The 134,027-nt window shown below is 37.9% G+C and overlaps 1 protein-coding gene, 1 long non-coding RNA gene, 1 other non-coding gene and 1 pseudogene across 9 annotated transcripts; 2 read left to right on the top strand and 2 right to left on the bottom strand.

The window, feature by feature from the left end:
• Positions 1-16,109: 16,109 nt before the first annotated feature.
• Positions 16,110-93,317, top strand: SMARCA1 (SWI/SNF related, matrix associated, actin dependent regulator of chromatin, subfamily a, member 1). Of its 7 annotated transcripts, none has more exons than XM_030806952.1 (25): positions 16,110-16,442; positions 21,207-21,293; positions 23,167-23,333; positions 23,669-23,769; positions 23,876-23,976; positions 27,806-27,985; positions 31,697-31,852; positions 33,581-33,712; positions 35,630-35,698; positions 40,596-40,705; positions 42,366-42,592; positions 43,547-43,668; positions 47,344-47,379; positions 48,323-48,475; positions 50,229-50,361; positions 51,327-51,475; positions 53,563-53,682; positions 58,682-58,792; positions 59,051-59,164; positions 68,497-68,619; positions 70,926-71,058; positions 73,849-73,967; positions 74,079-74,291; positions 91,369-91,479; positions 92,513-93,317. In XM_030806952.1, the coding sequence occupies exons 1-25, from the start codon at positions 16,269-16,271 to the stop codon at positions 92,516-92,518; spliced, it is 3,147 nt and encodes a 1,048-aa protein (XP_030662812.1). In that variant the 5' UTR covers positions 16,110-16,268; the 3' UTR covers positions 92,519-93,317. The 7 variants fall into 7 exon arrangements, with proteins under 7 accessions (XP_030662812.1, XP_030662811.1, XP_030662807.1 ...); XM_030806951.1 differs by having other exon boundaries at positions 91,369-91,510; positions 92,581-93,317; XM_030806947.1 differs by having other exon boundaries at positions 92,581-93,058.
• On the bottom strand, positions 21,007-21,078 carry LOC115833464. Its single transcript, XR_004028895.1, has one exon. It is a non-coding gene; the product is annotated as a small nucleolar RNA SNORD112 (small nucleolar RNA).
• LOC115833268 lies at positions 34,626-45,591 on the bottom strand. Its single transcript, XR_004028707.1, has 3 exons — positions 45,581-45,591; positions 35,745-35,747; positions 34,626-34,713 (listed from the first exon to the last, which is right to left on the bottom strand). It is a non-coding gene; the product is annotated as an uncharacterized LOC115833268 (long non-coding RNA).
• A 9,529-nt stretch (positions 93,318-102,846) lies between the features above and the next one.
• Positions 102,847-102,964, top strand: LOC115833495 (annotated as a pseudogene).
• Positions 102,965-134,027: the final 31,063 nt, after the last annotated feature.

Below are 134,027 nucleotides of genomic sequence, written 5' to 3'. Positions count from 1 at the left end.
CTTAAGGTTATGTCCCGTGTTGGTTATCCTACCATTTCCTTTCCTCTTCTTTCTTCCATGCCCTAAATCGGAGAATTCCCCAAAGCCCAGACCTTTGCTCCTCCTCTGCGTCCCCTCCAGTTCACCTCTAACTAGGTAATGTCCAAATATATATCCCCGGCCCAGACCTCTTACCTAATACAGTCCATTGTTAACACATCACTGCGTCACAAAACTAACTCATTATCATTTCACTGGAAAGCCATATATTGTCTTCCCCCTCCTAATCTCTATATCCAATCAGTCAACACACCCTGTATTTTATGTGGAATTACTTTTAGATTCCTTATTTTCTCTCTATTCACACTGCCATAACTTTATTGTAAGCCCTTGTGATAGCATATCTGGGTTATTGCATTTTTCTTTAAATAAATCTTGTTGGGTTTACTCTTTCCTTTGACATGTTTACTCTGTTGACAGCCATAAAAATATTTTTCCCAAAGTAATTTTTTGATTGTGTTATTCATTTGCTCCAGAATCTATAATACACTAGATATCAAGACTGACTGTAAATCTGTAGTAATTAAAAGTATGCTATGGAGATAGACAATCAATGAAACACAATATAAAGCCCTCAAACACCACACATATATGGAAGGTTGATATGCAGCGTGTGGGACATTTCAAATCAGTGGGGAAAGAATGGATTATCCACTAAGTGGTACTAGAACTACTGCTTATCCATATGGAAAATTATAAAATTAGACCCCTTCCTCAAACCATGGAAGAAAAATCAATTCCAGGTGGATTAAAGATATAAATGTGAAAAGCAAAATTTTACAAATTTCAGGAAAAAAAATTGAGTATCTTTATGAGCTTGGAATATGGAATGAGAATAAGACATTTAGCTACATAAAATTTCAAAATGTATGTACTTCAAGACAATATAAACAAGTTAAAAGACAAACTGGCCTGCACAGTGACTCATGCCTGTAATCCCAGCACTTTGGGAGGCTGAGGCGGTAGGATCACTTGAGCCCAGGAGTTCAAGACCAACCTGGGCAACGTGGCAAAACCCTGTCTCTACAAAAAATATAAAAATTAGCTGGATGTGGTGGCAAGTGCTTGCAGTCCCAGCTACTCAGGAGGCTGAGGTGGGAGCATCCCCTTGAGCCAGCAAGGTCACAGCTGCAGTGAGCCGTGATGGCGCCACTGCACTCCAGCCTGGGTGACAGAGCAAGACCTTGTCTCAAAAAAAAAAAAAAAAAAGACAAGCTGTCATCACCTTTTGGACGTCTCCAACCATTCCCCACCACTCTCTCTAACTAGCTTTGCTTAGTCACACTGACTCCTTGTTGTTCCTAGGACTTGCCAGGCACACTCTTACCTCAGGGCCTTTACACTTGTTGTTCACTCTGCATGCACCCTCACCTCCTTCAGGTCTTTGCTCAAATGTCACTTTCTCACTGAAGACTTCCTAGACCACTTTATTGAAAATTGTAATTCAACAATCCCCTTCTCCATCACCACACATACATGTTCCCTATCCCTCTTCTCTGCTTATGTATCACTATCCACCACTTCTGTTTTATTTATCAATATTATTGGTCATTTACCTTCACCCACTAGAATGTTGAGTTCCATGAGTGCAAGGATTTTGTCTGTTTTGATCATAGCTGCATTCTCAGTGCCTAGAACCATTCTTGGAGCAAAGTAGGTGCTAGAAAAATATTGATTAAATGAATGAATGACTTGGTATCCAGGATATATAAGAACTCCTATAAATAAGAAATAAAGAAACCTAATAGAAAAATTGACAAAATATCTGAGTAAGTAATTCATAGTCAAAGAAACCCAGATGGCCAATAAAGACATGAAAAGATGCCTAACATTATTACTACTCAGGGAAATTGAAAAGTAAAACCATGAGATACCATTTCACAACCATCGGTTTTGTGAAAATTTAAAAAGTCAGGCAACCCCAACTGTTGTTGTTGAAGTTCTAGCAGTAGAACTCTGATTTACGGCTAGAAGGAGTTTAAGTTGGTAGAACTGCTATGAAGAACAATTTGACAATGTCTAATAAAGGCAATACCCCTCAATCTAGAAATTCTATTTCTAGATATAGACACTGGCAAAACTCTACCTTTTATATGCACAAAGAGACATATAAACGAATGTTCATTGCAGTATTATTTGTAATCTCAAAAATGGAAGCCAAGTAAATGTCAGCAGGTGAATGAATAAATAATGGTGTTCTCGATGAATGAATTTGAGCTACGGGTAGTAACAGCTAAATTTCAAAAATATAATGTTGAACGAAAAGCAAATTGCAAAACACGTACCATATACTGTGTATATAAAGTCTGAAAATATCATCTATTGCTTATGGCTACATAGATGAGTAGTACTGTAATAGTATATAAAACATGAAAGGGCATGATCACCAAATTTAAGGGAGGGAGAGGATTGACACTGGGGAGAGGCATACAGAGAATATCAAATATGTCTGTAATATTTATTTCTCAAAACAGAATCTGAAAAGTGATGTTGCAAGATGTGATAGAACTGGGTGGTGGGTACATATATTGGTTCTGTTATTCCATGTACTTTCCTGCACTGAAAATCATTTGCAGTCAATGAAAACGAAAGATAAAGAAGGAATATGCAGGGGAGGGTTAGCAGTATCAAATGCTGAAAATAGGACAAGAAAATGAGGGCCAAAGAGACTTTCTTTGGACGTGTCAAGGAGTTCACTGGAGACCAATAATTGTTTGGTTTCAATAAGTGGTGAGGATAGAAACAAGATTATGGGGAATTGAGGAGAAACTGTATTGTGAGAAAATGGAGACGAGACCACAGATTGAAGAGGTTTGGAAATAAAAAGGAACAAAGCACAATTTTAATTAAATTAGTTAGAAGGGTCAAACAGAGGTTGTTGACAAAGCCTGAAGCCACTTTAAAACAAAGAGGAAGGAGCCAACAAAGAGGGGGACTTTTAAGATGCTAGAAGAGAGAGGAAGTAAGGTTGCAAGCAAAATCCCTCAGTAATTGAGAGGGACAAAGATCCAAGATGGAGATGGCGGAATTGGCCTTAGGGAAAAGGCGAGATACTTCTTCCTCCAACTTTACAGTATCCTCAGCACCTAAACAGTGCCTTGCACATAGTGAGCACTCAATAAATATTAAGTGAAGAATAAGAGGTTGTGTGGAAATTAAAATATATTGAGGTAAGGACACTAAAAACTGAGGTCTCTCACAGAGGAAATGATGGTTGCATATAAGTGGCTTCCAATGCAAAGAGTTAAAAGACAATTGAATAAAATTCAAGTAAATGAAACTCTGGCTTCAAGAAAACATGAATCTCACCACCTTTACCACCACCATCACCACCACCACCTGCACATGCGTGTGCGTACACACACACACAAACACACACAAATTCAATGGGTGCTCAGTGCCTGTCTTTTATCCATTAGGCAACTATCACTAAGTGTCTAGAACTTACAGGCTTTTCAGAAACAAAATTAAAAAAAAAAACAAAAACAGGATCTTTAAAAAAGACTAGAGCCGAGCACAGTGGTTCACACCTATAATCCCAGCACTTTGGGAGGCCAAAGCAGAAGCACCATTTGAAGTTTGAGATCAGCCTGGGCAATCTAATGAGACCCCCATCTCTACAAAAATAAAATAAAATAAAATTAGCTGGGCATGGTGGTATGTGCCTATAGTCCCAGTTACTTGGGAGGCTGAGGCAGAAGGATCACTTGAGCCCAGGAGTTCAAGGCTACAGTGAGCTATGATTGTGCCTCAGCACTCCAGCCTGGGCGACAGAAGGAGACTCTATCTCTAAAAAAATTTGTTTTTAAGTAAAGGCTACAAAATACTAAAATGACAAATTCAAAAATAATAATTTAATGGCATACAAAATAGAACAGTATATCAAGTTCATTAACAGTTAAATTTAGTATGCATTTAAAAACCCATTATATTTGAAGATGATTTTTAGGTTGGATCTTCTCACTTCCCAAGAATTCCCAAGTACATGTAATTCTTATGGAGAAATCATAGCCATGTAAATTAAATTAGTTATGCACAGACAAATAATTTCAAAAGCAAAATTACCAGAGTTTTCAAAAATTTATAGCAAAAATATAAATGTTTAATGCAGGATGTGGATGCATTTTAATATGTTTATTCTGATGTCGGCTGAAGTCTCCACAAGTGACAGTGTTTAGGGCCTGCGAAGGCAAAAACAGGCCTGCCTAACATAGATGAGGCTGGGAAGGAAGATTTTGCATAGGCAAGTCAGCAGCCAGAGGCTGAAAGGCAGGCCCAGTGGAGGCATAAATGATTCATTGATTTTTAAATCACCACTAGTTGAAAAGCCTCCCTTTTCATATACACAAATCCAGCATGGGTATGGCTTTCCACACAGAGCAACACAAAGAGTTCATTTTTATTTACATATTTCTGTTTTGCATTTCTATATTTCTACTTACACATTTCTATGTTATTTATGTCTATTTTCATTCCTTATAGAGTTTGGGGTGAGAAAAGCTCATTACTTGGGGCCACAGCCTATCACCTACACTCTTGGTGAAATGGCGACAGGCACAGCAAGCAGGAAAAACTGGCCTCCTTCGGCACACAATGCCCTCCAGGCCCTTCTTTCCCTTTGCTACTTTATTCCTATACAGGCTAGTTTCTTAATTTCCTTCATTCTCTACCCCTATCACATTCACCAAGGCTAGGCTCTCCTTTCTGCTTAGTGAATCCCATAGGCAGGTCAGCATTGCCCAGGCCTACTTGCCTCTTCCTCTCAGAAATTGGAGATGCTGAACTGAAAGAATATGGCGTCAGCCTGGCATTAAAGCTCCAAGGATCTATCCTGAATGCATCATTCCAGAGTTATCTCCCAAGGAAACTCTTTATAAACTTTATGCTCTGCCCATCATTTCCCTTCAGATTTGAACATGTGCAGCAGTTAGTGGCAATCAAATGGATGTGTCCGTGACTCAAATACTTAGTCGATCATTTAGCTGAACACTGCTAGCTTGCCATCTTGGTCTTGACCTTTATAGAGTGTTAAATTATAAAAAATGATACATAAGCTGTTTAATATATAACCATAAAGAATCAAAGAGATGCTGATGATTGAAATACAGAGCATAAATGATTACAATTCTAAAAATTCCCAAGATAACACTCATCAGACCCAGAAGCTGCATTTATCTGATCAAAATTCTTATATAGCTCATAAAAATTTCTCAAGCACTTCAGAAATCCTTAAAAAGAAAATTGAGTTATGGCTAAATACAATTTGTTTTCTCACTTATTGGGAATAAAAAATTATCCACATCTACAAAGTCAAATGATGAGATCTCTAATATGATCATTTAGAAACAAAATGCAAAAATTATTAAAGTAAGCAGGTTGATATTTTTTAAAGCATGAAATTCAATAATTCCAATTTCAGGTCTTGAAAAGGGTTTTTGTCTATTTGTGAATGCTGCAAGGCCTAGTAACATTTAACCATACTGTGATGGATATAGTGGGATGACCTATGAAGGCTGCCTGAGCTCCCTGCTACTCTCAATCATGTGACCCTTCTGGATGCAGATAGGGAGACATGAGGGTCTTATCTCTAATGCAGGTGTCACAAAGGAAGGGGAAAATATATTCTTGGTTTTTAGATTATCATTTTAAGTCTCAGTCCAGGGTATAAGACAGGAAGATTTGGAAAGAGTCTCTGTTGAGAAAGATGTGTTATGTTCCTCAACCCATGCCTCCACCCTCAGTAGACAAGAGCCTCAGAACTGAGAAGAAGGAGTAGAGCAGGAAAGTAAGAGAATGCTTTGGTTTATTTAGAGACAGAGTCTCACTTTGTTGCCCAGGCTGGAATGCAGTGGCATAATCATAGCTCACTGCAGCCTTGAACTCCTGAGCTCAAGTGATCCTCCTGTCTCAGCCTCCCGAGTAGCTGGGACTACAGATGTGCGCCACCATGCCTAGGTAATTAAAAAAAAAATTAAGAGACAGTGTCTTGCCATGTTGCCCAGGTTGGTCTTGAACTTCTGGGCTCAAGTGATTCACCCTCCCTTGGCCTCCTAAAGTGCTGGGATTACAGGTATGAGCCATCACACCCAGCCCAGAAGAGAATTTGAAAGCTGGGATCTTGCGGTCATGATGAGAAGAAGCCACATTTGGGAGAAGTAAAGACCATGTCATTAGAGGCCTGATGGGCAGTTGGCCACCCTAATGGATGGCAGCAGGGATGGAAGACAGGATAACTGCACATCCCAAGGAAGCCCAGTGCAGAATATACCAAGAACCTGAGAAGTGGGTTCCTCCTCCCCACCACTGTTATTTCAGTCTTGCATAAACTCTGGAGTTCAAAATCAACATGTGGGGTGTGAAGGAGGGAGGGGGTGAATCCTAAATCTGATTGGGTTTAAACCTGAATTGACTGAGTTTAAGTGGAGGATTGTTTTCTGCCATCAGAAAGAATGATGCTTCTAGAAAGGCATTAAATCCAGACATAAGCAGCATAAGCTCCAGAACCTTGTCTGTCTTGCTTATGGCTGTATACCTAGCACCTAGTACCTGGCACAGTAGCATTTCGATAGGTATCTGTGGAGTGTATAACTGTCCCTTACAGAAAATAACGAGTGATTTAGAATTATCCTAAGTGTGTTAAGCATCAATATAAATTGGGAAGTTTTGCTCTAACCAAAGTAACTATTTAATTTCTTGATCACATGCCACTTATTCTTCACTCCATCTCAGTGCTAATGCTACATCTTTTCCCCAACCTCCTCTGCAACTGTACCTGCTGGAATCCTCTATTCTTCAATGCTCACCTCAAATGAAGCTTTTCCTTCTTTGAAGCTTTTCTCCTGTCTCCTCTCAGCTGGAAAGGAATGCTCCCTCCTGAATAACAGTGTCTCTGTGTACCTCTTAGGGAAGTTCTTGGAACTTTTCAAGGTCTGTTTTGTACAATATTGTTACAGAATGAACAAGCACATGATGAGCTCTGATCATTCTTATCGCTACTCAGCACCATCTCCTCAGTGCTTTATAGTCACATGTTTTGAAAAAAACATTTATGAAGTACTTCTTTATATTTTTCTATGGTGTGTCTAATTTTTCTTCTTTTAGTGTACATAAAATGTATATGTACAGTTTAACAAATAATTATGAAGTGAATGTCCATGTAACCTCTACCCAGGTTAAAAAATTGAACATTGCTAGCACTTTGAAAGTGCAAACAATGCAAGACTCCAGCTTCCAATTTCGCTTCTGGGCCGGGCACCCAAAACAGGTGCCTTTCTCTGATCATTCCTTCTTCTCCCACCCGGAATTAAACCAAGGGTCGTATTGAGCCAGCATTCTCTGGTGAGGTATAAAAGGTTCTGTCTGTTTGGAGTGGTCAAAGTCCATGCCATAGTGGTCATTAAAATTTTTGAAGGTCATCCCTGGACATAACCACTATCTTGAGTTCTGTGACAATCATTTCCTTGCTTTTCCTTATAGTTTTATCGCTTATGAATGCAGTCATTAAAACTTTTGCCTGCTTTTGAACTTTATATGAATGGCATTGTATGGTATGTATTCTTTATATCTTGCTTATTTCAGCCAATAGTATGTCATGCATGTGGTCGTATATAGATGCCCTTCAGTTTCATTGATGTACAATATTCTGTTGTGTGACTATATTCGGATTTCATTCATTCTCTTCTTGATGGACATAAGGTGGTTTCCAGCATTTGGCTATTACAAACAAAAGCTGATAAGAGCATTCTTTTTTTTCCCCCTCGAGACAGAGTCTCACTCTGTCACTCAGGCTGGAGTGTAGTGGCACGATCTTGGCTCACTGCAACCTCCGCCTCTCGGGTTCAAGCGATTCTCCTGCCTAAGCCTCCCGAGTAGATGGGACTACAGGCATGCGCCATCACATCCAGCTAATTTTTTTTTTTTTTTTAGTAGAGACAGGGTTTCATCATGTTGGTCAGGCTGGTCTCGAACTCATGACCTTAGGTGATCCACCCATCTCAGCTTCCCAGAGTGCTAGGATTACAGGCGTGAGCCACTGCACCCAGCCTAGAACATTATTGTACATGGTTTTTGGTGCATATATGAATGATTTACCTCTGGGGTGTATTATCCTAGTGGGGTGAAAGATGTCACAGGTTGGGCTCTCTAGAAGCAAAAGCTGAGATGAAATGTTGGGTGCAAGATGTTTATTAGGGATCAATAGCAGTGGAAGGAAGGCAGAGGGAGTAGTATTGGGCAGGAGAGATGAACTATGATACAAGGCTGACAAAGCTTGAGCTAACTTGGCACTGAGTTTTGGAACAAGTAGAGCCCATTGGTGTGTTCTGTGTCAGGTTGAAATGGTCACCTTAGGAAGAGTGTGACCACGGGTGAAGCAGCTCTTTGCAGCTAAGGCAGAGTCTCGAGGAGCTGACAGCTGGAGGCTATCTGCTGACTGTACCTCCCCCGCATACCTGAGTAGAATGTTCTTCCTCAAAGCAGAATCTAGGTGGCACATCTCTGTGTCGCTACTACAAAAGGGTGCATATGTGTTCAACTCTAATAAATACTGCCAAACTGGTTTCCAAAGTGGTTGTACAATTTACATTTTCACTTGCACTCTATGAGAGTCCCCATCCTCACAAACTCTGGTTATTGTTAGTCTGTAAACATTTTAGTCATTCTAATGGATGTGTAGCAGTATCTCCTTGTTTTTGTTTTGTTTTGTTTTGAGACAGAGTCTCGTTGTGTCACCCCAGGCTGGAGTGTAGTGGCATGACCATGACTCACTGTAGCCTCGACCTCCCAAGGATATGTGATCCTCCTGCTTTAGCCTCCTGAGTAGCTGGGACTACAGGTGTATGCCACCATGCCAGACTAATTTATTTTTTATTTTTGTAGAGACAGGATTTTGCCATGTTGCCTACGCTGGTCTCGAACTCCTGGGCTCAAGCAATACACCCGCCTTGGCCTCCCAAAGTGCTGGGGATACAAGCATGGGCCACTGTGCCGGGCCTCACTGTGGTTTTAACTTGCATTTCCCTGATGACTATTGAGGTTAAAGACATTCTCATATATTAATTGCTTTGTTAAGTCTTCTTTCGTCCACTTGTGTTTGTCTTCCACAGAGAATGAGTCTCTTTCAGGCAAAGGTCAGCAAACACAGCCTGAAGCCCATTTTTGTATGGCCCTTGAGCTAAGAATGTTTTTACATTTAAAATTGTTTTAAAAAATCAAAAGAATAATAATATTTAGTTATATGAAATTCAAATTCCAGTGTCCATAAAAACAGTTTTATTGGAATCCAGCCATGTTCATGTGGTTACCTATAGTCTATGGCTGCTTTCATGTTACAACAGCAGAGTTTAGTGGTTGTGACAAAGGCTTTATAATCTGTAAACCTCAAATACTTACTACCTGGCCCTTTACAGAAAAGGTTTGCTGGTCCTTGTTCTAGGTCACTAGTTCTCTAAGTGTGGTCCCTGGACGAACAGCATCAGCATCAGCATCAGTGGGGAACTTGTTAGAGAGACAAATTCTTGGCCCCACTCCAAACTTACCAATTCAGAAACTCTGGGAGTGGGGCCAACTATCTGTGTTTTAACAAGCCCTCCAGATGATGCTGATGTGCTAAAGTTTGAAAACCACTGATCTAGGCCCAGGACAAGGACCCAATCCTTTTTTTTTTCTTTGAGAGAGAGAGTGTGTGTGTGTATGTGTGTAGACATCATTGTCTTTTGTCTTTTGGTATCTTGTTCCACATGCAGTGGGTAAGCTGGGGGAGAGACATGAAAAATGTTAAATAAGTGTATTATTATGCATGTGAAATCTGGCAAGAATGGACACTCAGGACAAGATTGAAGGAAGAGAAATGGGAGAAACAAGAAGGCAACATAGAAGCTGAAGGGTATGTGTGGAGTGGGGAGGGCATGATGTAGCTAGGGAGCCAGTCCCTGAACTGCCTTCCCTCCTACCTCTTATTATATATTTTTTTTGAGATAGAGTTTCGCTCTTGTTGCCCAGGCTGGAGTGTAATGGCATGATTTCAGCTCACTGCAACCTCTGCCTCCCAGGTTCAAGCGATTCTCCTGCTTCAGCCTCCCAAGTAGCTGGGATTACGGGCATGCGCCACCACACCCAGCTAATTTTGTATTTTCATTAGAGACGGGAGTTCTCCACTTTGGTCAGGCTGGCCTTAAACTCCCGACCTCAGGTGATTCTCCCATCTCGGCCTCCCAAAGTGCTGGGATTATAGGCATGAGCCACCGTGCCTGGCCCCTCCAGCCTCTTTTTAAACAAAGACGAATCGAGTGTGACTCCTGTCCTCAAAAAAGTCACAGTCTAAGTAGGGAAGTAGCCTAACCCTCTTCTCCCTCATTACGGCCTTTCTTCAGAACTTACCTTTAGGGAAGTGTAACTGCACCAAATTGCTGACCCTGATAAATGATAATGAACAGAGAAAATGAACTTGGAAAACAGCACTTCCGCCTTATTCCTATTTTAGTTTAGCACTGACTTTCAGACTTACTTTATCATATTCTGGCTTTTTCCTTGGCTTAGCCAAAACTCAAAGCAGCACCCTGCTTTTTTTTTTTTTTTTGTTAACTACCATCCACTGAGTATCTGTTACATGCCAGGATCATGTTAAATGTTTTATACATCTATTTTATATTAAATCCTCATGAAATCACATTGAATTAGGTATTATTATACCCATTTTACAGATGCAACTCGGAGGAGAGAGAGGTTAAACAATTTGGTAGAATCTGAACTCCAAGTCTTTCTGACTCTACAGCCAAAGCTGGTAATAATTGTACTATTTTGCCTCTAATAATATCGCCATGGATAATATTGTGCCTTTACATACATAGTAAATACATGGAAATCAATGGTAACGTGTGCATCCATGAGAATTTTTACTTGCATGTCATAGAAACTAACTGACTTATTTAAATGGAAATAAAATGTATTAAATAGTGAAAAAAATATTGTGCCTTTAGTAAACCCATTTCAGATTATTTAGCATGTGTTTCGTGTTTTAGGGCATGTATGAGTGGGTAGAATTTCAGGGTTGGGAGCATTTAAGAAAATCTTGCTGGGCGCGGTGGCTCACACCTGTAATCCCAGGACTTTGGGAGGCCAAGGCGGGCAGATCAAGAGGTCAGGAGTTCGAGACCAGCCTGACCAACATGGTGAAACCCCATCTCTACTAAAAATACAAAAATTAGCCAGGCATGGTGGCACGCACCTGTTGTCCCAGCTACTCGGGAGGCTGAGACAGGAGAATCGCTTGAATCTGGGAGGTGGTGGTTGCAGTGAGCCGGGATTGTACCACTGCACCCCAGCCTGGGCGACAGAACAAGACTCTGTCTCAAAAAAAAAAAAAAAGAAAGAAAATCTCATATTTTTTTCCTGAGCTAGTTTTGCAAAATTGCTTAAAAGTAGAAAAATCATTTCATATACCACCTAAAACAATGTCAAAAATCATTCCTCAATCAAGTAACATTATTGTGAACAGTATAATATTCACATTGCTTCTGTTACACTATACATTACTACTGCATTGTCTCTTCTGTGTGAAATTGTTCTATTCATTTTTTTTTTTGAGGCGGAGTCTTGCTCTGTCACCCAGGCTAGAGTACAGTGGCGTGATCTTGGCTCACTGCAACCTCTGCCTCCCAAGTTCAAGCGATTCTCCTGCTTCAGCCTCCCAAGTAGCTGGGATTACAGGTGCCCGCCACCGCACCCAGCTAATTTTTTTTATTTTTAGAAGAGATGGGGTTTCACCCTCTTGGCCAGGCTGGTCTCGAACTCCTGACTTCATGATCTACCCAGCTCGGCCTCTCAATGTGCTGGGATTACAGGCGTGAGCCACTGCACCTGGCCTGTTCTTTTTTTTTTTTTTTTGACTCACCCTATCTACAAGGTCATACTCCTTCTGTTAAGGATTAATTTCAACTTGTCCAGTTTTGAGTAAAATGTTTTGATTCATCTATAAAATGGTATTTATCTATTATATAAAGAAACACCTTCATTGAGGGAAAACTAGAATAGAAAAGCAAAATAAGAAAAAAAAATCACACACAATCCCACCACCGTGCTGTAACTACTGGTTTAACATTTGGAGTAGAGCCTTCCAGGGTTTTTCCTTTGTGGAAATACATTTATGTAAATAGTGTTTTTCAGTGTGTGTGTGTGTGTGTGTGTGTGTGTGTGTGGTGAAAATGGAATCATTCTAACTTTTTGCCTGTATGTTTTCACTTAACAATATACAGGAATATATTTTCATGTCAACAGATACCTGATTACATAATCATTCTTTTTTGTTTTTTTTTTTTTGAAACAGAGTCTCACTCTGTCACCCAGGCTGGGGTGCAGTGGTGTGACCTCGCCTCACTGCAACCTCCCCCTCCAGAGTTCAAGCCATTCTCCTGCCTCAGACTCCCTAGTAGCTGGGATTACAGGTGCCCGCCACTACGCACAGCTAATTTTTTGTATTTTTAGTACAGATGGGGTTTCATCATGTTGGCCAGGCTGGTCTCGAACTTCTGACCTTGTGATTCACCCGCCTCGGCCTCCCAAAGTTCTGGGATTACAGGCATGAGCCACCGCGCGTGGTCAACCCATAATCATTCTTAATGCTTGCATAGCATTCCATTTATTAATGTACTATACAACGTTTTGCCAATCCTTTCTTCTTGGACATCTCAGTTGTTTCTATTATGCTCTCCCCTTCTTTGCGCAAACTGTCCTAAGTCCCATTACTGTTTTGAGAGTTTACTTTAGAGCATGGGTGTCCAACCTTTTGGCTTCCCTGGGTCAAACTGGAAGAATAATTGTCTTGGGCCACACATAAAATACTAATGCCAACGATAGCTGATACTCAAAAAAAAAAACAAAAAACAAAAACAAACAAAAACGTCCATGCCTAATTTTCATGATATCCGCCACCACAGATAGGCAAAAAAGTTCTTGAATTCAAAGGGTCGGACACGGCTGCTTTAGAGGGAACACCATGGAGACAGATGGCAGAAATATTTTTCAGTTATTTTCTCAGTATAATTTCTACTGTCAAGGAGGAGGCCCTGTGAAGACCAGTGAACTTAATAAAGGTGAAAAACGAGGTTTGGACTAGACAGTCTGGGGTTTGAATGTCACTTACTAGCTGTGGAACCTTAGATGAGTTATTTAGCCTAAATCTACATTTTCTCATCTGTAAAATAGGGATAATAATATTTATTTCATAGAATTATTTGGAGGATTAGCAATATCATATGTAAAGAATCTAGCACAGTGCCTAATACAATAGTGGGTGCTCAAGAAATGGTAGACATATACTAGTTGTTACCATGACCTTTTCCTTAAAATACAGATCACCAAGGAAATATCACATTTTCAAAAATGCCACTATCATAAATGTCTTTAAAAAAATAGTGAGAAAGCTTACTGATATGAACAGAATGGTTACTGCAGCTGTAAGCAAGACAGTGTGTCCAGAATCTTTTGTGCCAGTTTCTGAAGAACATTAATCAGTCGGATCACAATGTGGTTTTAAGTCATACTGTGGTTTCAATGACAAATTTCAGATACAAAATAAGAGAAGGAACATGAAGCCTTTGGCTTTTCCTTTATGAACTTTATAAAACATTTAATATCACCAGTGAACACATGTTCTAGTAGCTACTAAACAAGTTTAGCTATTCGAGAATGATTGTTGAACAACCCCTATAATCTACCAAAATGGACGTATTGACCGGTAGACCGGGATTAGTTCTGAGGTTCCCAGTTTATTTTTATTTTTATTTTATTTTTTGATACGGAGTCTCGCTCTGTTGCCAGGCTGGAGTGCAGTGGCTTGATCTTGGCTCGCCGCAATCTCTGCCTCCTGGGTTCAAGCGATTCTCCTGCCTCAGCCTCCCGAGTAGCTGGGATTACAGGCATGCACCACCATACCCAGCTAATTTTTGTATTTTTAGTAGAGACGGGGTTTCACCATGTTGGCCAGGATGGTCTGGATCTCCTTGTGATCAGCCTGCCTCGGCCTCCCAAAGTGCTGGGATTGCAGGCGTGAGAGCCAGTTCTTTATAAAAGTTTGCTCTGTTCTCCAACTCCAATGGAATAGAGCAATCCAAGACCATTTCAAATGAAAAGACATAATTTGGGAAAGTAGTAGCAGATAGAGCAAGGTGTTGAGTAGGCTCAGAAATGAGATGACTCTTGTTGAACAAAGTCTACAGATCATGAATTTTAGGCAGATTTACAAATAAGGATAGCACATGCTCTGTAAATAGCAGCTGTTGCCACAAGCCAAAGGGCAATATTTACATGAATCCTGTGGCAAGGTCTGTTGACCAAGCATTGACCTTTCCAGCCAAATTCATATACTTGGTAGCCGCGTCATCTTGAAAAGGATTGCATTATACATGCATGGAAAATTGCCAACGTACAAATATGTTCTGCCCCCAAATAAATTTTTAAATTCTTTTTTTTGGAACATGGAACACATGTCCCCACACACAAAAAAAGGTGTTATAAAGGGATGTGAGTTTCCCAGATTTCCTCACAAAAGTGCATTTAACCCACGATGTAACCGAAATACTGTACACTGACAATGAGAAATACAGCGGAACAAAACTGACTTGAAAGCAGGGACACACCAATACACAACAAATATTTCTTGAGCTTTTCTCCTTTGCAGCCCCATGCAATGAAAGAAGAATTCTATCTTTCAATAGCTGCAATATGGTAAAAAATAAATCCTCCACTGTTGCTGTCCTTAAGGGTCCTTCTCAAGTCAGGGTATTTAGAGTCTCCATTGCCTCAAGTATTTATCATTTCTATGTGTTGGGAACATTTCATGTCCTCTCTTCTAGCTATTTCGAAATATACATTGCATTGTTTGTTCACTAGAGTCATCCTACTCTACTTTGAACATTAGAACTTATTCTTTCCATCTAACTGTATATTTGTACTCATTAACCAACCTCTCTTCATTGATCCGCCTCAACCCCACACACCCTTCCCAGTCTTCTGGTACCTATCATTTTACTCTCTACCTCCATGAGATCAACTTTTTAGCTCCCACATATGAGTGAGAACATGTGATATTTGTCTCTCTGTGTCTGGTTTATTTTGTGCAACATAATAAACATCAGTTTCATTTATGTTGCTGCAAATGACATTTCATTCTTTTTTATGGCTGAATAGTATTCCATTGTGTATACAGATCACATTTTCCTTAACCATTCACCTGCTGATGGACACTGATTGATTCTGTATCACGAAATGATTTTATATCCATGATCATTCATATTACCAGTGTTGTATTATTACCAAATAATAATGGAGGTGCAAATAGAACCTGTGCCAAAAAATCACAGTAATTCATTTCAATTACTAATATTGAGTGCCTATCACATGTTGCCCCAGGTTCGGTGGGGAACCTTGTCCCCTAGGAATTTAAAAATGTAGTGGTGAAGGCAAGAGAAGGGTTCCTGCACATTGGCTACCTGAGAGGTACCAGAGGTGAAAATAGAGCAAATATACGTAAAACTTGAGAGTCAGACTGCCTTGTAAGTGAATGTGTTTGCAGCTGCAATCAAAAGATTCAAGGAGTGCTTCTCTTTGTGCAGAATTTAGGAAGGTGGAAACAGCACCGCTAATCCTACCTCTTTAGGGATCTGGGAAAGGGCAGTCCCAGAGGGGTTCCGCGCTTTGCAAATGGTGAAAAAGACCTTCTACAGTACAGTTAGGAGCAGAGGAAAAGTTCTTTGTGCAAGAAGGGGAGAGCGCCCCGAGGTACAAAGAGCAGATTTAAGGGAAAGAGGATTCGTTCTGCACGCATCTGCGAGGGGAGCTCAGGCTCACTGTTGGGGGCGTGTGGGAAAGGAGATTTTCAGGCGGCCGCGAGTTGTGGGTTCCCGCCTCCACCCCTGTCCGCGCCCCACACTCAGGCAACAGTTGGTCGTGCGGGGCCGGCCCGGGCTCTGGGTGGGGAAGGGGAGTCTCGCGATCGTTGAGGGGGGGTGGAGGAAGGGGGGAGAGTGACGGGGGGAGGCCATGACGTAGGGTGGGTGGACGGAAGTGGGGCAGGGTTGAGGGTTATTTAAAGAAGGGGGGGCCTGAGCGAAGGGGTTGGAAGCGGAGTGATTCCCCACCCCTGCTCCATCTAGCTCTTTCCAGTGCAGCCACTGCCGCCGCCCAGGAGCCCTCGTCCCCTGCCTCGTCCCCCTCCTCGTTCCCGCTCCCACGGCATGGAGCAGGACACCGCCGCAGTGGCAGCCACCGTGGCAGCCGCGGATGCGACCGCCACTATCGTGGTCATAGAGGACGAGCAGCCGGGGCCGTCCACCTCTCAGGAGGAGGGAGCGGCCGCCGCGGCCACCGAAGCCACCGTGGCCACGGAGAAGGGCGAGAAGAAGAAGGAGGTAAATAGGAAGGGGGTGTGTGTGTGGTGGACAAATCCTGTGCCTGGCCTCTCTGAGGGGCCCAAACCCTGACCTTTCGGCGCCGACAGGTACCCGCGGAGCTTTGCGGGGCTAGGGGCGGCGGGTGCGGGGGTCGGCGGCGGAACCGCCTGGCGTTCGCTCCCCTCCCCCTTTCCTTCTCGCCGCCTGGAGGACGGGGGCGGGGCTGGGCGCGGGCGGGAGCGGCGCGGGGTGGAGGGGTGCCCGCTCTCCCGCGGCCTGGGGGCTCGGGAGCCCCTCGACAGCCCCCGACCCCCTCCACCTTCCCGGAACTCGGGTAACAGGGTGGGGGATGGGGCTGTGCAGGAAAAAGCCTCCGCCTCTCCCTCTCCTCTCGCTCGCTCCCTCTCCCCCCCCTTCCCGTCGGCCTCTGCCTGGGAAATCTGGGCCCTTCAATCCCACACTCGCGCTGAAGGGGTTTTGCTGGGGCTTTTTTTGTAATTTGAATTTCAAGGTGCTGGTGCTTGCTGAGTGGAGGGTGACAGGGAAGACATTTCTTTCTTTCATTGGCAATGTCGGTCTTTTGGATGGCAGGAAAAAAACCATCCCTTGTTCGTTTGAACCCCGCCTGCCGAGGTGGGGGTGTCACCCCGAGGAAAGGAGCTCTCTGCGTCGTACCCCCCACCCCCCCAAACTGAGGAACCTTGGACGCTGGCTTAGGAAAATTTCCAACATCTGCACCCTCACCCTCTTCTGCCCCGCCCCCGACGGTATAGGGTTTCACTCCAGGGCCACCCCAATGGTCCCTCAATCCGGCCCCAAGCTTTCCAGGCTTCCGCCTCCCTCTCCTAGTGGGCGCTGCTGGCTCCTGAACACACACAGGTTTTTTTTTTTTTTTCCTCCTTTAATTTTTAAAAAACTCAGCGTCGCCAAGATGAGCTGCTTCTAACGTAAGGGAACCGCTCTGACACATATTAAAGCCAATCCAGAAAATATGTATTATCTCCATAAGGCACATTTTGTGTGGCCGAGACATGCAAATAAAACTATAAAACATTGAAAAATTGACATAAAAATAGGATGGGGCATAAGCATTTTTGATGTATGATAAAATTGCATAACTAATCGTTTATGGGTGGATTTTTTCCCATTTACGATTAGTCATATCGCAATTTTAAAAAGGTGGGTAATTATGCTTTAGAGATCTCAAGTGGCTTTGTCTGAATCATTATATGATACTATACGACCAAATGAAAAGCTTTTGAGGAAAATGAACACCTTTCGCCTTAAATGAGAAGAGTAATATTAAATTTAGCAGTTGCTTATGTGACATATTTTACTATTACAAGGTTGACTAAACAGAAGGACAATTGTAGTGCTAAATGAAAACCGTAGAAAACATACACATTGTAAGATCTACGCGGTACTTGGATTAGTAAGACAATATTGTTGATTAAAAGTGGGCGTAATACCAAGCATCAATATAAATCAAATGTTGTGAAATTCGGAAATGTCTGTGTGCCTTTTATTCCCTAGACTGGGCAAATGTGAGTGCCAAACTGCCTTTTGTATGGCAGGAAAGGTTGTCGAATTTCCAGATTGTATAAATTTTTGAATTTTGTATAAAATTTTGAATTGTGAAAAAACGGGAGACCAATAAAAAAACTATATAATATAAACACTGAGTTGATGCCTACATATTTGTCAACTCTTCCCTCATTAGAAGTTGCCCTACCAGTACTTCATTTGTCCACCCAGGATAGGGAAATGAGGTGCTGTATGTCAGGAACTTCCTGGATATCCATTTTTATTTTTAATTTTTCATTAAAAATTGAAATACATTACATACTACCTTGACACTTTAAATTGTGTACTAAAAGTGCAGATTAACCTCTTCTTCATGGCCATCAGTTAGTGTATTCTTGACAGTGACACAAAGGCACCTGAAATCCCGCAGGTTGTTCCCTCTCAATTAAGTAACCACCTACCAGACTCTTCTAGTATTGTGTTGATTTTTAAAAATAATTTTTCTGGCCAGGCGCCGTGGCTCGCGCCTGTAATCCTAGCACTTTGGGAGGCCGAGGTGGGTGGATCACTTGAGGTCAGGAGTTCGAAACCAGCCTGGCCAATATGGTGAAGCCCTGTCTCTACTAAAAATATATAAAAAAAAAAAATTAGCCGAGTGTGGTGGCAGGCACCTGTAATCCCAGCTACTTGGGAGGCTGAGGCAGGAGAATCGCTTGAACCCGGAAGGCTGAGGTTGCAGTGAGCCGAGATCACACCACTGCCCTCCAACCTGAGCAACACAGTGAGACTCCGTCTCAAAATAAATAAATAAATAAAAATTTTCTGTCTTCTTCCTTAATTGCCAGGCTGTTAGTGATCACTTTTTAAATACCTCATCTAGTTTCACCAGAAATAATATGTTAGTTTATGATAAAGATTATAGGTGTAACAAAACCATAAACTCATTTGAAAACAACTGTAAAATACAAAAGTGTCAGTGATAAAGCAGGGAGAGGGAAATAATGACACGTGCACACCAAGAATCAGTGATGCTACTGCAGTGGAAGACATTTTCGTCCTGGGTTTCTGCCGTGCCTTCTTGTAGAGTGCCTTCATCTAGTGATATTTCCATGTCATTTACTGTTGCTTGTATTCTCGGTGAATGGGAAGCCAGATTTTCAAACTTGGTGGAATTGTCTACCAAATAAAGAGAAAATAGGTTTCTGAATGAGAGCGCTTTCATGATGAATACAGTAGATGAGAATTAGTGAATTGACCTGTGACATTTACCTACTCAAAGGTATTTTTGCTTACTTTCTGGTTGTTGAATTTAGTTGGTTTAAGTGACGGTTGGATTACCCAACACTGTAGAAATTGGAGATGGTATCTTTGGTAATGAAAACGTCAAGAAAAAGGTCATGGTCTTTAAAACAAGCCATTTTGTTGACCTTGTGCTGCATTCTCATGGCACCTAGACTCAGATAACAAAATCCAAAGGAATTCATTAGAGTCTCTTAGTCACCTTTCATCTTTTCTTGTATGAAAAAATGTAGTTTTGAGAATACACACACACACACACACACACACACACACACGAGAAGGTTTAGAAGGTAGGTATTTTAAAATTTGTTGTGGAAGATAGTGCCAATTAAGTAATTACCCACAGCTTTTAATAGCCTGCTCAAGATTAGGAATTTAATTAGCATATAATTAGATTTTGATGGTAGTCTACCGCAAGGTAAGCAAAAAAGTAATGGGTAAAATGTTTTTCTAGGATTAAAGCTTTAATTTTCTGTAAGTGTACTTCCCACATTATCATATATATTTGTGTGTATGAGGCAAAGTAATTTTCATTGTTTTGATACTGGAAAACTACACTTCATATAACCTTCCGAGGAATGAATGATAAAGGTATGGATTTGATACTCAATTTTTCTTGTTGCTTTGAAAATAAATACGATTTATATTATATATGGCAGCCTGAAAGTGTGAGTTTGAGGGGCTCTTTAGCAGTTTTCTATTCTCATCCATCCAGGATTACATTCAAAACATTCCACATAGATGTGTACATATCAGATGCTGTAAATCAAGATGGTTATTATTTGGGTTAGTGTAACTGAATGATATCTGATCAGTGCTACAAAGTAAGAGTCTGGACAAGGTCAAATTCCATAATCTCAGTTTGGATTTCCTCAAAATAGAAATTTTAGTAAATATTGGAAGACATAATGGGGGCCATATTTTTCTTATGTTTAAGGTCACATTCTGTTGATTTTTGACCTAAGTTTTCATAAATAGGTTGACAAAAGCCGTGATAGTTTTCACGAACAAATTTGTGCTTTCACTTATGCAAAGTCTGTGTTAAAACTGAAATACTCTCATCTTTGGTTCTGATGGGTAGATTTGTGTTTTTATTATTTTATTTCTTGATTTCTTATAGGGAAGGAGGCTTATTCTATATATGTATTTATATTTGCCAGTACAGGCTTGTCTTTACAAAGGATAGGGTGCATGAGATAACCCCCTTCCCCAGATAATCTCTGTATTAAGTTATTGATTGATGTTAGTTTTCGCTAAATTACAATTTAAAAATATCAAACATTAATAGTTAAATAGCCTTGACAAGTTGCTTCTACCAAATGTTTATGCAATATAAATAGTTTAAAGTAGTTTTCTTCCCAGTTAGAGAAGATTAACATAAGCCAAAAGTTTAAAACTGTACTATTATATTAAGTATATATGATCACATTGCATTACATAAAAATTAAATACTTATAATACTATGAAAACAATTTAAAAAATATCGTTTTAGGAACAGAAACCACAGTTTTTCTTCTGAAAGTGTGGCATATTTCCATGACATAAAGGAGTGTTTCTGAGAATTAATATTTACTTTCTTTGAGTTCTTTGGTTTGTGGTTGATATTAGCCTTTTCTAGATTTTAAAATCTCTTATTTAATGTTTACACATTTTCTTACACTATAAATTAAAGAATGGATGAGAAAGCTCAATGTCTTGCCTTTTGGGTTTTATTCCAATTAATATTTCTCTGGCATTCACAATTTTTCAGATTTTTTTTATTGGACCTCAGGTGTACAGAACTGGATTAATCATAAGCCTTGCTTTGTGACATGCTCTCATCATTGGTCCATACATGTCCCACATTGATTTATATATTTAGTTATGTAATTACTTTCTGCCTTCTTCTAATGAGAGCATTGACCAGTTTAAGAACCTTGCTTTGCAATTTGGTGACATTTATTTTCTTTGAAATTCTAGAAAAACGTTTCTTCATTTCAACTCAAACTTGCTGCTAAAGCGCCTAAATCTGAAAAGGAAATGGACCCAGAATATGAAGAGAAAATGGTAACTGTAGTCTTGGATAGGATAGTGAATGCTGTAGTTAATTTTTATAGTTGAGATGTTAAAGATGAAAAAATACATGTGTATATATAATGCATAGAGAATCATCGATTTTAGAATTGGAAAATAATTTAATATACAATCTATCACAATATTTTCTGTTGAATAAATTCACCTCCTCATTTTCAGATGAGGAAATAAAGGATCAGGGAAGCTATATGTCATAGTTGGGACTAGAAGTCACATCTCATTTTTGTTCAGTGCTCTCTGTCCCATAATAAAGTGCTTTAAGCTAGAAATATTTATTTATGAGGTGAAAATGTTGGTGATAATACCACTGTGGCTTTGTGACCTGAGAGAAATCCAGTCACAAAGCCAGATTGACGTATTTTTCTTTCTTTCTCATTCTTTGGACATATGAATAAATGCTACACATTAATGAAACATGTAGTATGTCAGTACACTTTAAAGGGAAGAATATTTGTCCAATGCATGAAGATATCACATATTTAAGCAGCATAATCTTAGTTATACTTACATATTGCTTGCTATAATACATTTAATTATTTAATTTTTAGTTACTAAAATACATATTTTAGCTTTAATTTTAACTAAACTCTTATAACCTTGGATCTTTCAAGAATTTAACAGGTGGTTGAAACGGATTTTTTTTTCCGCTGAGGGGTTGTTTTTGCAGTAATATTATAAAAATAAGTAGAGATGAAATATATTTTTTGGTTGTCGATAGCTATTTTATAAGACTTAATGTTTAAGGCCACATCTAATGTAGGTAGGCAATGTTTTAACAGCTCTAAAAATAACATTCCAGTGAGGATAATATAAAATGGAAAGTTTCTGGCCTCCTTCCAGCTTGTGGTCTGAATTTATCTAACTCTTATATTTATGTTAATGAACGCTTCTGTAAGTTTTCTGGGTTATTAATTATGCATCCTTCATTAGCAATCAAGTATTCTCTGTGGTTGGAAAGTGACTTTGAATAAATAAATAGTCTATTTTTTCCTTTATCTAGAATGATGTACATATCTTTTGGTCTTTTAAGATTTTTTTAGTGAAACAAAGTTTTATTGCCTGTATATGGTACACGTTCCCTGACCTTTTACAATTTATTGAGAAATTAGAATACATATCAACTTTTAATAGTTAATAAATATTAACTATTTCACATATATGTGCGTGTGTTTATATATTTTTCACAAATTCTGCTTACTTTGGGGAGAAAGTTTATATGCTACTAGCACAAAATACAGTTTTCTAGATCCCTGCGAGTGAAGAGAGGAATGTTTATTACATTATTATACCATGACATTGAAAATATTTTGAGACAAGATGATACTGTATTTTAAGATTTAAGTTATTTCTGGATACAACTTGGAAATTCTTAAGAGTTCAGTTTATGGTATATATATCATAGTTAATTTATATTTCAATATTTGGGATATGTTATATATTTGATGCTTAATTTTGTTACTATTTTATTTAATAAAATAATGTTTTGGAAAGAGGATTTGCTTTATGATTATGACTCTTTAAGAAGGGTATTTCTTATTGGGGAATGTACTGTCTGTCAGATCATTTTTCTTCCCTTCAAACTATTTGAAAATGCATTTTCAAATTCTGCTACTTATTTGCTGTGCAAGGTTGGGCAAATTACTTACCCTCTCTGTGCTTTAGTATCATGTAGTTACAATGGAGATGATACTTGTAATTACGTCGTAGGTTTCTTAAGAGAATTGAATGGATTAATGTTTCAAGTGCTAAGAATGCTGTTCAAAGTAAATGCAATAAAAGTATTTGTTAAATAACTTTGAAGGAATGAAAAGGAAAGTCCTTACTTTTCTTTTGTTTTGCAAATTAGAAAGCCGACCGAGCAAAGAGATTTGAATTTTTACTGAAGCAGACAGAACTTTTTGCACATTTCATTCAGCCTTCAGCACAGAAATCTCCAACATCTCCACTGAACATGAAATTGGGACGTCCCCGAATAAAGAAAGATGAAAAGCAGAGCTTAATTTCTGCTGGAGAGTATGTTGGCACCTCTCTCTCTACTTTCTTTCCTTTCTCCTACCTTTTCTTCCTCCTGTCCTCCCTTGATCCCTTCATGTACCCCTTCCCTCTTCATTGTTCAGTATACCTTCATGTGACAAAAAATTTGCCATTATAATTATGTTTTGAAGACAACTATATTTTTTTCTCACTGGAGGCTGATCAGTAAAAATGTAGGCTGATTCTACTGATTTCTAAGCAAGACCTTGGACAACTCATTCTTTTTCTATAAAAGATAATAGCCATGTACACTGATTTAATTGGTACCTTATCATTTAGGTCGAATATGAGGGGATTTCCTTTTTTAATTTCAGCTACCGCCATAGGCGCACAGAGCAAGAAGAAGATGAAGAGCTACTGTCGGAGAGTCGGAAAACATCTAATGTGTGTATTAGATTTGAGGTGTCACCTTCATGTAAGTACTTCATCACATTGGTGAGTTCTTTTTCAATTTAGTTTTAGAAAAATTTTACTTGAGTATGTTCATGAAAGTATGAAACGTCCTCGCATTTTTTCCCCAGATGTGAAAGGGGGGCCACTGAGAGATTATCAGATTCGAGGACTGAATTGGTTGATCTCTTTATATGAAAATGGAGTCAATGGCATTCTGGCTGATGAAATGGTAAGGAATTGGTAGCTAAAAACACATTCTCAGTTATCAATGATTTTTATGTAAATTTGAAAAACCTGAGCTTACCTGCCTCTCTGATGCCTGGAGACTTTTTAAAAGTTGTTATCATGTAAAAGGTATTTTGTAGTCTTAGAATTATTATTATTTTTTTGAGAGAGGGTCTCTCTGTGTTGTCCAGGCTTGAGTGCAGTGGTGCAATCTCGGCTCACTGCACCCTTGACTTCTGGGTTCAAGCGATACTCCTGCCTCAGCCTCCTGAGTAGCTGTGACTCCAGGCACATGCCCACCACACTGGGCTAATTTTTATTTTTATTTTTAGTAGAGACAGGTCTCGCCATGTCACCCAGACTGAACTCCTGGACTCAAGCAGTCCTCCCACCTCGACCTCCCAAAGTGTTGGGATTACAGGTGTGAGCCACAGCGCCCGGCTAGAATCGTTTCGTTAAGTCACTGCTGGAACAGACTTTCACAGGCCATAAAACTCTTACTGAGCTTTCCTCAAATGGTCCAAAAACCTTCTCTGTACTTTTGTTTTTGTTTGCATTTTGGCTTCCAGGAAGCACAGAGACAAGATGGATGCCCAAATGATGCCTTTATGTAACTTTTTAATTTTTTTAAATTTTTTGAGATGGAGTCTTGCTCTGTCACCCAGACTGGAGTGCAGTGGCACAATCTTGGCTCACTGCCACCTCCACCTCCCAGGTTCAAGCAATTCTCTGTCTCAGTCTCCTGAATAGCTGGGGTTACAGGCGCCTGCCACCATGTCTGGCTAATTTTTTTGTATTTTTAGTAGAGATGGGGTTTTACCGTTTTGGCCAGGCTGGTCTTGAACTCCTGACCTCGTGATCCACCTGCCTCGGCCTCCCAAAGTGCTGGGATTACAGGTGTGAGCCACCCCTACCCTGGCCTTATGTAACCTTTAATGGTCTGCCCTGTGTGTCCTTCTGTCTTTTCCTATTCTTTATCTACTTGTCTTTCTTACTTTCCTTGTCATCTCTTTATTTCTATTTTGCCATTAATTTATGTTCCATGTTTTCATTGTAGGCTACCTGAAATCCTTTTGGGAATAAGGTGGGGTATACAAACCAAACAATACATAAATGACTGTCTGAATATATGCATATGTGAATGATTATCAATATTTCGACTTGTGAACAATCAAAAAGTGCATAGGTGGAATAAGGAATGAATAAAGAGTAATGTTGAATCTTGATACAGTACAGTGCATGGTGGTGCTTTGGAAATCAGTGAAGGAGTTACAAACGTGTAAATAAAATAACTGAACAGGGAAAAGTAAGGCACATAAGATGCTAATTCATCAGCTAAAGGGGGAATATATGAAGGCTTTTTTTTTTTTTTGAGACGGAGTCTCACTCTGTCACTCAGGCTGGAGTGCAGTGGTGTGATCTTGGCTCACTGCAAGCTCCGCCTTCTAGGTTCACGCCATTCTCCTGCCTCAGCCTCCCGAGTAGCTGGGACTACAGGCGCCCGCCACTGCGCCCAGCTAATTTTTTGTATTTTTTTAGTAGAGACGGGGTTTCACCATGGTCTCGATCTCCTGACCTCATGATCCTCCCTCCTCAGCCTCCCAAAGTGCTGGGATTACAGGCGTGAGCCACCGCGCCCAGCCCCATATTTGTATTTTAAGACCAAATTAATAAAATGGGATTTAAGAGAGGGCAGGGAAAGTTCTAAATCCATATAAGTCAATGATACTCATATTTATGTGAGTCTGAAACCGTACTTGTAATCACTATTATCCAGAAGAGCCACATGATGATACATGCCCTATGGTGTCTAGTATAGTTGGTAGTCAGTCGCATAAGTACTCATCCCTGGTTGAGCAACTGTTAGGTGTGTGGCAGAGGATCCCTTAAAGCAAGGGTCTGTAGCTCCTTATATTTAGGTATTCTAGTTTGAAGACTGTTGTCAGCTCAGAAGGGGAGGAGTTTGGTTAATTGGACAATGGAAGGACCAGGATTATTTGCCCCAAGCAGCTCTTGGCTGCAGCCTGTCTAAACATGAAGGATCTGATCTTTAGTGATGAATTTGTGCTGATATCAGATATATGTATTTTATATATAATATTAAATATATATAATATATATTTATACATAATATATTATATATTTATACATAATATATATAATATATATAATATATTGTATATTTATACATAATATATTATGTATAAATATATAATATATTATGTATAAATATATATAATATATAATGTATACTTACATATATATATATATATATATATATAATTTTTTTTGAGGTGGAGTTTTGCTCTTGTCGTCCAGGCTGGAGTGCAATGGCGTGATCTTGGCTTACTGCAACCTCTACCTCCCGGGTTCAAGTGGTTCTCCTCCCCCAGCCTCCCAGGTAGCTGGGATTACAGGCGCCCACCACCACGCCTGGCTAATTTTGTATTTTTAGTAGAGATGGGGTTTCACCATGTTGGTCAGGCTGGTCTCAAACTCCTGACTTCAGGTGATCCATCTGCCTCGGTCTCCCAAAGTGTTGGGATTACAGGTGTGAGCCACTGCACCCAGCCGATACCAGATATGTTTTAATTACTAAAACATAGACACTTTAAGGAGTATAGAAAATTTGGAAAAAAATGAATAATTAAAATTAAGTTATAATTCTTCTACTTAGAAGTAATCACAGCTAACATTTTGGCATATTTCATTTTAGTCTTTTTCTTCTGGGTGTACTTATTTTGTATAGTTGAAATCATATTGTATATATAACTTGGCATTCTGATTTATTTACATTAATACATATTTTCCATGTAATTAAGACATTTTCTGAACATAATTAATTATTGCATAATAATCCTTGGGAGGTACCATAGTTTTATTCAGCTTCTCTCTTATTGCTGTTCATTTGGATTGCCTGATGTGTAGTGTAAATAATGCCACTATAAGAATCTTGTAATTTAGTTTTTCTGTACCTCTCAGATTATTTCCGTAGGATTCCTAGAAGTAGAATTACTTGGTTAAGGAGTATAAACATTTTAAGGTTTTGATGTATAGTATTCATAAAAGTTGTCTCATTAAATGACATATCAGATAGGATACAATCAGAAAAATAGCTTTAAGCAGACATTTATAAAAAGAAGTATATATCTTGCTCAGAGATAAAACCAAAAGCAGTTTTAAGAGGCCCAAAAAGGACTTAGTTCCCTTTCTTATGGGTTAGGTATGGGTTCATAGATAATGAATGTATTATTTTTTAAAAAGTCCTCTGGAGTTGGTGATCTCTCTCAGGTTCTTTCTGGCTGCAAAGTTCTGTTCTTTTGTGGTTCCTAAAGTTTTTAAGAGTGTGAGATGCAAGTACAGATCCACAAGCCCCTTGAGACACATAGTCTGAATATTTAATGTCTGGGCTGTAATAATGTTAAGAACAATAGGAAAGAAAGACCAGTATCTAAGCAGGCTGGCAAAGGAAGCGTGTCTTTATAAAACAAACACACAGAAAATTCCTAACTTCAGAACAAGTAGAAAAATTATATAGTAGATTGCTTTCTCCTTTAGGAGGAAAAATGTTCTAAATAGAAAGTTGCTTTGTTGAGCAACATTCTGACTGCAAGTTATTGGTTTCTGTTTGTGCTCACGGAAAGTACAATACTGAATTGGAATGATTTGATTATCTTTAAAAAAAGGTATTTGGCATTTTTACTTTTCATTGGTAGAAACATAATTGCCCTTGCGAGATAGTGGACAAAGATCTTTTGTTATGTTGTTCCTAACAAAATGTTTCCTTACAGAGAAAATGTTCATGGATGTTTTTCCTTGTGATGATAATGCAGGGCCTTGGGAAAACTTTACAAACAATTGCTTTGCTTGGTTACCTGAAACACTACCGAAATATTCCTGGACCTCACATGGTTTTAGTTCCAAAGTCTACTTTACACAACTGGATGAATGAATTTAAACGATGGGTCCCATCTCTCCGTGTCATTTGTTTTGTCGGAGACAAGGATGCCAGAGTAAGTGAGAAACAAATTTAAAAAGGCAGTCAAGAATAACGTCATTTCTGGAGTTTAGTTACATATTATTGCTGTTAAAAACATCTGAGTTGACTACTATTAAATAAGACTTAAGGTGTACGTACTTTAAGCTAGGCTCTGTTTTAAGTGCTTTGCATCTATTAATTCTCACAACACTCCCATGAGGTAGATATATCACCTATTAATAATAGACAATCCATTATTATGCTTCGTCTACATTTGCTTTAACTAGTTCATTAACCTAAGCATTTTTGAATTGTACTTTGAGTGACTTTTCATTAAAAACATCTTATTTTATTGACAGTCTATCTTACCAGTGACTCTCATTTGTGCTATTTTGAAGCCAACAATATGTAAATTTGCATTACTTAAAATTTTATATTTAAGTTTTTGACTTTTAACTTGGTGTACACACACGCATATCCATGTACACAACTGGAACCTCTTCTGTATGTACAGAGAGCCTCGTGTTTTGCGTTTATGCATAGACGCAGCTTTCAGTTTTGGTGTTTGAATAGAAAAATACATGTCTGTATATATTCTCAGGTAATATTAGAAACTGGGCATTTTGGGGGGTGTGTTTAAATCAGCCATTTGTCAGTGTAGTAGGCTACAATCATTTTAGGACTGTAGAATTAATCTAAAAATAATATATTATGTAAAAATACTAAAACAGATAATCAGCTTAGAAAGCTTATTATTAAACTTTGTCTTTATTTTGCCTCCAGAGAACACAGTTTAGAGATGTATTCAGTTTTCCATATTTAGATAGGTTATCTAAAGATATCCTCAAAAGAATGGTAGCGCAATGAATTACATAATTTTATCCTTATCATTTTGCTTGAAGAAAAATTACTCAAATTTATTTAAATTTAACTTATACATAATTTAAATATTGAAATACTGAGCTCATAAGTTTACAATTACAGGCCAGATTCTTCCCTATGCCTAATATTTCCCTAAAGCAAATTAGTCACTTAGAACTCTTTCTGGTCACCATTGTTATCTAATATAATACCACTCCATATAAACTTTGCATTTCTAAAGTATTGAGCTTTTGCTAAAATTATTTCTTAAAGATTAAAAGCAAAAGATAAATATCTAGGTTTGTGTTTTCATAACGACTCAGTATATTTAATTTATGACTGCCCTATCTCTACTTCCTGGGGAGGCTAGGATTCTGGTGGCTTGAAAAATTTCTTTGTTTCTTTTTCCAGAGGCGGGGTCTTGCTCTGTAGCCCAGGCTGGAATGCAGTGATGTGATCATAGCTCACTGCAGCCTTGAACTCCTGGGCTCAAGCGATCCTCTCACCTCGGGTTCCTGAGTTGCTGGGACTGCAAGTGTGCACCACTGTGCCTGGCTTTGAAAAATTTCTTACTCTTGAAAACCAGTCTTCAAAGTTAGTGTTTTTCAAATTGTGAGTTGCTACCCATTAGTGGGTTGTGACTTCAGCTTAGTACTTGGTGACAATTTTCTGCAACATTGAGAGAGAATGGAATAGCAAATTACAGAGTGTTTCATACTATAATAAGGATAAATATTGCTTTGAGAAACTTTTAAGTTGCCTCTTTCTGTGTACACACACTCAAACATATATGTATATACTGGATTGCAATTCAAAAGGTAATTTTACTGTGGGCTATGGTCAAAAGAGTTTGAAAACCAATAATTGCCAATTACATAAATAATAAATGTACCATGTTCAGCACTTAGAGATTGATGTGGATATATATAGAGGAGGTCCAGATCATTACATATAGACAGATTTGAATCTTGGTACAACACAGGATAGATATGTTGGGTCTTTGTATTTTCCTGGTCTTCTGTAAACACTTTATGAAGGTAATATTTTAGTAATAAAAATTTGATGTAGGTTATAATAGGCATTTAATTGAGTTGGGAGATTATTAGAGATACTGTTGATCCTGTCTGATTGATACCAATGTGCTTTGTGGCCCCTTCCTTTTCCATGCCAGAGGTATCAAAGATAGTAGACATAGAAGTGGGTTTGATTTCAGTTGTGGCTTTGCTACTGATTGTGTGGGGTTGAGTGAGTCTTCAAGGATCTTAATTTTTTCACCTCTAAAATGAGAGCTTTTGGATTATGTGACACCTTTAATGTTTTATCGAGATGTTTAACTCTAAATTCATCCAATAGTTACAAAAAGTTCAAAGCAGAGCTAATTTAAATTAAAAATATGCATTTGTTCCATGAAACTTGTAGGTGAAACCATCAAACTGAGAGCTTCACAAAATCAAATAAGGATAAGGTGTTAGCATGACTGAATGGGGTCTGGCACTCTACTTCTCTTTATTTTGTCTCCTATTCCCTAATGTCTTAATTAAATTTATAAATGTGATCACTTCCCAGGGTGCAACTGAGATCTCTGAAAAGGCCTTTTTTTTTTCTGTCCTCCTCTTCAGTCCAGGTGATTCTCTTATACATAGTAGACACTCAGTAAATATCTGTTGAATGAGTCTGCAGTGTGTTTAGTATATAGTTGTGAATTATGAAATAAAGACTTTGCAGGGAACAGTTACTTTTGTTTATGCACTGTAACTTCAGATTTATACAACTTTTTTTTTTTGAGATGGAGTCTCACTCTGTCGCAAGGGCTTGAGTGCAGTGGTGACATCTTAGCTCACTGCAACCTCCCCACCTCCTGGGCTCAAGCGATTCTCCTGCCTCAGCCTCCCAAGTAGCTGGAATTACAGGTGTGAGCCACCATGCCCAGCTAATTTTTGTATTTTTTAGTAGAGATGGGGTTTCACCATATTGGCCAGGCTGTTCTTGAACTCCTGACCTCGTGTCCATCTGCCTTGGCCTCCCAAAGTGCTGACATTACAGGCGTGAGCCACCGTACCCAGCCAGATTTATAATACTAATCAGCCTCTTCTTAATATAGATTTTGCTGCTTCCCATTAACTTTTGTGGTTTTATTTTGACCAATAACATCTGGAATTCAGCTCATACAAGTTAAAAATGCTCTCAGTCAACTTACCTACCATGTTGGCCACTGCCTGTGAAGACTTAAAAATAGTTTTAAATAGTCTCACTGTTTTCCATAGCCTCCTGTACTAGACAGAGCAAGTCCCCTTTATGAAATCACATTTGTAGCCTCATGGCAACATCTGGAACTTCACAAAAACATTAGTGGGCTTCCATGACCTTTTAACAGTTAAAAAGTGTATGAGTCAGCCCAGCTAGAAAATGAAGAAGGGACATACAAGAGTTCTCGAACGGTTGGAATCATTCATGCACATTGAGTTCTTTCTATTTGTTGAAACTGTATTATGTTGGTAACTCTTGGATCTTGGCAAGAATGTGTTGTTCAGAAAGTGTTACTTTGTCTGTGTTCTTTTGGATGCCCCATGATATGAAGACAAGCCCAGTAACTTTGTGATTTCTGGTCATAGGAACTTTTCTAGGTCATTGACTATGCTGTATTTCTGTAAGGGAAGGCTTTGTTTCTCTTCTGTTAATGAATATATTAGCAGGTCATCCAGATAATTGACCACACAACTATCTTTGGGCCTCAGTTTTCCCATCTCTAAAATGGATGAAACTAAATGATCCTCAGGGTCTCTTAGAACTCTTAATATTTTCTTGATATTTTAATTCTGTGATCATCTGGTAACATATTCTAATATAAATATATTCTAATATGAAGTATTTTATTTTGCATTAGGCTGCTTTTATTCGTGATGAAATGATGCCAGGAGAGTGGGATGTTTGCGTTACTTCTTATGAGATGGTAATTAAAGAAAAATCTGTATTCAAAAAGTTTCACTGGCGATACCTAGTCATCGATGAAGCTCACAGAATAAAGAATGAAAAATCTAAGGTAAGTTATCAATATCTTTATTAAAGTTTACATTTAATTACCAGGTTGGTTTGTTCACTTTTCTGTATTCAGAATAAAAAATGATGGAACAGCCGGGTGTGGTGGCTCACACCTGTAATCCCAGCACTTTGGGAGGCCAAGGAGGGCGGATCACAAGGTCAAGAGATTGAGACCATTCTGGCCAACATGGTGAAAACCCGTCTCTACTAAAACTACAAAAATTAGCAGGGTGTGGTGGTGCATGCCTGTGGTTCTAGCTACTTGAGAGGCTGAGGCAGGAGAATAGCTTGAACCCGGGAGGTGGAGGTTGCAGTGAGCCGAGATCTCACTCCTGCACTTCAGCCTGGCAACAGAGCGAGACTCCGTCTCAAAAAAAAAGATGGAACATTGTGATTTTATTCATGGAATGTGAATGCAAATCTAAATTACTGAATACAAGACACATTAAAATTGAGCACAGTTTTTAATGTAAAGAAAAATAAGTGTTCCTTTGGTATACCTCCTGTGCCTAACTCTGTTATGCTGTAGTATTTTAATATTGTTGAGAATATTTAGTGTACAAATATCATTTGTATTGATTTATTTTTATTGAGGGGCTACCTTATATGTATCTATATGAATGAGAGAAAATAATTTCCTGGAATTATCTGACTTGTGTGAATTAGAGTGTGGTGTTAACACTGAAAAATATCAATATTTCTTGCCATTCAACTCCATCAACAGTAGGAAAAGCTTCAATTGTGATGAACCTCTCTTTGGATCACTGGGCTAATTTGGGAGAAACAGGGACAGAACTGGAGCAGAACCACCAGGTGGATTATACTAATTTCAAATTGGAACTAGTATCTGATAAGAGGACGCATGTTAGAGAATAATTTTTTATTTAAGAGCATTATAAAAATGTGCATTTTTGTTCATATGATTACCATTCTTTTGTGCTTTTTGTGTCTTAATTTTTGTGGTCTTATGTTTAGAAAGTTAATATAAGTTACTGGGAAAATCAGCTCAATTCTGGGGCTTAAAAATTGTGACCAGGCCAAGTTAGAACGTGTCTAGGCATGTAGATGAATGTGGTTGGTGGGAAGATGGAGATTTTATTGTGTAAAATGGCTAACCTGGATTCCATGGAGAAGTTCTGACTTTTTTCTGTGAGCCCAAAATGGAGAAACGAAAATTTTGAAGTTGGGGGGAGGGTCTAAGGTATAAATATGATCTGCATTCTTTCTTTTTTTTTTTTTTTTTTTTTTTTTGAGATGAAGTTTCACTCCGTTGCCCAGGGTGGAGTGCAGTGGCATGATCTCAGCTCACTGCAACTTCTGCCTCCTGGATTGAAACGATTCTCCTGCCTCAGCCTCCTGAGTAGCTGGAATTAAAGGCATGCACCACCACGCCCAGCTAATTTTTTTTGTATTTTTAGTAGAGATGGGGTTTTACCATGTTGGCGAGTCTGGTCTCAAACCCCTGACCTGAGATGATCCACCTGCCTCGGCCTCCCAAAGTGCTGGGATTACAGGCATGAACCACTGCGCCTGGCTTGCATTCTTTTAAGTATAGAAATGTTCAGTTTTGCCTCACTGCAGCATTGTCACCTGAACTAGGGTATTTTTCCATAGAAAATTTTCAAGTTATATTGTAGTCAAAAATATATCGGTTGGATAAATTACAGTATAACTGAATGTTGAGCATTCTAATAAGTAAAATAATCCTCATATGAGTATTATTTTCTAGCTTTCAGAGATTGTTCGTGAGTTCAAGTCGACTAACCGCTTGCTCCTAACTGGAACACCTTTGCAGAATAACCTGCATGAACTGTGGGCCTTACTCAACTTTTTATTGCCTGATGTCTTTAATTCTGCAGATGTAAGTTTAAGCCATACGTTTTAAGTATAACTTTCTTATTTTCACTGACATGTGTTTTAAAAAACTATAGATTGAAATTTATGGTACTTTTTAATTTGTAATTTTTTATCTGCATGTTTTGGTTTTCTTAGGAAAGAGTTCTTTAGTACAAAGTTTTAAAATGAGGATCTTTTGAGAAATAGTATGCTTCTTGTCTTTGAGATCAACCTGCCTGTTCAACTTTGTCTCTATCATATTACTCCTAAAACTTATGATATGAGGCTGAGTCCATAGTAGTGCATTCACCATTTTATTTTCATTAAGTTGAAGGAGTTTGAAACATATTTTTGTATACTAGTTTGGCAGGTGGAAGCTATAAAATGATCTTTGATTTTTTTTTTAATTTTTATTTTTTTATTATACTTTAGGTTTTAGGGTACATGTGCACAATGTGCAGGTTTGTTACCTATGTATCCATGTGCCATGTTGCTTTCCTGCACCCATTAACTCGTCATTTAGCATTAGGTATATCTCCTAATGCTGTCCCTCCCCCCTCCCCAAACCCCACAACAGTCCCCGGAGTGTGATGTTACCCTTCCTGTGTCCATGAGTTCTCATTGTTCAATTCCCACCTATGAGTGAGAACATGCGGTGTCTGGTTTTTTGTCCTTGCGATAGTTTACTGAGAATAATGGTTTCCAGTTTCATCCATGTCCCTACGAAGGACATGAACTCATCATTTTTTATGGCTGCATAGTATTCCATGGTGTATATGTGCCACATTTTCTTAATCCAGTCTATCGTTGTTGGACATTTGGGTTGGTTCCAACTCTTTTGCTATTGCTCTCACCGCTCCTATTCAACATAGTGCTGGAAGTTCTGGCCAGAGCAATCAGGCAGGAGAAGGAAATAAAGGGTATTCAATAAGGAAAAGAGGAAGTCAAATTGTCCCTGTTTGCAGATGACATGATTGTATATCTAGAAAACCCCATCGTCTCAGCCCACAATCTCCTTAAGATGATCTTTGATTATTGTAGGCATTGACATTTGGTGAGTGCTGAAGAGCTCAGAGTATGTGATTTGAAAGACAGCATATTGTGTAAATGTGTGATTTATATATATATATTTTTTATCATTAACACAAAGTTATGCTAGGATACCAAACTAAATGGAAAGATTTAAGAACCTTGGTGCTTGATTTTTCCCATTATTATTATTATTATTATTTTGAGAGGGAGTCTCACTCTGTCCCCCAGGCTGGAGTACAGTGGCACAATCTCAGCTCACTGCAACCTCCGCCTCTTGGGTGAAAGTGATTCTCCTGCCTCAGCCTCCCCAGTAGCTGGGATTACAGGTGCCTGTCACCACACCTGGCTAATTTTTTGTATTTTTAGTAGAGACAGGGTTTTGCCATGTTGGTCAGGCTGGTCTCAAACTCCTGACCTCAAGTGGTCTGCCCACCTCAGCCTCCCAAAGTTCTGGGATTACAGGTGTGAGCCACCGTACCCGGCCCCATTATGACTATTAATTGATAATAAAAAGTAGCAAGTTCAGCCATAAGTTGGTTTGCACACTTTATCTTGCTTTTGTTTGTTTTATTGTTTGGTAAAATTAACATTCTTATTAGCATTATGTCTTTGATTTTATATTCTACTTTTTAAACTAGATATAATATTTCCACAGTATGGGGAAGCGTAATAAATATCTTTTAAGGAAAAAGTTGACAGAATTCTTACACAATGGGGCTCAAATTTTGTTAACTGCTCCAGTATTTTACCTATTTTCAGAAATAAATAATAGTAGCTATCACAGCTGATAATATTTTTGAAAGTACTTTTTAAATGTATTATTTCCATATTGGTTGTATAAGAATCTGTAGAATATCGGGTATATTTAAAAAAACTGTGCACTCATTGGAGAATTTCCACCCCTCTACAGGACTTTGATTCCTGGTTTGACACTAAAAATTGTCTTGGTGATCAAAAACTCGTGGAAAGACTTCATGCAGTAAGTAATAGCAGACAAGAACATTCAGTAATTAAATAGTATACACAAACTAACCCAGAAAACAAAATGCTGTGGAATCTGTTTGAACTTGTGTTTGCCTCTTGGCCCAATGTCACTGTTTCTCCCTCCTATCCTTTCTGACAGCCTCTTTGGTTTTTTTTTTTTTTTTTTTAATTCCTCTATGTCCTCAGCCTCTCTCTAGAACAGCTTTTTTGCCTTGGCTCTCCCCTGTGAGTAATGTGGTCCTCTCCAATAGAGAGGCTGTTCCTGCTCCCACACCCCACTGTTCCTCAGGATGGTACCGGTATTCTCCTAGTTCCCCCACTGCCACTTCTAAGCTACTGCTTCTCCACTGTCATGTATAAAGCTCTTCCTCTGAAGCCTAAGCTGTCTTGCAGTTTTACCCTCCACCCATTTTGTTTCCTGTTAATCTGTTCATCATCGGGTGGCTCCTTAACATTCATTGTATGCCAATTTTGTATTCTTTTTTTTTCTTTAAGACAGAGTCTTGCTCTGTTGGCCAGGCTGGAGTGCAGTGGCATGATCGTGGCACACTGCAAACTCCGCCTCCCGGGCTCAAGCAATTCTCCTGCCTCAGCCTCCCGAGTAGCTGGGATTACAGGCGTGTGTCCCCACGCCCGGCTAATTTTTGTATTTTTAGTAGAGGTGGGGTTTCACCATGTTGGCCAGGCTGATCTCGAACTCCTGACCTCAGGTAATTGCCTGCCTGGGCCTCCCAAAGTGCTGGGGTTACAGGCCTGAGCCACCGCATCCGACTTTTCTTTTCTTTTTCCCTTTTTTTTTTTTTTGAGAGAGAGTCTTGCTCTATAGCCCAGGCTGCTGGAGTTCAGTGGCATGATCTTGGCCCACTGCAACTTCTGCCTCCCGGGTTCAAGCGATTCTCTTGCCTCAGCCTCCCAAGTAGCTGGGACTAAAGGCACGTGCCACCACGCCAGGCTAATTTTTGTATTTTTAGTAGAGACGGATTTTCACCATGTTGGCCAGGCTGGTCTCGAACTCCTGACCTCATGATCCACCCATCTTGGCCTCCCAAAGTGCTGAGATTACAGGCGAGAACCACTGTGCCTGGCCCCAACTTTCTATTCTTTGATCACAATTTCTCATCTCTTTCTAGTGCTTTCGTTCAGGTTAATCCTTCTGTACTTGTCGTGTTACCTCACAGAGACCTGTAATCCCCAGACCTCTGCATTTTCTCCCCATGTATCAGCTTATTTCTGTTGTGACTTTTTTCTGTATCCAACAATGAACTCATTTTCTATCACTCGAACCATCTTTGACCAGTACTCCTAAACTCCCTTGCTCCCTTCTCCGTCTGCCATACCTACCTAAAAACCGTAAGCTGGAGTAATGTAATGTAACTGTCTCTCTGTCTTCTGGGTTTCAATTTTGCTTCTGCCACTTACTAGCAGAGTGGACATCTCTGTATTGGGGCTGCCCAACACTGGTAAAGAAGATTTCACAACTGTCCAGGTTGGAACCACTATGATTCCATGTTCTCTAACATAAGCTGAGATGTCATGATACTGGTGATCCTTCAGCATGGCCTTCTACAGTCTTCTTTCCTGTTTCCTATAACAACTATTTCAGACCTTCCCCAGTCTCCCCAAGATTTCTATCCTAGGTATCTCCTGCCCTCCTTCTCCCTCATCAGGTAACATCATTCCTTTCTCAAAGAGAAAAAAGAAGACATTAGGTAGGAAGTCCTTCAAGGATGTCTACCTTCTAAGGAGGTCTGCATCTGTGTTACCTTCTATTTGAGTGGAAGAGGTGTCTTTTCTCTGGTCAGTAGCTAATTCTTCCATGTGAATCCTTGATCTCATCTCTTCCTATTCTTTATGGTCTTTCCCCCATGATTTATCTTTTTAGTTGACTGTATTTTCTACCTCTTTTTAATTGACTATATTTTCTATCTTTTTAACTGACTGTATTTTCTACCTCTCCATCCATATTGGGTCTTTTCCCTAAGTGTAAACATGCTCAGGTAACTCTTGTTAATTCCAAACCCAAACACGTACCCATCCACCCTCACACATATGCAAAACAGTGCTCCCTCAACACTGTGTCCCTCTGGCTGTGATTCCGTTTTCTTCCCTTGATAGCTAAGCTCCTTGAAAGAGTAGTTTATCCTCTCCATATCTACTCCCTAGTCTTCTGTTTACTCTTGAATCCATTGACCACTGGCTTCTATCCATTCCATACAACTGAAACTTATCTCACAGTGTCTTCAGTGACTTTCCAGTTGCTGAATTCAGGGTACGCTTTTTGGTCAGTATCTTGGCTATTGCTTTGAAGCTGCTAACTATCTCCTCCTGCTGGAAACTCTTTGCTGCTTGGTTTCTAGGATACTGTTCTCTTTTGGATTTTCTTTTACCCTTTGTCCACCCCTATCAGTCCCTTTTGTGGGCTTTTCTTTCTTTGACTGTCTCTTATAAAGTTTAGCATTTTATAGGGCTTTGTCTTTGACTTTCATACATGCTCTCCCTGGGGATCCACTCCCATGGTTTTACCTACCACCTTTATACTGATGCCTCCTGAATTGACCTCTCTGTATCCCTCTCCTAAGCACTGTACTTTCATATCCCATTGCCTTTGGAGTCTTTTTGCTTAAGTATCTCACAGGCAGTTTAAACTCTTAAGGATATCTTTTAGAAAACTCTGAGGCTCACACCAGAATCCAGAAGTCTTCTTTTACTCTTCCCCTGTATAATAATAGCTACAGTTTATTGTTTACTATACACTTAAGTTCTACACATGTACTACCACAAATTTCCACAGCAGACTTGGAAATAGGTATCATTATCTGCATTTAAAAATGTTTGGCCAGGCAGGGTGGCTCACACCTGTAATCCCAGCACTTTGGGAGGCCGAGGCGGGTAGATCACAAGGTCAAGAGATTGAGACCATCCTGGCCAACATGGTGAAACCACATCTCTACTAAAAATACAAAAATTAGCTGGGCGTGGTGGCTCACGCCTATAGTCCCAGGTACTCGGGAGGCTGAGGTAGGAGAATGGCTTGAACCTGGGAGACGGAGGTTGCAGTGAGCCGAGATCTCACCACTACATTTCAGCCTGGCGACAGAGCGAAACTCTGTCCCCTTCCACCCCCACCCCCCGCCAAAAAAAATGTTTGGCGGGCCGGGCGCAGTGGCTCACGCCTGTAATCCTAGCACTTTGGGAGGTCGAGGCAGGCAGATTGCCTGAGCTCAGGAGTTCGAGACCAGCCTGGGCAACATGGTGAAACCTCATCTCTACTAAAATAGAAAAAATTAGCTGAGCGTGGTGGCGTGCGCCTGTAGTCCCAGCTACTTGGGAGGCTGAGGCAGGAGAATTGCTTGAACCTGGGAGGCGGAGGTTTCAGTGAGCCGAGATTGCCCCACTGCCCTTCAGCCTGGGTGACAGAGCGAGACTCTGTCTCAAAAAAAAAAAAAAGTTTGGTATATACACATATCATATATTTGTTTTTGGATGAACCGATGAGGAAATAGGCTTGGAAAAATTAGAGAACTTTCCTAGGCTCACAACAGCTAGTCAGGACTGAGCTGATTTTAGAAGTAGCCTGATCTGGGTTTGAATTCCACATCTGCCACTTGCTAGCAAAGTTCCTTTGATGGCCTTACTAAAATAGAAATGATAACATTTGTTTCAGATTTATTGTAAGGATTAAATAATACATGTAAAGTTCACAGTATAGTATCTGGCACATTGTAGGTAGGTACTCTATAGATTGTAGCACTATTGTGATAGAACCTGTCTTCCAGGTATACACTGACTATTTTATCTTTTTTTCTCTATTCATCTATGTTTGCCTTCATATTGAATATTTTCTCCTCATTTATATATTTAACTACAGTCATGCACTGGCATAACAACGTTATGGTCAACGATGGACCGCATAGATGATGGTGGTCCCATCAGATTATAATGGAGCATATATAGAGACCTGATATATGGCACTTGATACTGGCATTGCAGATCAAGTAGGGGAAATGATTGATAGTGAGTAATGGTGCTGGGACACGTGGTTTTCTATATGAAAAAACAAATAAATACATATACCGTGTAGGTTTGTGTAAGAACATTCTATGATCTTAGCACAATGATGAAATCACTTAACAACACATTTCTTAGAACATATCCCCATCATTAAGTGGCACATGATGGTACTTTGAAATGACCTGCATTTTTATTTCATTTTTGAAGACTCCCTGACCGATATTCTGACTTCAGATTTCCTCTCAGGTTTAAAAATCTTGTTGTGGGCTGGGCACAGTGGCTCACACCTGTAATCCCAGCACTTTGGGAGGCCAGGGCGGGTGGATCACGGGGTTAGGAGTTCAAGACCAGCCCGGCCAACATGGTGAAACCCCGTCTCTACTAAAGATACAAAAATGAGCCAGGCGTGGTGGCGCATGCCTATAATTCCAGCTACTCAAGAGGCTGAGGCAGGAGAATTGCTTGAAGCCAGGAGGCAGAGGTTGCAGTGAGCCGAGATTGTGCCATTGCACTCCAGCCTGGGTGACAGGGTGAGACTCTGTCTCCAAAAAAAAAAAAAAAATCTTGTGTTACAGCAGCTTCTTTTTTTTTTTTTTTTTTTTAACGGTTCTTTAGTGCTTATTCAGCAACCAATAGTCTTGTTGTCTTAATTTTTCATGTATTTTGTGCCATGAAGTCGTGAATGCCTACTTTAGGTCCCCTATTCTGATTTTCTAATGGACTCTTACTTGGTGGTTCTTTACCAAGAAAGTTCGCAACTGGTATTGGTAGTGTTTGTCAGACTATGCAGTGGGAAGTAAATTTCACATCAATGTTGTTAATGAAATACATTATTAATATTTAATGTTTCATAAACTTTTATAAAAATGATCACCTTTTAGGTTTTAAAACCATTTTTGTTACGCCGTATAAAAACTGATGTAGAGAAGAGTCTGCCACCTAAAAAGGAAATAAAGATTTACTTGGGGCTGAGTAAGATGCAACGAGAATGGTGAGCTATTTCATTTCCTTTAAAACTTATTTGTGTGTAAGAATTTACTAAAAATTAGCTTTGTAGTTGTTCAGTTATGCTGTTAGTTCAAAAATTACATTTTATATTTAAATGGCAAGTTAAGTAGTTCAGATATTTTCAGAGAAAATTTGTAAGTATTTTATTTAACCCTTTGAAAAGAGTATAGGTTTTGGAGTCTATAGGTCTGTGTTTGAATTCCATGCATTACCACTTAATAGCTAGTTATCTTGGGCAAGTTACATAGCCTAAATTTCCATTCTGTAAAATGGGGATAATAATACTGAACTTATGAGGATGATGTTAGGATTAAAGGGGGTAATGTCAGTGGCATACTTGTTAGTTAAAAAGCATTCTTTAAAAGCATTCTTTGGCCAGGTGCAGTGGCTCACATCTGTAATCCCAGCACTTTGGGAGGCCAAGGCAGGAGGATCATTTGAGCCCAGGAGTTCAAGACTAGCCTGGGCAACAAAGTGAGACCCCATCTCTACAAAAAATAAAAAATAAAATTAGCTGAGCATTGTGGCACACACCTGTGTTTGCAGCTATATGAGAGGCTGAGGCAGGAAGATTATTGGAGCCCAGGAAGTCAAGGCTGCAGTGAGCCATGTTTGTGCCGCTGCACTCCAGGGTAGGCGACAGAGTGAGACCGTGTCTCAAAAAAAAGCATTCTTGCTTTTTCCTTCAGTGAAAATAATTATGACCATATTACTAGTGTTGATGAAAATGTCGGTGATCGTGGATATTACAAAAATAGAATCTGGAATGGTTAGATAAATGCAATTAAAGCAGGACATTGACAAGGGAAGTCACAAGGAATCATAAGTAGGAAGTGTTAATAATGTAATAGTGCTGCTAATAGGAGCGAAATGTTATGTATATAAATACAGTTAGATCATGTGTAAAATATATGATTTCTTTACTACACAAGCCAGTATAAGGTAGAGATTAAGAGTGTATTCTTTGGACTCAGACATAAGATCACAGCTTGGTTTTGTCCCTTCTGTGACCCTGAGTAAGTTGTTTAACTTCTCTTAGCTGCCTTAATTTCCATCTGTAAAATGGGGATGAGACTAGTAAATACTCAGAATTGTTGTGAAGATTTAGTGGCATAATTCATATAAAGCCCTTGACATGCTACTTGGCACTTGCACTCAGCAAAAGTTGATAATTATTATAATTACATATTATCATTGATTGGGTGTATATGTATACACATAAGTCTCTGTGAAGGTGGAATTTTAGAAAAGAGAATGAAAAATATTTATAGGATCAGAAAAAAATGACCTGTGAATACAGGTATAAGAAATTGAAATTGTTTTTAGTTCAAACAAGTAAATGTTGGATGTCAACTTCAGGCAAATGTTGTAGTTATTGATAATTAGCAGATAGAATGCTCTAAATAATTGTCAACTGATGGGAATTTCTCATCATGGTTAAAGCAGGAGGAAACAGGTTTATAAGCAACACACAGTTCACATGTTCAAATATTCATTACTTTGTTGGTTTTGCCCATTAGATTTAATCTCAAATCAAATCTTGTTTATCTTTAAACAGGAATCTAATCTGATGGCCAAAGGAACATTTGTTTATGACATTAACTTTCTAGTAATTGATGATTAATTATAGTTTAAATTTTTAGGTATACAAAAATCCTGATGAAAGATATTGATGTTTTAAACTCTTCTGGCAAGATGGACAAGATGCGACTCTTAAACATTCTGATGCAGCTTCGAAAGTGTTGTAATCATCCATATCTGTTTGATGGTGCTGAACCTGGTCCACCTTATACCACTGATGAGCATATTGTCAGCAACAGTGGTAAAATGGTAGTTCTGGATAAACTATTGGCCAAACTCAAAGAACAGGGTGAGTAATAAATTAGCATGGAATAAATTTATATTAATAACTTGTATATAAATAAAATTTTCCATATTCATTCATTCACTTATTCAGCAGACATTGTTAAGTACTTACCATTTGCCAGGAATTGTCCTACAGGCTGGGTGTACAAAGATGAATAAGACAACAATCTTTGCCTTGGATAAGCTCACAGTGTAGTGAGGAGGAATAGTTGCAATTCATGTGATAAGTGCTATGATATGTTGCGAAACTGGGAGTTGGGAAAGTCTTCACAGAGATGACCTTTGAGATGAGCACTGGAGAATGTGTAGGAGTGAACCATGGGGAATAGGAGGGGAAGGGTTTTCTAGGGCAATGAAACAGAGGTGTGAAACAAGGGAACACAGACAGCATATGGTACTTGGGGTAGAGTGGCAGTTAATGAATCTGGAAAGATGGATGGAGCCAAATTATGAAAGGTATTTTAAACCATGCCTTAAGGAGTTAGGACTTTTATTTTGAAGGCAGAGGGAGCGTCAGAGAAGACTTGGCTGTGAAGAGTGACAATCAGAGTATGTCACTCTTACCTGTTAGGAAGAGAACCTTGAAAGCAGTATGGGGGTCTACTGAGGATGAGAGACTAGGAACAGGAGACTAGTTGGGAGACCATTGCTGTAGTCCAGTGAGAGAGCCTGTGGACCCATCATTCATCCTTAAGAAAATGTAAAGACAATCTTTTAAGTCATTGCAATATGTGTGGAGGATTCTGAAGACCTTAAAACATGCCTAACTCAACAAATGCATAATTCTATATATAGCATCACTTGAAGGTGTGTGCTTGTGTGTGTGTGTGTGTGTGTGTGTGTGTGTGAGTGGAGTGTTCATGTGCTCTACATTTATGTTGCATATGTTTATTTTGTAGCTTTTAAGTTAGTTTCACACAAGTTGTACAACTCACTTTCTCTTGGTGAAATGTTTTAGGTTCAAGGGTTCTCATTTTCAGCCAGATGACTCGTTTGCTGGATATTTTGGAAGATTATTGCATGTGGCGTGGTTATGAGTATTGTCGCCTGGATGGACAAACCCCGCATGAAGAAAGAGAGGTGAGGAAGAGCAAATAAAATAAGATTTCAGAAATCAGAGTTCAATTAAGCAATGTATATCAACATTAGGTAGTTTTGAACTTTTGCCTTTTCTTTAGGTGGGTGCATTGAATTTCTCATTACCATCTCTTTCTCTCTTCAATCTTCAGTGTGGCTTCCATTCCACTGATTCTTTACAAATCATCTTTTTCAAGATCTTCAAAGACATCATCACTTATCTAAAGGGCACTACACCATCCCATCCTTATTTTCTCTAACCATGCCTATCTCTGACCTTTTAAATTACTAACAGTTTCTCACCTTACTCTCTGACCTCCAATTTCATGCCATTTTCTTTTCCTAATTTGCCAGCTATAGCAGACCTTTGCCATTTGTGGAGTTTAATGGCTGAGATTTTGCCAGTTTATAAGCAACCCTAAAGACTCATGAAGCATAGTAATCTGTAAAGGGAATGATCTTGGTTCTTATAGAGCTCTTGTAAAAACTACATGTGACAACATAGGTATAGGTATTTATCATGAATTTAAACCTTGGGACACTAAAAGGTTGGCCTGCAGGAATGAGTCACTTAGTGAGTAAGCTTATCTAGTATGCAGTATTTTTCTCAAACATGGAAATTCTTACAGGTCTTTAGATTATTCCTCACAAATGTCATGGGTCTAATGCGTTTAATACCCTTTAAAGCACTTTTTCTTGGAAGGCTTTGCTAATTTATCTTCTGTTTTCTGTGATCCTTCAGAGCTCTGTCTTTGGCTTCTGTTTTAAGTCTGTACAGTAAGTCCTCACTTAATGTCGTTGCAAAAAAAAATTAGCTGGGTGTGGTGGCGTGCGTCTGTAATCCCAGATACCCAGGAGGCTGAGGCAGTAGAATCGCTTGAACCCAGGAGGCGGAGGTTGCAGTGAGCCAAGATCATGACATCTCACCACTCCAGCCTGGGCGACATAATGAGACTCTGTCTAAAAAAAAAAAAAAAAGATAGGTTCTTATAGAAACTGCGATGTCAATCAAAACAATGTATGATGAAATCAATTCTATCTTAGGCTAATTGATATAAACAAGATTTAAGTTCTGGCCAGGTGTGTTGGCTCATGCCTGTAATACCAACGTTTGGGATTGGGAGGCTGAGGCAGGAGGATTGCTTGAGCCCAGTAAAGACTAGCCTGAGCAACATAGTGAGACCTGGTCTCTACAAAAATAAAATAAAATAAAATTTAAAAAAGCATTAGCCGGGCATGGTGGCATGCACCTGTAGTCCTTGCTCCTCTGGAGGCCGAGGCAGGATGGTTTGAGCCCAGGAGTTTGAGGCTGCAGTGAGATGTGATTGTGCCACTGCACTTCAAACTGTGTGACAGGACAAGACTCCGATTCCTGTGGCATATTTCTGGTCACAAAGACATCACCAAGCTTCTAAGTGAAGACCAAAACACTTATGATATTAAACATGGAAATAAATGTGAGCCATACATACGTTTAAGAAAGATTAATAAAAGCAAGTAAGATAACTATTTACCTGCTTATTCCAGTTCAGGATTACAGTGGTTGGAGCCTCTTCTGGCAGCTCAGGACCCCAGGCAGGAACTAGCCCTGGACAGAATGCCATTCCATCACAGGGCATGCTCGCACACACACCACTCACACTGGGACCATGTAGACATGCCAATTTGCTTTTTGTGCACAGCTTTGGGCTGTGGGAGGGCACAGAGAAAACTCATACAGACATGGGGAGCACATGCAAAACCCATATGGACAGTGGCCCTGGCCAGGAATTGATTGTTTTTTTTGTCATCAGTTTTATAATGAAATGATGTTACTTGAGGACCTGCTGTACTCATGCTTTAGGTAAAGATCATGGTTTTGTGGTATAGTGGAAAATGCACTGAACTTGGTTTCGGAAGACCTGAATTTTAGCACCAACTTCACCACTTTGCAGCGTGTGCAAGCCATTTAATTCTCTGAGCCTCAGTAGCTTTAATTCTAAGGATAATAACACCTAGGCTTCTTTCTCTGACAATGTTGTTGTGAGGATAAGTGGATATTATAGGTATGAGCACAGTTTTAAATGGCATATTGCAGTACGTACTGCATGTCGAGAAATTGCACACAGGGCTTTCTCCCTTACACCTTTAGGGCCCCATCTCAGGCTACAAGGACTCTCTCTTAGCCTGCATCCCGCTCCTTCCGTAGCTGCAATGGGCACTGCGTTCCTTGTGTGCCTCCTTATTGAAGCCTGGTTCTAGCATAGCATAGTGTTCACAGCAAGCACACAGACCCTTTTCATATTAAAGGTCTTACTGCTACCTCTATGGGGAAACAGTTTCAATAACATTTATACATATGAGGATATTTCAAGGCTTACACTATTCCGTGTCCTATAGTTTTTTCACTCTCTCTGAGATGGCAACTTGAAGCGTTACTGAGCTTTTGCTGACTTATTCCTGAGAATTGGTTTCCCCGAATCCATACTAAATATAGGCCCTATGGTACCATTCAGGATGATCCTTCTTCCTAGGACTAAGAATATCGTGGCAGAGCAGTACGTGCTTTCTGACCTCAAATAGCCAATTTGCATTTCTGACTGAGCTCTCTACTGTTTACCTATTTATGTCCAAATTGTTCTGGTTTTTAAAAATTCCAAACAATGTTATCCCCTCAGAGACTCTGAATTTCATGTATTGACTTTAAGTATAGCAAAGTCAGAGCTGTCCCTTTTTTCTTAGAAATGCCCTGCTTTCCCATTATGTTGTCCACACCGTCATTTCATCTATTTTCCCGATAAGAAGAAGACCACGTTTGATTCCTTACTTTGATTGTGTGCCAGCTGGGAATAAGTAATTATTTCTCAACAGCTCTCAGATTTTCCCTTTCTCCATTACTACAGCTAAATTCAGCTAACAAAGCCACTGGTCATCGTCTGACTCAGTTCCTGTAACCTCTGCTTAATTGGCCTCCTCACTTTTATAGGGAAAGGAACTAACATTTGTCAAGCAACTACTATAAGCTAGGCAACTTAAAGTTCCAATTGAATTCTCCCGGCAGCGCGGTAAAGTATTGGTATAATTTTCTCCATTTGAAACTGTGTCTCAGAGAGATTAAATACTTGCCCAGAATCACAGATGTAATCAGTGGTGAAGTTGTGATTCATGCCCAAGTTTTTGCTATTTCCTCTACACCAAGGTGCCTCTCACTACACCACGCTGCTTTCTATACTGCCCCCTTTACCTGCTCTGCTGCCTGTGATGGTGGGAGTTACCTTCTCTTCCTGAAACTTTGACCATGCCATCCATTTATTTTAAAAAAGATTGCCCATACTTTGTGATTATGCAAGTAATGTATGACTGCTGAAGGAAGTTTTGAAATTAAATACAAGTATTTCTGGCCTATCTTTTTAGGTATATGTAATATGTATAAGTAATTGGTATCAGACTTCATATACTATATGTAAAGTACAGTATCCTGATACTTTTTACTCAATATTATATTGTACTTTTTAATGTCCGTAAAAAATAATTGTAAAAGTAATTTTAGGATATTTCACCCTATGGATGTACTATAAATAATTCATCCCCCTATTCTTGATCGTTTAGGTTGTTTCAAAATTTTCACTATTATAAATAATGCTATAGTGAAAGTCCTTATACATAAATCTTTGTGCACATCTCTGATTATTTCCTTAGGATAAATTCCTAGAAGTGGAATTTCTGGGTCAAAGGGTATGAACATTTTTAAGGCTCTTGATGCATATTGCCAAATTGCTTTCCAGAAAGGTTGTACCCATTTATACTCCCAGCAGCAATGTATGAGAGTGCCCGTCTCACCGCCCCCTCGTCAACATTGAGTATTATCATTTTTTTTAAATCTTCAAAAATGTTATTATGTTGTTTTAGTTTGCATTTATTTGATTACTAGCGAGAATGAACATTATTATTGTGTTTTCTAACCATTTGTATTTGTTCTCTGAATTGTCTGTTCTTTTATTCTGCTCATTTTTCTACTGGACTTTGTTTTTCTAATTAATTTGTATGAGATCTTTATATAGTAAGAATATTCATAATAATTTTAACATTCTTTACTAAATATCCCTGGATTGTCATCCTGATTTTCTTCATTACTTACCTGCTTGTTCCTTGTTACCATACTGATAGAAATCTTCTTACTTTCCCCTTTATCCGTTGCCCTCATTCCCATTTGTAAACCATTTTCTCTGTTGGTTGATCTTCTAAACTAATCATTCATAAGCTAATGGAAATGAAGTTGAGATTTCTGATATTTCACCTCCTAGGTATTTTTCAGCTCTCACTCAAAACGTTTTCATTATTGTTTTTAAATAATGTAAATGAATTATTACTTGCTTAGTTAAATTTGTCTATGTAATTGTTCTAAGTTTGTCTCTATTGATGTAAGCTTTTAAAGATTAGGAACTTCATTTATGTGATATACTTTCTACAGAAATTCACACAGTACAGTATATGTATAGATGCTTAAATATTTTTGAAGATGGAAGAATATTATAAAGTATATTTATAAGGAATATTATAAAGTGTGTGAAGATTTTCTATATGTATATTAAGTGTTTTTATTTGTTTCTTAAGGACCCTGATAGTCTAATTTTATTTTTCTCTTTTTCTTCTATCCCTTTATCAATTAAAAATAAAGGAAGCAATAGAGGCTTTTAATGCTCCTAATAGTAGCAAATTCATCTTTATGCTAAGTACCAGGGCTGGAGGTCTCGGAATTAACCTGGCAAGTGCTGATGTGGTTATACTATATGATTCAGACTGGAACCCACAGGTTGATCTACAAGCTATGGTTAGTAATCTTTAATGGTGTGAGAAATTTATCATAGCTCTGGATACTGTTGCTATTTACACACATAAAGGTCATTTATGATAAAAAGGTAACAATTTTTGAGAGATTTTGCAGAAGTTACAGTCGATTATCCTGGAAAACACAGTTGCTATGCTAATTGCAAAAACAAAAGAAATGAAAGCAAACAACAAACACACCCCAGATCCAACTGTAGCATTTATGTGTTGATTTTGGTTTTTATCATGAAATAGAAATGTCAGTTTTTTTCCCATTCCTACAGATTGAAGAGGACACATAAATTTGTTTTAATGAAAAGGATTAAAAAACAATCTCTTGTTATTATTCTGCTTAACAACTAAATATATTAAAATCCTTAGTACTTAAATTAGGGGAGGTAGGATTTTAACTTTCATAAAAAACAATTTGGGAGAGAAGGCAAAAAGGTAAGAAAGGAATATATTCCAGAAAAACACTTGCTACTTAATGATACCATGCAAAAGCTATTCTACACTTAAAAAAATTTTTTTTTAGGGAGCAGTTTCTCTGACCTTTCATCATGACACTACAGGTAACCCCTTTGGTATTTTGGTGTCATTTATTGAACTAGAGCTACAACTTCTGTCAATGTGACTCAACATTTTCAGATAAAGAAATATAATTTAGAAGTAAAAAGATGCAAAATAACTTCTTAGGATTTTGAATATATAGCTATGGATAATTGTCTTTTTGGGAGCAATGAAAAGTCATATGCCAGTGAGGTATAACTTAGAAGGCTTTCCTTTTATAATAGAGAATTGAAAGGGATTGACCACTGGAACATTCCAAAATCAATATGCTTTGGCGTAATTATTATTACATTACGATGGTATTGAACTACCTGTTTGATATGATTAACTAGGAGTAAGCCCCAGTAAGTTACAGTGTTACTGAACTGGAAAATCTAATGGTGATAGCACTTCATTTCCGTAGAAGTCTTAGTGTGCATCCCATCTTTCAGGATTTGTTGGTTCAGGTTTAATGTACATATGTGCAGGGGATTGCATTCTGTTTTAAAAATGTGCTGTGTTGAAACTTTGTTACTAGGCTCTAGTGTTTTTATATTTAGTACAAGGCCTGTTTTGAACTTAAATTTTTTTTTCTCTACCACCCTCCTCCCTTTACCTATTTGCTCTAGCAGCTTCTGTGTTTTAAAAATACTCTCCCTAGATGGTTTTATACCACTAGAAGTTTGCCACCTGTCACCTATTCCAACTATAAACCATAGGACCAGTTTTAGACTACTGAATAGTAAGGATATTAATATCCCATTAATTTTTATAACTCTTTACTGCATATCCCTCAGTAAGCAGAAAGAAGTGCCTGATGATGAGATAAAGCAGACTTTTGCCACCATAGCAACCCTTACTAACTACTTAATAAAATTCCTTGCTAGCTTGGAAGATGTTTATATTTAGTGGCTTAAAGTTACTTAGTAACTCAATCCAGAAACTTTCAGCTCCCTCTTTTATTCATCTCACAGGTGCTTTGCCCTTTGTCCTGGAAGTTTCCTATTAATGGTACAATATAATATTTGCAGATTTCTTTGTTCCCAGTGGTCTTTAGATATTCTCAATATTCATCATGCTCTTTTCCAAAGTGTCAGATCTAGAGAAAAAGAACTAATTTTATTTTTAGAATTTTATAGCATATGATGGCTATACTCTAAATTTTATCCAGAATATCCAATATCTTATATTAGGACTCTTTCTACTAGGATCGAGCACATCGTATTGGTCAGAAGAAACCAGTACGTGTATTCCGTCTCATCACTGACAACACCGTTGAAGAGAGGATTGTAGAAAGAGCTGAGATAAAACTGAGACTCGATTCAATTGTTATACAACAAGGTATTTATTCATAGAAATTTAATTAGGTGTTTTTTGTAAAACACATGTAGTTTTCTTCAACGGAGATTACTTTTAATAAAAGTTGACCAAAATTTGAAAACTTAGAGGAAAAATTAAAACATCACTGTGTATCCCATGAGTCTGTACAATTGTTATGTATCACCTAAAAATAAAAGGAAAAAATTTAAAAATGCTAATTGAGGCCAGGTGAGGTGGGTCATGCCTGTAATCCCAGCACTTTGGGAGGCCGAGGCGGGCGGATCAACTGAGATCAGGAGTTTGAGACCAGCCTGGCCAACATGGTAAAATCCTGTCTCTACTAAAAATACAAAAAATTAGCTGGGTGTGGTGGCATGCGCCAGTAGTCCCAGCTACTCAGGAGGCTGAGGCAGGAGAATTGCTTGAACCTGGGAGGTAGAGGTTGCAGTGAGCCGAGATCGCTCCACGGCACTCCACCTTGGGCGACAGAGCAAGACTCTGTCTCAAAAACAAACAAACAAACAAAAAATGCTAATTGAAATCTTCTGAATTAAAACCCTGGCATTTAATATATGGAGTAGTTGAACATCACTAGCTTATTCTTGAATGTCAGTAGCATGCTTTTTGAAGTACCTGAGATTACTTAGCAGATAAAATGGCTACTTTTAATTTTTTGAAAACATATTAGAGGGTACCTTTTCATATAGAGAAGTTTGATCTGAAAACAGAGTTTGAACATGAGAAAAAGTTTCTGTCCTTCTGGGTTTTAACTGAATTTTACAGAAGGGAATTCATATAGAAATAGAAAGTATGCTAGAAGAAAAACTTGTAGGGTTGTTCATTAAACAAATAACCTTAATGCTCAGTAATTTTTTGTTCTTTAAAGCTTTATGTATGGCTAAATGTGGTAATGTCTGATTAGAATGATTATGCCTTCTTTGGAATATGATGGATTGAATATGTACAATTTCAATTTTTATCATTAGGAAGACTCATTGACCAACAGTCTAACAAGCTGGCAAAAGAGGAAATGTTACAAATGATACGGCATGGAGCCACCCATGTTTTTGCTTCTAAAGAGAGTGAGTTGACAGAGGAAGACATTACAACTATTCTGGAAAGAGGGGAAAAGAAGGTTAGTTAAAATAGCATTTTATTTTCATGCTGGATTGTTTTAATATCAACATACTTCAGCATACTTACATTTTCATTGTACATGTTTATCTACATTATCTAGATGTTTCAGATAACTCATATTCTCTCCAACAACTTGTAGATCTATTTCCAGGGGTAGATTAAGGCTTAAAAACTTTTTTTTGGTGAGAAAGACTAAGAACCAGAGTTTAAAATTGAGTGACCTTATATCTAATGCTTTATTGAAAATACTATATCTAAAAGCCAAGTAAAAGCCAAGTAAATTTTATGTTTAATCACATGTATAAGGAATGCCTTTTTTTTTTTTTTTTTTTTTTAGAGACAGGGTTTTGCTCTGTCACCCAGGCTGGAGTGCAGTGGTGCAATCATAACTCACTGTAGTCTCCACCTCCTGGGCTCAAGTGATCCTCCCACCTCAGCCTCCCGAGTAGCTGGGACCACAGGCGTGTACCAACATGCACATCTAATTCGTTTTCTTTTTTAGAGACAGGGCCTTGCTGTGTTGCCCAGGCTGATCTTGAACCTCTGGCCCCAAGTGAGCCTCCCACCTCTGCCTCCTAAAGCACTGAGATTGTAGGCATGAGCCACCATGCCTGACCAGGACTATATTTTTATAATCTTTTTTTTTTGCACTGGACTAGAAATCATCTACTGATACATTGGTTAATTGAAAATCTTTTATAAAACATTTCATGAAATACTAAATCACTATTTGTTAAAGCATAATAAGTTGTTTCAGAATATTGTAATTTTGTGTTTAGTTCACCTTCCCCTCTCCACAAATTATGGATAATTTTAAACATAAGTAAAAGTAGACAGAGTAGTATAATGAGCTCCGAAGTACTTGTCACCTGTTTCTAACAACCATCAACCAGTCCTGTTCTGTTTATATCCCCAATTATCTTTTCCCCTCCTTAGATTATTTTGAAGCAAATCTCAGACATACTTCAGCTGTGAATAGTTCACTGTGTTTTTCTAAAATAGAAGGACTCTTTAAGGATAATCATTATAACATTGTCTCACCTGAAAAACCCCAGTAATTCTTTTTTTTTTTTTTTGAGACGGAGTCTCGCTCTGTCCCCCAGGCTGGAGTGCAGTGGCACGATCTCGGCTCACTGCAAGCTCCGCCTCCCGGGTTCACGCCATTCTCCTGCCTCAGCCTCCCGAGTAGCTGGGACTACAGGTGCCGCCACCACGCCTGGCCATTTTTTTTGTATTTTTAGTAGAGACAGGGTTTCACCGTGTTAGCCAGGATGGTCTCTATCTCCTGATCTCGTGATCCGCCTGCCTCGGCCTCCCAAAGTGCTGGGATTACAGGCGTGACAATAATTCTTTAATAACACCAAATATCCAGTTAGTATTCAAATTTACAATTGTTTCATAAATATTTATACTTAAAAAGTTTTCTTTTCATTTTTAAATCAGAATGCAAATCAAAATACAAATTGCCATGGTTGAGATTTCATCTCTATAATTAAAATCTATAGGCCCCCTCTCCCGCCATGTATTGTATTCCTTGTAATTTATTTGGTGAAAAGACTAGGTTGTTTGCCTTTTGAGTTAATCACAGTGTGGATTTTGCTGATTTCATCTCCATGGTGTATTTTACTATGTTTGTTACATATCTTGTAAACTGGTTGAATTTGCTTTTCAGAAGAATTTTGTAGTTCAGGTAATAACCTGCATTTTGAATAATCTTGTGTTAATATGTTTCATATCGGTATGCAAAATGTGTATTTTTAGTCCATCTTTGCCTTTCTCTTAGCATTAGCTATTTGTCCCATTTAAATTATGCAAGAGCAATTATAATGTGGCTACAACTTCACTGATAAAAGATTTTAAAGAAAGCCTAAGTGAGAGTACTTGGGAAGCACCATTTAAATATTTGAAATACTTGGGCAAGTAAAATTTGCACTTCAAGTTTGATGTTAGCATTGCATTCATACCTTGTAAATTAACAGGCTGGATATTTCATGTCAAAACCTGACTATTAGAAAGGTAGAGAATCCACAGACTTTTACAAGTAATTCAGTGATAATTTTCTCATTTTAATGTATTCACCTTTAGACTGCAGAGATGAATGAACGCCTGCAAAAAATGGGAGAGTCTTCTCTAAGAAATTTTAGAATGGACATTGAACAAAGTTTATACAAGTTTGAAGGAGAAGATTATAGAGAAAAACAGAAGGTAACTTTTTACTCTCAACCATTAGACCCTCAAATGAGCATTTCTCCCCTTAACAATTATAAAATAACACTGGCACTTACCTATTAAAATACCCTGCTCTAGAGTGAAATTTGATATAGGTCTGAATATCTCATGCAAGGTATATCTTTCATCTGTTTTACTGGTTTATTGTCATCATCATCATCATCATCATCATCATCATTTTTGCTGTTGCTGCTGCTGCTACTACTACTACTACTACTGCTAGTACTACTTTTGTTATTGAGAAGCAGTGTAGGATTGAGGTTGAATTCCTGAATTCTGGAGCTGAAATCTCAACTCTTGTCACTAATTAAGTGACTCTGGGTATTCTCAGTTTTCTCACTTACCAAATGGAGGTTATAATAGTTACATCATAGAGGGATTCTGATGATGAAATGAGTTAATACTCATAAAGTTATTAGAATAATGCCTGACACTTAATGTTAACTATATGAATAATAATATTAGTAACATTTAGTTACTTAAATGCAGAAGGACTTTGTTACATGTGGTCTGTTGAAGAAATGGGGGTTTTATTTATCTTGTTTTTTAAACTGAAATTAAGGCTGGGATTTTAAAAGTTTTTATTTTTAAATTACTTTAGACTTACAAAATAGTTGTAAAAATAGTACAGAGCTAACCTATATCCTTCACTCAGCTTCCCCTAATATTAGCAATTTACATGTTAGTATAATGATCACAACCGGGAAATTAACACCAGTTTTTCTCCTAATATCCTTTCCTGTGCCAGGAAAAGGACATTGGTTAATTATCTAATTAACTGGTGTTAGATTCCAGGGGATCTAATCTAGTATCCCACATTGCATTTTTAAAAAAATAGACTATATTATTTTTTCCTTTTATTTTTAGTTGACACATACTAATTGTACATATTTATGGAATACAGAGCGATATTTTGTTACATATATACAATGTGTAATGATCAAATCAGGGTAATTGGTATATCTACTGTCTTAGCACATTTGTGTTGCTGTAAAGGGATACCTGAGGCTTGGTAGTTTATAAAGAAAAGAGGTTTATTTGGCTCATGGTTCTACAGGCTGTAAGAGAAGCATGGCATCAGCATCTGCTTCTGGTGAGGGGCTCAGCCTGCTTTCACTTATGGCAGAAGGCAAAGGAGAGCTGGTGTGTGCAGAGACCACATGGCAGAGACAGAGAGAGAGACAGTACCGGAGAGAGGAGGGAAATGCTAGGCTCTTTGTCAGGAACTAATAGAGTGAGAGAACTCACTCATTACCTCGAGGACTACACCAAGCCCCTCATGAGAGATCTGCCCCCATGACCCAAACACTTCCTATTGGGCCCCACCTCCAACACTGGGGATCAAATTTCCACGTGAGATTTGGGGGACAAACATATCCAAACTATAGCATTCTGCCCCTGGCCTCCCAAATCTCATGTCCTTCTCACATTGCAAATTATAATCATTCCATCCCAATGGTCCTCAAAAGTCTTAGTTTGTTCCAGCATCAGCTAAAAAGTCCCAAAGTCTCATCTCAGTCTCAATGCAAGTTCCTTACAGCTGTGAGCCTATAAAACCAAAAACAAGATATTTATTTCTAAGATACAATGATTATATAGGCATTGGGTGAACATTTCCATTCTGGAAGGGAGAAATTAGCCAAATGAGAGGGGTACCAAGCCCCACGCAAGTCCAAAACCCAGCATTAAAGCTCCAAAATGATCTCCCTTGACTCTGTTTCCCCCATCCTGGGCACACTAGTGTGAGAAATGGGGTCCCGAGCCCTTGGGCAGTCCTGCCTCCAGGGCTTTGCTGGGTACAGCCCACGCGGCTACTCTCATGAATTGGAGTATGGTGCCTGCAGCTTTTCCAGATAGGAGTTGCTCGATGCTGGTGGCTCTGTAATTCTAGGGTCCCTGCAACACCTCCAATTCCACTAGGCAGTGCCCTTGTTGGAGACTTTCTGTAGGAGTTCCAACCTCACATTTCCACTCAGCATTGCCTTAGTAGAGTCGCTCCACAGGGCAGCGCCCCTGTGGCAGGCTTCTGCCTGGGAATCCAGGCTTTCCAATACATCGTCTGCCATTTTTTCCTCTGTAATTGATAAATACCTTGTGGGGAGCTCTTTCTCAAACTTTTACTCACTGATTTTAGCATGTATTGGTGGAGCTTGCCTGCAGTAGTTATTATTGTGGTGTTTGCCTAATGGTAATTTTGTATTTTCTTCATTCCACCTATATGTATTTATTAATTGATAGTTTTCTGTGTGGAAGATCTACCCCTTCTCCCCAATTTATTTGTGTCTTCAGTTATTTATTTATATCAGTATGGACTCATGGATGTTTTGAGTTACAATCCAGTTCTATCTTTATATATTTTGTTGCTCAAATTGCTCTGTAAAGCTGTTATATTTTAGAACTGACAGAAATGAATTTTCTTAAAATAGAAAAGTTCATTCTTAGGTACTTATTTTACTGAAAAATGAGAGGTGAGACATTTCGGTTTTGCATTGTAGCTAGTATGCTGATAATGCTTTGTTTCTGTTATTGCTTCTGATAGCTTTTAGTTTCTTGACTTGTATTTGTCAGGTTGTCCTATCTCTAATCTTCACTTAGACAGCTTATATTTTATCCTGCTGAGATGGAGGTGATGGCCTATCTGCACAGGGTGGGAATTGCCTTTCTAATATGCTTTTGAGATCTCATTATGTGATATAAGTTTTATTAATTTTACAATTATTCCTGCAGACTTATAGGTAATAGGAGTGTTTTATAAAGTGGAAAAATTTTAAACAATGGAGTCTAAATACCATGGAGCTTCTTATCCACATTTTTAGAGAAAAATTAGTGAAATACTTGTCTATCTCTAACTGGTCTCCTTGTGCTTCTAATTTTAGCAAAGTAATGATGCGTAAAGAGAATTTTAATAACTATGATGACTTGTATTTTTATAATTAAATGTCTGACAGTAACAGTGGTGTCCAGAATCACATTTTTTTCTGAATATTCTGAGCTGAGATTATATTTTATTTTTGCCTCTTTGTGTTTTCTAGATAGGTTCTTAAAATAGGTTTTAATTATCTTTTGAGGAGAAGTGAAAACTTGAAAGAATGTCATTTATAAATCATGGAAATTATACATTGAGGTAGATTTTCATATATGGTTTGTTGAATCAGTTGCATTACTTTTACAACCATACCTGGTAAATTAAGTCATGATGGTTGTGATCCTGAATAAATTAACCCAGATAAGTTAGCATTAATGTACTCTTATGTAAAATAAACTAATTCGATATGATTTATTCTTTTTTTGAAAGTTGAGGAATTGGCCTTTAATGTTTGTTTCAAATTTGAATGCCTAGACCATCAAACAAGTATAGGTTAAATAGCTAAATACATCACTTGTAGAATGTTAGTTTAAACTATTATTAATTTATTTTTACTCCAGTTGAGAAAGATATAATATTGGTTATTTATAAAATATCTCTTTCATTACTGTCGCTTCACATTAATCCATCTGAAAGAAAAGCGAAATTTGTTTCATTGCTGTGGGAATTTCTCATTTTACTTAATAATCTCATTATAATAGCGATATCTCATAGGCTCTTAGAGTTAGAAGGTCATTTATGCTAAGTTTCTTATAATTAAGAAATCTCATCTTTAGCATCCAAGACAGATATGCAGCCTCTGAACACTGTAGTGCTGGGAATCTTATCCCTCTCAGGGTAGGTCGTTTCACTGTTTTATATTCTCTGGTTCTCAGAAAACTTTTTATTTGAGTTACAAGTTCCTTGATGAAAGAGATTATTTTATTCATGTGTATATCCCTGACACTGACTTGCACATAATACAGTAGGTAATTAATGAATAGTTAAATTATATTGAGTAGCCATCTACTTTCTCTAACTTTCCACATTGATTTTAATCTTATGGATCAATGAAGGACTGTGTTCTTTTCTATTTGATATACTTTCATATGCGAATGTCACCATTGTGTCTGTCTTTAGCCATTACTTCTCTAGACACTGTGAGAATTTGTAGATCTCTAACCATCCTGGTCATCTTGGTTTATTATCCACTCTTAAAATACGATGCCAAGGTTGGAATTCAGCTCTTAGATTAGATCAAGTAGAGTGAGACAACTAATGGTGGATTAATGCCCCCTTTTATGTAAAGATACTAGGCTAAGGACTGAAATAAAGAAAGATATGAATTAGGAAGCCATTTCTCAGGCTCCAGAACATTGTAGTGTCAGTTTTGTCTGTTGACTGTTAAATTATATTTTCTAGCTGATAATAGGGTAAAATTGGTAATGCTGCCAAATCATGGTTCATGCTACTTTGGATGTTTAACAATATCTTGCATTTAACTCCTGGCAGTTTACTTAATGCTTTCACATATATGATCATATATAATCCTCAAGGTAGGTATTATTATTCTCATTTTGCAGATGGAAAAAAAATAATTTCCCCAAAGTTATATAACTGGTGAAGTAGCAGAATCCTGGTCTTTCTGTTTCCACCAACTTTTCCAACTCTGCCATACCTATGTTTCCAGAAGGTCTCATTTGAATATTTCTCTTAATTTGAAGGGATATATGCTTATCATGTTGATATTTATTATTTACCCTTCATCTGTTTCTAATTCATACACGTATTACAGTTACCACAGTCAATGTTACTCTTCTGTCTATATTAGCTACCTTTTATTTATTTAATTTGACCAAAAAAACCAGATTGTACAGATTCTTCTCAATCACCAAGGAAGAACTAATTTTTAAAGCTACTTTCACATAAAAATAAAGAAAACTGTCTTTGCATCTAAACTTGGTGTACCACTATGTTTTGGAACTTTGGAGGTAAATTGTGATTTATAAGGCAAGTTTTGATTCTTCCTGATGGCTTTTGCTTTCTTATGTTTCTGCAGCCTTGATGTACTTGATTTTGATAAAACTGTTTGGAGTCATTAAACCCCTTGTTGTTGTTTGTTGTGTATAGCTTGGCATGGTGGAATGGATTGAACCTCCTAAACGAGAACGCAAAGCAAACTACGCAGTGGATGCCTACTTTAGAGAGGCTTTGCGTGTCAGCGAGCCAAAGATTCCAAAGGTAGAACTGTAAAAGGCCAGTTTTTATGTCCTAAAGTAGATTTCTCTTGCAACATGATCTATGGGTCAGATTTACTTGTATCACTGCCAAATCATAGTCTCTAAAATATAACAGTACAAAAAAGTATTTGATTTGGCCCAGCCATATAAATGGATTTTATTGTATTTATTGTTCCATATATAACAGAAATAGTAAAAGATAAGTAAGTTTACTTCATGTACTGAAAATAAGTATATATAATACATTTTCCTCTCATAGGCTCCACGGCCTCCAAAACAGCCAAATGTTCAGGATTTTCAATTTTTCCCACCACGCTTATTTGAGCTCCTGGAAAAGGAAATTCTTTATTATCGGAAGACAATAGGCTATAAGGTATTTTTTCCATTTTTTAAGATTTTATAATATAATCTTTAAAAATAATTTAATCTGTTAATCTAGACTAGAAGGTGTTGCATTTTAATTTGAGAGAATGTGACAGCAAATCACAACAGTGATGTTTTTAAAACCAAAGAGGAAATTTAACTAGATGTAAAACATCTAACCATTGAATCACCAGTACAGTCATCACTAAATGAGATTAATGAAGAATTATGCAATATTTTGAAATAGTAATAACAACATTATTTTTATAATGCCAGTGTTTGAATAGTTAAAGAATATGTAGAGAGAACAATAGGTATGCAGTTAAAAGCGAATGTTAATATATGATAGGAAATTTTTGATCATTTCCTTAATAGGCCCAAGAAATAGTATTTCTGTCTTTATTGCTTATACATTGCTGAAAGCCTTGCTGGTGGTTAGTAGATTGTAGTCACTTAGGTGTTAAAGATAATGATAAACATGATAGTGAATTATACAATTTTAAAATGATCTTTTGGTATTCGGAATTCTTATTTATATAGGTAGATAGAATCCTAGTTTTCATGAGTGAAATTTAATATTTGTCACACTAAATCTGTCATATTGAGAGAATAAGCATACCAGGTAATTTCTGTATGTTGAAATTGACTTCCTAGTGAATGGAGAGAGATGACCAAAGGTATAATAATCACTAATATTAAAAAACTATAAAATACTGGCTGGGCGCAGTGGCTCATGCCTGTAATCCCAGCACTTTGGGAGGCCGAGGCAGAAGGATCACTTGAGGTCAGGAATATGAGACCAGCCTTGCCAACATGGCAAAACCCTGTCTCTACTAAAAATACAAAAATTAGCTGGGTGCGGTGGCAAGCGCCCGTAATCCCAGCTACTTGGGAGGCTGAGGCAGGAGAATCGCTTGATCGTGGGAGGTGAAGGTTGCAGTAAGCTGAGATCACGCCACTGCACGCCAGCCTGGGCGACAGAGAGAGAGATTCTGTCTCAAAAATAAAATAAAATAAAACATTAACACTGTTTTAATTTTATGAAGTGTTCTGTTTTATGAATTAACAGCTGTGTTTTAAATTTTATTTTGTAAACCTTTGTCACAACTGGAACTGTGACCCATTATTTTAATTAGTAGCTGGAATGTGCCTAGAAAAGCTCCATGTATATAAGATACTTACATCTTAACTCATTATATTTTGGAACTAGAGTAGATCTCTAGGGTGAACATTCACATAAGACATAAAACTAGTTTCAAAGAAAGTGAAAACAGTGATACACCAGAAGAAACAGGTAAGTTATAGGTTCAAATGCAAAATAAAAGTAGGAAAATTAATGATAATTATTAACAATAATTATTAATTGTTTAATAATGAAGTAGTTATGAGGTAAAATACATATCATCTCATTAAGGTTTATAATAATTTTAGGTTTAGAATATTATTTTCTGTTACTTTCATTAACTGTTATTAGTGAGACTTGAAAGGAGAATTAATTGAAATGTTAGACCTGAGTAATAAATCAAATATTTGCATAGAACATTTTATAATTTACAAAGTGCTTTAAAACATACTGAGGTCGTTGATTCCTAGCAACCTCATGAAGTAGGTGTTATTATCATCTCCATTTAATAGGTGAGGAAACTGAAGTTTAGAGAGGTTAAATGACCTTGTTCAAGATCATGGAACTAACAGGGTTGCCATGGGTCCTGGTCTCACAACCAGTTTCTCAGTATTCAGATGTTCTATTCGTTCCACTCAGACATTCTGGGCTCTTTCTGTATGTGATGTAACCCTGCTTCTTTCTGCAGTCCTAAATAAGGACTATGTTTACAATGGTGTGGCATGACATTTGGGAGTTGGGCCAAGTGGTAGTCAAGTAGCAACAATTAAAAAAATCATCTCTGATATATCTTTATGCTCCTTCTTTGGAGATACTGAAATTTTGTTCCCCATGATAATTTACAGTGACCACCACATTCTGGCCATGGGTCTGGTTTGAATATAAACAGTGCCTTTCATTACAGGCAGTTTGTGGTTAGGGGTGAAGTCTTACAGTGACTCTTTGGGTGGTGGCCAGCTGGAAGGAGATGGAGAAGAGAGGAAACCTCAGAAGACGGAGGAATGAAGGGACAGCTGTGAAGGGTGGTAGAAAGGAAGGGGAGGAGGAGAGGTGTAAGAATAGAGGAAAGGGATGAATAGGGAGAGGGGAGATGGCATGGAATTCGTGCTATTGCACCTTATTGTTTGCTCTTCCTCACTTCCCTGAAAGAAGCAAGAGGAGAGGGAAAAAGAGTAAAAGGAGGACCTTTTTTTAAAGTGTAATACCTATTTATTGAGCAATCCTCTGTGCCAGGTACTGGGCCAAGCACTTGGGATAAAGCAGTGAATAAGACAAAGTCTTTCATCTCATGGAGCTTACATTCTAATAGAGGAGATAGGCATTAGATACTACAATGTAATGGTGGTGGCATTTGTGTGGTTCTGTGCTTACAAGGGGTGCTAATGAGGGAGTATAACATGGGTATCTCATGTGGACTGGGAGATCAGGGAAGTGTTCCCTAAGGAAGTGTCATTTAAGCTGAGTTTCCAGAGATGTGAATGAGCTAAGTGAAGTGTGGGAGAGAAAAGCTGAGGCAGGTGGCACCTCATATGCAAAGGTCTTGAGGTGGGAAGGAGGATGGCTCCTTTTGGGAGCTGTAAGAAAGCCAGTGTTAGGGACTGGTGAGAAAGAGGGTGACTTGAGATGAGGCTGGTGAGTGGGTAGAGTCAAATCATATGGAGGGCTATGTAGGTCATATTAATGAGGTCAAACTTTAGCTTTAGAGTAAAGGAAACCCACTGAGATGTTTTTAAGGCAGGGAGGTGGGTGGGTGGGTGGTAAAGTAATACTAATAGCAGATACTTAGTCCTTACATGTGTTACTTATTGTTCCAAGTTATTTATAAATGTTAGCTCATTATCCTCCTAACAGCCTTTGAACTACATCCTTATTTTACAGATGAGGAAACTGAAGCATGGAGAGGTTGAGTCATTTGCCCTGAATAATTTGCTCAGGGTCATACAACTTATAAATGGTAAATTATGATCAGATTTACATTTTTTTTTTGAGACAGAGTCTCGCTTTGTCACCAGGCTGGAGTGCAGTGGTGTGATCTCGGCTCACTGCAACCTCTGCCTCCTGGGTTCAAGGGATTCTCTTGCCTCAGCCTCCCAAGTAGCTGGGACTACAGGCTCATGCCACCATGCCCAGCTAATTTTTGTACTTTTAGTAGAGATGGGGTTTCACCATGTTGGCCAGGATGGTCTGGATTTCTTGATCTCTTGATCTGCCTGCCTCGGCCTCCCAAAGTGCTGGATTACAGGTGCGAGCCGCCACGCCCAGCCCAGATTTACATTTTTAAAAGATCACTTTGGCTGCGATGCAGAGAATGGCAGGTTTATCCAGGGAAACCAGCCAGGAGGCTGTTGAAGTATCAAAATGAGAGAAGATGGTGGCGACTTGGACTGTGGTGGTGGTGGTGGAAGGAGAACCAATCCCCTACTACTCTACTCCTAGCCTTGTGCTCTCTTCAGCCATATCCTAGATTGCTTCTGTATTGTCTTAAGACTTGCCTTGATCCTCCTTATGCATGCTTAGCTGAGGATTTACATGACAAATAAGAATACATTCTGGATATTGGTTCTTTCTGGACCTTGTCTCTTCCATTCTTTACTAGAAACTATGGACCTGAGCTAAGGTGGGTTCTTTAATTGGGTGGTTTTTTGTTTGAGTTCAGAGAACAGACAGATCAGCAGGCACGTTAATCATCTTAAAAAGCTCCCTTTTAAGGATGATATGATATGTAACCATTAGACACATCTTCTCAAGGCATAGCTAGCATTGCTTTATTTCCCCCTTGTACCTTCAGAAAACTCATCAGGGCCACAAAGTGAATAGAACACTAGTTTATCCTCAAATGAACAAAACAAAATTGCTTTAGTGGAGTTACCTGGTATTCTGTGTACACAGATTCTTAAAAAGGGACTCTTTCCCCCTTTTCTGCCTAAAGGATTGTTAGCCAAGGGGAGATAGGTGATGCCCATAGCTGGGGGCACTGTGGTTCATGGTTACATTTTATCTATGTTGAGTCTCCAAAGGCTTATTCTGTTGTGATTTGGAGTGGGGCTAGTGAAGGGCCCACAAGTTTTGAAGCAGTTGGTAGAGAGTGGTTTCCTTGTACTTCCTGGTTATTTGCATTTTTATTTTCTGTTTTTCTCCCCCTTTCCCACCCTCATATTCAGCACAAGGTCACAGCAATATTGCTGATAATAAGATCTGGAGTTAAAGAGTTTTGTTTTACTTGAAGGTGAGAGAAGTATTTGTTTCGCCCTAACCACTTGGTGGACAGCAGTACATAATGTGCCCATTCTTGCTGCTATCTAAGCTTTGACCTTAGGCATATTCAAAAGCGTCATTGCTCTTTCGACTTAAAGGAGTTGTTATTTAATGCATGCAATCACTTGGTCACTAAAACCTTTATATCGGAAGAGGATGACTTAATTGAAATTTCAATTGCAGCATAAAAAATCCAGAATATCTGGATGTTCCATTGAGTCTAACACCTGGAATGCAAGAGTTTTGCCACATTTGAAGCTAAAGAAAGCTATAGAACATTCTAACATTTATCCCCAATAAAAAATTCTTTAGGGACAAATATAAACATTTGACAAATGGAGGAAGTTCCATAATCTTTGTGAGTTTTGGTAATGTGTCATTGTGGGCCACCTACATTTTCAGTGGTAGAACTAAAATACGGTGAGCTGATTTCAGGTTACTGCTTTTATTTTGTGTGGTGTCACATTTAATTCAGTACTCCATATTTCCTATGCAATGCTTGCTAAACTCCTAATAAACAAGGCCAAAAAAAGTTTTTCACTACTTCATGGAATACATTCCTTAATCACAAATTCCTTAGCATCTGAGTAGAAATCCAAATAATAATTGAGATTTTTACTTTAGAAAGATAACTTTTTATATATTGTGTTGCTGGAGATCATAATGAGACGTAGAGTATGAGGACTTTAAATACCTCCTCGGTATCTGTTCAGTACTATTGGTCTGTAATTTGTCTGCTTAATTCTTTTTTTTTGAGATGGAGTCTCACCCTCTTGCCAAGGCTGGAGTGCAGTGGCACTGTGTCAGCTCACTGCAACCTCCATCTCCTGGGTTCAAGCAATTCTTCTGCCTCAGCCTCCCGAGTAGCTGGGATTACAGGTACCCATTACCACGCCCGGCTAGTTTTTATATTTTTAGTAGAGACGGGGTTTCATCATGTTGGCCAGGCTGGTCTCGAACTCCTGACCTCAGGTGATCCACCTGCCTTGACCTCCCAAAGTGCTGGGATTACAAGTGTGAGCCACCGCGCCTGGCCTATCTGCTTAATTCATAATGTAGTACTTTGAAATCATTCCAGGAAGCTTAATGCTGATACGAACCTCATGAGGTAAAAAAAAATGTATGTCTTATTAAAATGATGACTATTAAGATTTTTTTATAGGAGGTGTATAGTCTGTTTTCACACTGCTGATGAGGACATACCCGGGACGGGGTAATTTATAAAGAAAAGAGATTTAATTGACTCACAGTTCCACATGATTCAGGGGGCCTCACAATCATGGCGGAAGGCAAGGAGGAGCAAGTCATGTTCTCCATGTTAGAAGGGAAGAGAGAACTTGTGCAGGGGAATTCCTCTTTATAACACCATCAGATCTCATGAGAATTATTCACTATCATGAGAATTATTCACTATCACGAGAACAGCATGGGAAAGACCTGCCCCCATGATTCAATTACCTCTCACTGGGTCCTTCCCATGACACATGGGAATTGTGGGAGCCACAATTTAAGATGAAATTTGGGTGGGGACACAGCCAAACTATATCAGGAGGAGATATAGGAATTTAGAAACTTTGAGCCTTTTCTAATTCTAAACATTTTAGCAGCTATTTTAGTAATTTCTAGAATTAAAATAGCAAACGTAGCTTTCATGAAGTCATTCTTGTTTTGCTATGTTAATTAATATGACCACTGGATATAGAATAAATTGCAGTGGATTCTAAAATCTAATGGTTTTATAAAATATTCTGATTTTGCTTTTATTAGAAGTCGAAAGGGGAAGTTTTTAGTATGGGGATGTCTGCATGGGAATAAACAGTTTTATTTTATTTTATGTGGGTATATTATCTATTTTCTGTCATAAATTAGATGTTTGTAAAATATTTTCATTTTGTTAAAAATATGGTTTGTTGGACATGGAAATTTTGAAAATGTTTAAGAGAAGAGTATCTTAAGATCAAAGAGGTTTCTTTCAATTAAAATTAAAATTTGAAACCAAAGTAATTTCACATACCAGCAATTTAAGGGGTCTATTAACTTTTAAAGCTGTATCTGTACTTTTAAAAAAACATTATGAAGGATTTTTAAAAATGCAAAAATGTTGAAATAATTGTACAATGAACACCCATATATACCCCACATATATTTGACAATTTACATCTTATCATATTTGCTTTTTCACCTGTTTTTCCATTTCTCTGGCCCTCTATCATATGGATATTTATCTTATTATTCTGCATCTCAAAGTTGCAGACATAAGTACGTTTTACCCAGAAACACTTCAACATGCATATCATTATCCAGAGTCATATTTTGTTTATGATTTTTTAAAGTAACATTTACATAGAGTGAAATATATAAACCTTAAGTGTACCATTCAATGTTTTTTCACAAATGCATACACTTATGTAACTTGAGCTCCTCCTATAAAGATATAGACCATTACTGTCACCCCAGAAAGTGCCTCTTCCCAGTGACCATATGCACTCCTCAGAGGCACCCACTGTTCTGATCTTTCCCTCCATAGATTAGGTTTTTAAATTTTTGTTCTAGAACTTCACATAAATGGAATCATACAATATGTATAAGGCTTGTTTCACTTAGCGTAATGTTTTAGAGATTCAGCCATGTTGTCCCATGTATCTGTGTGGCTCCTTCCTTTTGATTGTGGAACACCGATTCCATTGTATGGATAGGCCGCAGTTTGCTTATCCATTCTCTTGAAGGTCATCTGGGCTGTTTTCTGGCTTTTGGCTATGATGAGTAAAGCTGCTGTGAACAATCTTGTCAAAGTCTTTGTATAGATACGTTTTCCTTTCTTTGGGTAAATACTTAGGAATGGAATTGCTGGTATGCCTGTAATTTTAACATTGGGTTTAGCTACTGAAGAGAAGTTGTTTTTAATCATGCTATGACTGGGCTACATTTCATTTTAAATGTACACCTTCTTTTCCATTTCCATTTGCCACCATCCTAGTCCAGATGATCATGTGTCATTTCTAGATTATGATAGTTGAGCAGGTTCTCTTAACCTGTTAGTCGCTGCCCCACTTCAGTCCATTCAGCAAAAGGCTTCCAGGTAAAAACACTACATTTTGACACTTCACTGCCTTGTTCTAAAGTCTGCAGCACCTTCTGTGTAGTTTCAAGACCCTGTAAATCTGTCTCTACCTGGCCTTGTTTCTTATCTCTTTTCAACATAAACCCCATATGTGCCTTCCTGCACATTTCTGCCTTCGTGCTTTTGCTCATACTGCCCTAGCCTAGAATATTCTTTCTTCCTTCTCCGTCTCCCCAGATCCTTAGAGTTCTTAAGGTACAGCTCAAAATTCCACAACTAGTTTGTGAGCTCCTTGTGGGCAAGGACCATATCTAATATAGGTAGAGTTTCCCTCATTCAAAAATGTGAAATCTGACATGTTCCAAAATCCAAAACTTTTTGAGCTCTGACATTGCGTCCAAAGGAAATGCTGCTCATTGGAGCGTTTTTTGGATTTCGGATTCTCAAGTTAGAAATGCTCAACAGATAAGTATAATGCAAATATTCCAAAACCCCCAAAAATCTGAAATCTGAAACACTTCTTGTCTGAAACATTTGGGATAAGGGATAAAACCTATACTTATATTCCAATCAATACTTATCATAGTTCTACAAACATAATAGACATTTAGTCAATACCTGCTAACTTGATTGCCTGATACTGATGATTACAAGTGAATATAATTTCTCAGTATTTCTTTTCAATGCTCAGTTAGGTTTTATACTTGAAGAACTATTGTACTTAATAGTTATTTTTTTAAGTTATTTTTAAGTTGCAATGATATAGTTCCAAACTCTATGAAATACATATAACAATGAGAAAAATGCACTCTAATGTGTATTATAATTACAGGGTAGTAAAACCATGACTACCTGATGCCCCTAGGGAATGAGTCATATGTGCATTTCAAGCAGTGGAAGGCTTACTGCCAGCCCTTTTATTTTCATGTTTAATGGAATGCTATAAAGTGTAGTACACATGTTATGTACTTGCCCTCTTAAATCAATGTGCTTCCTTGTAGCTGCAGATGCACATAGCGATGTTATCAGGCTTTAGGCTGAGAGACTTCATTTGTTCCTCCATACACACAGTATAGTTCCTCCATACTGCTGAACCACATTGGTTATATATGCTCACTGTGATACACTGAGGCTCTGCAGGCTACAGTTTTGAGATACAGGTGACAGCTTGCTTTCTTCGAGAGCTGAGCTTCTGTCCTCATCTTTTGAACTTGAGTTCTCTTCTCAGTTTTCACTGTATTTGCAGTTCTGTACCCAAAACACCATATATGATTTCTGTTGGTCACTGCTGTTGTAGTCTTTTCCTCCTTGACCACTGGTCCTATCATAACTATTTGTGTGCTCTACTATACCCTTCCCTCTTATATTCTCTGTTTCCTCTTTTTTCTTCATTATCCTGTTACGTTTTCCAAACTTTCCATTTTATGTAAAAATGCTTTCTCCCCTTACATACCTTGGCAGGCAATAAAAGCACTCCTTTCTTTTTGCATGTTGAACTGATCAGACTGTTGGATGTAATGTTCAGGTGCGTTGCCACTTCTCCATCCTGCTCTATGTTGCCAGGGGAATGTGGGTTTTTTTTTTTTTTTACTGCCAAACTTTTTGTTTGTTCTGTATATTACAATAGTATAAGGATAGACTTTGTTCCAGGGTATAATCATATCTGAAATCTAATGTGGCATTTACCAGTGAGTTTTAACTATGGAATATCATGTGGCACAAGAATGGTTTTTACTTCAATAGGATCATGGTAGCAGAAATGTGGAGAGGACCATGTGTCATTCTGGCTATGATTTTATATCGTTTACTCTTGAAATAACTCTAAAGATTTATATGTGTATATACAGCCTTAGTAATTAATTTTTCTCATCAGTTTACTCTTAGTTTGTCTCTTGATTTATAGGTCCCAAGGAATCCTGATATCCCAAATCCAGCTCTGGCTCAAAGAGAAGAGCAAAAAAAGATTGATGGAGCTGAACCTCTTACACCAGAAGAGACTGAAGAAAAGGAAAAACTTCTCACACAAGTAAAATATTTTTAATGGCTGTAATACTTACAGTCAATCAATAGAAAAAAAGAAAATATAGATCACACTTTTTATTGTATGGGCCTAGTATCCTAGTGTGACACACCAACAAAACTCAGGGCTATTTTGTAAACATGTTTAGACCAAATATCCTTATTTTTAAAAATTGATCTTATAGAATATGCCCTTTTGGAAATACTGGGTAGTATGTATATGCAAAATGTAAGTGTCAAGTATTAGCAATTTGACATACATTTTGCCAGTTATAATAAGGTCAGTGAATCCACATTTGAATTCTGATAGACAGTAGTTATTAACATATTCTTTTTTGTTTTTTGAGACAGTCTCGCTCTGTCACCCAGGCCGGAGTGCAGTGGTGTGATCTCAGCTCACTGTATCCTCCATCTCCCAGGATCAAGCGATTCTCCTGCCCCAGCCTCCCGAGTAGCTGGGATTACAGGCACCCGCCACCGTGCCTGGCTAATTTTTGTGTTTTTAGTAGAGATGGGGTTTTGCCATGTTGGCCAGGCTGGTCTCAAACTCCTGACCTCAAGTGATCCACCCACCTCGGCCTCCCAAAGTGCAACTGATATTACAGGTGTGAGCCACCGCGCCAAGCCTGTTATTAACATATTCTTGAAAATTTAAATTTCTTTTGTTTATAGATGTGAATAGTCTACTAAATTTTTATTAATGGTATAATTTCATAATTTTCAAAATTCTTATCTTTTTTTATAATTTTCATACAATGATGAGAGATTTCTGAAGCTTTTTATTATTATTATTTAAGGTGATCATTGTATAACAATTATTCAATTAGGAAGGTTTCCATTTGAACAAAATATTAATGCTTTTAAGTCATTATTGCTATAATGAGTTTTACGAGTGTTCTACTTCTAAAATAAACTATAGAAGATAAAAAGAATTTCAGCATAGAAGGCTTGCAAAATAAACAAAATGTGTACTGTAGGTCATTACTTTAGTATAGAGGGTTGCCAGCAAGATTTATTTATTCAACAGATTTTGAATAATGTGCAATGCATAGTAGTAGGTAATTCTCTACGTTAATTATTGAAAGATAGTTTTTATATTTATATATTATTTATTATATAGGTTTTTTTTCTATAACATCTAATTTATTGTATGGATTTTCACAAATTACATTCATAAGTTTTGAGCCAAATGCCTGGAAGTAATAAAGTTTAGTTTGAAAATATAATTGCAGATGGCTGAATATTAGAACTTATCACAGAATAAAATAAAACATTTAAATATTCATGTTCTATTTTCAAAATGTATTTCCTGAATGTAAAAGTAAAGTTATGGCTTTAGAATGCTACATGACTTGGAGTGTATTGTGAATGTATGGTATAACATGAATATATAGTCTCAACTAAGATAATATTTTAGTTTGTAATTAGAAATATAATCAGTTTTCTGCCCCTCCTAGTAGATGAATTCATTTTTGTCCTTCTCTGCTGCCTTAAATAATTAATGTTTTTCAAAAAACCATGGCAGTACATAGGAACAAAATGTGGGGTCATCTGAAATCTTTATCAACTAAAAGCCAGGGATAGAGTTTTGCAATGTCTGGAGTATCACATTTATGTGAGTTGGGGCTCGAGGAGTGGAAAACAAATTCTTGGTCTTGCGACTTCACAGACATGCTAATAATGCCAAGGGAATTTAAAACACTGGCTAAAATGTTTTATATTTTAGTAAAGAAATTGAGTGGTTCCAATAACGTTCTGCTTGTAGAAGTTCTATTTATGAACATAATTTAGAACAAATTATTTATTCACACTAGTTCAGAATGATGTAAAGAGCTACAATTTTTTTTTTGCATTTTCTTTTGGTTATTCCTCAGTGTTCTTTTGATTTAGTGCATCCACATTTCTCTCTTTCAATTTATGTGGGAACAGATCTGTGAAAAAAAATCATTGAAGTACTAGAATATCACGACATCAGCATTTATATTAGCATTTTTATTTTCATGCATTTATTTTAATGTAGTAGGCATCTATAAAATATGAAATTAAAAACTACAGAAGATCTTAGAACTATATATCAACTTTAAGTACTTGGACCTGAGGATTACATTCTCTTTGTAATAGAAAAGCAGTTATTTCTGTAACAACTCTCACTCAACTTTTGATTCCAACATAAAATATATGCAGTTTTATAAGGAGAAACATTTTAAGTCTTTTAAAGTGTTTTTTAATGTATCATTGTATAGAAGTAAATAGGACAATAAATGGATTTATTAATTTAACCTCTATTGATAATGTTTAACTTTTCGTTCACAGGGTTTCACAAACTGGACTAAACGAGATTTTAACCAGTTTATTAAAGCTAATGAGAAATATGGAAGAGATGACATTGATAACATAGCTCGAGAGGTAGAGGGCAAATCCCCTGAGGAGGTCATGGAGTATTCAGGTTTGTATATAATTTGAAACATCGTGTTGTATTTTAACGTTATTCATTTATTTAGCATCAATTTAATTGCACCTTTGTTCAGAGATGTTTTAAACTTTTATGATTAAGACATAGATGAGAGCATAAACTATAATTGTATTTCTATGAAAAGGTTATAAGGTTTATCCTAACAAACTGCTATTGTCTCTATCACCTAGCTAGAAGAGGCAAATAAAGCTCTGATAAAACAAGGGTGGCTATTGGATAAGCATTGACAAAATTAGTTTCCCACCTTCCCACCTCTGGAATTTGGTCCTCTTCTGGTTCAGTTCTGAGATTCACATTCAGTGGATTGAATTCGTGCCTTTCTTTCTAGGTCGTCCTTAAAGTAGAGAGTTCCTGTCAGGCCCATTTAGATGCTCAAACACCTTCAGAGTTCCACCCTATTCCAGAGAGTTCCTGTGGGTCCTATTAACTTGGGGCTAGCGGGCATAGAGCTGAAAGGTTGCTTTAATCAATCTGTTAACTGGTCCTCAAATCCTCTCCCTCTCTTACTCACCTGTGTTGTTGAGCTCGACCAGAATCAGTTTAGCTGCTGAAGCATATGGATTTTTTTTACACTTACTGGTTTATTATAAAGGGTATTGTAAAGGATACAGATGAAGCGTGTAGGGCAAGGTATGGGTCAAGAGGGCGCAGCGCTTTGGTGCCCTCCCTGGGCGAAATCTCTTCATGTTTAGCTATCCAGAAATCTTATTAAAAATAGGTAAATATGTCTAGTAAGTTTTCTATATGTAGTACATAGGACTTTTCTAACTTCCAAATAGGTTCAGCTCTTAAACTTATAATTTCAAACAAGATGTTTAGAATCTAGAGCATTTTTTTTGTCATTGAAACAATGGCAAAGTAGGTTTAAGTTTACAAAGTAGGTTTAAGTTTCTATGATAGCCCCTGCCCCAAATCTATTTAACCCTACCACTGAAATTCTGTTTTTGCAATAGTAGGAAAGAAACACTACAGTACCAATAAATATACTAAAGATTAATAATGGCTAGGAACAGCTTTTAATTTATCTAGTGTGCTAGTGCTTGAAGAAATCCAGATTTAATTAGAGAGATTTTTTTTTTTCTTCTGGAAATCTAAAAGAGTCTTCTGGGGGACTTTAGAGGTCAGTTGTATTGAGTTTTTATTACATATAACATTAAGTTTTTGAACTTCCTTTTCCTTGATACCAGCATGACATTACTATTACTCTGAACATTTAGCACATAAATTTAGGGCATTTGGAGGCTTAGGGGAAAAAATAGATTGAAGAGAGAAATTTTAGCATCAAGAGTTGAATGAAAAGAATGTAAAAGGGTATGTGCAGAGAGATTTTTAAGAAGAATTTTCTTCAGAAGATAGGCAGGGAGATAACATCAGTGTATGTGAAGTTGCAAGAAAAAATGTGATTTAAAAAGATTATCCTGTCAGACTTTCTTTCAAATTTGACACCAAGCCAGGTGGCATGACTAGCTCCGGACTATTTAATTGCTGCCTGCCAGGTTGGGGGCCATGTCACAGGGTGGGGAGATTGCAATGAGTTTGTTGTAGTTGCTTACAGTAAGAGAAGAAATGTGTACAACTGGCCACCCATGAATATACAGTATCTTGTACATAGCAAGTGTTTAAATATTTGTTGAATGAATATGTGAGTGAATGAGTAAATGAACACAGGTGCTTATAAAAATCAGAGTGCTCACATACCTTTCTTGATAGGCTCTAAAAATGAAAAGCTTGAGGATGTGGAGTATGTCATTAAAAGGCCTTTCATTGAAGTCATGTGACATATTAATACAGCCAGATTATTTGGCTCATCTATAAAATTTGGTTGAGTGACTTCGAATGTTTTTCAGTGTGTATGCAATTAAAATCCCAGTGAGGTTTTTTTTTTTTTTTTTTTATGAGAAAAGGGTATTCCAAGTAAGTTTGAAAACACACTACTGGTCATTGGAAATACCATAAGATGATTAGTGAGTGATTCCAAAAGCAAATGACAATTTCAGGAGAAATGGCTGCTCCACAGAAAAAAATTTGAACAACCTGTTCATAATAGCTTGGGTTTTTTGTTTATTTGTTTTTGAGACGGAGTCTCACTCAGTCGCCCAGGCTGGAGTGCAGCGGCGTGATCTCGGCTCACTGCAACCTCCACTTTCCAGGTTCAAGCAATTCTCCTGCCTCAGCTTCCCAAGTAGCTGGGATTACAGGCACGCACCACCATGTGCAGCTAATTTTTGTATTTTTAGTAGAGATGAGGTTTCACCATGTTGGCCAGGCTGGTCTCAAACTCCCAACCTCAGGCAATCTGCCCGCCTCGGCCTCCCAAAGTGCTGGGATTACAGTGTGAGCCACTGTGCCTGGCCCATAATTGTTTTTGCGTGCTAGGAAGCTATATTCACTGTTTATATATTGCTCTCTCCTGTGTCACTTTATGTGTTTGGTCCCTTTTCTATCACGTTTGAGTAAAAAGCCTAGCTTAAATCAGTATCTGCATCATCTTTTGAAATCCTAGTCATTTGGGATGGATCATAAGATTGCATACTATTTGATGAAGGAAAATTGCTAACCTAAAACCTTGCTGAGGTCTTATTTTTAAGTGAAAAGTTAGTAGTATTTAATAATTTAACATATTATATATATAAGATGAATCTGAATTTTAATTTTAAGAAGTAGAAGCTCATTGTATTCTTTCCCATTAATTCCTTATTCTACAATTCCTTGGATTTATTTGCTTAAATGATAGGATTTTAAAGAAATAACTCTGTTTTTCAGCTGTATTTTGGGAACGTTGCAATGAATTACAGGACATTGAGAAAATTATGGCTCAAATTGAACGTGGAGAAGCAAGAATTCAACGAAGGATCAGTATCAAGAAAGCCCTGGATGCCAAAGTACTATGTTTTATGTCAAATTATTATTAGATCGTTTTAATTGAAATGGTAGTCAGCTTTGACTTCTTACTGCACATTCAATTAAAAGCACTATTTTGTTTAAATACACAGATTGCAAGATACAAGGCTCCATTTCATCAGTTGCGTATTCAGTATGGAACCAGCAAAGGAAAGAACTATACTGAGGAAGAAGATAGATTCTTGATTTGTATGTTACACAAAATGGGCTTTGATAGAGAAAATGTATATGAAGAATTAAGACAGTGTGTACGAAATGCTCCCCAGTTTAGATTTGACTGGTTTATCAAGTCTAGGACTGCCATGGTATGTATTCCTTTCTTACCGATTTCCTCCAACTTTTTATTTTGAAAAATTTCAGACACCATATATCCTTTATCTAGATTCTCCAATTAACATTTTGGCACATTGGCGCTCTCTCTTTCTCTCTCTCTGTGTATACATGTATACATACATAGCACCTATATATACGTGCAGAAGCTATATTTTGTATTAAAAAATATGGGGACATCTATATTCTATATTTTGAAATGGGTATCTATATTTTATAAGTATACTTAACTAGATTTATGAACCATTTGAAAATTACAGACAATGTGAGTGTTCATCTCTAAATACTTAAGCATGTATCTCCTAAGAATAATGACATTTTCTTACATAACCACAATCCCACCTGAAAACATTGATTCAGTAATGTCATTTAGTATACAGTCTATGTATAAGCTTTTCCAGTTGCCCCCAAAATGCCCTTTATAGCTGTTTTTTTAAAATTGATGATCCTGCAAGTTTCACACATTACATTTCGTTGTTGGGTCTCTTTAATCTCTTTTAATCCACAACCTTTTGGTTTTCGAGATCATGACTTTTTAAAGGTGTCCAGGCTAGTTGTCTTGTAGAATGTCCCACATAGTGGATTTACCTCATTACTCATTGTAAGATTTAGGTTCAACGTATTTGGCAAGAGTGCTATGGAAGTGATGTTATGTATTTTTTATTGCATCCCATCAGAAGGCACATTATGTCATGTTGTCACACTGTTGGTGATGCTAAGTTTGGTCACTTGTTAATGTGATGATCTTCAGAGCTCTCCGCTTTAGAGTTATGTTTTCCCCTTTGTAATTAAGCAGGTTATACTTGGGACTATGCGAATGACTTAAAGATGGACTTTTAATGAAAAGGAGTTGTTGCCTAAGTTGAGTTTTTTATTAGGAAACAGAATATTTAAGTTGAAGAGATATTTTATTTTAGCTTATGTGATTTCCTCCATTACTTTCTAATGTGAATTGTGTTCCTATTCTAGTCCTACTTAGCAGTGGTGTTCATGATGATTTTGAAATACATCCAACACATTTTTAATGTTGGCCTTGTTAATCTTTTGTCAGCCAAGGTAATTAAGACAAAATAGATTTATGCAGCCTAAAAATTAAAAGCAACCAGAAACTAACAATGCAAACAATGTTTTTGTGACTGGTCATAAAATAGGACACATTTTTCTTAGCTGCTACCTATCATAAATATCTTTTTGTCCAAAAGTTGACTGAGTGTGAAACAATGCTTAATATTTTGCTTGACTCACTTTATATTTTCAGTTCAAGTTGAATAAAAAGAAAGGAAAAATCTGGGTTACTGTAATGAGGACATTAATTTTGGCAGATGCTTTAGAAGATCACATATTTGTTAAAACTTTAACACAAATTTAGAGTGTGCGGAATATGTCCATCAAATTTATGAATGGCATATGCTTGGAGAGCTAGCAAATAGTTTAGACCAAGCCATGATCCAGAAGGAACTAGAGTAGTTGGAATGATGGATCAGTTGAATCTAGCAACACAACATTTATTTATTTTATTTATTTTTGTATGTATGTAGGTATTTATTTATTTATTTTGAGATGGAGTTTCACTCTTGGCACCCAGGCTGGAGTGAAGTGGTGCAGTCTTGGCTCACTGCAACCTCCACCTCCCGGGTTCAAGCAATTCTCCTGTCTCAGCCTCCCGAGTAGCTGGTATTACAGGCACCTGCCACCACGCCCGGCTAACTTTTGTATTTTTAGTAGAGACGGGGTTTCACCATGTTGGCCAGGCTGGTCTCGAACTCCTGCTCTCATGTGATCCACCTGCCTCGGCCTCCCAAAGTGCTGGGATTATAGGCGTGAGCCACTGTGCCCAGCAAACATGACATTTAATAGGGATAAATGTAAAGTGCTATACTTGTACAAAAGAATATGAAAAGATATATATGTTAGCAAGATACAGTAGGAAGAATTAAGAAAAGAATAAAAAAGATAAAGAGGTAATCTGTAGCATGAAGGACTGAGGTTAGACATAGGGAAGAGTTGTTTTATAGAGTTCTTTGGATCATTGAAATAGATTATTGAAGAACAATGTAGAATAGCTTTTCATTAGCCTTTGAAAGTGGAATTCTATTTTGACTCTCTGAAGACATTGGCAGTGAGTTACTTGGCCTTTTAAGGTCCCCTTTAGCACAGTGAATCTATGACTATGTTTAGCAGAGAACTCCTTTTAAAAGCCATGCAGGATAAATCTTTTAGCCATTTGGGGTTTTATACATGTAATGATTTAATTTAGAGCACCACTAACAGCTTGTAAAAGACAAATGCCTACCTGCATCTGTCAGTTAATCATGTTTTAGAACATACATACCCTTTTCTGTGATAGAACAGTTACTGAATTTTGAGTTTTTATTTCAGTGATATTTTGCTAATTTTTTAAAAGGTTGAGAGCTTAATGCTGTTTTCAGTTTCTGGAATCACTAAACCAGTAGGACGAAACACATTCAAAGTGCAAGGAAAATCTTACAGTATTTATAATATGAACACGACTGTGGAACTACATAATCTTATTTTATTTTCTAAGAAAAAAATCCAGTATAATATTACCAACCACTAGATGTCTCTGAACTCCCTTGTAAAAAATCTGTTTTTCCTCCATCTTCTTTTTACAAAACATTTACCTCTGTACTCTTTCTTTACTGAGAAATGTAAATCTCAAGTATATTTTCCAAAAAGCACATATTAACTATTTAAATGATCATAAAATGAAATATTTTTCTGTCTGTTAAAAATGAAGACATTTCTGTCTTCAATTACCTTCTAGAAAGTGGAATTTATTATTTCTGAACAATCTTCAAAAACATGCAATAGTTTATTTTATATTTAAATATTTTAATTGAAAATTTTTATTTATTACTTTTTCTGTTATATTAAATTTTTATTTCCCTTCTAGTTAATGGATAGTTTTTGCTTATAATAATTTTTGCTTATAATTCTGGATTTAGAGTATAAATAATATATTTTAAAATACACATACATTTGGAACTTCTTTTTAGAATATTTCATGATAATTTCAACAATTAGGAAATTATAGAAATGGATTGATGGTTCTTGATGATCTTCTTTCCCCTTTTCATTTTTAATAACTGTTCTGTATAGTGAATCACATTCACAATCTAGGAAGAGAAACTGCCCCCTTTGAAAGAGGCACTTGTGATTTCTGAAATACAAAGAAGTTGTTTCATTGAAAAATCCCATCTTAGAACTACAGAGACTGTAATTTGATTCACTATGTGAGTGTGTCACTGTTCAAATGAAAATCTTACTAATGATTGAACTTAGCTTACTAAAGATACCTTTAAAAACGATCTTGCTTAAAGATGACTCTTTTCTTTCTCAGAGACATGAATAGTGTGAAATGCATCTTATGAAAAGTAGAAACCTTAATGGTTATATTTTATTCAGAGATCTCAAAGTACTGAATTCATGGCTCCTGACTTAACTAATAGTCATAAAGTGCTTAAAGGCACGAACTTCTGCTTCTAAATATGCCTCACTTTGAAAGCCTTCAGCTAAAGGTTGCAGATTTCATTGAGGCTCTTTTTCATTAAAAAATGCTAGCTATACAAAAGAGAAAATGAGTTTCAGTTCAATTTCTCTGTGCTAAAAGGATTGTGATTTCTTTCTCTGAGAATTTGTGTGGTCTTTAAGTAAGTAATCAGTCTCTATTGAACTACATAAACAAGTAGGAAGGATATGATCAACTTAGCTTTTTAAGCTCAGAGCATATGAATTGCCCTACCATTTTCTTTCTAAGAAAACCATCTTAGAATGAGGTCATAGTCTTAGGATAGTCAGAAACTTATCAGAGTTAAAAGGACCTTTATCAAATAACCATAAGAGGAAGTAATACTTTGTATTTATATAGTACCTTTTATATAATGCTTGCCAATCCCTTTGCCAACATTAGCTTAATTTTCTTACCACTTCTTTTAGGAAATGAATGTCAGGAGAGTATCTCTGTTCATTTAGTGACAGACTAAACGTGACTGGGAGATTCTAGAAGAATCTGAGAAGTCCAAAAGATCTAGCACATTAGTCAGTTTACTGCAAAGGACATGTGGAAAGAGTACCCAAAATTCAATCAATAATTCCTTGTACCTTCTTAGGTCCTTCTAAGTACTTAAAGTAGAAAAAGCAGAATTTAACTCTCTGAAATAAGGAACATTTCTTGATAGAACCGTTTATTGCATTATTTATTTGCAGGGTTGCTTTGACTCTTAATTTTAGTTTAAAAAAAATTCTTACCTTTTAACCTCTGGGGAGCTTTTTCCTTTTCCAGCCAGCTCAAGAGCCTGTGTGTGCATTGCCTGTGGCCTTGTATATATTAGAGTTGAATCCGAGTATTAGTAATTAGTCATTACAATTACCATGTCTTTTGTAGGAGTTTCAATGCATTTTTCTGATAGCATCTCAGAAAGAGAATCACATACTGTGGTATACAATGTAATGAAAATTGTGTTATTACTGCTTGCTTTCAAATCACAGCTTTATTATAAATGAAAGTGTTTTCTATTTAAAAGGTAAGAAAATGACATTCTCCATTAGAATTGTAGGAAAAAAATACTTTTTAGAAAATATTGCTTTAGCTCTTTATTAACTTCCCTGTTTTTGGCTTATCAGGAGGTATTAAATGTTAATTAGTATTGGTTCAGGACAGGATATTTTATAAATTATCAGTCCAGTCAGAAATGGATTTTCTTTACAGATACTTTAGAAAAATGACAGTCAAATTAAAAAATTGCCAACTTGTTCTGTAGTCACAGTAACACTTCTATTTGCTGCTTATGGAGTGTAGTCTAGGAAATTTCATAAGGAAAGACAGCTACTCATGATTTTTAATTTCCATGTTAGTACTTAATTGTGTGATAACAGCTAATTTTTTTTTTTCTCGGCTGACTGCAACCTCCGCCTCCTGGGTTCAAGTGATTCTCTTGCCTCAACCTCCCGAGTAGCTGGGATTACAGGTGCGCATCACTACGACCGGCTAATTTTTAATATTTTTGGTAGAGATGGGATTTCACCATATTGGCCAGGCTGGTCTTGAACTCCTGACCTCAAGTGATCCACCCACCTCGGTCTCCCAAAGTGCTGGGATAACAGGCATGAGCCACCGTGCCCGGCCTAATATTGATATTTTAGAGCATTACATTCTTAGTAGAATATGAAAAATATGAATTAATACATCATTGGTAAAATTAATAAACTGTAAAATGTACTGATGGATTCTTCTTGACTATAGAATTAAAATATTTAAAACTCATATATTTATGCACTTAGGAGTTTATTACTTCCTCATGCACTTAAAAGACTAAAATGTTCTTTTCTTATTAAATTTTTTTTTTTTTTTTTTTTTTTTTTTTAGAAACAGGGTCTTTCTCTCTCTTGCCCATCTGGAGTGCGGTGGCATGATCATGGGTCACTGCAGCCTCAAATTCCTGGACTCAAGCGAACCTCCCACCTCAGCCTCCTGAGCAGCTAGGACTACAGGCGCATGTCACTGCACGCAGCTGGCTTTTTTAGTTTTTGTGAAGACAGGGTCTCACTGTGTTGCCCAGGCTGGTCTTGAACACCTGGGCTCAAGCAGTCCTCCTGCCTCGGCCTCCCAAAGTATCAGGATTACAGGCATGAGCCACTGTGCCCGGCCACAATTATTAATAGTTATATTTAAAGAGACCAGCATTGCTTGTGACCCAGAGTAGGCGTTCAGTGAATAAATGGGCATAGAACTGTTGTATTTAAGTTTGCTTCTATCCCATAGACTCCTACAGTTGGACCAGATTTGGATAGAATGCGAGCAAATATGCCAATGGGTTGGAGTTCATTTTACTTTTCCTTTAATCTACCTTTTTCTAAGGTTAGACTTTATTGGGCTATCATCCCTGCAGCTTTTATTTATTCATAAGCTTGAATAGCCAGTTATAAATGTCATGTGTTTTATTATGCAGTAATAGTGTTCGATTTGGTACCTTGAACTGTTGTAACAATCTGACGTGAAATACAATTAATGCACTAACAGGAGTTCATTTAAGTTTATTCTTATGCGTTATCTGCGAGGAAGTGATACAACATTTTCTTTTTTTGAGATGGAGTCTTGCTCTGTCGCCAGGCTGGAGTGCAGTGGCGTAATCTCGGTTCACTGCAAGCTCTGCCTCCTGGGATCAAGTGATTCTCCTGCCTCAGCCTCCCCAGTAGGTGGGACTACAGGCATGTGCCACCACACCCAGCTGATTTTTGTATTTTTAGTAGAGATGGGGTTTCACCATGTTGGCCCGGATGGTCTCGCTTTCTTGACCTCATGATCTGCCTGCCTCGGCCTCCTAAAGTGCTGGGATTACAGGTGTGAGCCACCGTGCCCAGTGATACAGTATTTTCTAAATAGCAATGCTTAAGCAGCAGCAGTTAGGTAAAAGCATCATAACATTTAATACTTGCTTGTGAAATGTAGGATATGTTTATTTGAATATTAACTCTCATATAACTGCCTGTGTGCATTCTAGTATTGACTGCCATTGCTTTTCGTTAGTATGATAGATTCAGAAGTGACTAGGAACCTGGGAAATATACTGCAGAATGTATAGGTGAAGACATCGATTAAAAAAGAGCAAAGGTGAAGCAATGTCCATTTTGTTTTACTAAGAGCTGTAGAAGAAAATTCTGACCTCATAGAACTTTACCTACAAATTCAGAGGCACAAATGCGGAGTGGAGTTTTTTGTGTGCCCTTGCTCATTCAGCTGCTTTTGACTTTCAACCATAACAGGCGCAGACCTTCTGTCATTCAGACTTAGGTAGGCTTAGTGTCTAGGATTTTAGTACATAGGAAATGTAATGTGGAGCCTCTTTAATCTCTTTCAATAAGTCACTTCAAGTCTACTGATGCTTTCTCTGCCTTTTGAATTGATGCTTTGAAGCTGAGTATTGGAGCAAAGGATATTTGAACTTAGTGCCCAGGATGATTGATATTCACCACACACTAAGGGGCAGTGCCGCTCACTGCAAACATTACATCATTTATTAAAGGTAGAGATACATACCCTAGTATTCAAAAATTGAAACTTGAGTGACTTTGCATTGAATAGAATCATAAACCATAAAAAAAGTATGGAGAACCAAGGCAGCACAATTTTGTTTAAAGTGAAGCTAAGTCTGTAGCTTAAAACAGGACTTGCAAACTGTGGCCCCCCACCTGTTTTTGTGTGGCCTGAAAGCAAAGAATGATTTTTATATTTTTAAGTGGCTAAAAAAATCAAAAGAAGAAGGATATTTTGCAACATGTAAAAATGATACAAAATTCGCATTCTAGGGTTCATAAGTAAGATTTTCTTGGAAAATGGCCACACATTTGTTTATGTATTGTCTTTGGCTGTTCATGCTACAATGGCAGAGCTAAATAGTTGTGACAGAGATTGTGTGGTCTGCAAAGTCAAAAATATTTGCTATCAGGCTCTTTATAGAAACAATATACCAACACCTGGCTTAAAAGTATGTGTAAGAAAGCTGGAAAGAATTATAACCAAGGGTTGATGTAAGTGTTATGCAATTCTTTAAGAAAAGGGTTAAGTGAAGGATGAGTGTATAAAGGGAGAGGATATTTAGCCTTAAAGAGGAGTATTTGGGGACCTAGGGGTGACTGTGATAGAGGCATGGGAACTTCCTTGAAATATGTGAAAGATTGTCATATGGAAGAGGAAATCAGCTTGTTCTCTAATGTCTACAAAAGTTAGACCTAGAACCAATTTTTGGAAACCATGAGGTAGCAAATTGTAGCTTTGCATAAAGGAACATTTTTAACTTGTCTGAAGTTGGAATAGCCAGCCTTGTGAGGTAGTGAGTACCCCATCATTGGAAGAATTCAGACAGGCTGTACAACTAATTAGCAAGGACCTAGTAGTAGGGATTCAAGCATCAACCTGAATGACTTAAAAGTTCCTTTCTCATCTTGCGAGTTTATGATTTTATGAACTCTGTATCAAGAAAAGATTTCTGAGTACAAAGTACACTTTTGATTACATCACTCCTCCTGCTCAAAAATTGTTTATAAGATCCTTTTGTCAATGGAATTAAGTAAAATTTTTAAGTTCTTTCTTCTTAGTTCCCAGTTTCTTTACACAGGCACACATTGGAGATATTGCAGGTTCAGTTCCAGAACACCACAATAAAGCAAGTATCACAATAAAGCAAGTCACATGAGTTTTTTGGTTTCTCAGTGCATATAAAAGTTTTGTCTATAAGGCAAGCAATAGCATTATGTCTAAAAAAGTGCTTACTTTAATTAAAAAATACTTTATTGCTTAAAAATGTTAACAGTCATCTGAGCCTTTAGCAAGTTGTAATCTTTTTGCTGGTGGATGGTCTTGCCTCAGTGTGAATTGCTGCTGACTGATCAGGGTGGTAGTTGCCGAAGGTTGGGGTGGCTGTGGCAATTTCTTCAGAGAAGACAACAATGAAGTGTGCCACATCGATTGACTCCCCCTTTCACAAAAGATTTATCTTTGGCATGTGATGCTGTTTGATAGCATGTTATAGCAGAGCTTCTTTCAAAATTGGAGTCAGTCCTCTCAAATCTTGCCAATGCTTTATTAACTAATTTTATGTGTAATTCTGAATCCTTTGTTGTCATCTCAACAATGTTCACAGCATCTTCACAGGAGTAGATGCCTTCCCAAGTAACCACTTTCTTTGTTCATCCATAAGAAGCAACTCCTCATCCACTCAAGTTTTATCATGAAATTGCAGCATTTCAGTCACATCTTCAGGCTCCACTTCTAATTCTAGTTCTCTTGCTGTTTCCACCACATCTGCAGTGACTTCCTCCACTAAAGTCTTGAATCCCTCAAAATCATCCATGATGATTGGAATCACCTTCTTCTAAACTCTTGTTAATATTGGCATTTTGACTTCCTTCCATAAATCACAAATGTTCTTAATGGCATCTAGAATGATTAATCCTTTCCAGAAGATTTTCAATTTACTTTCCCCAGATCCATCGGAGTAATCACTATTTATGGCAGCTATAGTCTTATGAAATGTATTTCTTAAATAATATGACTTGAAAGTCAGAATTACTCTTTGATCCATGGTCTGTAAATGAATGTTGTGTTAACAGGCATGAAAAACCTCAATATCCTTATACATTGTCCTCATCAGAACTCTTGGGTGACCAGGTGCATTGTCAAAGAGCAATAATATTTTAAAAGGAATCTTTTTTGAGGAGTAGGGTCTCAACATGGGCTTACAATATTCAGAAAACCATACTATAAATAGTGCTGTCACCCCAGCCTTTGTTGTTCCATTTCTAGAGCTAAGGTAGAGTGGATTTAGCATAATTTTTAAGGGCCCTAGGATTTTCAGAATAATAAATGAGCATTGGTTTCAATTTAAAGTCATCAGCTGCATTAACCCCTAATGAGTAAACATGTCATTTGAAGCTTTGAAGCTGGGCATCCGCTTTTCCTCTCTAGTTATGAAAGTCCTAGATGGCATCTTCTAATATTAGGGTATTTTGTCTCCATTGAAAATTCGTTGGTTAGTGTGGCCACCCTCATCAATTATCTTAGCTAGGTTTTTCTGGATAACTTGCTGCAGCTTCTCTATCAGCACTTGCTGTTTCACCTTGCACTCTTGTGTTATGGAAACAGCATCTTTCTATAAACTTCATGAACCAACCTCCACCAACTTTAAACTTTTCTTCTTCACCTTCCTCACCTCTCTCAGCCCTTCATAGAATTGAAGAGTTAGGATCTTGCTCTGGATGAGGCTTTGGCTTAAGGGAATGTTGTGGCTGGTTTGATCTGTCCAGACCACTAAAACTTTCTCCATATCAGCAATAAGGCTGTTTGGCTTTCTTATCACTTGTGTGTTCAATGGAGTAGCATTTTTTTTAAAATTATACTTTAAGTTCTGGGATACATGTGCAGAATGTGCAGGTTTGTTACATAGATATACACATGCCATGGTGGTTTGCTGCACCCATGAATCCAGCATCTACATTAGGTATTTCTCCGAATGCTATCCCTCCCCTAGTCCCCCACCCCCCGACAGGCCCCAGTGTGTGATGTTCCCCTCCCTGTGTCCATGTGTTCTCACTGTCCAACTCCCACTTATGAGTGAGAACATGCAGTATTTGGTTTTCTGTTCCTGTGTTAGTTTGCTGAGAATGATGGTTTCCAGCTTCATCCATGTCCCTGCAAAGGCCATGAACTCATCCTTTTTATGACTGCATAGTATTCCATGGGGGGTGTATGTGCCACATTTTCTTTATCCAGTCTATCATTGATGGGCATTTGGGTTGGTTCCAAGTCTTTGCTATTGTGAAAAGTGCTGCAATAAACATACATGTGCATGTGTCTTTAGAGTAGAATGATTTATAATCCTTTGGGTATATACTCAGTAATGAGATTGCTGGGTTCAATGGTATTTCTGGTTCTAGATCTTTGAGGAATCGCCACACTGTCTTCCACAATGGTTGAACTAATTTACACTCCCACCAACAGTGTAAAAGCGTTCCTATTTCTCCACATCCTCTCCAGCATCTGTTGTTTCGTGACTTTTTAATGATCGCCATTCTAACTGGTGTGAGATGGTGTCTCATTGTGGTTTTGATTTGCATTTCTGTAATGACCAATGATGATGAGCTCTTTTTCATATGTTCGTTGGCCACATAAATGTCTTCTTTTGAAAAGTGTCTGTTCATGGGGGGAGGGATAGCATTAGGAGATATACCTAATGTAAATGACGAGTTAATGGGTGCAGCACACCAACATGGCACATGTATACATATGTAACAAACCTGCACGTTGTGCACATGTACCCTAGAACTTAAAGTATAATAATAATAAAAAAAGTGTCTGTTCATATCCTTTGCCCACTTTTTAATGGGGTTGTTTGGGTTTTTTTCTTGTAAATTTGTTTAAGTTCCTTGTAGATTCTGGATATTAGCCCTTTGTCAGATGGATAGATTGCAAAGATTTTCTCCCATTCTGTAGGTTGCCTGTTCACTCTGATGATAGTTTCTTTTGCTGTGTAGAAGCTCTTTAGTTTAATTAGATCTCATTTGTCAATTTTGGCTTTTGTTCCATTGCTTTTGGTGTTTTACTCAACGAAGTCTTTGCCCAGGCCTATGTCCTGAATGGTATTGCCTAGGTTTTCTTGTAAGGTTTTTATGGTTTTAGGTCTTATGTGTAAGTCTTTAATCCATATTGAGTTAATTTTTGTATAAGATGTAAGGAAGGGGTCTAGTTTCAGTTTTCTACATATGGCTAGCCAGTTTTCCCAACACCATTTATTAAATAGGGAATCCTTTCCCCATTGCTTATTTTTGTCAGGTTTGTCAAAGATCAGATGGTTGTAGATGTGTGGTGTTATTTCTGAGGCTTCTGTTCTGTTCCATTGGTCTATATATCTGTTTTGGTACCAATATCATGCTGTTTTGGTTACTGTCGCCTTGTAGTATAGTTTGAAGTCAGGTAGCGTGAGGCCTCCAGCTTTGTTCTTTTTGTTTAGGATTGTCTTGGCTATATGGGCTCTTTTTTGGTTCCATATGAAATTTAAAGTAGTTTTTTCTAATTCTGTGAAGAAAGTCAATGGTAGCTTGATGGGGATAGCATTTAATCTACAAATTACTTTGGGCAGTATGGCCATTTTCACAATATTGATTCTTCCTATCGATGAGCATGGAATGTTTTTCTATTTGTGTCCTCTCTTGTTTCCTTGAGGAGTGGTTTGTAGTTCTTCTTGAAGAGGTCCTTCACATCCCTTGTAAGTTGTATTCCTAGGTGTTTTATTCTCCCGGTAGCAATTGTGAGTCGGAGTTCACTCATGATTTGGCTCTCTATTATTGGTGTATAGGAATGCTTGTGATTTTTGCACATAGATTTTGTATCCTGAGACTTTGCTGAAGTTGCTTATCAGCTTAAGGAGATTTTGGGCTGAGACGATGGAGTTTTATAAATGTACAATCATGTCATCTGCAAACAGAGACAATTTGACTTCCTCTCTTCCTATTTGAATACCGTTTACTTCTTTCTCTTGCCTGATTGCCCTGGCCAGAACTTCCAATACTATGTTGAATAGGAGCGGGGAGAGAGGGCATCCTTGTCTCTCTCTTGTGCTGGTTTTCATAGGGAATGCTTCCAGTGGAGTAGCAGTTTTAATTTCCTCCAAGAGCATTTCCTTTGCATTCACAACTTGGCTGGTTGTTTAGCTCAAGAGGCCTAGCTTTTGGCCTGTCTCAACTTCCTCACTAAGCTTAAGCATTTCTAGCTTTTGATTTAAAGTAAATCTTTTCCTTTTATTTGAACACCTAGGGGCCGTTTTAGAGTTATAATTAGCCCAATTTCTATATCATTGTGTCTCAGGGAATAGAGAGAAGCGTGAGGGAGGGAGAGAGTTGGGGGAATGGCTGGTTGGTAGAGTGGTCAGAATACACACAACATTTATAAATAAAGTTGGCCATCTAATATGGGTGTGATTCATGGTACCTCAAAATGATTATGATAGTAACATAAAAAGATCACTGATCACAGGTCACCATAACAGATAAAATAATAATGATCTTTGAAATATTGTGAGAATTACCAACATGTGACACAGAGACATGAAGCAAACATATCCTCTTGGAAAAATGGCACCAATAGACTTGTTCAATGCAGGGTTGCTACAGACTTTCAATTTGTAAAAGCACAGTATCTATGAAGCTCAGTAAAGTGAAGTGCAATAAAATGAGATACGCCTGTACTTTGATCCTAACTTAGCTGTATTCATCACTCATGCTGTGCAACATTTCCCAAGTTGATTTCTACCAAACGTTGTTCCAGGGTGTGCAAATAGATGATATGCAGAACAAGAGTTCTGTGTTCAGATAGAGTTGGGACATGCTGATTATACTGAATCCTGCCATTCACATTTCCACTCTGCATTAGAATGCTAAAAGCTCTGAGAAGTCCTATCATAAAGAAATTTGTTTAACATTTAAAAAAACCAACATTTCCCATACACATTTGAACGTAGGAATTGTTTGCCACAACTATTAACACTACAGAGCAGTTTTCCATTTGTTATTTTCCTATTCTCTTCTGTTGTCTTTATTATTTTTGCATCCCCTCATTTCCTCTTGTGTGCTGTTTTTCTCCAACTTCATTTTTAAATCCAGTGTGGGGAAATGGTGAGAGAAAGAGATAACTAGACTATAGAATTGTGGAAACAGTTTGAGGTCCTATGAACAATTCCCTGTAATCCCCCACAAAATAGGAAGATAAAGATGTACAAGAATCTAGGAGAATATATGAAAGGAGAAATTACAGAAAAAGAATATGCTTTTGACATCATGAAATTTCTCATAGTCATTTCATAGTCACTTATTCAATAAATGAGTCATTTTTTATTGGTAATCTAGCCTTTCTCCTTTTAACTTCTAGTTTTAGCTAGTGTTCTGTTTATGATAACGTATGTTGCGTTAGGCAGTCATGAAGCATGAGAATAAAAAAATGGAGGCTGGGCACGGTGGCTCACGCCTGTAATCCCAGCACTTTGGGAGGCCGAGGTGGGTGGATCATGAAGTCAGGAGATCAAGACCATCCTGGCTAACATGGTGAAACCCCATCTCTACTAAAAATACAAAAAATTAGCCGGGTGTGGTGGCGGGCGCCTGTAGTCCCAGCTACTCAGGAGGCTGAGGCGGGAGAATGCCGTGAACTCGGGAGGCGGAGCTTGCAGTGAGCCGAGATCGCGCCGCTGCACTCCAGCCTGGGCAACAGAGTGAGACTCCGCATCAAAAAAAAAAAAAAAAAAATGGAGCTGTTATCTATAGAGAACATGACATGACCTGTTATAGGAAGGTAACACCCATACTTGTCCATTCCTCGATGTCTTTCTCTAGCGTCTTAGATTATTTTTCTGTCTGGAGTAGTTATTGACAGGTTAAAAGGAATGAAGGTATGAACTAATTACACAGTCCATTTATACTCATTTTGAGGTATTCTACTTCCCTGCATAGGAGGCTGTCTCAAAAGTATTAGTTTTTTTTTCTGAATCACCCACATGAACCATGAATATGTATCTAAAGATATCTCCAGTCACAAGCAACTATTACTTATTGAGAATAATAATAGCCAGAGGATATAGCTTAATGATTCACGAATCAGCTTTACATAAAGACTCTATTTAGTCTCCCTAGAAACCAACGATCAAATCTCATCAGGGTCAACTTAACCTTTTCTGTAATAGATAAATTGAATAACATACTGTTTAATTTGTATGTGTGTTATTGAATGAAGCTATGGAGAATATTTGGTCTGCATACTAAAGATATCACTATTGTTTTGGTAAGTAAGGAAAATTTCAGAGTTATTGTTTCTGAATTATTTAACCCTGGGTGATTGAAGATACACAAGAAACTTGAACATGCCAGTGTTACGTTAGATTATTTTTAATAGGTAAACAATAATTCATTAATGAGCAATTTTTTTCTGGCTAGACTCTGGTTTTCTGCCTCCTTTTGGGTTTCATTTAGAGCCTAAAATTCATTTGCCTGGATAGTGGATCTTGTTTTGTATCTTACATTTCCTATGTTGTATGCCAACTTTTTTTGGATTTTATTTGGAAAGATAAAACTGAATTTTAAACAATTTTCCATTCTTAAAAAGTTACAGATTGGCCAAGACTTAAATGTTCATTGCAGAAAATTTGGAGAATTCAGGCTAGTATCAAGAGAAAAATAAAAGTTATCAATAGTCCTACTCTTAGAGATAGCCGATGTTAACCACTAGTAACATTATTGTTAATATTCTTTTAGCTATTTCTGTGTATGTATATGATAATAATACGTGTCTGTGTATTCTGTTTCCAGATTACCAAAATTTTAGTTAGTTCCCAGTTTAACACTGCTCTAAACATTGTTTTGTAAATCTTCGTATACATCTCATTTCCTTACAATAAATTTCTGGGAATGGAATTGCTAGGTCAAAGGGCATGAAAATTTTAAGATCCTTCACTGAAATTTCAAATTCGCTTTCAAGAAAGGTAGTGTATTAGTCAGCTTGGGCTGCCATAACAGAATGCCACAGACTGGGTGGCTTAAGCAACAGGAATTTATTTTCTCACCGTTAGGGAGACTGAAAGTTCAAGATCAAGGTGCCAGCAGGGCTGGTTTCTGGTGTGGCTTCTCCTCCTGGCTTGCAGATGGCCACCTTCTGCACGTGACATTCTCATATGGCCCATTCTTGAAGTGCATGCAGAGAAAGGGAGAGCTTTGATGTCTCTTCCACTTCTTACAAGGACACCAGTCCTATTGGATTAGGGCTCCATCCAAATGACCTCATTTAACCTCAATTACCTCCTTAAAGTCCCCATCTTCAACTATAGTCACATTGAAGGTTAGGGCTTCAAATGAATTTTGCGGAGACATACCTCAGTCCATAGCAGATAGTAACATTGACATTTCATCATCAGTGAATGAAAGTTCCCATTTCAACATCTTATTGTCAATGTCAGATATGTATACTATATATGTGCACATGCACACAAGCATGTACATATTACTAATTTGATGAAGATGGCATTGTTTTACTTTGCATTTCTTTGGTCATTAGTTGCAGTGAAACTTGATTATAATGTTTGGACTTTTTTTTTTTGGTGAGTTTTCTATTCCTGTACTTTGACCATTTGTGTGTGTGTATGTTGGGGTTGTTCTTAACTGCCAGTAAACCTACATTTTCTCTTGAGTGTTTAGCTATTTTGGCAGACATTTTTGCTTATACAGAAAAGGAATCATATTTAAAAATATTATTTATCCTTTGATATTAAACCATTATTTACCTTTAAAATATAGCAAAGTATGCAGGGTTAATAATATATGAGATTCCATATTAATGAATTGTGTTTAATGCTCACCATACATTCATAAAAAGTATTTATAGTTTGCATGCATTGATTTGCTGACAGTGAAATACAGGTGGTGGCAAGGTTAATGTAGAAATCTTTTCAGGTATTATTTGCTCTGAATTAACAAATACAGCAGTGTTTCCTGTGATGTGGTCCCCAGAACTCTAATCCCACAAGATGTCTGGTGAGAAGAAAGTCTGTTGGTTAAATATTTATTTTTGACAACTGCTGCATCCTGTATGCCCCACCTAGTGGTTCACAGTGCACATAGGGAACTGAAAGGCTCTGAGAAGCCATGTAATAAGTAAATCTGTTTAACTTTTGTAAACTGGGTACTTCCAAAACTTATTTTGACCATAGAACATCCCCTTATTTTTTTTGTTTATGTGATTTATGTTAACTTTTTATTTTGAAATAAAAAAAATTCACAAAAAGTTGTAAAGAAAATGTACAGGGAGGTCCCATGTACCCTTCACCCAGTTTTCCCCAATGGTAACATTTTGCAAAACTATAGTAAAATATCACAACCAGGAAATTGACGTTCGTATAATCTATAGAGCTTGTTCAGATTTCATCAGTTACACATGCGCTCGTGTGTGTGTGTGTGTGTGTGTGTGTGTGTGCAGTTCAATGCAGTTTTGTCATGTGTAGAGTTGCGTAACCTCTACCACCGTAAGACTCCATTGTGCTAACTCTTTACAGTCAAACCCACGCTCTCTCCTCTCCCTAGCTCCTGGCAACCATTGATCTGTTCTCTCTTTCTATAATTTTGTCATTTAAGGATGTTATATAAATGGAATAATATGGTATGTAACCTTTCGAAATTAGCTTTTTTTTTTTTACTTAGCATAATTCCCTTGAGGTTCATTCAGCTTGTTAACTGTATTAATAGTTCTTTCCTTTTTATTGCTGAGTAATATTATATGATAGTGATGTATCACGGTTTGTTTAACCAGTCATCCATAAATGACATTTACCCCCACTGCTTATTTTTGGTGGAATCTATTAATACCCTGTGTGAATATTGTTCTGAAAAATAGCAGTTTTGGAAATTCTATACCACAGAAATCATACAGTTAAATAGTTGTCATCGTTTTAAAGATTATGATTGGGTTGCAGAAATTAAAAATCTCTTTATTACTTCATTTAGGAATTCCAGAGACGCTGTAACACTCTGATTTCATTGATTGAGAAAGAAAATATGGAAATTGAGGAAAGAGAGAGAGCAGAAAAGAAGAAACGGGCAACTAAAACTCCAATGGTAAAATTTTCAGCATTTTCCTAACTTTTAGGTAGATCCCATTTTTTTTTACATAATTAAAATGCCTATATTATGTTTAATGCCATAGTGATACCTATTAATAAAAGCTGGTTTTATGAAATGCTAATTTGTTTTGGACAGAAGAATAATTACTTCACAACCATGTTTCTTATTTGTTTGTAGAACATATGGTTAGGAACTCCCTAGTAACTAGGCTCAGTATTTTAAAAAATTCCTCATGAATCTAAACAGAAGTATAATGCAAGTGAAATCTTTTGAATTGAGACTAGAGCTATCATGGGGGTAGCAGAGGGGTAGGGGTGGGATGGGATGGGGCTGAAGTTGAAACTAGGAGTTCTGATTTGATCAAGTAAGTTTTCTGATGTTTGTGGAATTATGAGTACAAATGGGAACTCTGAGCAGACAACAAAGCTTTGCTTGGTAATAAGTGAACTGTTGAATTGATAGGATAACTTGATTTTAATCCAGTCAGGTTGCTTTGTATAGCTGTAATTTAAAATACTCTTTAATAGATCGTATTATTTGAGTGTGGTTAAGTAAACTGCCATATTTCATCGAATCTAAGATGCTTTCCGTTGTAAGACACAGCATTATTTTATGTACCACTGAGGGAAAATGCTGCCAGGTGTAATTTGTCATCAGTTGTAAGATGCATCCTGATTTCAGAGATGCTAAAATGTGAAAGAAATGTGTATCATAGAAGATATGAAATATGGTATGTTAAAACCTATCATAAGTTTTTTAAAAAATATATACTCATAAACAAAATTTTGCCCAGAAAACATTAAGTAGTTCTTTAAGATAAGAGTACATTTATAATACCATGTGTAAGTAGATACTTGATGACTATTTTTGATGGGTATTTTATGTCTTTTCATAAAAAGAAACATCTTTGAAGGTTATTTTACATTGGGTTATATAGTTTGTTGGGCTATATAGAACATTAACTGTGAATATAACATTTAAGTGAATATTCATGTTAAAATTTTTTTTTAATGCATTTACATCCTAGATTTAACATTGTTGGGCCATTTAAAATGTGCATATTGGAGCAGAACATTAAATCTGTTTCCATTTTAGTCACAGAAAAGAAAAGCAGAGTCAGCTACTGAGAGCTCTGGAAAGAAGGATGTCAAGAAGGTGAAATCCTAAAGCCTAGAAATAAAGTTTTAAATGGGAAACTGCTATTTTCTTGTTCCCATCTTCAAATGCTAATTGCCAGTTCCAGTGTATTCATGGTACTCTAAGAAAAATCTCTTTGGTTTTGATTTCTTGCATATTTTATATATTTTACAATGCTTTCTACCTGAAATGTGTAGCTTTATATTTTATGGCATTCTAGTATTTTTGTGTACTGTATTTTGTGCATTTCATGTCTTCATCAAAATCCTCTCAGTCCTTGTTCTTTTGAAGCTTGTGCTGAGGTTTTAGCTTTTCTATGTTTTATATGCCGCTGCTTTGAAAGAGAACCTAGATTCTATAGTTGTATTATTGTTGTTTCATACTTTAAATTTATATGGCTGTGGAAAAATGAATTAAAATGATTTGAGGAGAAAGACTTTTTCACTTCTTTGTTGCTTTCTTTTCTATTGAGTCTGGGCTTGTTTGTGTTACTGCATACTGTGATTAGCATAATAATTGTTTCTTTGAGGTCATCTAAATATTTTTTTCCTAAAGGAATAAAGGGTGAGGAAAGAAAAATATTAAAAAAGCTAATATTTGATACTGTGCTTGCTGTCAGTATGCATTACATTTAAATTATTCTCTAAATATTCGAGTGGGAAAATATAATAAAGAAATGTCTATAAGAAATTTAATTATTTCCTGTTTTTTTGTGCAGTAGAAAGTAGTTGTGTTTACTGAATTGTATTGCTTACTACTGTGTATTTGGTTCAAAGTTAAAGCTTTGCTTGCTGACTTGTGTGTGATCTTCTGTCCCATAGAGCCAGTTCAGAAGGGCCTGGGTGTAACATGTAGAATTATTAACAATTAAGTTTAGAGTATGAAATAAGCACTATGCATGCAGAAGAAGGGGGGCTGTGTTTGTCAGGAATACAGTTATGCTCAGGTAACAATCTCAAAGTGTCAGAGGTTTTACACACCAAGAGTTTTTTTCTTGCTCACACTACATATCTCATGCAGGTCAGGTCAGAGGGATGTGGGAATGGGAAAGGATCTGCTCCACACGGTAACTCAAGGTTCCAGGATGACTAAGGCTCTGCTATTTTGTGGCTGCAACATCTGGAACATGTGGCACTTAGGCTCTTTACTGCCTCAGCCTGGAAGTGACACATGTCACATCCACTTGTATTTCATTGCCACCAAAGTAGTCACGTGGTCCTATATACCTGAAAGAGGGCTGGCAAATGTAGGGAAATAAATGGAACGTCTTACATTACTGCCTGTGTCACAGAGACTGTCAGTTCAGGAATGAACCTGGGTCTATTACATGAAACTTTTAGTGTGGAATTAATCAGAATCTGGGTCAGGTTGTAAGAGAGCAGGGAAAATGGATCCAAATCTAGTGTGAAATACACAACAAATAAGTAAAGCTGAGAATGCAGGATAATGTTAGTTACCAAAACAAGGTTTGGACCACTAAAGAGTTGTCTCTTCCCCCTTCCAAGATCTTTTGCATTTCCTGTCAGACTCTCTTTAGTGTACTACTAGCAAATTCTGGGTAGCCCCTGAGTGTTAGTCAGCATTCTTCACATCCTCAATCTTTTCATAGAAGTTCTCCAACAGAGGAATAGATCTTCTAGAACAACAACCCACTGTCTGAAGTCTCCATTCATTGTCCAGATTTTATATCTCTTACTGCCATGTTTCTGGTTGGATTATTTTTACTCTTTCCACTATTAGCACTTAGACTCTTGTACCCTGTTGGGGGTTGGGGTAAAATTGGGGTTCTCTTAAGAGACAAGGTTGGGACGATATTATATCAGGGGACCCAGGGATACCCAAATCTGTCCTTGGCTTAACTGCCTTTTCTGTAAGAAAGGAAGGCTAAGGTGAGCAAAGTAATACTTCACTAGCTGGTGCTTTGGCTGCAAACTCCAGAGCTCTTCAGCCCAAAATCTAACCTTGGAATTTTCCACTCCAGTTATATGAATAGCTATAGTTAGTCATCTGCGCTGGAGAAAATGATACCAGGGAGTTTTACTGATAACCCCAAGTTCTGTGCAGTAGAAAACAGCCTAATAAGGGTCTGGACTCTCATCAGTCAGTTCAGCCTTTCTTTTCCTAGGGAGCAGAGAAGATGGCGGGTGGGAGTGGGCACAGTTACGGTCTTTGAACCCCAGCACGGACATTTAACAATCTCTACTTCTCATTCTTTCTCTGGTAATCCAAAGGGGTCAGTAGCTGAGCTAATATGTGATACTCTACCTTAGGGGAGAAAATCTGCAGGTAAGTTCTTGTAGCCTTTTCATGGAGTCATTTCCCTGTTCCATATCATGGCTGTTATGAGTCTTTCTTGGACCACTTTCAGCACCAAAGTGATGTGAAATTCAGCTCCCCAAGGCCTTCAATGGATGCTTCTGATGTCATCCTTAGAAACTTGTGAAATAGTTTTATTCAGGACTTAAAGACCATACTATATATTTAGTGAAAAATTCATCACCTATTCTACTTCTCATCTTAAAGTATGTATAGCTACACTGTTGAACCTAGCCTACCAAACAGACCCATACAGTGAATACCAGATGATAGCTTAGTCCAAATAATAGCATCTTGGAAATACAAAAATGCCTCAAGTCTGAATATGAAACCCCTCTTATTGTTAAATTTCTACAGAGAAATTAAACTCCCATCGAAAATGTAAAAATCCCAAGAAAGAAATCCCATTTCAAACAAGTGGCCTAGACATGGCTGCTATGTTGGGGAGAGAAATCTGGATTGTCAGTTTACTATATCAGCTCCGTGGAGGCCCAGAGGAAGCAGAAGAGAGTGCTATATACATGAATGCAGTCTTACAAAGCATAATGACTCTGCCCACCAGCAAAAATGGTCCAATGGATTACATTGGAATCTGACCCAACCTGATTCCTTGTTTGGAAAATGTACAAGGAAGAAAGTGAGCAGAGAAACAGAGACCCTGAGTGGCTTCTTTCACTGAAGGCCTCTATCTGTAAAAGATAAGGGGTGAATGGGATTTCCCAACAACTCTAGATCTTCCACAGAGGCCCTTGTAAAGCTCTGTCTTGATTCATTGGCTACTCAGGCTCTAATTTCCTTACAATCAAAGAAGGCAGGTGGTGAGCTCAGTAATCTCTTGTTTTCATCATAGCCATTGGTATGGCTTTATTGTATAGTTCTATCTTTTTCTCTGGCTACCTGGCCTACAAGTGTTATGCTATACTTGAATACTTTTCAGATTACACAGTTTTCCCATGAAATATGTTTCCAAATTTGGTTCTTTGTCTAAGACTCCCAGTTAAGAGAAGTTTTTGAACTAAAATATTTGCGGCTATCTCAGTTGCTGGGTGTTTGGTTTGAAAAGCCTCTACCTAACTGGTGAATCTATCTACTATCATCAAAATAAAATGCTATTATTTCCTAATTATTGGCGAAGATCCCCTCTGTGGTCTATTGTTCCCCCTCTATGGTGCAGTAGCCAGTGCAGCTAAGAGTCCCAGGCCAGCTTCAAGGCCACCACATGTCTTTATCTCCAGGTGTTCTTACCAATTCCTGAAATCCTCAAGTTGTTACCAAATTTCAAACTTCTCTGAGTATTCCATCTCATGTTTCCTTCATCTCCCTAAGCCATCCTGCCTAACAGACAAGGAGTAAGATTTTTCTGTGGTTGAAATACACATAGCTAATACTATCCTGTCACCTATCCCTCAGCCTTATTATTTCTGTGTGCTCCAACTGATTGTTATCTGCCACTATCTCTTTCTGAAGGCTTTTTCAGAGGCCTAGAAGGCTTCTCTACCCTCCGCATGGTAAGCTGGAAGAGCTAGGAATTAACACATCTGGAAGTGGCTCTGAATAAAAAAACTGATGGGAGTTGGTGTGTGAATGCCCCAACTCTCTTACCTCTTGAGCAAGGTAACTAAGGTATGTGATTTATGGTTCCCCAGAGTTTACCCACCGGATTAAGCTCCAGCCACCCACAGTAGTGGCTGTCTTGATAACACACTCTATTAACTGCTTGCTTTTCCCTGTATCACTTCCCTACTCCCCTGTAGGTATTTCCTTAGGTCAGCTCCTGAATAAACTACTTGTATTTGAATCTTTGTATCAGCATTTGCTTCTGAGGGAACTCAAGATACTCACCTTGTATGCATAGCTCTTCTTACCCCTTATTCATTTAGAAAGCGTAGGGTGTTTAATAAGAGTAATGACTGGATAGCATATTATTGATCTGTTCTTATAAATTCTATTCGTTCCGTGAACAGTTAGTGGATGGTGTGACTGAATCAGGGTATTTTGCACTGGGAACCCCTAGCTCTTCCAGGCTACTTTACAGAGGCTAGAGAAGCCTTCCAGGCCTCTGGAAGCTAAATAACAAAAGAAATTTTCTTGTATCACCAATAGCTATGGTATTGGGTATTATTATTAGGCAGAGGTTCCAAGGTTCTCAAGTGTTTGGTAAGGCCAAAGCTGGTGCCCAAGCTATTTTCTTTTTAAGTGTTCTCCATGCTAGCTGGTATCCCTTCCCTGTACCAGTGCTTCATTTAGATAATTGGACCAAGCATCGGCCTTTTTTACTGTAATGCAACCATTATAAAAGCTTGTTGATACCAGGCTCTTTTCATTTGTTGGCCTAGTGACTTGATCATTTGTCCCTTTCCTGATACATTGCTCTCCTGCTGAGGAAACTTTCATCTAGGCCACTGTAGTCAGATCCAAGCTATATCTTTCCATTGACTTTCAACTCTGTCTGTATTGCCCCCAAGATATGCTTGATTAATTTCTGATCTTCCTGTGATATAGATACTAGTATTCATCAATATGTTGGATTACCAAATTATGTGGGCTGTCTTCAAGAGTCTCCATATATCTATGGGAGGTTGATGGTGAGCACTATTCATCTCCCAACTGTCTACCTCTCATCACGAATAGTTTTGAATTAACATATCTCCTTCAGTGGTGGAGCTCAAAGCCTATTTGCTATATCCAAGATAGAAAAGATCTTTGCATAAGGTCTCACCTTTGCTAGAATATTTACTATGTGACCATCATCATCATCATTTAGGATTGATACCTTATTCAGCCCTCTCCTGAAATCAACTATAAGTTTCCAAATGCCGTTTGTTTTTGTACTGGCATTTAGTTTTGTACTGGCAATAAGATCACTGCTGAAATATGTTAACTTACCCCTTTCTACTAAGATTGTCGTGGTATTTCATCTACTGTTTCCTAATGTGTGTTAGCTACACTGTTTACAGTTAGGTAGATGGTTTCCCTTGCCTTCATGAGAAATGATTGCAATTGGGTCTGAGATCTGGGTGCTGTATCTATGTAGGTATATCCTTTTCTACTTTCATGTATGTCTATCCTGGTTTCTAAGATCTCAAGCTTTCTTCCTTTCCTAGTTTTGTTTATTGAGACACGGTCTCATTCTGTCACTCAGACTGGAGTGCAGTTGCACAATTATGGCTCACTGCAGCCTTGACTTCCCTGGCTTAGGGGATTCTCCCACCTCAGCCTCCCGAGTAGCTGGGACTACAGGTGGGCACTGCCACGACGGGCTAATTTTTTGTATTTTTTGTAGAGGCAGGGTTTCGCCATGCTGCCCAGGTGGGTCTCGAACTCCTGGGTTCAAACGATCCTCCCACCTTGGTCCTCCAAAAGTGATGGGATTACGGGTGTGAGGCACCGCACCCGGCTTCCTTTCCTAATTCTTTCCTAGCTTGCTTCCCACCACTTCCAAAGCAATAACTATCTCCCGGGCAAGAGTTTTTAGTTCATTTAAAGTATCCTGTAATCTAACCTATCCTATCCTGTAGTCTAACCTGTCCTATAATGTAACCTAACCTAGCCAAGGGCCTTTATTTCCAGGCTGACCCAATTCTCAAAGCCACAGCATTCTGGATATAGTTATTATTTAATGCCCTACAGCATTCTGGATATAGTTATTATTTAATGCCTTTTTGACCTTTGATCTTTTTTCTTTCAGTAACTTTTACTCTTCACCTTAGTCCAAGAATAAGCTACTGTGTCCATGTAGTGAAGGTCTTAATCTCTTTTTATGAGTGAACTCTACCTTCCTTCAGTGATTGCACCCATACTGTGAGGTCTCTAAAGTCCACAACCATAATTAGACTCTTGGCCAATATTTATTGAAGATTCCTGATCAGGAAAGCAACTGCAAGGTGTGTCTTGTCTTTTGATTAGGCCTTGCAAATCACTAAGAGTTATTTTTTTTAACTCTATCTTTTCTCCACAAATTCTTATATTAGGGTTTATGCAGTGTCCAAATCAGAGTCAACATGAGAACATATGGTGGGGAAGGGACTCAGAAAACTTTACAGGCCATTACACCTCAGAATTTTATGTGACCATCATTCTCTATCTCTGGATACAAGTTAAAACAAAGTTCAGGGGAACAGAATCTAGGCCTGTCATCTAAGTTGGATGTATGAGTATTTGGATCTAATGATCCAATAGGCCAAAAATGTCACACACTGGAATTCTGTTTATTTTAGGGAGACCTAGCTGCAGAACCTTGTGGCTCCTGCAGTTTGAACTCATGGACAAGGTTATCCTAGCTCCTAAAATGAATATTTACACCAATACCAGCACCTGCCTGTTACACATGGGAGAGTATATACTGGCCCTACAGCAGCAGTGCTTCAAGTTTGAGGACTAAACCTCAATCTCTTTTGTGGGACTTTATTCCCCAAATGTCAGTCCCTGGGGAAGACACTTGCCCTGTCTTCTGAGATCATGTCAGTGTCAGGGACAGAAGTGAGATCCAGGCACCATTAAGGGGTGAATTATGGTAGTGATTGGCCAGGTGACTTCGGAATATTTAAATTCTGCCTTGGCCCTGTCACCCTGGTATGTTCCACAAGAGACACATGTGACTAAAGAGTGGCAAAGGAAGCAAAATAACATTGGGGGCATTGGCCCCCAGACTCTATTTCAGCACTCTACTAAGCTGACCACAAGGAAGCTTAGAGTAGAGATAGTGTGGAACTCAGAACCAAAACAGGATGAATAGCTTGCCATTTCCCTTAAGCCAAAGTCAAATTTCCAAATTCGCCATTCAAATGAGAAAAAAATGTTACAGCCACCAGCTCCAGAGAGAATGAACCCAGAAAGGGGCTTTCTACCTGTATGGGATTGTTTAAATTCTCAGGGCTCCACCCACTAGAAACTGTGGTTCAACAGTGCCCAGGAATCTTGCCTATCAATTCAGCACTCCTCCACTACTTGGGTAGGAGGCTGGGGAGCAGACTAGAGAGGAACTTTTAACTCCTTTGCCTGGAAGTCAATATGGACACTATGCTTATCTTGCTTAGATGCTTAGCTATGGCAACCAGGTACATTCTTTAGTGTGTGCTTGATTATGTGTTGATATGTGGCTGGAGCATTGACTAATACAGAAGGTATCAAAAGAGGTACCATTATAGAATGCAAACTCAATAACCTTCTGTGAGAATCACATCACCTATGTGGGATTTCTTATTTTCTAACACATTTTTTGATTATTGGTGAGATTCTTTATCAGCGAACTTGAATCCTTGAGACACTGGCTTACTATGCCATGGTGTCACAGTATTTTGAGTCTTCTGGGAAATGGCAACTTGCTGCTGTTTACGATACTGGGAGAAAATGTGATACTTTCATATGCTGTTATAAATGCACATACGCTGAAATTTGAATATGGATGGACTGTGTTTTTAAACGATTTGTTTTTATTTTGTAGTTTTTAAAAAAGCAGTGTAGACTATATGTGAATAGTTCGCATGCCATCATTTTCCTCATGTGGAGATCTTCTGCAATGCTAGGTAGGTGCTGTGGTATGCCAAGCTGCACTGCTTAAGCCTCATAGAACTGAAACTAGTGATTGCATCTCTCAGGATGCAGGGATATGGATTTACTCTGCTGAAGGAAAACATTCAGAGTCATATTCAGAATTTTCAGCTTTAGGCTTTGAAGACAACTACACTTGGTTTGGCTTTCTTTTTAGGCTCCATGTCAGTTACCTTTTGCTGCATAAAAATCTACCCTAAAACTCAGTGGCTTAAAACAACCATTTGCAACTCACAATTCTGTGGGTTAGCAATTTGGGTTGGGCTCAGCACCTCATGGGCTCAGCTACTTTCAAGGTGTCGAATTCCTATTTATACATTCAAAGAAATCCTTATAAGTTGAAACAGGGGTATTAAACTCTTAGTAAAGTTGAATTCTTATAACCAGAATGGTTCATAGTCTGAGAAGAAGAAAGCAACATGAAGAAAAAAAATGGACTTGAGGTCAAAATAGTGGGCCAAAACTGGGCAGTGAGATCAAAATGCCCTGTGTTGTTTGAGAATACCCTGAGGTTCAACATATTTATTGAGGTCCAGGGATGGTCCTACCACCCCTTTTCTGTCACTGGGCCAGAACTCAGACAAGCTTTTTTGAGGCAGGAGACCTTTACCTTTGCTACCTAAGCTGTTTGCTTCAGAACAGGCTTTCCTGTCACTTTTGCTGCCACCTAAGTTGTCAAGATTTGTAATTCCATAATTGCCATTATTTCCATGGATGGGGCTGGACTGTGCCCTGTTACTTGTTATGACTAAATTAATGTATCTGGGGCAAAATGTCTCAACTCCCATCTCACTGGTGCCTAAGTGAGATCCCCACTCAGTCCACCGTTGGGCAAAGATGTTCCAGCAAAAATGGTTTGAAATTCAAATGCTTGAGTCATCTTTCTGGTTTCATAGTAGTTTGATCTCAGAAGCTTTGTTGCTCTTTCTGCCACTGGACCTTGGCCATAGTCATCTCTGTCCATCCTGACAAATGTCATTAACTTTATGTATTCATTTAAAATATACTTGTCTATTTATTTTTACTCATTTGTATATTCATGCATTCATTTGTTCATTAACATTCTTCATTTTTAATTGCACCTCAGGTTAAACCCCAGGGAGAAGGGGTTGTGGCCATGACCCCTTCTCTTACAGAATACCCTTCAAGCTTTGTATCCATAGGGACAGTCTGTCTCTTTTTCTTTCTTTTATTGCCCTTGATTCTCTCATTGGCTCTGTGTCTCTATCATCTTGTTACTTGCTCTCACTTGCTCTTACACTCAAACAAATATAAATAGCTCCTCAGGCACTCTGGTAACTCGCTGACTACTTAAATAAGAACAGGTGGGTATTATAAGGACATCAGCCAGCAGGAATCGAGGCAGTTAATGCTCTTCATCTCTCTCTGGGGCTACATGATGTCTCTCTCGATGTCTCTCTCAATGTCTCTGTCGTTGTCATTCTCTCTCTCAGCATCCCTGCTTCTCTCTGTATGTGTCCATAGCCCTAATCAATGGCCTACTGATTTTGTGCATGAGTTCTGCTTTTATTGTTACTTTTTCTTGCCATGATCCTTCGTAGATCCCTCTCTTCCTCAGGACATTTTTGGTAAAGTCTAACTCTCATTTCTAACTGCTGCTGCCTTCACGTTTTTGAATGGGAGAATCATATGGGCATAGATCATCTTCTGCATCAGGTCACATTGTAGGTAAGTGACTCGACTGACTTGGCTACAAATGGGTCGGGTACACCCTGTGGCTAAAGGGTGAGGTCATGTGATATAAAACTTGGCAGCAAGAGCAGCAGAGGTTGCAGGCAGGCAGTGGACTAACAGGCAGTAATTGACATCTTCATATAGTCTGTTTCTTACCCGTTAGTACACTAACCTTTCTCCTGTATACAATACCAAAGATGTCTCTGCCTAAAACCACCTACCTATTACACCTCAACCACAGACACGTGCTTCCAGGAGAGACGCAACTCAGTTTCATCTAGAAGCCATATGAAAGGATCATATTAAAAGCTGCCTGTCAGTCTCTGTCTGCAACCTTTAGGGGACATCCTTAAATCTTCAGTTCCTGGGCCTGCTTATGGTCTTTTGTTCAGTGTATATATTGCATCCTTGCAGCTGCTTGGGAATGATGAATTATATACTGAAACCAGTAAGCATAAACTATTGCAGAGGAGTTCTTTCATCAGCAAATCTGACCACCTGGGGAATCTGCCTCTGGGAGGATTATCCCTGAGATGATCTAAGGGCAGCAACAGTCCACTTCTAGGTAATGTTGGCACTCTGGGCAAAGCCAACTTGAGGGGTTGGTTCTCAAACTCGAACTTGGATTGGAATCACCTGGAAGACTTGTTAAAACTCAAACTGGTCTATGGCCATACCACCCTGAACGTGCCCAATCTTGCCTGATCTTGGAAGCTAAGCAGGGTTGGGCCTCGTTAGTACTTGGATAGGAGACCCCCTGGGAATACGGGTGCTGTAGGCATTATTTAAATTTAATTTAAAAAAATCCAGAATGCTGAGCTCCATCTCCAGAGTTTCTGATTCAGTAGGTACTTGCATTTCTAACAAGTTCCCAGGTGACGTTGATGCTTTTGGTCCAGGAATCACACTTTGAAAACGGCTGTTTCTAGGGTGCCAATTTGAATCCAGGTGTTTGGTGGTTGAGCTGAAGTGGGCTTTGTTGTATCGCTGTATGGTAGTTTCAATCCAGGAGAATTTCGCTAGGTCATCTGACAGTTGTGATCCTTGGCAGCCCTTGATTTGTAAACTCAAAACAGAGGTCTCACTGTGTTGTCCCTCCTGGCACCTGGATTGCCACTGTTCCTCATATGCTGATTGTGATGTCCGTACTCACCTGGGATTAACTGTTGCCACTTGTGTCCAACCCTAGCTCCTCCCATCCTCTTTTTATACAGTGATACTTCTGTGATCACCTCTTGCATTCTTATTTCCTGCCAGGAAGGACTAATGCCCCATGCATGAATCTTTCCATGCTTCCCAACTCAAATTCCCAAGACTGGGAGTCTGATTGGCTGGCCAGTTTATTTTTGTGTCAGCCATGTCAAAGGTTGCTGGCTGGCTTGTGAATTTTCAGCCCTTGAGTTGTGAATTCATCCTAAGTCTTACGGGCTGTGTCCAGTGAAAGGCAGACTAATATAATACATAACATGGCTGCTAGACAGTAGGGGCTAAGAGTAGAGCAGGTGGACAAAGGGCCTGGGGTCTGGCAGGCATTGATGGACATTTTGAGTACAGTGTATTGACTAGCAGATTGATTTTTAGATGGTACTTACCATACTGTTTATTTTAAATTATGCTGCTATTACTATAATATTAAAATATAATATAAATTAGAATATAACAATACTGGCAATTATTTAATAACCAGCTAAACTTGTTATTAAAATACTGAATACTTCTTAGTTATTGGTAAATAGTTCCTTCCCTGAACCTTTCAAATGCCTTCTCTTACCCCAACTGACTTGATCCCTTCCTGAGACCCCCAACACCTTCTTACTACCCAACAACTAGAGGGTTATTTTGTGGCATGGAAGAGGACTCCAGGCTTCTGCTTCAGGGCTAGGGTTGGCCTCCTCCATTTTGATTGGCTTATGTCTGTGCCATTCTGGTTGCTAATTATTTTGAATGCCACCCCATGACTTGGATGGAAAGAAGATCCAAAACTTATATTACAGAAAGCATGTGTACAATATTTTCTATGTGTACTTGCATCAATGTAGTTGTAAATAAAACATTTCGTAGTTTGATTTGTTCTAAAGCAATTTCAACATGTCTTGCTTAAAAAAAAAGGAAAGCATGTCTTTTAAAAAGCATTTTAAAACTGATAATCTTTCCTTAGGTTCACTGTCTTCCTGCAAGTAAAATAAATTTTGGTCACAAATCAGAATGATTAGATTGCCTGTAGGTTAGTACTGCATTCCAGTAAAACTAAACTAAGGAAAAAAAAATCCCCTTTACTTTACAGAGAAGAACTGATTTAATAGTATAAACTAATTTATTAGAATCTCCTGCAGGGCTGTAATGGAAAACAAACTCAAAACAAACCAAGCACTGTTCAATGTTTTCATGCTAGTAGGGATTTGGCATTATGTATCATGTCTGGCCACAGGGCTATACGGTGGATGATCCAAGGGTTGAGTAAATAACAGGGTCCCCAAATGGACGTATGTTCATAGAACCTATGATGTCTTGAAACGAGCTAGAATTCATTAACCAATAGTAAAATGTGTAGGATGCAAAGTATTGCCCCGAACTTCCGCAGAACAAAATTACATTGGGTATAATCTTAAGCAGTTGAGGTATAATTGTGGAAAGGAACTACATTATGTAGTCCAAGTTTAAAGAAAATTAACTTTAGAAAATTCAAAGGGAGCCAGGAGCCTTAATCAAGAATTGTCTCCTGTTCCTAACCCCTTCAATGTATGAAGCAATAAAAATGTACCACTCAGATTTATTAAGATATGAAGCCTGACTATAAAGCCACATGAGTAGTTGTGTGTGACTTGTGGAATCAAGGTAATTACTTTGGAGTTATAAACTATGATTATTCCTCTTTGGGGAGGTGAAGTAGTCTAGTAAATAGACATTGCACCAGATGTCAGGAAACAGGTGAAGTTGCCACACTCCTGCTAGGCTATATACAGATGATGTAGTGGTATCATGGTATGGGGGAAAGAGCATAGGTTTTGGGAATCAGCTAGGTTGTAGGCCTGGTTTCTCCACTTAACTAGCTATGTGAGCTTGACACATTATCTAACTTTCCTGAGCATGCATTTGCCTAACTCTAACGTGAGGATGACATACTCAGGGCTGACACTGAGTTGATACCAGCATGGGTGGAACAGTTGTTTATAGCTGAGCTCTATCAGTGTCCACTCTGATTGATGGGTGCCTGTGTTGTACTGGTTGTTAAGTATGTTGATTATCACTATTAATAGGACTTAATGGGTAGGGTTATTGGAAGCATAAAATGAAATGATATATGTGAAATTCCTGGCATGCAAATACGACTGACTGACTTAATATTAGTTTTATTTATTTTCCTGTATGACTTTAAAAAATTGTTTTTCAACCTAAAGGTGAGAGAAAAATTTCTGGCACTTGTTATCACTGTGATGTTAAGAGGTTAAGGAACTGTTTATATCTTATATTTATTCAGGATCTGTTAAACAAATATGAAGTTCCTACTTTATGCTAGGCATTGAGGATGCCGGAGGTAAAAGGGTGAACATGGCACTGTCCCTACCTTTTATGCATTCACAGTCTAGGAGGAGCAGTAAACTTCTGATTTCAATCCAAACAACCCTGAGAGTCAACATTGAACCTGTAAGGTCAACATTTGTGCAGATTTAGTAGAGTCCTCCGCTAGGCAGGTACAGCTTGCTTAGCAGCTGAGCTCAGGCTGGATTTTAACTCCCCCTTACTCCCTCATCTGTGTGCCCTGTGCAGTGCACAACCTACACAATTACACAAGGTCCTGAGAACGTTATAACTGATGTATACCCCAGGTGCTATAGGCCTGTAGTGGCAGGAGGTACTGAGTTTTGAAGGATAAATGGCATTTGGCCAAATAGAGATGAAGGAGAAAGCCTTAGCATGTGTGCAAAGACAGAGAGGTATGAAAGAACTGGGAGAGATTAGAGGAATAGTGGGTTCTCCAACCAGACAATATATTTGGACTCTTGGTATTGAAGAAAGTGATGACAATGTAAGTTATATTTATAGCCTCTTTAAGTATACAGTTTACCATAATTACATCTAAATATTAAAACTACTTTATGTGGGCTGGGCGCAGTGGATCATGAGGTTAGGAGTTCGAGACCAGCCTGGCCAACATAGTGAAACCTTGTCTCTAGTAAAAATACAAAAAATATTAGTGAGGCGGTGGATCACGAGGTCAGGAGTTCCAGACGAGCCTAGTCAAGTTAGTGAAACCTCGTCTCTACTAAAAATACAAAACATAGCCAGGTGTGGTAGCGGGAGCCCGTAATCTCAGCTACTCGGGAGGCGGAGGCAGGAGAATCGCTTGAACCCGAGAGGCAGAGGTTGCAGTGAGCCAAAATCGCGCCGTTGCACTCCAGCCTGGGGGGCGACAGTGCGAGACCCTGTCTCAAAAAAATCCCAAACAAACAAAAACCTACTTTATGTGTAAGTTAATGTTTTTTCATTTTTCTTAGATTAGATAGCGTGCTTCCCATTTTAAAATTTTCATTTGTGTTAAAAAAATTGCTTTTGGTTAATGAGAACATACTGTCCTCTCAGGTTATTTGAAGTCATCTAGTGCTTTTCCACCAGGCCTTGAGCCTCAACAAAGGTCAGTGATCAAAGGAGACTCAGATGACTTAGTGAGATATTATTGGTTTTGAAAAAAAAATGTGGAGCCTTTTGTTACTGAATTATGGATATGCATTTGCTTCATAGAATATTAAATAATAAAGTATTAGAGCTTGAAGATCTTTGGAGATCTTTGACTCTAATCATCTTATTTCAAAAGGACTTTATTGTTCTCCTAAAAATGATACAAGCTCATTACCAAAAATTCTAGTAATTCAAAGTAAGAAGTTGGGAGCTAAAACCATCTCAAATCTCACCACCCTGATAAATGTCCATTAGCATGAGATTCGTAGTGTTCCAGATAGCTCATTGCATGCATATATATATATATAGAGAGAGAGAGATGGAGTGTCACTCTGACACCTAGGCTGGAGTGCAATGGTGTGATCTCAGCTCACTGCAACCTCTGCTTCCCAACTTCAGGTGATTCTCCTGCCTCAGCCTCCCGAGTAGCTGGGATTACAGGTGCCCACCACCATACCTGGTGAATTTTTGTATTTTTAGTAGAGACGGGGTTTCACCATGGTGGCCAGGCTGGTCTCGATCTCCTGACATCAAGTGATCCACCTGCCTCAGCCTCCCAAAGTGCTGGGATTACAGGCATGAGCCACTGCACCTGGCAATATTATATATACATATATATACATATATATGTATATATACACATATATACGTATATATATGTATATATACACATATATACATATATATGTATATATACGTATATATGTATATACACATATATATACATATATGTATATACACACATATATATACATATATATATATATATTTTTTTTTTTTTGAGACAGAGTCTCGCTCTTTCGCCTAGGCTGGTGTGCAGTGCTGCTATCTCGGCTCACTGCAAGCTCTGCCTCCCGGATTCACGCCATTCTCCTGCCTCAGCCTCCCGAGTAGCTGGGACTACAGGTGCCCGCCACCACGCCTGGCTAATTTTTTTCTTTATTTTTAATCAAAATTATTCAATTTATGTTTACTAGAATTTCACAAAATAAGGAGAAAATGAGGTAAAGTGGAAGGAATGGTAAACTTTGGAAAAATATTTATTCCTCATAAAAATATCAGGTTCTAACAGATCCTTCTAAGGTTAAGGGGAAAAAATTGATGAAAAAAACATTGAGGTGGCGTTATTATATTTTTTCTTCTTTTTCCAATTTTAAGTAATATTGATTGACTTTGCTATGAAAGATGAGGAAATCATACATGTTTTCCCTATCTTACATTGTCAAGGTCAATAACATGTACTTTCTGTTCTAGGAATCAGTTAGAAATTGTGTTTGACTGGCAGTTTAAATAGAGACCTGACAATAATGACAAACACATAAGGATCTAGTCTCTCACTTGACGGAAGACTGGAGGTGGGAGTCAGTCATGGTAAAGGTTCGATGAACTCAGTAGGGATCCAGCTTCCTCTGGTTTCCTTATTTCCCAGGCTAGGTGTGTGACTTTCATTTTAAAGGTTATGAGGTGGCTGCTAGAGTTCTACTCATCATGTCTACATTCTAGGCAAGAAACAGAAGGAAAGGGGAGAAGGTCAGAAAGACTTCGAGCAGCCCCAACTGCTATTTGTATTTCATTACATCCCTCATCTGTAGGGTAGATTGAAGAATATAGTTTTTCCACTGAGCACATTGCCCAAGGTGAGCAGCTCCTGTGACCTCAAATTCCGTAGTTGCTTAGTTCTCATTTTATATTTGCATAGATTTAATGCCTGGAAAAACAATCCATTTTACCCAAGAATCTTTATTTATAAATTTTTTATTTTGCTTGTCTCTTTCCTGGATGGATTTTATCCTTAGGCAGTTCTTTCCAGAGGGTTCCATGGGAACTGTATTACCCAAATTATTGCTTGCTTGATTGCTTTCCTAATTCACAGGAATTGTCTGCCTTTATCATCTCCTTAGGTTGTTCCAGTTTTTAAAGGATAGTATAAACGCTCTTGATTCCTATTGTTTTCTATGGGTACCTTACTCCTGGAACCCTCCATCGTCTTGCTGCAATGTGGCCTGATTGCACTCTAGTCCTAAAGGATACTAGTCATCCTAGGACTTCTCTTAACTGCAGTCCTTGGATGGAACCACTGTTTCTTGGATCTCATTGTTTTCTTTTTTGGTTTACTACTTTTTCTGGCTGGAATAGAGCCTCAAGTAATTTCATAAGAAAGAATATGTGAGATAAACTTTCTGAGTTTTAAGTTTCTGAAAATGTTTTGATTCTGTTCTCATGCTTGATTGATAAGTTTGTGGGTGCAGAATTCTCATTTGAAAATACTTTTCTTTCAAAACTTGAAGGAATGGCTCAAATGTCATCTAGCATCCAATGTTGCAAATGAGAAATATGATGCCAATCCGATTATTGTACCTTTATAGATCACCATTGTTTTTTCTTTTTGGAAGCTTTTAACACTGCTTTATTTTTTGGTGTCCTAGAATTCATAGTGATGTGGCTTGTTGGGTGTTTTTGATTTGTGGCATTGAGCACTGAGGGGGATCCCTTTGATGTAGAAACTCTATTCTTCATGCAATTCTATAAAATTATCTTGTATAATTTGTTCCAATAATTTCTCCCTCTCTGCTTTCTCTGTCTCTTTTCTGAAACTGCTGTTAATTAGATTTGGAATTTTTGGATTGACCCTCCATGTCTTTTATCTTTTTGCTCAGATTTCCCATCTCTTTGTCTTTTCCTTCTATTTTCCGGGAAATTTCCCCACCCTTATGCTCAAACTTGTTACTGAATTTTATTTTGAAAATCACATTTTAAATTTACACAACCTCTTTCTTGTTCTCTGACTGGTCCTTTATCATAGCATTTCGCCCATGTTTTGGGGATGCAATATGTTGAATCTCTCTGAGAACACTACTTAAAATTGTTTTGTTTTACTGCTGTTTAAGTTCTCTTTATTCCCTGAACTATTGCAGTTGCTCTTGGGGCCATTTTTCTGTTTATTATTGATCTCTTTTTCATTACAAATTTTTTTTCAAATGCCTGGTGATCCCTGTGTGTCTTCATATATAACAATAATGCAGTAAAATATAAACAACTGCTTGAGAGCTCTGTGCTTGGGTAAAGCTTGTCAATAGTGGGTTTCACTTTAGGCTGATCTGGTAGGGATCCCTCAAGGAACATAAGGCAGAGGCCTTTGCTCTAGGACTATTTAATTCCTCCAGAGAGTAATCCTCCTTTCTCTTGCCTGGAATAGAAGCCTGGTAATTATATTCTTTTGTATGGGGAATTGGAGGTTGAGGAGAGACAACTGTTCCATATACAGACTTTTAATTAATCTCAGTGTTGTCAGTTCCACACTTCACTTCTACTTTTTGCTGTACCTGGTGCTTCTGAACTCTGAGCTTTTCTGGGATCCTAAAGGGCATGCTGACTCTTTTCTTGGCTGTACTTCTCTATGCATTCTTTAGGTTATTGCTTCTTCATCAGTTACCATGCCTGCATCTGCTTTCTATCGTCAGAAATTCACCGATTTCTCTGGTATACTGATGGTCTCTTTACTGTTGTCCTCATTTGGGAGTTTATACCTTTTTTTTTTTAAAAAAAATCCATTCTGCCAGAGCGTCAGTCATCCTGCTTCCTGGTCATTGAGTCAGCCAACACTCCCAGGTCACCTATGGAGCTGAAGCACCCAGGGGATTATTCATGATTTAGTACATTTGGAACCTTCCTAAAAAGACAATCTGGAGAGGGGCTTCAAGGTGGCTGACTAGGGATTGGGTACTTGCCTCCTCCCCAAAGAAGAACCAAAATAGTGAGTAGATGATCATACTTCAAATAGATCACCTAAGAGAGGATGCTGGAATTCAACAGATAAGTGACAGAAAACACCTAAGGCAAGGAAAAAGAGGCAAAGAGGCAGCCTGCTCAGCTCATTAGGATTGGCAGGGAGCCTGAAGAGGTTCCCCAGTGTGGGAAAGGGTAAGTGAGTGATTCCTGTGGTTCACATTCCTACTGTAGACTCTCACAGTCCTAGCCACAGGAGAGCCCTGGATCCATGTGGGCCCTGAGACTAACCCAGGGAACTGTCTGGAGATTGTGCAACAGCATTGTTACAGAGAGGGAGCTCACACTGAGTTCAACTTTGCTGTGCCCCACCCCCTTCCAGTTCCAAGAAACTGCAGCATAGTGTCATTTTGAGAGCCCAGCTCCCACCAGAGTGCATCCTGCCCTCAGGCCCAACAGCCCCTGCATCTTCACATTCCTAGAGCCCCATTGACATCTCCACCCACAGCCAGATGCCACTTGCAGGGCTGAAGTGCAAACCATTGGCAGCAAACCTGCTGGCCCCAGTAGCAGGGCCACTGTGCATTTACATGTGCCCTGAGGAAAGGCTATCCTGCTTGCAGCCACCACCTGGGGCTGAAGTGTGTGCTCCTCAGCCACTTGTTCATGGCTGCTGCCACTGAAAGTAACACCACCCTCCCCAGCAGCTGCCACCCCAACCTGAGCATTCTGCTGGGAGCATGGGGATCACCCAGCTCCTGCCTATCACAGCCAGCACCTGTATGCATCAGTAGGGGGCCTGAGGACATGTCCACTCAGCCTGGCTTCACTTCCCCTGGTGCACAAGCATGCTGTCTATAGGCTTGAGGATCGCCCTACCCGATCTACCATCATTGGCATCTGAGCACTCCTCCTAGGGGCCTGAGGACAGGCCCACCCAACATGATGCTATCACCACAGCTGGAACCCATCAGCATGCATCACCTGTGGGCCTGGGAACTGGCCCACTCAGCCTGTTGTAGCCACCACCAACACCTGTGCAGACACTTGGGAGCCAGTAGATTGTCATACCATTGCTACTGCTGTCAGTCACAACACACCCACTGCCCAAGGGCCCAAGGACCCACCCTCCCACCTGGTCTATCACTGCCGCTGCTGACACTCAAGCAAGCTGCCTGGAGGCCAAATGATTGGCCTGCATTGACCTACTAATACTAGTGCCAGCATATGCCACACTGGGGCCCAAGGACAGGTATGCGCAGTCCACCACTGCTACCACAGGGGTCCAGGGACTGACCCACCTGACAAGCCTATCCCCAGTGAAACTTCACCAAAGCCACCACTGAAAACCACACCCTAAGCCACTGAGGAAACCACAGACACTACTGACACTCTTTACATCTGAAGAAGTTATACAGAGATTACACTACTGCACATGCTCAGAATCAAAGCCAAAGTGCCCTACCAACCAACACCACAAATGCATCTTCAGGAATAAGTCCTCCCCTATGAAAGCAAATTCAAAAAATTGGAAGAAGTGACACCCTGCTCTCAGCATTAGACAAATTATCTGCAAAGGAAATTAACAAAGAAACATTGGATTGAAACTGCACTTTAGACCAAATGGACCTAACAAGACATTTACAGAACATGTTATCCAACAGTTATAGAATACACATTCTTTTCATCAGCACATGGAACATTCTACAGGGTAGATCATATGCTAGGACAGAAAACAAGTGTCAACACATTTTTAAAAATTGAAATCATATCAAGTATCTTCTCAGACCACAATGGAATAAAACTAGAAATTAATAATAACTTTAGGAACTTTAAAAATATGTAGAAATTAAACAATATGAGCCTGAATGACCATTGGGTCAAGGAAGAAATTAAAGAGGAAATTAAAAAAAAGTCTTGAAACAAGAACTGAAACACATCCTACCAAAATGTATGAGATACAGCAAAAGCAGTGCTAACAAGGGACGTTTATAGCAATGAATGCCTATATCAAAAAGTAGAAAAACTTCAAAGGAACAATATAACAATGCATCTCAAGGAATTAGAAAAGCAAGAAGAACCAAAATCTAAAATTAATAGAAGGAAAGAAATAGCAAGGATCTGAGCAGAACTAAATAAAATAGACTTAAAAAAATACAAAAGATCAACAAAATAAAAAATTGGTTTTGTGAAAAGATAAACAAAATTGGTAAACCACTAGCTAGATTAACCAAGAATAAAAGAGAGACAGCCCAAATAAACAAAATCAGAAATGAAAAAGGAGGGCGGGCACCTCCTGTAATCCCAGCACTTTTAGAGGCTGAGGTGGGCTGGTGGATTACTTGAGGTCAGGAGTTCAAGACCAGCCTGGCCAACATGGTGAAACCCCGTCTCAACTAAAAATACAAAAATTAGCTGGGTGTGGTGGTGGACACCTGTAATCCCAGCTACTCGGGAGGCTGAGGCAGGAGAATCACTTGAACCCAGGAGGCAGAGTTTGCAGTGAGCTGAGATTGTGCCATTGCACTCCAGCCTGGGCGATACAAGCAAAACTCCATCTCAATAAATAAATAAATGAAAAAGGAGACATTATAACTAATACCACAGAAACATAGAAGATCATCAGACACTGTTATTAACAACTATACATCAACCAACTGGAAAACTTAGAGGAAATGGATAAATTCCTGGACACATACAACCTACCAAGATTGAGCCAAGAAGAAACAGAAAACCTGAACAGACCATTAATGAGTAATGAGATTGAAGCAGTAATAAAATGTCTCCCAACAGATAAAAGCCCAGGACTGAATGGCTTCACTGCTGAATTCTACAAAACTCACAAAGAAGAGCTAACACCAGTTTTCCTCAAAATATTAAAAAAAAACTTGAAGACAAGGGAATTCTCTCTAGCTCATTATATGAGGCCAGCATTACATCCTGATACCAAAACCAGATAAGGACACAACAACAAAAAACAGGTCAATATCCCTGATGAACGTAGATGCAAAAATCCTAAACAAAATACTAGTAAGCCAAATCTAACAGCACAAGAAAAATATAGCACACCATGATTAAGTGGGATTTATCTCAGAGATGCAAGGATGGTTCAACATATGCAAATCAATAGGTGTGATACATCAGATCAACAGAAAGAACAAAAACCATATGATCATCTCAATAGATGCAGAAAAAGCACTTGACAAAATTCAACATCCCTTCATAATAAAAACTCCCAACATACTAGGCATAGAAGAAACATACCTCAATATAATAAAGGCCATATATGATAAATCCACAGCCAACATTATACTAAATGGGGAAAAGCTGAAAGCCTTTCCTCTAAGAACTGGAATAAGACAAGGATACCCACTTTCACCACTCCTATTCAACATAGTACTGGAAATTCTAGCCAGAGCAATCAGGCAAGAGAAAAAAAAAAAGGCATCCAAACTGAAAAAGAGGAGGACAAATTGTCCCTCTTTGGAGATGACATGATCTTATAAATAGAAAACTTAAAAGACTCCACCAAAAAAAAATTTTGAGATCTGCTAAATAAATTCAGTAAAGTTACAGGATACAAAATCAACACACAGAAATCAGTAGTGTTTCTTTACATCGATAATGAGCTAGCTGAAGAAAAAATCAAGAAGGCAATCCCATTTACAATAGGTACAAAAATTAAAATACCTAGGAATAGGTTTAATAAAGGAGATGAAAGACGTCTACGAGGAAATCTACAAAACTCTGATGAAAGAAATTAAAGGGGACACAGTCAAATGCAAAGGCATTACATGCTCATGGATTAGAAAAATTACCATTATTAAAATGACCATAGTACCTAAAGAAATCTACAGATTTAATGCAATCCCTATCAAAATACCAATTTCATTTTTCACAGAAATAGAGAAAACTGTCTTAAATTTATATGGAAACAAAAAAGGACCCAAATAGTCAGCAATCCTGAACAAAAATAACAAAACTGGAGGCATCACACTACCTGATTTCAAAATATATTACAAAACTATGGTTACCGAGACAGCATGGTAGTGGTATAAAAATAGACACATAGACCAATGGAATAGAACAGAGAACCCAGAAATAAATTGACTTATTTGTAGCCAACTGATTTTTACAAAGGTACCAAGAACATACATTGGGGAAAGAACACTTTTCAATAAATGGTTCTGAGAAAATTGGATATCCATATGCAGAAGAATTAACCTGGATCCTTATCTCTCGCCATATACAAATATCTACTCAAGATGGATTAAAGATTTAAACATAAGACTCCAAAGTATAAAACTACTAAAAGAAAACACAGGGAAAACATCTTAGGACATTGGTCTAGGCAAAGATTTTATGGCCAAGAGCTCAAAAGCACAGGCAGCAACAAAAACAAAACTAGACAAACTAGACTGTAATAAACAAAAAAGGTTTTGAACAGCAAAGGAAACAATCAACAGAGTGAAGAGACCACCTGTTGACTGGAAGAAAATATCAACTATTCATGTGACAAGGGACATATTTAGAATATACAAGGGACTCAACAGTAAAAAACCTAATAGTCTCATTAAGCAGTGGGCATATGACATGAATAGACATTTCTCAAAAGAAGACATTCAAATGGCAAATAGGCATATTAAAAATGCTCAACATCACTAATCATCAGGAAAATGCAAATCAAAACCACAATGAGATATCATCCTCAGTTAGAATGGCTATTACTAAAAATATAGTAAATAGCAGATGGTGGCGAGGATGCAGAAAAAAGGGAAGTCTTATACACTATTGGTGGGAATGTAAATTAAGACAGCCACTATGGAAAATAGTATGGAGATTTCTCAGAAAACTAAAAATAGAACTGCCTTATGATCCGGCAATCTCACTACTGGGTATTTATCCAAAAGAAAATAAATCAGTATGTCAAAAAGATACTTGCACTGCCATGTTTATTGCAGCACTATTCACGACAGTCAAGATATGGAATCAACCTAAGTGTCCATCAGTGGATGAATGATTAAAAACTGTGTTATTCACTGTCAATATTAGATCAATGAGACAGAAAATTAACAAGGATATTCAGGACTTGAACTCAGCTCTGGACCAAGCAGACCTAATAGACATCTACAGAACTCTCCACCCCAAATCAACAGAATATATATTCTTCTCAGCACCACATTGCACTTATTCTGAAATTGACCACAAAATTGGAGGTAAAACACTCCTAAGCAAATGCAAAAGAATGGACATCATAACAGTCACTCAGACCACAGTGAAATCAAATTAGAACTCAGGAATAAGAAACTCACTCAAAACTGCATAACTACATGGAAACTGAAAAACCTGCTCCTGAATGACTACTGAGTAAATAACGAAATTAAGGCAGAAATAAATAAGTTCTTCGAAACCAATGAGAAGAAAGACGCAACGTACCAGAATCTCTGGGACACAGCTAAAGCAGTGTTTAGAGAGAAATTTCTAGCACTAAATTCCCATGGAAGAAAGCAGGAACCATCTAAAATGAACACCCTAACATCACAATTAAAAGAACTAGAGAAGCAAGAGCAAACAAATTCAAAAGCTAGCAGAAGACAAGAAATAACTAAGATCAGAACAGAACTGAAGGAGATAGAGACACGAAAAACCCTTCAAAAAATCAAGGAATCCAGGAGCTGATTTTTTGAAAAGATGAACAAAATAGACGGCTAGCCCGACTAATAAAGAAGAAAAGAGAGAAGAATCAAATACACACAATAAAAAATGATAAAGGGGATATCACCACTGATCCCACAGAAATACAAACTACCATCGGAGAATACTGTAAACACCTCTATGCAAATAAACTAGAAAATCTAGAAGAAATGGATAAATTCCTGGACACATACACCTTCCCAAGGCTAAACCAGGAAGAAGTCGAATCCTTGAATAGACCAATAACAAGATCTGAAATTGAGGCATTAATTAATAGCCTACCAACCAAAAAAAGCCCAAGACCAGACGGATTCACAGTCAAATTCTACCAGAGGTACAGAGAAGAACTTCTACCATTCCTTCTGAAAACTCTTCCAAGCAATAGAAAAAGAGGGACTCCTCCCTAACTCGTTTTATGAGGCCAGCATCATCCTGATACCAAAACCTGGCAGAGACACAACAAAAAAAAGGAAATTTCAGGCCAATATCCCTGATGAACATCAATGCGAAAATCCTCAATAAAATACTGGCAAACCGAATCCAGGAGCACATCAAAAAGCTTATCCACCACGATCAAGTTGGCTTCATCCCTGGGATGCAAGGCTGGTTCAACATATGCAAATCAATAAATGTAATCCATCACATAAACAGAACCAATGACAAAAACCATATGATTATTTCAATAGATGCAGAAAAGGCCTTTGATAAAATTCAACACCCCTTCATGCTAAAAACCCTCAATAAACTAGGTATTGATGGAACGTATCTCAAGATAATAAGAGCTATTTATGACAAACCCACAGCCAAGATCATAATGAGTGGGCAAAAGTTGGAAGCATTCCCTTTGAAAACCAGCACAAGACAAGGATGCCCTCTCTCAACACTCCTATTCAACATAGTATTGGAAGTTCTGGCCAGGGCAGTTGCGCAAGAGAAGGTAATAAAGGGACCTCAAATAGGAAGAGAGGAAGTCAAATTGTCTCTGTTTGCAGATGACATGATTGTATATTTAGAAAACCCCATCATCTCAGCCCAAAATCTCTTTAAGCTGATAAGCAACTTCAGCAAATTCTCAGGATATAAAATCAATGAGTGCAAAAATCACAAGCATTCCTATACACCAATAATAGCCAAACAGAGAGCCAAATCATGAGTGAACTCCCATTCACAATTGCTACCAAGAGAATAAAATACCTAGGAATCCAACTTACAAGGGATATCAAGGACCTCTTCAAGGAGCACTACAAACCACTGCTCAAGGAAATAAGAGAGGACACAAACAAATGGAAAAAAATTCCACGCTCATGGATAGGAAGAATCAATATCGTGAAAATGGCCATACTGCCCAAAGTAATTTAAAGATTCAATGCTATCCCTATCAAGCTACCACTGACTTTCTTCACAGAATTAGAAAAAACTACTTTTAATTTCATTTGGAACCAAAAAGGAGCCCATATAGCCAAGACAATCCTAAGCAAAAAGAACAAAGCTGGAGGCCTCAAGCTACCTGACTTCAAACTATACTACAAGGCTACAGTAACCAAAACAGCATGGTACTGGTACCAAAACAGAGATATAGACCAATGGAACAGAACAGAAGCCTCAGAAATAACACCACACATCTACAAACATCTGATCTTTGACAAACCTGACAGAAACAAGAAATGGGGAAACGATTCCCTATTTAATAAATGGTGTTGGGAAAACTGGCTAGCCATATGCAGAAAACTGAAACTGGACCCCTTCCTTACACCTTATACAAAAATTAACTCAAGATGGATGAAAGACTTAAACAAAAGACCTAAAACCATAAAAACCCTAGAAGAAAACCTAGGCAATACCATTCAGGATACAGGCCTGGGCAAAGACTTCATGAGTAAAACACCAAAAGCAATGGCAACAAAAGCCAAAATTGACAAATGGGATCTAATTAAACTAAAGAGTTTCTGCACAGCAAAAGAAACTATCATCAGAGTGAACAGGCAACCTACAGAATGGGGGAAAATTTTTGCAATCTATCCATCTGACAAAGGGCTAATATCCAGAATCTACAAGGAACTTAAATTTACAAGAAAAAAACAAACAACCCCATCAAAAAGTAGGCAAAAGGTATGAACAGACACTTCTCAAAAGAAGACATTTATGTGGTCCAAAAACATGAAAAAAAGCTCAACATCACTGGTCATTAGAGAAATGCAAATCACAACGAGATACCATCTCGTGCCAGTTAGTTTGGCGATCATTAAAAAGTCAGGAAACAACAGATGCTGGAGAAGATGTGGAGAAATAGGAATGTTTTTACACTGTTGGTGGAAGTGTAAATTAGTTCAACCATTGTGGAAGACAATGTGGCAATCCCTCAAGGATCTAGAACCAGAAATACCATTTGACCCAGCAATCCCATTACTGGATATATATCCAAAGGATTGTAAATCATTCTACTATAAAGACACATATACATGTATGTTTATTGTAGCACTGTTCACAATAGCAAAGACTTGGAACCAACCCAAATGCCCATCAACGATAGACTGGATTAGGAAAATGTGGCACATATACACCATGGAATACTATGCAGCCATAAAAAGGATGAGTTCATGTCCTTTGCAGGGACATGGATGAAGCTGGAAACCATCATTCTCAGCAAACTAATCCAAGGACAGAAAACCAAACACCACATGTTCTCACTCATAAGTGAGAGTTGAATAATGAGAACACATGGACACAGAGAGGGGAACATCACACACTGGGGCCTGTTGGGGTTGGGGGGCTAGGGGAGTGATAGCATTAGGAGAAATACCTAATGTAGGTGATGGGTTAATGGGTGCAGCAAATCACCATGGCATGTGTACACCTATGTAACAAACCTGCACATTCTGCACATGTATCCCAGAACTTAAAGTATAATAAAAAAGCGATATATATATATATATAATTGCATATATATATATATATATACAATTAAATACTATTTGGCCATATAAAAGAATGAAATAATGTCATTTCAGCAACATGGATGAAACTGAATGTCATTCTGTTACAAGACAGCCAGGCACAGGAAGACAAATATCGCATGTCCTCATATAGGAGAAAAAAAATTGATCTCATGGAGGTAGAGAGAAGAATGATGTATACTAGAAATCTGGGAAGAATGTGTGGGTTGTGTAGGGGAGTCAATGAAGAGAGGTTGGTTAATGGGTACAAATATACAGTTAGATGGAAGGAATAAGTTCTAATGTTCAAAGCAGGGTAGGGTGACTGTAGTTAACAACAATGCATCATATATTTCAAAACAGCTAGAAAAGAGGACTTGAAATGTTTCCAACTCATAGAAATGATAAATATTCGAGGTGATGGATACCTTAAATAGCCTGACTTGATAATTATGCATGCTATGCATGTAATAAAATATCAAATGTATCTCATAAATATGTACAAACATTGTGTATCAATAAAAAAGACAATCTGAAAAACTCTTGCAAAAACATCTGAATTCTCTGCAACCCCTTGTGTTAAAATTACCTGAAGTCACTGAATAAACTCAAAACAGAAAGTTTTGCTCTGACAACATTGACAAGGACTCTGGACAACACTCTCCTTCCACTAGATCCTTGTGGTTAATGTTATAACACATCCCTGGGTAGAGACTTTTGATAGGAACAGCTAAAGTAGAGGCACTCAGGCTTTGCTATTAGATTCTCACTAGCTGTTAGTTACTCAAGTTCTCTGAGCCTTGTTTTTCCATCTAAAAAATGGGCTAAATAACGATATTTATCCCAGAGGGGTTACTTTGAAAGTTGATTGGCTTGGTGCATAGAAATTCCTCAATAAATGTTAACTGGTCAAGCTTCAGAGCTATACTTTTAATCATTATAGTAAACCATTAATGGAAAAAATGGTCTAAGTGTTATGCATGTTCTGCCTATAGATATTTGTTGCCTGGGAACTTTTTTTCCAGAGAGAGCATCATAGAAGCATTTTAAAAATGTTGTGTCTTCTGCTATTATTTGGAAGTGAAAATTATGTGCTCTGGGAAATTATGTTAGATGATGCAAAAAGTGATCTAGTAAGATGAAAACACTGATTTGGCTTTATGAAGTGAGAGTGAATAATCAATGTGGCTGACTTAAAATGTAAATATGCATTTATCTAAATTAATAAATTGAATAATATTAAGTAGTTATTATTATTGCTTTAGCAATGTCATCTTTAGGTCTCATGTTCTTTTGTTTCCAAAAAGCAATTTACTTGAGCCATCAGACCTTTAGGCAGAAACCAGCTACTATGCCCTGTCATTGAAAAATAAAGCTTTTATTGTATATGTACACATCTATTTTTATGTTAATGGAGTCATACAATAGAACATTTTTGTATATTTATTACAGGTAAATATGGATTTATTACAGATATAGAAACGTTCTATTGTATGACTATAGATATAAAATAGCTTTACTTAGGTACAATTTAAATACCATAAAATTCACTTTTTTAAGTGTGTACAGTTCAATGATTTACAGAGCTGTGCAGCCATCACCACGATCCAATTTTTGAAGATGTTCATCACCTTCCTAAAATCTCCTGTGTCTATTTGTAGTCACTCCCCGTTTTCACACTCAGCCCCAGGCAACCACTAATCAATTTCCTTTCTCTATAAATTTGCCTTTACAGATCATTTTTATTACTTATTTATTTTCTATTTGTAAACATATTATATATAATTATGGCATGTACAGTGATGTTATGATATATGCATACAATGTGGAATGATTGAATCAAATGAATTAACTATCCATTAACTTAAATACCTATTATTTATCCCTCCTTTCTAATGGCAGCTTTCTACCCTTTGACCAGTGTTGCCCCATTCCCCAGACCCTCCAGCCTCTGATAACCACCATTTTACTCTACATATCATTTTAAAATGTCACATCATACCTCTGAAGATTCATCACCCCCTCCTCTCACTATGCCATTCCCCTCCGTCCTTTCCACTTCAGAGGTAGCCATTGCCTAGAGGTTGGTGCTTATCCCTCCTATCTATGGTTTTATGTTTTCTCAACATTTTATTTTTGAGATTTACCCATATTAGAAATATGGATCAAGTTATTTCATTTTCCCTGTGGTATTCCAATGAATATACTTGCTACTTTATTTAACACTTTGATGGACAGGTATATCGTTCTCAATTTTTTACATTACAAGCTGTATTGTTTTTGTCCTGGAAACTGTAGTGATCATTTATAGCAGAGACAATGCTAGAGACAATGCTATGCATTTACCAAATTCTGTTTCATATTTCTCCTTCCTAAACAACAGAAAACTCTACTTTCCAGTCCCCTTACAGGGCCACATGACTAGTTCTGGCCCATAAAATTGTGAGCAAAAGTGATGTGGGTCACCTCCTGGCTGAGGCAGTCTATGCTATGCTATGCTATGCTGTGCTATGCTATGCTGTGCTATGCTATGCTTTGCTGTCCTGTCCTGTCCTGTCCTGTCCTGTCCTGTCCTGTCCTGTCCTATCCTATCCTATCCTTCCCTTCTCTCATTCCTCCACCACCCTGCCCTTGGATCGGGGCATGGAAGTTGGCTATGGAGAAAATGCAGCCACATGATCATAGCAGCCTTAATTCCTGAGTCACCTCGTGGAGAACTACTGTCTTGGAGAGGTGCCTAATTTATAGTTGACTTTTCATGAATAAGAAATGTTTATGTGTTAAGCCATTGAGATTTGGGGATGATCTGTTACTGTAGTGTAAGTCCAGCTTATTCTGATTAACATTTTTGTACATCCTTGTTTATATTTCCTATATTAGCCATTAGGATGTCCTCTTCTGGGAACTGCCTATTCATTCCATGCCTAACTCTTTTCATTTGGGCTGTTTGTTGTTTTTTTCTTATTGATTTGTAGAAGTTAAAAATATACACTGTATATTAATCTATTATTAATTTTATACATTGAAAATATATTCTTCCTGTCTGTAGAATATCTTTTGACTTTTTAAAGATGTCTTATCATATAGAAGTTTTCTATTTAATATAGTCAAATTTGTCGATACTCTTTCTTGTTTGTGCTTATTGTGCCCTGTTTAATAACTTATTTTATACCTTTATATCGTGAAGATATTCTCCCTTTTCTAATTCTAGATTTTTTGAAAATTCGTTTTTCACACTTAAGTCTTTAATTCATCTGGAATTTATTTTTGTGTAGGATATAAGGTAGGGATCAATTTTTATTTCCCCTTACTTTGCAGATAACAAATTGTCCCAGCACCATTTATTGAATGCTCAATTATTTCCCCAACTAATTTATAATGCTACTTCTGTTATATACCAAGTTCCCATATGTATGTACATCTGCTTTTTGGCACTGTAATGTGAAGCATTGATATATTTCAGGGGTCAGTGAACTATATCCCTCAGGTCAAATCTGGCCCACAAGCGCTGCTCAAGTAGGCTAGCAATATAAATGTTGGAGGCCAAGCCTTGGCCATACTCCTCCTGTTTGTTCCCAGTGCTTGCCTCCCCTTATGGCAGCCACTCCTCACTGCTGCCCAGGACTCATAGTCTCCTTCTACTTGTTGGAGGCTCTGCTGTTGGCAGCTGCCCCCATGGAGCAGTGGAATCAGTCCAGTGGAATCTCAGTCTGGGAGTCAGTGACTTAGTGAGTTGCCTTGCCTCCAGCCACCTGCTCAAGTTAAGATGGCCAAGCTCTCTGAGAGGAGAGCAGGATGGATGTACTGGGGTCTGGGTGTGGCTGGGTCTGAAGATGTTACTGACTGTGGTGGTTGCCTTCTTGTCTTGCCTTCCCGCTTAGGTAGAGCAATCAACCATGCTGATTTTCTGGAGATGGAGGGGATACTCAGTATCTGAGACTTTCAGGGCTAGAACAAGGGCAGTCCCAGGCAAACTGAGCTAGTTGGTCAATAGTCACCTTAGCCTTTGGACGGTAGATCTTCTGAAAAATGTCTCCAACAGAGGATACAAAGCCTGCTCACTGTGTGGAGCTATCCACCCCAGGCAAATGGGGTGAAACTGGGTAGGAGTTCCTCTCTTGTTATATAAGTATCTACACAATATCCTCAAATTTTCCCCCTGGCATGCAAAGCCTAAAGTGTTTACTATCTGGCCCTTTACAGACAAAGTTTACCAACCGCTGATCTATTTGTTTATGTTTATGTTAGTATCATATTATTTAACAATTAATATGTTTTTAATAAATTGATATCTAGTAGGTTGAATCTTCCCTCATTCTCTTCAAAATTTTCTTGGCTGTTCTTGGCCTGATACTCTTCCATATCACTTTTAGAATTAGCTCGTCAAGGTCGATGGGAAATATACTGTTGGGATTTTGGTTGGAATATGATTGAATAATAATTTTCTCTGTTATAATTCTACGCATACTTGGTTAACTTTTTTTCCTAAGAATCTTACAGGTTTTGTTGCTGTTGTGAATGATATTTAAAAATATATATTTTCTAATTGATTATTGCTGGTATATATAATTTTGTATGTTGATTTGATGTCCAGCAGCATTGCTGAAATCTCTTATTAGTGCCAATAGTTTGTTGCAAAAATGGCAATTTTCTTTCTTTTTTTACAATATTCTCTTTCATTTATTTTTATTTTTTGTTTTATTGTTCTGACAAGTGCCTCCAGTCTATATTGAATAGAAATAGTGATGGAGATACTTGATTTGTTTTCTGATTCTAAAGGGTATGATTCTAATATTTCACCATTAGCTATGATGTTTGTTGCAGATTTTTGTTAGCTACCTTTTATCAAGTCAAGGAAGTTCCTTTTCATTCTGAGTTGGCTGAGATGTGTTTTTTAAAAAAGCATATGAATGAGTGTTGAATTTTATCAAATGCTTTGTCTGCATCTAGTGAAATTTGGTGTATTTTCTCCCTTGGACACTTAATTTTGTGAATTACATGGATTTTCTAATGTTAAACTAATCTTATATTTCTGGGATAAATACTACCTGGTCATAATGTTTTAAAAATTATAATACATTGCTAGGTTTGGTTTGCTAATGTTGGATTTAGGATTTTACATTAATGATCATATGTTGGATTCTCCAGTTTTTGTCCTCTTTTTACACTGTTCTTTTTGAGTTTTGGTATCAAGGCATACTAGATTCACAAAATAATTTGGAAATTCTAACTTCTTTTTCTTCTGGAGCATTTTATATAAAATCTGGATTATATATTTTTGAACATTTGGTTAAACTTGCTTCTAAAACCATATGGGCCTTTGACAGCTATGTTTAATTCATTTTCTTTTGTTGCGATTACTGATATATTTGGACATTATTGTTTTATTTTTTAATAACAGATTTATTGAGGCATAATTTGCATACTAAACAATTCCTACTTTTAACATGTAAAATTCAATAGCTCTTGTTATATTCACAGTGTTTTGCAAACATCACTACAATCTAATTTTAAAACATGTTCATCATCCCATAAAGAAACTTCATACACATTAACAGTCACTTCCAATTCCCCCCTCTCCCAACCCATGGCAGTCACTTATCTACTTTTTGTCTATATGAATTTGCCCATTCTGGACTCATCACAGAAATGGAATCATAAAATACGTGAGCTTTTATGTCTGGCTTCTTTTGCTTAGCATAATGTTTTCAAGGTTCATTCATATTGTAGCATGGATCAGCACTTCATTCCTTTTTTTCTCTCAGTCAGCTTATAGGCAACTTCATTCCTTTTTACGGCTGAATGATATTCCATTGTCTAGACATAGTGCCATTTGTTAGTCCATTTATCTGTTGATAGACAGATAAACAAATGGGTTGTTTTTACTCTTTGATTATTGTGAATAACACTGTTATGAACATTCACATACAAGGTTTTGTGTTTTCAGTTCTCTTGGGCATATACACAGGGGTGGAATTGCTGGGTCATATTGTAACTGTATGTTTTACTATTTTAGGAACTGCCAACGATGATTCTTATTATAAATCAAGTTTTCTCTATTTTTATTTTTACCCTTTACTCATTTGGAAGTCATACATTTTATTTCTGATCTTCTAGTAACTTAAAAAAATTTAAATCAATATGTGACCCCTTAAATGTTTATAGATAAATGTTACAACGAAGTCTAACATCAATCACTGTATTTTTCTAAACAATGCAAGAAAACAAATACTCGTCGTCACCCCTTCTTCCATCTTGTTGTCTAGTGTATTAACTTTGTTATTAGATCATCCTCAACTATCACTATTATTTTTATACTTAGTGCTTTTTAAATTTGTAAACGTGTTTTTCAGTTTCTATGCTCACCATTGTTTTGTCCTATACTTTTATTCTGAAATTATTATTTTTTCCTTTCTGAAGTAGATATTTTTGTTGCCTTTCAGCAAGGGTCTTTGAGAGGAAACTGCTTTTAGTCTTGTTTGTCTGAAAATGCCTTTTGTTCACTCTCACTTCTTAATGATAGTTTAGCTAAGCATAGGCTTCAGGGTAGAAGATATTTTTCCTCATCACTTTGAAGCTATCATTCCATTTTATCTGAGCCTCCATTGTCAATCTAATAGTCATTCTCTTGTAGAATTGTTTTGTTTTGTTTTATCTTTGGTATTCTGCATAATGAGATACCAAAAAGCCAGTGATTGGCACTTAGGATAGAAGAGTTCATTACTTTGAAGCTAAATACCAAACTGCTTCCTGAATATTCAGCTGGTGAAAAAAAAAAACTGGTTTGTGGTGATCGGGGAAGCTAATTTAAACTTCACGTGGGGCTGGGTATTAAAGAAAAGACATCTTTATGGCATGTACACAATTCAGCAACTGATGTATACTCATTTCTTGAGCCACAATACAGTGTCAAGTGTGTCAAGTGAATTTTGTTGCAAAGAGAATACAGCACAGGAGAGATTAAAAGAAGGTCAAAAAAAAAAAGGAGACATAAAGGAAAGAGTATTATGTTTCACATTTTAAAAACATGGAAGGGGGAAGCCATTTTGAGCACTTGCTGTGTTGTGCAACAATATGCTGTACATTTTTAATAAAAAGAGATTGACATGAGATTTCTTTAATTTATATAAAAACCAATGGTTTACACATCATATAAGGCATCTTTGAATACAAGGCAGAGCAAAAACTAGGACAATGCTACTTTTCTTTCTTTGGTTAAATGAGGCTCAGTTGTTGGCATCACACAGGTTTTATAAAAGCACAATTCTTGAAAAGGAGTTCTACATTTATAAGGCATAAGAGAAAGGACAAATGGAGTTTAATTTACATTGTCTCAGAAACAATGTTATGTCCCAGTTGCTAGTTAGTCCCCACGAGGCTTGGGGAATGACTTCATATTCCTATAAGAGCTAAGAAGAAATGGAGTGATTTCATTCCAGTGAGATGTCAAGATGAGCAAAAAAATTTCGAAACGGAAGAAGTTAATTTATTTGGAAAATATTTTACTTTTTATTGGTGTCATTTGAATTTGGGGTCCTATGCTAACATTTTCAGAATTGTAAAATAAAGAGTTCTATTAATTAATGTCATCCTCGAGGGGATCTTGGTAAGCATGCAAGCCAATCCCTACATTTTGTAAAAGGGGAAAAATAGAGAAAGTTGGTGACTTGCCCAATGTCAATGTCAGTGAGTTAGAAGAGAGTTGGGACAAAAATGTAGGTCCTTTAACTCCCAGTCCAGTGTTATTTCTGATATCTCATACAAGTTAAAACTCAACGGGTTGTTATATTTTTTAAAAAGCTGTATCAGTTTCCTTGAGCTGCCATACCAAATATCACAAACTGGGTGGCTTGAAACAATGGAAATTAATTGTCTTATGGTTCTGGAGACTAGAAGTCTGAAGTCAAGGTGTCAGTAGGGCCATGCTACCTCTGAGACTCTAGGTAGAACACTTCTTTGCCTCTCCTTAGCTTCTGGTGGTGACCAGTTCTTGGTGTTTCTTGGCTTGCAGCTGCATTACTCCAGTCTCAGCTTCCGTTCTCACATGGCAGTCTCCTTGTGAGTCTTTGTTCAAATTTCCCTCTTCCTATAAGAACACCAGTCATATTGGATTAGGGATCAACCTAATGACTTCATCTTAACTTAGTTACATCTGCAAAGACCCTATTTCCAAGTAAGGTCACATTCATAGGTACCAGGGTTTAGGATTTCAACATATCTTTTTGGGAGACATAATTCAACTCACAAGAATGGCTTTATTGAAATATACTGTACCACATACTGTATCAGTTCACCCATTAAAGTATACAATTTATGGTTTTTAATATGTGCACAGGTTTGTACAACCATCATTACAAGATAATTTTTAAAAATTTTCATTCCCCTTAAAAGAAACTCCATACCCATCAGTAGCCACTCTATATTTCCCCCCTTCCTGCTCTATCCCTAAGCAGCCGCTAATCTACTTTATGTCTCTGTATATATGCCCACTCTGGGCATTACATATAAATGGAATCATGTGATATGTGGTTCTTTGTGACTATTGTTTCACTTATAAAAATGTTTTCAAGGTTGATCCATGTTAGCATGTTTTGGTACTTTTTATTCTTTTTTATGGTCGAATAATATTCCATTGTGTGGATATACTGTACTTTGTCTATCCAGTTGATGGACATTTGAGTTGTTTCCACTTTGGGGTAATTATGGATAATGCTACTATGAACATTTGTCTGTAACTTTTGTGTGGACATATGTTTTCAGTTATCTTGGGTATATTGCTAGGAATTGAATTGCCAGGTCACATAGAAACTTTGTATTTTACTGTTTGAGGAACTGCCAGATAGTTTTTCATAGTGACGGTACCATTTTACATTCCCACAGAAATGTATGAGTGTTCCAATTTCTCATATCATCCCAACATTTTGTTACTGTTCACCTTTTTTTTTTTTTGTAGCCATCAGACTGGGTGTAAAGTAGTATCTCATTGTGGTTTTGATTTACATTCCCCTAATGAAAAATGATATCAAGCACCTTTCCATGTGCTTATTGGCTTTTTGTGTATCTCCTTCAGAGAAATGTCTATTCAGATCTTTGACCATATTTTTAATTATTTGCTTTTTATTGTTGAATTATAAGAATTCTTTGTACAGTCCAGATACAAGTCCCTTATCAAATATGTGATTGGCAAATATTTTCTCCCATTCCGTTGGTTCTCTTTTCACTTTTTTCATCATGTCCTTTGAAGCATAAAAGTTTTAAAATTTGATGAAGTACTAATTATCTATTTTTTTCTTTTTTTGCTCATGCTTTTCACGTAATACCTAAGAACCCTTTGCCAAATCCAAGTTCATGAAGATTTATCTCTGTTTCCTTCTAAGAATATTACAGTTCAGCTCTTACATTTAGGTCTTTGATCCATTTTGAGTTAAGTTTTGTGTAGGATGTGAGGCTTGGGTCCAACTTTATTCTTTTGCATGTGGTTATCCAGTTGTCTCTGCACCATTTATTGAAAAGAACATTTTTCTCCATTTAATGGTCTTGGCACTCTTGTAGAAAATCAGCTAGTCCTAGATGTATGGTTTTACTTCTGGACTCATGATTCTATTCCATTGATATAGGTGTCTGTCCTATGCCAATACTGATATTGTCCTGACTATCATTGCTTTTTAGTAAGTTTTGAAATCAGAAAACATGAGTCTTCCTACTTTGCTCTTCTTTGTCAAGATTGTTTGGGTTATTCTGGGAGCCTTGCAATTTCATATAAATTTTAGAATTAGCTTGTCAATTTGTACAAGGAATTCATCTGGGATTTTGAGAGAGATTATGTTGAATCTATACATCAATTTGGGCAGTATGCCATCTTAACAATATCAAGTCTTCTACTCCATGAACACAATGTTTTTGCACTTATTTAGATATTTAATTTCTTTCAACAATGCTTTCTTTGTAGTGTTTAAAGTTTTGCACTTCTTTTAAACTTTGTTCCTAAGTATTCTTTTTGATGCTATTATAAATGAAATAGTTTTCTTAATTTCATCTTTGGATTGTTCATTGCAAGTGTATAGAAATACAATTGATTTTTGTAAATTTAGCTTGTATCCTACAACCTTGATTTATTAGTGCTAATAGGTTTTTAGTGAATTCCTTACAATTTTCTATATACATGATCATTTTTTATGTGAATAGAAACAGCTTTACTTCCTTCTCTCCAGTCTGGTTGCCTTTTATTTCTTTTTCTTGCCTGATTGCTTGAGTTAGAAACCAGAGTACAATGTTGAATAGAAGTGAAAGTGGGCATGCTTGTCTGTTCCTGACCTGTGAGAGAAAGTTTTCATTCTTTCACCGTAAGTATAATGTTCTCTGGGGGCTTTGAAGCTCTTCCTCAACTAGTCTCAACTGATCTATCCAACTTTTTTCCCACCGACAATCTTTGCATGCTCATTGTCCAACTCCCAAACCCTAGCCTGGCTCACAAAGACCCACTAGCCTAATAGCATGATTTATTTCCTTTTCATCACATACCTTGATTTTTTCCTCTGCACCTATTCCTTATAATGTTGAAGAGAATGCCCCATTTCCTCCAACAGTCTAGCTCATATGCTTCCTTAGGATAAAGCTCTGTTTCCCAGATGACTACACCACTGTCTCCCCAACAGACACAATTGGTCACACTACACATGTGAATACACAGACACAACATCTTGTGATTCCTTGACTTCCCATTTCCTGAATACTTGAAGCTAATTTATATTTTGTTTCAGTTCATATCACTTTGTAAATGTCCTTTTGTTATTTTATATATCTTTGTCTTGGTTTCACCAATTACACTGTGTTTCTCCAGAGCAAGGACCAGGAAACCTGTGTTTTAATTTCATCCCCAACAAGGCTCAACACAAAGGCTTATCGAAACACAAAATGCTTCATAAAAGCTGACTGACATCAGTTGAATTTTGTTCTCCCAGAAAGGCCTCCTCTTCTTTGTGAGCTGCTGTGGAAGTCAGAGACTGCTTGGATGCCACTCATTCCTCTATCAGTGCCTTATCTCCATTTCCAAACCGTTTCTTTTCTTCTCCTTATATTGGCTGAGTTTCAGGAGGGAGATAATTGGCCCCATCAACTTTTATAGCTTAATGAAAGCCTCAACCATGTTTACTTGTTTTCCTTTCAGGATAAATGCACCACAAGTCAAGGCAAAGTCATTCCCACAGCCCTTGTTTAGAAAATGTATGATTTTTATATAGTCCCTATTAAAGCAATACAGTCCAGTAGCTATGACCTCAAACATGACCTTCTTTAAAAATGAGCGCCTCTCAGTGTGAAGTGTTCATTTGCAAGGCTAGGTTCATGCTAGGGTTTGACGGTTTGTAACAAAGGTCTCAGATTCCTGAGCATAGTGCCTAATGTTGCTTTCTTTCCTGTGGCATTTGCTTGTTTTTTTTTTTTTTTTTGTGCTTTACTGCAATTAAAATATTGACATTTCCTTGTCTTACCCCACTAACCATGGCAAATACCATAGAAAGTGATAAAAATTATTTGCAATAAGCATACCACAAATAACAGAGTGTAGAGCTTGGTCTTGCTGCCTTAACAGCTAAAAAGAAAGGCTGCATGCCAAATGGTATTTATTAGGTACTTGCTGAGCATGTAGCCTGTGTCAAGGATGAGGGATAGGCAAGCAAATACATGGTCAGTGCTCTAGGGGAGTTTACAACCTCACTGGGGTGATAAGACTAATGTACCTCAAACAGAGCACTATTAAGTTAGAGGTAGTACAGAATAATCGCTAAAACAAGGCCAGGGGAACATACAGTCAGTGTGAATTGGCATCAAGAAAAGCCTTTGAGAGAGGATGAGGTCTCATGATTTATTTGGAAGGATTTTGATGGACATAGAAGTAAAAGAGAGGCACAGAAACTAACGTGAGGTTGGCAGTTATAAGGAGGCTGGACTGATAGGGTTGAAGTACCATACTAGGAGCCATTTGGAGATATTATTAAAGTAAGATAAGTTTAGATTGGGGTATGTCTTGAATGGATAGAATCCAGAATATTAGAGCTGGAAGGGCATTGCTAACATTCCAGCTGGAACTGAAATATCTAGTCCAGTACCTATAGTTTTCATTAGATTTAAAAAAAATCTATGGAATTCTTTCATCAAATGGAATCATATGTTAAGAAGCTCAATATGTAAAACAGACAAAAGTAAAAGTAATTTGTTTTTTGTGTATTTCTTTCTTTTTTTTGAGATGGAGTCTCACTCTGTCACCCAGGCAGTGCAGTGGTGCAATCTCAGCTCACTGCAACCTCTGCCTCCCGGGTTCAAATGATTCTCCTGCCTCAGCCTCCCAAGTAGCTGGTACTACAGGCATGCACCACCATGCCAGGCTAATTTTTGTATTTTTAGTAGAGATGGGGTTTCACCACGTTGGCCAAGGCTGGTCTTGAACTCCTGACCTCAAGTGATCCGTGCACCTCGGCCTCCCAAAGTGCTGGGATTACAGGCATGAGCCACAGTGCCTGGCCAAGTGAAAGTACTTTGATTGCATTTGAGTGAAATCAAGTTCAGAGCAATCACTACATTTTAAGAGTGAGAAGACTGAGACCCAGGAATAGAAAATTATCTTAATGTCATTAAATCCAGGAAGCACTTAGTCCCCATCTTGCTTGGCTTCTCAGCAGCATACTGCATTGTTGACTACTCCCCATTGCCCAACACACTCTCTTAATATGTTTTTTGTGATACGGCTCTCCAGGTTTTCGTTTTACTTCTCTGGCCTCTTCCTCTCAGTCTCATTTGGGCATTCATTCTCTTACACCTAAACTTTAAATGCTAGATTTCTCAGGATTTGAGCCTCACACCTTTTTACTTGTTATTCTACATTCTCTGCCTTTGCAATCTCATCTGATAGCTTCAAGTGCAGTATAATTTCTATATCATGATAACGCTCAAGTTATATTTCCAGCCCTATTACTGACTCTATTATTGACTAGGCATTCCCATCTGCATATATCGCATGTGCTGCATACTCAAAATTTCTAAAAGTATAAAGAAAATTTGGTACATATACACCATGGAATACTATTCAGCCATAAAAAGGAATGAGATAACGTCGTTTGCAGGGACATGGATGAAGCTAGAAGCTGTTTTCCTCAGCAAACTAACACAGGAACGGGAAACCAAACACCACATGTTCTCACTCCAAAGTGGGAGTCAAACAATGAGAACACATGGACACAGAGGGGGAACAACACACAGTGAGGCCTGTTGGGGGTGGGGCAAGGGGAGGGAAAGCATCAGGACAAATAGCTAATGCATGTGGGGCTTAAAACCTAGGTGACAGGTTGATAGGTGCAGCAAACCACCATGGCACACGTATACCTATGTAACAACCTGCATATTCTGCACTTGTATCTGGGAACTTGAAGTAAAATTTTAAAAAATCCCCATCAAAAAGTGGGCGAAGGATATGAACAGCCACTTCTCAAAAGAAGACATTTATGCAGCCAACTAACGTGTAAAAAATCTCATCATCACTGGTCATTAGAGAAATGCAAATCAAAACCACAATGAGATACCATCTCATGCCAGTTAGAATGGCAGTCATTAAAAAGTCAGGAAACAACAGATGCTGGAGAGGATGAGGAGAAATAGGAATGCTTTTACACTGCTGGTGGGAGTGTAAATTAGTTCATCCAGTGTGGAAGACAGTGTGGCAATTCCTCAAGGATCTAGAACCAGAAATACCATTGAACCCAGCAATCCCATTACTGGGTATATACCCAAAGGATTACAAATCATTCTACTATAAAGACACATGCACACATGTATTTATTGCAGCACTGTTCACAATAGCAAAGACTTGGAACCAACCCAATGCCCATCAAGGATAGACTGGATAAAGAAAATGTGGCCCATATACACCATGGAATACTATGCAGCCATAAAAAAGGATGAGTTCATGTCCTTTGCAGGGACATGGATGAAGCTGGAAACCATCATTCTCAGCAAACTAATACAGGAACAGAAAACCAAACACTGCATGTTCTCACTCATAAGTGGGTCTTGAACAATGAGAACACATGAACACACACACACTGGGGCCTATTGAGGGTGGGGGACTAGGGCAGGGATAGCATTAGGAGAAATACCTAATGTAGATGATGGGTTGATGGATGCAGCAAACCGCCATGGCACATGTATAGCTATGTAACAAACCTGCACGTTCTGCACATGTATCCCAGAACTTAAAATATAATTTAAAAAAATGGATCACAGAGACAAATATAAAAATAAAATTTTACAACTTCTAGAAAAAAAGAATTCCAAAACTAAACTCATCTTTTTTCCCTTCCTCCAGCTACCCTTGTTTGCACCTTCTCCAGTGCTCTTTATCTCAATGAATGTCATCACGAATCACCCAGTTGCTTATGCCCTAAATCAAGGACTCATCCTTGACACCTTCCTTTTTCACCTCTTCCACATTCAGTCAATTGCCAGGTCCTGTTCATCTTATCTCCTAAATATTACTTGAATATCTCCACTCTTCTACATTTCCACCACTGCACTGTGGACTACCATTCTCCTCCAGGCTACCATCATTCCTCTGTTGGGCAACTGCAATGACCTCCTAATTGGTCTTCCTGCTTCCACTCTTGCCCTCTCCTCCAACCTGCTCTGTATGTAGCAGCTATAGTGTACTTTTTAAACTATAAATCTGATCATGTCACTTCCCTCCTCAAAAGCCTTTAGTGGCTTCCCATTGCCTAAGAAAAATGTCTGAATTTCTTAACGCGTCTTAGAAAACCTTTCATGACC

This window comes from Nomascus leucogenys, chromosome X (genome assembly GCF_006542625.1).
Source record: "Nomascus leucogenys isolate Asia chromosome X, Asia_NLE_v1, whole genome shotgun sequence".
In the NCBI taxonomy this organism is placed as follows: domain Eukaryota; kingdom Metazoa; phylum Chordata; class Mammalia; order Primates; family Hylobatidae; genus Nomascus; species Nomascus leucogenys.
The sequence above is the reverse complement of the archived record's forward strand: the minus strand, read 5'-3'. Positions and strand labels throughout refer to the sequence as shown.

Bases quoted from the DNA above. Each gene is read 5' to 3' on its own strand.
- SMARCA1 (XM_030806947.1), top strand. From the start codon at position 16,269: ATGGAGCAGGACACCGCCGCAGTGGCAGCCACCGTGGCAGCCGCGGAT. The intron at 16,443-21,206 runs GTAAATAGGAAG...TTGAAATTCTAG, and splicing joins AGGGCGAGAAGAAGAAGGAG to AAAAACGTTTCTTCATTTCA. The intron at 43,669-47,343 runs GTGAGGAAGAGC...TTATTTCCTTAG, and splicing joins CCCCGCATGAAGAAAGAGAG to GATAAATTCCTAGAAGTGGA.